Consider the following 124,125-nt stretch of genomic DNA (forward strand, 5'->3'; position numbering starts at 1 on the left):
GCTATGTGGGAGGTGAGCCATCTAGGAGAGGGTCTGTCTGTGTGTCCAAGCCTAATCTTGCAAAAGCTTGACCGATCAGCACCATGTCTTGTGCGCTGCGGCCAGTAGGCCAAGGGAGTACCTCCTCCATGCATTTCTTTTCTTTTCACATATCTTTTATATTTTTTGAAATATTTAACATGAATTCTATAATTATAAGTAAATGATGGTCAGATCGGGCAGCATACGTTATAGATACGTCATTAATGATGTCGTTGACTGAACAAATGAAGTCTGATCCACATGAGAGCCACACTGTTAGACCCCCCATGACATCATGGGGGTTAATGTACAATTTGACAGTAGTATGTGGATGTATGTCTGCGAATGGTGGTGTTGTGTGTATGAAACAGCCCCTTCAATAGATCTCCATGTCAACAGCAGAATAGTCAGCATTTTATTTTCCTCCAGAGAGCCACCAAGCCTGGCCCACAAGCTTGTAAAACCTAAAGACCAACACATCCTCGGCGTGCACAGCCTTATCTTTAATTAAATTAAAACCTTGATTTCCCTTAGCTGAGAGCTGATCTCCTCATGGTATAATTATACTGTGTGCACTGGTGTGTTGGTCCCTGGCAGATGATCTATCCAGAGATCATTGATCCCTGACCGCTGTAGCCCTGAGCATTCATTACATTGGTTTACACTAGACTGGAGATCACCCAGCTCAGCAACACACAGCCAACCTAGATTACACACAACCAATGTTTACTAACCAGGTGTTTGTAATGCTATTACTAGATAGCCATCACAGACAGAGGCTAATTCAATGATCATACAGGGGCTACCCAGTAGATAACCGGATAGTGAGTCATAAATTTGCGGCATTGCTGGTTCGATTCTGGCTCACAGACGTGTGTTCCATGTCTTGCACCTGTCTCTCTACTGTCCTATAAAAAAAAACTACAATACATTTTTTTTTAAATCATCAAAACTGTGATGTGAGTGAAATTATGTATTTCGTCCTAACCTGTAGCTAACTGATAACAGCCCGTGTTAGAGATTAGGATTAGGGATTAACACAGGGCACTGGTTATTGCCATCCAGTTTCTCTCCGTCTACCAACAGAAATGGAATAACAGATGTTTGTGAAATCACACATTCCATATACAGTACACCAGTTTCATGCTAAATCACAGCATTTGAACTACAGTATTAAAAAAAAGATATACAGATATCTCACTATGCAGTCTGCATCACCACAAGCAGAACTTTCTGTTTTTTTGCATCTAGATATACAGATAGTGTCTAATTCTGTTGTGACCCAAAACTGTAATATGAATTCTCTTTAATTAATTACAATAAAGTGAATAGCAGTGTAACCTCTAAAGGCTTAAGCCCAAACAGCCAAACTTTAATTTTATTGTTTGTGACATTGTAATGTGATTCAAATGTTTGTTATCAGGGCGTCCTTGAAAAAGAGAGCTTGCTCTCAATGGGTTTCGCTGAATAAATAAAGAAAAAAGAAAGAAAGAAATTGGCTGCGTAGTAGTGATGCGCGGGTCGGGTTTTTTCATGACCCGCCCCGCACCGCCCCGCGACGGAACCCAACCCGCCTCAACCCGCCCCGCGAACCCATATATAAATCTATGGCTCAACCCGCCCCGCGACCCGCGATTTTTTTTTTATTCTGTAAAATCATGGTTAGAAAATAATCCCCAAGTATATTCAAACTGTTTTATTGTTATTATTCTTATTCATATTAGGAATAAAGAAAAAACAAGAGCATGTGATTTCTTTTTTTTTTTTGCGTGTGAGAGCGGCTGACCCGCTCTCCCGCAGCCCGCATAATTTCCTCTGAAATTCTGACTTGACCCACCCGCGCCGCGGGTTGACCCGCGGGTCCCGCGGGTTACGGGTCAACCCGCGCATCACTACTGCGTAGGCAATAACTTCGGATGTGCCTCTCCTTGCACCTCTGAGATGTTCTGACTATCCGAAGAAAGTTCAACTAGTGTGATGATTGGTCAGACGTTCCAAGGTGCGTAATAAATACATTTATATAGATAGATAGATAGATAGATAGATAGATAGATAGATAGATAGATAGATAGATAGATAGGATAGATAGGATAGATAGGATAGATAGGATAGATAGGATAGATAGGATAGATAGAGATATATATATATATATATATATATATGAGGTCAGTTCTGTGTGTCAACAAACTGCATTCATCCCGAGGCTTCATTTTGCCAACAGTCAAAGCAGCAATAGTTTTGAAGTCAAGTCATCTTTATTTATCTGGCTTACATGAGGCTTTGTACCTGTTTTCTCCATACATGGGCATGCCCCCTTTGCCCTTAGGCCCCAGCCATAAAAGTCTGTCCCCCTTCCGTCCATACATGGGCATGTTTTGTACCCGTTTTGTACCTGTTTTTGGGGCGGTGTAGCCGCCCCAAAAACTATAAGTGAGTTTTGGACACCGACCAAAAAATGTGTGTACCCCCTAACCCTTCCATTGTTAATGCAAATCGATACTTTTTTCATATCAGCCAATCACATTACAGCTAGTGTCATCACCACTAACTGTAATGTGATTGGCTGACTTTGCAAATTCAGGACTGTGATTGGCTAGCGAAACACATGACACATGTGCAGCCCTATGAATAGCTGTATGGACTTTAAAAAAAGTCATTTATCCTTTTTTTAAAGTGAGTCATGTTGTGATGACCACACACCGCCCACTTCACACTGGGTGTGATTTTTTTTATTTATATAGCACATATAAAAACAACAGCAGTTGACCACATAGGTGCATCATTATAGGCTACTTTCTCAATAAAAAAAAATACTAGGGATTAGGTACTTAATTAATCCCTACTGCTGTAGATACTCTTGGATTCAGCACCATTTAATTTCCCTATATGCAGGATGGTTAACTGACTGGCTGACTACTCTGTCCTACAGGTATGCAGACAATCAGAAAAGTCACTTTGTTTGGTAGTTGCTCCAGGCATGCGTTCTCTGGAGGCCAGTGGAGCAGTGGTGTTTTTTAATCAGGACCGACAGGCAGTGCTCCCATGTGTGTCCAAGGCCCCCAGACAATCTAAAATAAGGAAATAAAAAGAACACCTCTCTCAGTCCTTCTCATCTACTTGCTCCCTTTCTCAATTGTCTCTCTGTTACCTCTGTCTCACTTTTCTCTCTCTCCTCTGCCTTTCTCCAATTCCTCTGTGCCAGGAAGTTTGTGACTCCAATGGTATCCGGTTATCTCTCGACAACAGCCTGGTTCAGTCAAGGAACCAGAGTCTACAGGAGGTCCTGTCTCCTGCTCTACCTTGAGAGGAAGCCTTATCAAATGCCATGGCCCATGTGTGTCTTGGATGTCTCAAATAAGAGCAAACACACATCCAAAAGCTTAGAGAGTTTTTGCATTTTCAAGAACAGCTGCACACTGGGTCACTGCACACAGGGCAATGAATATTTGATACTAGTTCAAGAACTGGCAGAAGAATTAAAGACTTGGAAAATGCATAATGTTTCGGTAGAGTAGTTTCCACTAGTGCTTGAGACACCTGCATGCCAAGTGATTTTTTTCTATCTCCCTCAGTTCACTGACAGACACTGTTCAGAACTTTTAACCCACTTTCTTTCTCCCCTCAAAGAGGAACAGCCTTGGTGTGTTTTCAATTGACTGTGGGTTTGCTCTTTCAAATTAACTTCCCCAAAACAAACCACAAAGTATTAGAATTTTCCGATATTAGTTCTGGAAGTGAAACAAAGGGTTCCCCCAATTCAAACAGCTTCCTGACATCCCATCATGCAGAACAGAGGGAAGAGTTACCCCTCCCTCATCCTGAAGGAAGATGCCCTTTGTTCTGAACACAATGGTGAGAATCTCCGACAACATCAAAGAGTTACAGCGGTTCTCCTACCGGCGTGCTAATGAGAGACGGCCGTCCTGCACGAGTGTGATTACGGCAACTTCAATAAAAGGGGGCTGGGTTCGATTGCGCACTCAACAGTCAACACTGGAGCTGCTGCCTTGGAGAGCTCCTCACAACTCGTGCTCACCGAGGATGAGGCCCATCATTAAGGAGTTGACTGAGATAAAACAACTCCCTGATGGCTTTGGATCTTTGGCATAATCAATCGTGAGCACTTTACGTTCACTTTATAATCTTAAGAAGAAGACTGTTGAAAGTCTGAAAATGACATGGAAAGACAGTTCCCTGCTAAGCTGGTGCTCAAACCTTCAAATCATCAGATTTTTCCTCAGGGCAAAAATGGGCCCTACCCAGAATTGGGTAGGTTTACCATTATCCTGAGTAATATAAAAATCAAATAAAAGCCAGTCTCTCACGCACGCCCACACGCACGCTCGCGTTCGCATACACACACACAATCATCATCATGAGAAATGGTACAGGCAAAAAAAAAAATAGGCAAAATGGAGTCACTTTAGTATTGTATATCATTGGACAGAAATGCAACAAATCAGTAGAGACCGACTGGGAGCAAGTAAGGGCAGAAAGAATGAGATCAACTTGACCCTGAATTTCCCTTTTCCTCCAAGGGACACCAGCAGGAGTTTATTTCCACCGAAGACTTCAGCAGCCATGCATCAATGTCACAGCATCTAGGCTCTGTATTTACAGCCTGGCCACCCCACACTGATATTGTTATGGATTAATCCGTAAAATTGGTCTTTGTAATTTATCGTGGTTTATGGTTGGATTAATTGTTTGACCTTTTTGGCCATTTGTGTGTGTGTGTGTGTGTGTGTGTGTGTGTGTGTGTGTGTGTGTGTGTGTGTGTGTGTGTGTGTGTGTGTGTAAGCGAAAGAGGGAAAGAACAAGAATGTTAATTTAGCAAAATGTGCCATTTCAAAATGGCACATAGGCAAAATGGCAAAAATGGCAAAATGGCCTGTGCTCCTCGGAGCATAGGCCTCCACCAGGCCTCGACCAGGCCAGGTAGTAGAAGTCAATCTCAGCCAATCAGGATGAAATATGACATGGATGACATGGCTATAAAGATAATGTGAACCCATTTGCTAAATCTGTAGGAGTAATTGCAAAACAATTGTATAGCAAAAATCGGCCACCTGCTGGCACTAAAGGAGGCCAATGTTAAGTTTCACGGCAATCGGACGCTGCATTCATGATTTGAGGCATTTTGTTCAAAACGAACTCCTCCTGCAAACTTTACATGCCAATCTTAGCCAATCAGGATAGAATATGAAAAATCGGACAGACCCGTCTTGAACACATGGATGGATGGATAGGGGTGAAATCATAGTCTCAGTCACGCCTTCGGCCAGGCGGAGACAATAATACAGATTTAACATATCTCCAATTCATTGCTGAACCAAGTTACCTGCTACACAGGTCCACAGAAAAATCAATTAGCGAGCTTCATGACAATCCAAATTCCAAACAATAGATTTGATTCTACCTCTTGATATGCAAACCGCTATCCTCTGCCCACTTCTCTTCCTCTAAACGAAAGGGGGGGAATAATTCTTCCCCCCCTTTTCCCACTCACTATAATGATTTTAGGTGCATTAGGTCTCCCATTAAAATTAGCAATGTTTTATGGTAATTCCTTTTGAAAAACCCTGTTGATGAGGGAGATAATTATCTTGAATATTCTCTTGTGCTCAAGATGCATGGGGCAGAGCACCCCCTCACCCCGCCCCAATCGCTTGGGGCCATTTTTCGCACAAGCGGAAATAATTCTAATGGGGCAGATGTTTAATTATTGTTATTTTAAATACGACAGATCATAATGAAGAGTGCATTATCTTTACATGACCCACCATCGCATTCACAGTATTTCATGGACCTCTGAGTAATTATTTTCTTACTAGTCTAAATGTAGTGCTAGTGAAGCGTTCATTCAGTTACCACTGCTCAAACTGATTCTCACCCATACTGTAAGTACAAATATTGAATTTAGAAAACTTCGCACTTCTACAGTACGAATGCCAAACCCCAAAATGTATTTTTTTTGTAAAGAAACAGAAAATCTCTATGATGTATGATGTGGTGAAGGGCAATATGAAGGCAAGATGAGGGATCAATGGCTTCTTTTCTTAACACAGAAAAAGGCCTTCCAGTAGTAGTGCACCAGAGGGAAACTACTAGCCTGATATGATCAGGAATTCTCTTAATAACAAGGGTAGGCACAAGGGCACTCGTCTCAACGGAGTTAATCTATTATTCATCTGAAGATCTCATGAATTAACAATGCGATAATCTCACCATATATGTTTTACATCAGAAACAGGAAAAACAGTATTATCACGAATACCTTTACTTCTGCGCAATTACATTTTTTAAACGGAATGATGCACGCCATCATAAAATGCTAGATGAATATTTGAATTGACATGGAAATCCTTTTAGACACAAAGCAAAAGGGAAAGGGCAGACAATGTTTACATTCAAATACATTCTTTGCTCAAGGATGAGAGCATAGAGGGCTTATATTCATGGAAACAGATCTCTTGGGGGGAAAAAGGAACAAAATAGAGATGTTTATTTTATTTGTTTTTAATCCCACGATTTTGTAACCCTTTTTTTTCACCCGGTGCCAATTTTCTAAGTGATCCTGGGCGCTACACTCCCACCACCAGCCTAGGGAGCCCAGGGCCGAGCTCATGCCAACGCATGAGAGCCAACTGAGCTTCTTATCACCTGACAGGGGGAAGTTTCCCCGGTAGGATGTAGCGCGTGGAAGGAACACGTTATTCCAACCAGTTCCCTTCCCCTCCATCAGGCGCCCGGCTGTCATGGGGGAGGCGGTATAGCGACCAGGATTACTACATGTTTTGTGAGGGTATTAACTACCCTAGGAGACACAGGGAGAACATGCAAACTCCACACAGATGGATAGCTACCGACTGTGCCACCGTGCCCCCGTAATAGAGATGTTTATGATATTTCCATTGTGTCTTGATACTGAAACGTGACAATCAGATGATGAATAATATCCTATATTTCAAGAGATTAATTTGTGCTGCGCTGTGCTAGAGTATGTCGATAGCTCAACCGGTTGTCTAGAAAAAATCATAGCTTTGGACAGTGTCCATATTTCAGAGTGTTGCTCGTAAGCGATGCTATGAAATATGAGAACAGGAAACTTTACTGATCCCAACAACAATCCTCAGTACAATCTTCACCACTTCTTCTTGTTACAGCTCCCAACCCCCAAAAAAAGGCAGTATACTAGGATGAGATTTATAGAGCAAAAATCTATCCTAAAGGAGCACTTCCCGCATTTTCAACCTTATCTTCATATAATTGGTCCTCAATAATGCTCATTATAAGATGGCACAATTTAAATCTACTCGCTTTGTGTCTCAGAGGAGCGCTATGTCCAAAACCATGCCATTTTTCTGCCTTGTTATTGCATCATGTACTGTACATTTATTTGGATCTCAGTAGCGTGAGCAGTGGCCAGAAGAGATTGCCTGTCGTTGAAGTGGTACAAAATTATAATACTTCAAATGACGAAAACATTGTAGCTTTAATGGAAATGTTTACTTGACAAAACTCAAGTATGGTCCGAGTCGACATACAACAGTATGTCTTTGTCACTTTATACACTAAAGTTGAGACATCAGATTGCATACTGTAGTACCCTACGTGAATTAGCCTGAATCGCCTGTTAATTACCAGTGAAGAACCCCACAAAGGTGTCCGTCTGCCTTCCTGCTCCGGAGGGCAGATGTCCCTCACCCTATGGCCTCTCTCTCATTGTGGGGTTCCCTCCGATAAGTTAAGTCCTCTTTTAATTAAAAGGTTGTACCAACCCTAAAACCATGTGTGTTATACACCTCCCTCCAATAGAGGACCAGGCCCAACACAGCACCAAGCCACAGTGGCTGTCCAAAGCCCTGCTGGGATGGGGATGTGATTGGAACAGACATTACGCAAATACTCACTGCAGGATGGAAGGAGGGCAAGGAGATGAGCCCAGACCACCTGCCCTTCCCTCAATGGTCAGCCAACTAAACTCTCCAGCATGCAAACCAGAGATTCAGCCAACTCAAGATTTTAGTTCTATTGTATGGCAAACCTGTTGCCATACAACTCATGACATAAAACGATAAATCCACTCTAAAACAGAATTTGTGTTCTGTCAATATTTCTAAACATGAATCACTATCCCCTAAATCTGGAATCAAAGGAATCATTGATCATATAGTGAATGGTTAAGATTGTAGTATGTACAAAGACTGTCTTAGGACATACTGTAATGGTAATTTTAAGAGGCATCAGAGGTAGTTCTATATCCATAGTAAGTAATGCCAACTGGTCAATAGAACAGAAGCTTCAGTTAGTAATTCCGGTGCATGTACAATAGGTCTCCAGCATATATAAGCCACACATGAAGAAGCTACAGTAACGGACGTCATCAGATTAGCATGTTTCGGGTTCTCTCCTTTTCATCTACAACAATAAAAAATGAAGTTAGAGAAGCATATCCCTGGCGGAGCCATTAAAGGTTATGAAAAGAGGCATGTTCGTATGTAATTTGCATGGAATCATTCAAATGCAAATTGGTTAGACAACTTACACAGTCTGTGTAGGTGTTACTGCAAAAGCACATGGGACAAGATTTGTGGGCAGGTTTTTCCCTGGAGAATGCAATTATGGATCAATTTACACCCCCTCATCTTTGTATGGCACATTTATCTTAAGCAAAGAGCACTTGGGTTGAAATGAAGCATGGCAATGTTCTGTTTATGTACATTATCAAAACGTCTGCCATATGCGCTACCATGCTCAGGTTGCCTCTCAGAGACGAGTGACTTTAAATTAGACAGAATTGATTTCCTGTGTTTGTGTTTGATTTGAGCTTTCACTCCAAGTGCATTTAGCGTCAACAAATCACTGCTAATTGGTCTTTGCTCTACACTCCATCAAGTATGTCCAATGTCTCACATGTGATTATGAGATTTCATGTTTAATAACTAAAAAGACCTGCTTCAATTGTTCAGCATGCACATACAGTAGGGTTAACATTTTGTTTAACACTTTTACTAGATATGGAATAACTTTTTCATCATCGCCCCTTTCGTTGGTTGGGGAATGGAATATAGTAATAGTAAATCTCTAAAGTGGCAATATGTCTACAAACAGTGTCTAACAATGGCTGATGAATATTCAAAGTTCTCGTCATACCCATGCAGGAAATCCCTACCAGCCATTTTACAGAGTGTAGCAGTTAATTATGCCACCCCTAAAATGGAGATCTAACGCCCAGTCTTGTCTGTTGCCCTCAAGCTTTTAATTAACTAAATTACAGCATACTTCTCCCCCATTGATTACTGCTATGGGGATTGATTATTTTCACAGGCACAAAAATGCTCCAGGTGTGAAAATCGGCCTTAATGAGAAGAACTGTAAATGATAGGAAATGCTTAAAAACGTACAGTATGTGGATCTGGGATCTGACAGACAGATGATCCCAGATCCACATACTGTAAGAAATAGAGCCCGATCGATGCCAGATTTTTGCGTCCGATGCCGATCCCGATTTTGGAGAGTCCTAGCCCACTGATACCCAATGTTTTGTGTCTTATAAAAAAATAAAGTGTTTTTATTTGATCAAGGTTTCTATTTGAGAGCATTTAAGTTATTAGCAAACAAATAAAAATAAACAAAAATAAACACAAATAGACGAAACTACAAGCTCACAACATACCCAAAATAGGGATGCCATGTCATCCAAAAAAAAATCTATAATGGCCGATATATATCGGTCAGGCTCTAATAATAAAACATGTTATGTACTGAATATATTTTGTTTATCGTCAGAGCTACGAATGCCCTCTAAACTCAGACAGAGGACGCCCAGATCGGATGGTAATCAGTGGTTTGGCTCCTCCAGTGGGGGTGCTTCTCAGTGGACCCCGTTTCCTGTCAGCGGGAGAGTGCAGAATGCTGTGAGCCAACTCCTCCCGACAGGGCGAGGAGAGACACAGCCCCCTGATGCTATGATTGGAGCCAGTGGGGAGAAAACCCCATTTACCCAACCTGAACAGCATAGGTACAGGCCATTACGCCGACATGAAGGCTGAGAGATGGGAACTTGTCCAGGTCCATCCGCAGTCCTTTACAAAGATGGACAATTTGGGCGGGATTGAAATTACAGGGTTAAATTGAGTAGGATGGGGTGGAAAATTGCAAGCCCCATTTCCTCTCTCAGTAAAGAGAATCTATGTCTGCAAGTGTGTGATGTGAATGTGATCATTCAGCACTCCTTGCTCTGGCATTTGACAATAAAGAAACATTTAGCCTTTTTTCAACATCATCTCTCCATACATGGGTCCTCACTAATGCTATAGGACGGTGCCATTTCTGTGTCACGCTCTGTCTCAGAGGTGGACTCTGGATGGTTAAAAAAAAATTGTATACCTACCGATTATACATGATTGGTGGTCATTTCTAAACACGTTTTGTTTTTATTGATGCAAGAACAATGGCTTCAATTTCAGTGTGCTACCTTTCCAGGAAGCGAAAGGCCGTAGTTTCCATTAGCTTGAATCCCAGCGGATGGTGTCATTAGTAGGCAGGTTTCTAAACTATCCATAGCCTACCTCAGAGAGTACACAGAAAGGGTACCATCTTATAATGAGCATTAGTGAGGACCAATTATATCAATATGAAGATAAAGTTGAAAATTATTATTACCAGCATGCAATGCGGGTCTACAAAGAGACTCAGCACTAGTCATTTTTCAACACATTGTCAACATGATTTCGATCATTGGCTGTCCTTTAAGCCAATGGGGATACTTCCCCATACTCTGAACGGGCGGTCTCGTCCTCCCAAGCTATGGTACTAGACACGCCTATCGCCTCTAAGGCTACTATACACGCCTGCCGTCGGTTCAAATCACCGTGACACAGAGTAATATATAAGACACATTTTAAGTAAAGTACTTGAGTAAATATTGCGTAGCGTCCATTCTGCATGCTGGTATACATGACTGAGTCATGTCTTGTTTACACTTTGTTATTAAAGTTTTCCTTGAATAACATAAACATATTGCCACAGATTCAGTAATTCTGTGTATTCATCTTGGATTACTACAATAGTTATAGGCCTATAATAAGATATTACATTGACACAACACTGTCACCGCGAACTGCAGCAGACGAGGGCAGGCAGAGCCCGTCCACCGATTGGTTGTGATATCGCCCTGACAACCATCAACAACCAATACAACCCAGGCTGACTCAGCTGACTGTCCCTTCGGGCTATAGGATCTATTCTAAACTAAGGTCTCCTGGAGATGGGATCCTAAAACTCGAGTCAGGCTCAGGCTGTGTCCTTGTATTTTAGTTAGAGCTAAATTAACGGCCCAAGGTAAGGGTAATGCTTTACAAAGTTGTACGAGGAATCCCCTCATCTGACTGACAATCTTGTCAGCATCTGATAGCCTAGTGAAAGTAAAACCCCATTCAGCAGGTAATTCATTCTGCAGTTTTAGTGGCCTTGTAAAATAAAACCAGCAGAATAAACATGCTACGTTCTGTCTTACCGTTCGTCAGTAGAGTTGCAGTTTAATTCCATACATTGCATTTATCAGATACATACAGTACACAGCCACAGAAAACACAATCTAGAGTTTTCAGTGCTCATTGTGTAAGATCGGCTACTCTTCCATAATTAATTGCACGACTTTGGGTCAGCTGTTTTAACTAAAAGTTCTGGCAGAAAATGTGTATTTTCGTCAAATATCTCCACTTTTCCATGATATTCACTCGGACAACATTCTCTGCGTGATGGGATGACAATCATGACATTCATAACAGAAGCAAAAACATGTAAACTTCCTTCAATGAACGCATACGAGCTATGGATGGGACACACATTGACAGGTGCATCGTGGTTGGTACGGGATCACACGATAACAATTACAATGCTGCCGAGATAATCTCTCCACGAACATGCATTGAGTGTTCATATGGCTGTGTATGGAAGACATGCAATAATATCCAGCTGTATTGAATGTAGCCTTATCACTAGAAAAACAAAAATCTTGAATACTTCTCCCTATTGATTGTACAGTGGAAAAGTAGACTGGAGCAAGTGACAGATAAATTATATAAGCTGTAGTTGTAACTACAAACTATTTACATGAATCAGATCCAACACAAATGTAGGCTATATCTAGGAAGAAATACACCCTTTGCCATGCACTTGTTGCCATGCATATAGGCTGACATGTATCTTTTTGTCATTCATTTATTGGTGTAATTCACATTTTAATGCTATTCATAACATATGCAATGTAATGTTTTCATATTGGTCAAGGTGCGCTGTCACAATGTTTTCATATTAAGTCTGCATGTTTTTATAGTGTGCGTGTAGCGCTGCGCACATGCTCGAATATGCGCGTGCACGAGAATGTGCATGCATGTGCGCACGCACATGTGTTATAGAGGCACTCCCCCAGTTCTAAAAGTAGCACTACAAGACTGACAGTAGGTAAAAATACCCAAGGACTACTGTCAAAATCACTTTGCTGTACGTTGTAATAACCTATCTACTGTGTTGCACGGTTTCGAGAGGGATACGTATCACATTAACATACAATATGTTGCTATGCCTGCGGCTTGCTTTGAGGGAGCTGTGAGGCACAAGTTTTCTCAACCAATCCAACAAGTACAATATAACGATGAATCAAAACCACACAGGCGACATAACGATTCAAAACTTGTAGGCCGATTTAACAATTCCCCACAACACACACACATACACACGCACAGCAGAACTCTGTGTTCAACTGGCAAACTGCCAGTGAGTGACAAGAGGATTTTTTTTATTTCATTTTGTTACTTTTGTCTTTTGCCCCAAAGTGCGTAACAATCGGTGACACATATGGCCACCAGCTCAATGACTATCATTACTGTCAGCCAAGAAAGCAGATTTTGCAGCTGTCTGTATGGCAGGCATGCATTGTGACATTCTGGGGAGGGGAGGTGATTTGCAATCTCTCCACCACGCTGACATTCTACAACATGATCGGTTCCATGTTATGATACTGTAAGATCTCTCTCTCCCCCTGTGTCTGTCTGTCTCTCTCTCTCTCTCTCTTTCCATCTCTCATGCTCCAGGAGAGACTGTACAGGCTCCTGCTTTGGCTGTGACACAGTCTTCCTGTCAAGAATGTCATAGAAGCCCAAATTCCCTCTACTCCTCTCTCTCGCTCTTTCCATTTCTCTCTCTCTCTGTTTCTCAGCCCAAGGGACACGGCTGACAACACACGATATTCAGAGTCAAGACAGCGAGCTAAGGCACACTGAGAGTGCCTTCAGCCAATACTGACATATTCCGGGGACCATTTCAACAGATGGAGTTTTTACTGGTAACGTTTGGGGTAAAATACCTCGCTTGAGGGTACAGCATCTGGCCCATCACAAATTGGATAGTTTGCCCCCTTCCCTTGCCCCCCACAACTGCTAGCATGTCCACTCCCCACCACCCACACCCACACACACTCTCCTCCTTGACTCTTTCCTCCATTATAGAGTAGATGAACACTGTCCATCAGACCACTAAAGTCTCTTGTACAATAAAAGCCTAAGGTGAATTATACCTGAAGCAAAGTGATACAGTCCTGATTCCTTTTCCAGATAATGCTTGTTCTCATCTAATACGACCTACGAAACATCGAAAGCATGGCGTCAATAGATACAATTCAGCCTCACTGAATATCTGGCTCGGCTTGGCTCGGGTCCAATGACATGACACACAGGGTAAAATCTCATTTCCGTGGCAACTTGAGCCGCGTCGACCACTCCAAGTCGCCATTACTCACCGTGTGCTCAATAACCTTGGGCTCATATTTTTCTGGCAGTGATTTAACGCCTTGCAAAATTACACTGCGGTTGGTTGAGCCTGTTGATGTTGATATCTCTACTTTTTACTGTCCTGTGTCCCGTCCGTCTCTCTCCGTTATTTATCGTAGCTGCTATGACCTACGCCATGACACATGGGCAGCGCCTGATCGGCCATTCGTCTCACCGTTAAATAAAAAATGCCAACCGGGCTAGGTTCGGGCCAGAGGAGCGGGGTGAAGCACACGGCAACTGAAGACGCCAGCGGGTGAATTATAGCCTTCAAGGAGTTCATCTGAAGTTGTGCTACAGAGCATCCCTCCCAAGACCCGACAGGCTGTAAAAACTAAATTTACACATGCAAGGCAGTTAGACCAGCATGCTGCTTAACACTGCTAGGTGAAATTTATGTGTTTTTATATTATAGGATGCCATGAAATTATTATTGTGTTATGTAGGGAGTGATGCAAATGCTGAGCCAACGTACTACAAGGTACTGGAGGAATACGGATGGAAACCAGACTTACAGTACTGTCGGTAGTAAGTGAATTACATTTTCATGCTGTGCTTTCATAAAGTATATCACAGAAAGGGCTAGAGTCACTCTGCATAAAAACACAATTGGCGAGAGGGAGAAAATCAATATTTGAAGAGCCTCAGTCTGTGCATGATAAGTAGTCTATAAAGAAGAGAGAATATGTGCATAATTCCACTATGTCTAAATTATTAACAAATCTTTGGTTTGTGTCAGGACTGTTGGAGTATGTCATAAAACATGGAGGACAATAGCAGCATCAGCGCTTCTTTCACAATAAAACTTTTTAAAGTGTTGTCTAATGATAATAATAGGATACACTCTATTTACTGCATATCCCTTCTCAGACAATAAAAGTAAATAATATTACAGTGTGCAGGCTGCATTAACCCATTAAGAGCGGCGGGAACGCATCTCTGTCATTTTAGATTTCTTTGGGCTATTCAAAAATAGCAGATATACAAGTGCCGCGCTATGAGCTTGTAGATCTGCTATTTTTGAAAAAATGTGAAAAATCGTTTATATTTTTTTCCAAAAAACTGTTAGGATTTAGAAAACATTTTAAGAATCGGTCTCGGGCCTTAATAGGTTAATAAACATGAAAGGAGAGAGCAGAAACTAACACATTCAAATTCTGTTAATATCATTCCCCTCACACAGGGCAAATAAAGGCTATGGAAGTGATGTGCTTAAAGCTACAGTACAATCTGTACGTTTTGTCTGCTGTCTCACTCTCTCAATGGATAGAGGTACAGTAATTGCAATTATGTCCGAAATACATTAAAGATGGTGGCACAGTGTCCAATCAGGTGCGCCGTCTGCTTATGCTGCGTGATACAGACTGATAAAATGAATTACATTTGTATAATGAACATTTTAGATTATGTTTTTTTTTGTAATTTCCGTATTACCAAAACTATTACTTATTACACTGTACTTCCTAATACTCTTCTGGATTGATCTATACTCTTTTATATTCATGGGTTTTATATGTAAGTCAGAGAGGACAAGAAAGAGTGAGTGTGCCTTGTAATGACAACTCTAATTGAATGGTTAACTAGAAAAAGTGCTCCTCGGAGCACAGGTCTCACGCCAAGTCAGGTAGGTTATTGTGGGCCAGCAATGTTCGGAATGCGCCAATCAGGATGGAATATGAAAAATCGGACGGATCCGTCTTGATCACTTTAGAGATAATGTGCACCGATTTGCGTGACGTTTGGACAACATTTGTGGGAATAATATAAAAGAAAATGTTTTGCAAAAAAACGTTTTTCTGGTGGCGCTATGATAGGGCAATGTTATAAGGGTGGCATTTGCTCCTCAACGTAGTGCGAATGTGTGTGCTAAGTTTCACCGCAATCGGACGCCTGCAAACTTGGAAGCCATTTTTAGCAAATCAGGATGGAATATGAAAAATCTGAAAGACCCGTTTTGTTTAATGACTATAGAAAATAGTTTGCAAAATGTTTTGCAAAAAGCGGCTTCCTGGTGGCGCTATAACAGACCCATGCTGTGAACGGACGACAGGGTGCAAAACATACCCTCTCGCCATGCCTTTCGGCCTGGCGGAGACAATAATAGCATTTCTGGTTTCACATTGTGACAGCAATTCAGTAACCATTTTACTTCTTATTTTCTTATTCTCTGTCTGAGACCAAGTCAAATTCTTTGTACAGTATGTGAACATACATGGCCAACAAACAAATCGGATTCCGATTGGACTGCTGTGCAATGGTGATTGGTTGTTATAGCGATTCATATTTATTTACTCTAATTGTAATTCAGTTCACGACATTCCTTCATGGTAATTGCTACATGCTGCATGCATGCTGCTGGTAATTAATTCACAGAAAATGTGTGGCCACAGCTAAGAACACACTAGCAGCAACATTAATATGTATGCAATGCAATCGTAAACATTTATATCGTGGAATGCAGAGTATGAGCCTACTTGATTTGTGCACCTTGTATGTACAAGTGCCAACACTCAATAGTACAATGGGAACAGAGTGGAGAGGAGAGATATAAAGTCACTTACCTGTCAGAAACCATTATTACCATGACGAGGACCCAATTTGTAAGAACACTTTGAGGGCCTGACTAGTATGTAGCTTACCACTAAACATCATCTTTTAGAAGGAAAGCTTCTTCCTGTCTGCTTACTGTTTACTATCCGTTTCTAGGTTTACTGCAACAAAGTGCATTTAAACTATATATTTCTGGAAGACCATCCTGAAACATAGATAAAAAATATAATTTACTTAGTTGCTTGCTGCCACAATGCTGTACAGAGGCATGCGATTTTGCTGAGCATTGTCAAAAGTACTGTGTCATTTCAATTGAATTTTGCTGGCAGGATTAAACGACCGTGACGGTCAGGGAAGAATGAAGGCATACAAAACCATAAGAGGACATGAAGAGATGCTGGGAGATTGAATCAGGAATTCAAATACACCCAAAGACAGAAATTAAGTCAATGATATTCTGTCAAAGGCAGAAAAGCTGTGATGTCATTGAAAAATATTCTTATAACTAAATTGATTACAACAACATGTCACATTTGATAAAGATATGGTGATGGACTGGGCTGAGAAAAACATTAACACTAATATGAGAGCAAGACAATTATGGCAGACAAATGACTGGTAATTCAATCACTGGGGCAAGACATGTCATGTCAGTCAGTCTATTGACTCTGACAGGACATAATAGATCCAGCAAACACATATTGACGGATGTATTAAATGTGCTGATGCATCATTGTGTAAATTAGGAACATCTCCTTCACCTTTAGACAAAAGGCTTGACCAGGAAAACCAATCAAATAGAGGAACATAGACCTAATATTTCAGTGCTGTTCTATCAATTAGAACCATGTTTCATCTTCTTTCCTTAATTTAAATAAATCTCTTATATTTTGCCCCAAATTGTCTCCAGATTTTGTCATTATGCCAATTAATTCCTCCACACATATTCTGTGTTTCCACACATATTGTTGTACCCTACTGGCTCACCTGCCAGTGGGAGGACCCCATCGGTGCCTACGTCCTACACTTCCCATTCAACATTCCCCGCCCCCCAGCCCATAGGAGTATGTGCATCTACAAAGATTGCCCTCCCCGCCCAACCAATTGTGTTCATATAAATGCTCAGCCAAACCGAATGCACCGTGGTGGATTGAAACCCCTACTCCACGGTGGTGGACAGGTATCCCTGCGGCACCCAAGCGACAAAACATGTTTAGTATACATTGTCATGATAACGGTTATTGTGATTTTTTATTTTTTTTCTAACCCTAATACAACTCGGAATCTATAATTGCAAAATTGCCTCGTGGACAATAAGAAAATATTATGCAAAACTAAGGAAAGGAATCCTATGAACAGTCACTATAAATGTTACAACAAACTGAAATATCACTTTGACATTCAGCACTGAACATTAGCTTGAAAGTATTATTGATAAGATGATGGCAAAACAACATTGAGTTGCTGTAACATCTCAGGTGCACGGTCAGCCTCACAGGAATCAAATGCCATTCATTAAATAATTAACGTTAGCTGAGATGAACTTTGATTTCATTGATCTGGGTGAGTCGAGCGAAAGGAAAATTGATGGGCCAGGAAGGTGTGGCTCACATCCAAACTGCAAGAGAATCTAAGCGGCCAGAGGATTTATCGAACACATTACAGAAACACTCTCACTAGCATGACTAATGCCATTAGAAAACAAAGAAAAAACTAACAAACAACACAAATTGTGTTTGGCTAATTACTGTTCAGCCATGGTGATGGGCAGAGCAAACAGTGCTCATCACCTGTTACATTATGAAGCAAAGCCATCATGCAGATAAAAAAAACATAGAACCACTGAAGGCATTAACCCATAAAGGCCTGAGGTTCCGATTCTACAAATGTCTTCTAAATCCTATTACATTTTTCTGAAAAACGTATGTTGTTATATCAGTGGTTCTCAAACTTTTTCATGTCAAGGACCGGCAAAATTATATGTATTTGGGGGCGCGAACCCCCAACTCAAAATGATTTGTTCCGGGGACCCCCGAGAAGCAAAGATTTGAGTTTAAAATGTTTGCTTTAAAAATATATATTTTCAAAGATGTGCATACTTTTTCACGATTAAAAAAAAATAGCAGATCTACAAGCTCATAGCGCGGCACTCTGTGCCATGCTATAAGCTTGTATAGCTGCCATTTTTGAATAGCCAAAGTATAAAATATGGAAAGTGGTTACACAGACACGTTCCCGGTTTGAATGGGTTAATCATAAAGAGATTTAGCCGTTTCCAGCCTCTTTGTAATGAAATCATGTGCCAGTTTTAATTTCCTTTTTGTTCTCGGGGGGTGCTGAGTGGTGCGAGGATGGAAGCACGCCTGGGGTCCCAAAAGGGCTGCTCGTCTGACATCATCAGTGGGGGACTCAATCATGGAGAACTCCAAATCCCAGTCCCTCCCCTATGTTTAAAAACACTGCCAAGAACCATGCGGCATGGAAGACGGTGAATGGGAACCGAACAAAGGGAAGGTAAACCGCTCAGGCAGGCGCTGACAGGCTGCACGGACACCGGGGGCATATGAGGAGGGGGTCAAAGGTCAGGTTATACCTGTACCACCAGTGTGGGTGACCAGCAGGTGTTACCACCAGCCCCAGGGTGTGGCCTCCCTTCCACCCAACCGTACTTGATGTTATACCCCCACTCCGTGTGCATGTAACACACACACACACACACGCAAATACCATGCACAAATACACATGCAAACACAGACATAACAGAAATACACATATACATATACCGGTACACGTAGAGTACAGATACCACACACATGCATTATGCATACACAGAAACAACACCTCCAGACACCAACGCAGACATGGAGGCATGCACGTACCACACACACACACACACCACACACACACACACACACACACACATACAAAACAGAGGGGTGGAGACAGGGAAAGGTGGTGAAATAGAAGGTGGTGCACACACAGAAAGCAGATCCTGCTTGTGTAAATTGCCTGACGCTGCCACCTCCTCTTTGCCAGATTAACTCTGCAGGGCAGGGAAGAAAAGGAGGAAGGGAGGGAGGGGGAGAGCGATCATGGGGGCTGGGTTGAGTCCCTTCATCAAAGCGCCTTTCTTTCCCCCTTCTCGTTCCATCTCTGTGTGAGGAAGCGCCAACGCCAGAGTGGGCAATCCATTCTGTGTTTGTATGTCAAGCAGTACTCAAACGTGCAAGGGTGTTGTTTGCCAAAAAGAATGACCAGATCTACAAGTGTGTGATCTGTTCTTTTTGGCAATCAACACCGGCATACTACAGAGAATAAATTACGCATTATAACAATCACAATTAACAATTCAGGCATTAAGCAGACGCTCCTATCCATCCAGAGTGACTTACAAGTTAGAATTCTGCTAAATCAGAGTATATGGCATGAACCCTAGCCAACAAACAGGGTAAATAGTCACATAAGTAGAGTACAAAGAGAAAAATGGAGTGCTTCAAAGAAACTAAGATACCAGGTAAACATCAAACATAGCATATCTCTAAACAACATCTGAATAACATTCTTAACATTTGTGGTCAAGTGTTATACTCCAAATCCCCACCTAAAAAGAAAATAACGAGCGCTGCTCCCAGAGTCTTGCATAACATTATACACCATCTCATAACATCATCACATTTACAGCGCTGTTTAGGCGCAACTACATCAATAAACAGGCTGTGGAATTTGCGGGGCGTCAACCCGGTGAGCCCATTCAATATATTAAAAGCAGATGCGCGGAGGGGGCAGAGCTCTGGAATAGCAATGAAATGTAAGTAACATACAGACCTATTATTCCAATTCCAGCTCCTGTGTCCTATGTGTGAGCATGCTGGATCCAAAGGCCCGGGGCCAGTATGCTTTATTTTGTAGTGCCTCTATGCCTGAGGGCATGAGGTTGACCCTCAACTCTGGGACACAGATCTGCTGACAGGCCCTGCACGTTCTATTGTGAGGCTGTCACAATCTCACCCATAAATCCCCTGCCCTTCCTCTGTCTCTCGCTCCCCTGAGTGGGTGTAATTTCATTAGGGAGTCAATCCTAGCTCAACCTACCTCGGCCCTGATCTCCATCCAGTTGCATATCTTAACATTAGCTGTTCCATAATCCTGACCTTGGGCGATAATAATGACCTGTGTATGGGGGCCGCACCACCCAGTTTGGCCTCCTTTCATAATGAAAGATTGCCTCCACTCCAGCAGTAGGACCCTCTGGTAACTCGGAACACTCACCTGAGTAATTATAAACTACTTTATTTCTAGATATTTGCTGGGATGTGGGAAGTCCCGAGTTTGATTTCTATTAACAAACCTGTGCTGCATGTTACCATCTTTTCACAAAAGCAGAAATCCTCCCCATTTTTTTAAAGTGATAGATAGATAGAAGATGTTTACTTGAAACATTCTAGCACAATGCAGAACTCAATTTAAAGCAATTAAAGGAAAGCTTAGACCATGGTGGCTCTGAGTGGATGGTAATGAAAGACATCTCATCTCTCCCTAGCTCAGTCTCCCTCTCAAAGACAACTCAAAGACAAACAGAGGTGTAGCTATCCTATTTAAAGATAAATTATGTGTAATTCAATACAGAGGGGTTGAAGTTCACCATCCTAAACCAATTTGGGAGTATTCACTCTGTTTGATAATTGCTTTAGCACTCAACCTGTAGTTGTAATTACATCACAAGGTTAATATCAGCATTCGGCTACTGTTAATCAAATTCTGTACGGAGTGGGTGAGCATTGCTCTAAAGTTGTGTTGATTGAGTTACCGGCTATCATTTTTCAGCAAATGCGGCCAGATTTCAGCTCCTCTAAATGGATGCTTTGCTGGCTTGCAATGTCCCCTAGGAAATCAGTCCCAGAACAGACATGAAGCATAAGTGACAAAGGAATCCCTGCATCAAAATAAAACATTAATCATCATGGTTTTACAGGTCTCGTATACGTAATCATCAGCAAATTGTCTGCGCAACAACAGTGGAGCAGCTCCTTTTAATCTGTCAGTTAATTCCTGAATTAGCCCACACAGAACAGATAGTTAATATATTGTACAAGACATTTTGTTTATGGTTTTGAAATGGATCCCCGCAAAATTCATAATGAAATCCATATGGATTATATACCAGCAGGACACTTTATACACAAATACAAATAAATAAATAAATAAATAGTAAGCTACAGTAGCTGCTACTCATATGAATGTTACATAAGTTACGTAAATCAGGAGAGAGCATTTAAAATATGTACAGCTGTCTCCTAATTCAGCCAAAACAGTATTGAACATCAGTCAATAACCTTGTGATTGATTAGGAAGGATAGATCATTAGACAGTATTGGGGCATTTATCCACATAAGAAGGCATCTCTATGGTACAAAATCCTATAGTTTTAATTTAACTTCAAAAGTAAAAATGGCTTTTGTAGTGTTGTCTCTCTACAATGAGAAAATGACTATTTTGTACAGTCAGAGTGAATTTATTTTGATTCTGCCGTGTATAGTGTCTCTACAGAGCGAAAAGCCCTTCAGGCTTAAAATTAATATTAACTACCTACAGTAGCGATGGGCATTGGACAATATATGGATATTATATTGATATTGTGAATGTGATATGAGAATAGATATCACCTGGGATTTTGGATATCATAATATGGTGATATGGCATAAGTGTTGTTTTTTCCTTGTTTTTAAAGGTTGCATTACAGTAAAGTGATCTTTCTTAACGTACCTGACTGTTATAGCTGTTCTATTATTTGCCTTTATCCAAAGTTATATTGGCATTACTGATTATATAACACAATTCCAAATATTTTGTGAAAGCACCAATCCCCACAATATCGATAAGGTATTTGGTAAAAAAAAAAGAGAGAGAGAACTCTTAGGATTTTTCTGTGTAGTGTGTAGGCAAAGGAGGAGGAGACGGCTAAGAAACAGTGCCTGCCTATACCATCCTCTATTTGTACACTTGAAAATGCTTCTTCCATGCCTCAGCCTTTGCAGGGTAGGGTTGCATGCTCAATATGAATTTTGCATGGCTTCTCTCCATACTTTGAAAAGACAAAAAGTGCCGGGGCTTGTGAGGAGTGCCTGGCATTGCAGTGCCCCCCAGAATCCACTCTGGACCCCCTGCGAGCAGCAGCGTCTGAACTTACTCTGAGGAGGAGAGGAGATGCCTGTCTGCCTGCCTCAACTCTGCCCAGCTACTCCATATTCATGCATGGGTTGGGGGGGGGGGGGGGCAGGGGGGGTTCACTCATCATACCCACCAAAAACTCATTCAAAGCCTCTCCTTTCTTGCATGCAAGTTTGTTTGATGTTTGTGGGGGTGTATTGTCGTGCCATTAACCCAGAGGCATCCAGAGGCGCCAACAGTGGCTACGCTGCATGTAATGCGATGGAAGTCAGTAAAGCATCCAATCCAAACTATTGAGGACTGACAGACATGCTTTAAAACCACTTACACCCAACACCGAAAAAAGCCAATCTATACGCTCACAATGTGTCGCGATGTTATTAGCTTGTAGATTGGCTATTTTTGCTGCCAACACTGGTGTATGATGGAGTATAAATTAAATGAAACAATAGGCCTAGGCTATTTTTGACTTTGGTCTGTAATGACATGCCCAATAGGAACACAAGGATTAATGTGGTAAACAGGCAACATCACTGTTAATATGCAGGAGGCTTGACCCACATCCCAAAAATGTACTATATACTAAACTATACTTTACTATATCACTATACTTAATTGCTCTTAAGCTGTGTAAGCATAGATGTGTTTCTGATTGCATGTGAATCCTTTATCAAGATAATGCAGGCCCAAACATATAAAGGACATAACTGTTTAAATACAACGGTGATCTGCTTGCTAAAACCATGTCTTCTCTGTATTCCTATTCATCTCCTCTTACATACTTCTGTATCAAGGAGGACCAACATATGTTGCTTGTGCAAATGTATTCTCTGTGTGTGCTTAATAAACTTCAGAACATGCTGTGCTATCATCTTGTCCTCCGAGCTCGCGCTTGCTTCCAGAATGGTAATTCAATCAAATGACCAGTCACCGCCTCTGACTAGAGGAGAGCGATCCGGAGGATCACAACAGAACAGATGATTTTAAATCACAATAATAATACTCACCATGCTCTTGTGTGAGGTGAATGGTTTATGTATGTCATAGACAAATAGATCAGGGTTGCGATCAACGGAGAATGCAGCTAACTCCAGCTGTCCAGCTGGTGATTATGCCATTTAAATGCCACCATTTGGATTGTTTCCATTCACAGAGAGAGATAGAGATTGAGAGAGAGAGGAAGGGAGAGGGAGAGAAAAGCATGTTCTGTTTTCATTTAAATTACAGAGCGTTATCTTGCCAAATGGGTTGGAACTACAACAAAGAAAACATGCAAGGCTTCACCTCAGCATTGCAATGTTGAATTCTTAAGACTACATGGAGGGAAATAGGAGTGGTTATGGAGGGTAGGGACTAGGTGCTGAATATGTGCACTGATCCTCAATTTGACGAGATGTCAGAGTTTCCCCCCCCCCCCCCTCCATGCTGAGAGGGGATTTCCCTTGCAGCGCACGAGTGCCCGTCCATGGTACACACATCGCAGGCTATGACAAACTGTGCCTGTAGTGTATGCCATTACATTTGTTATCGTCATGTGACACATTTTAGGCTGCCAACATTGATAAACCGTCGCAGAATTATAACAAAGCAGCCGCACCCCCAAAGCAATCGAATAATCAAAGCACAAAACAAGCAACAAGCCATAATAACCTGCAGTGTGTTTCTGTGCTCAAGGACTGTTTGTCTTCGTGAGTTCTCCCCGTTGTTATCGTGTTACCTTCTTTATCAGAGCATTTGGAGGTTTTATGGTGATGTGATTTATATGGGCTGGTGGCACGTTAATGATGCCAGGGAGCCTTGCCTGCCATCCATATTCATGAACAACTGTGTTTGGGGAACTGTGGTAGGTTGAAGGAGGAGGAGGAATGGGCGGGGGGGTGAGGGGGGTGGCGGTGCCACCAAATGTCCGCCAAAAGTCTCCCGGGCACAAAGTCTGCTGATGGCTAGAGTTCACCTGCCTGTAGGCCTGGGCCCACCTGTACACCCAGACCTGTCACATTCTCAGAGAGGAGATGAACGGCTAGACATGAACAAAGAAACAACATGCTGTGTATCTGATGTGTGTATCTGCCAATCTGTTACACTGCCATTTTGAATCAAGTAGCAGCTGACTGAACAGTAGGCTAGTAACTAAAAACATAGGGGAGGCTATAACCCTCCCCTTATTTCACTGGTTCTCAACACCGAGTCCGGTGACCCCCACGGGTGATTGAGGGGGATCCAGGCGGTCGCCAGCTAAATCATTGATAGTTAGGAACCAAATGGACCCTTACAGGTCTCTGGAGCTTATGGGTCTATTTGGTTCCATTTGTACACTCTCAGAGTTAAATGATCATTTTATAGTATAGGGTCCCAGAGATAAACATTTTATCAAAAGGGGGTCAGTAGCCTAATTGGGGGTCCTTGAAATTAAAAAGGTTGAGAATAAATGTAGCATTCCCAACCCCCCACCATCACCACCACCTCCAGAATACACAGCCAAACTGAGTGGATGTAACTGTAACACTGCAGGTTGCAGTTAACTGCTTTTGGACAATAAGACACAGTGTGAAGCCAATAAGCCCCAAAGCTTTATGATAGCAGATTGGAAAATGTCTCCCAACTGTGACGTTTGGCAGCTGACTTGGAAAACAAACGAATTACAATTTCATAGTCATAATGAGCAGGGCAATACGATCAAAAGCAAATAGTCCACAGATCAATGAGGCTGCACAATCAATCCTAAGGAATAGTTTAGGGTAAATTTTCCATTCACAGAAATTAAATTAATTCTTTATAATTTATAACAGAGGTGGACACAACCAAAGGTTGTACGCCAAATATTTGCACGATATCTATCCCAACAACCACACACTGTTCAAATTGTGGGGTCTGGTGATAAACTAATTAAAACCTTCATTCATTGCAATCTATATCAATTCAGAAGGCAACGACATTTCACGTTCTATTAGCAATCATGACCTAATCAATGAGGTGTGCCCTAAAACAGCTGACAGCTAATTACGAGGGCAGCTCTGTGTGTCATGCCATTCAGGTAACCAGGTAATTAAAGAGCAGGAAGAAATATCTGCTTAAGGTTCTTCGTCGTGTATGCGAGGCAGCAAAGAATGAATTATGTGGAGGCTCCCGAGTCCCGAGTGAGGCCTAATTTGCTGCTGAGAAAAATCAATAAAATATTTCTTCTTGGTTGCTATGAAACAACATATACTAAAAACACAATAAGCATTACCTTGGGGAAATTGGCATTGAGAATCTTACCACTGCTCTTTTGAACCACATTGTGCTGAATGAAGCCAACTTCTAGCAAAGAAAGCGTAGTGAAGGTCTGAATGACTTCATATTTTGGTCCCCTCGTGAAAGACATTGCTGGAGCTCTACCACATTTGTATTTACATTGATGAAACAATAAGTCAATAGGTCCAGTATAAAAAAAACTTTTTGTAGTGGAAAGGAAGCCCAAAAAACAATTAAACAGCCTGCAATGTTACTCATAAAAGGGAGGTTGGCCACTACTCTATGATTTTATTACCTCTGGGAATCTTCACATACAGTGCATCCAAAGAGGACTCCGTGGAGAAACATAATAATAAAAAAGAAATAATTAACATTGCTCCAGTATCAAAGTCATCCTTGATCTTTTGATATTGAGAGGCCTTTGTACAGCACACACACACACACACACACACACACACACACACACACACACACACACACACACACACACACACACACACACACACACACACACACACACACACACACACACACACACACACACACACACACACACACACACACACACCAAGTACAGTGTGGGCTACTACAGTGCATCTCTGGAGACCTCGGACGGCGTATTATAATTTCTACCTCAAGGAAAGCCTAAGCGCTGCAGGGAAATCGACAGCTGTGGTTGGGTGGAGCGTGATTAAAGCCAGGAAAAGTCTCTGGGTCAAGTGAACATCCATGTAGTAAAATGATATAGTCTTTAAGATTCACTTGCAAGTTCTGGCTCCCTCATTCTCTCGTCACTTTTCCTACACGGCCCATCTTGAGTTTCCTTCACTCCACTCATCATTACCCGTGTGGTGAGAGGCCCTCCACTCCCAGTGTGAGGGGAGTGCATGTGTGTCTCAGGCAGGTCAGAGAGGCTAGGCTTTAATGAGAGCTCTGACCAGATGAAAGCAGTGGTCCTGGGTGCAGGCAACAGAGTGATGAGGTTGCTGACATACTAGGGCCATTGGTGGCAGCCACATACTGTGATTTATACTTAGCTGCACGACAGTGTCGCGCATCAAAAATAGCCGACAAAGCCGACATAGCATCACGCTGCGACGCGTTGTCAGCTTGTAGATCGGCTATTTCCAATGTGCGACACCAGTGCAACTAAGTATAACTCTGGCTCTGTGTCAGGCAATGTTAATGGAGTATAAAGGAGTAAAAACATGGAATACTCTTATAACATTAACAATGAATACAAGAACTGCGATTCATTGTAGCCAAATCATTTCTAATATGATTTAGTAATAACATTTAGTAATAACCATAACAATATGATTCAAGTATAACAATTCAGTCAGACCAAACACAAGGAAGAATAATCCATACTGTACATAAGGGTATCAAAAACACATCTCCCCATTCTTTGACTGTGGATTGAATAGTGATGAGAGACAGGACTGTGCGAGCCTGGCAGCCAATTCAAACAGGCAAACAGCAGGACACACGCTTCCTGCCAGACAAGCCGCCATCGCGGCAACTGTTGCTACGACGCAGACCTGCCAGCCTCTGTTTGATCAGCGAGTGTCTAGGATGTGAATGATCTAGGATGAACGGTGCAGGGAAGAGAAGGGTCTTAAATGTTGTGTAATTACGGTAAACACTTTCAACCTGTCATTTTGGCAAAAAACTAAAAAACAAAAACTTGCCAATTAACTTTTTTTTTAAATAGCTAAAATACTGTAGCAATCTATAACCTCACAACACGTCGCAATGCAATGCGTTGTAGGGCTTTAGTAATTAACTCCTTCACTTGCGTGCATTCAACTTCAGACATCGCAACCACTGGCAGGCTCCTGTCAACAACATGCGCCAATCAAGCAATAAACCTCGAGACAGATGGAGAACACAACAAGCCAGTATTTGGGCTGTCACCGCTGTGGTGCAGCTGAAATTGTCTGAGAAGACAATCATGTATTATCTCTGGTTGACAATGAAGCGGCCCGTCACTGCTGAGATGGAAACGCCTGGGGAGGAACAGGAATCCTCACAACTATAATCATAGTCATCATCATCTAAATGTGTGAATGAAAACGGCACACGCAATCAAAACGTGTGAGTGAGGTGAACACAGAAGCACAAAAGGATAGGATGATGCTTTTTTCTGACACGAGGATAAGTTCAAAGGTTGAAGCATGGGGGATTTTATTTTATGTATTTTTTTTGGGGGGGGGGGGGTTGTGAAAAAAGGAAACCAGCATCTATTCCTAATTGCACGCTTGATGGCCACAGGGAAAACGGTGAACAGAATTACAATATGCCGGGTGCTGGGGTGGCTGTAAAGTACCTGCCCACCACCACAAAGTCTAAAGGTAGCTTTTCCACCGCACAGATTTTGAGCCGACTTGGCGTCGGGAAGCGTTGGATGGTATAAACATTTTGAATGGCTTTCATATACTCTTAATATATTTTTTCAAATGAGATTTGGCCTTATAGATCGAAATGTGCTCAGTTTTGGCTATTTTCTGGCTGTTCATTTCAATAAATTAATGTATTAATTTATCTTTCGATTATTCGAATAACCGTTTTCAAAAATGGCATGTACACGTCAGCAGTGATGGAAAAAGTACTCAATGTTTTACTTAAGTAAAAGTATCAATACTGCAATGTAGATGTACTCTGAGTCTGTTACAAGTAAAAGTCCGGAATTCTAAAAAAGTCTGAACCAGACTGTTTGATGGAGAGACACCTTAACTACACAAACACAATTGGCGCATGTTCAGAAGAGACGTAAGCCGGGCGGGGAGGGTGATGTTAATCAATATCCTAGCAACTCCTATGGGCTGGGGCGGCTCGGGACAGCGTGGGGTGTTGAACGGGAGGAGCTACATCCTGGTGGGGGCTCCTCACTGGTAGGTGAGCCAGTAGGGTGAGCTTGCACATTGGCTATTTTCAGTTAAGAGATTTGGTGTGAAGGGAAAAAGGAGGGGACCATTTATAGACCGCTTAATCTGGCATGTGATCAGTGTGAAGCCTTGCTTTTGGCTTTTTTTGTTTTGTTTTTCCAAACATGCTGTGTTCCCGATCAGGAACGCAGCTCCACGTTGAGCCATCTGCTCCAGTCTAAAGCCAGGCAGATTTTTCTCAAGGTATGTTGTTATTGAAGACATGCTTCCTATATCTACTAGTTGTCATCATAGTGAGCTTCAACAGATGAAATTTGTCTTGTTCTGCAGCAACATGAAAATGTAATGTACACATTAATATTGAAGCAAAAAAGATTAAGTAACGCAAAAGTATCTAGTAACTAGTGAGTAGTTACTTTGATAATACAGTAAAGTAACAAAGTTACTTTTTGAGAGCAGTAATAAGTAACAATAACAACAACAGTGTTGCTAACAACAATAGCAACACTGCTCCTTACACCCAACCAGACCAAAGTGGTTTGAACCGACAGATACTGCCATCCTTAGAGCCCCATAATATCACTAGTGGGGCAAGAAAAACTAAAACAAAAAAACAAACTGCCATTATGGGGGTATGTATTGTGTATACACTGAAGGAGGCACCATGGGGTCACCAAAATCAGTAGGGGTTCATCCTGCAATCTGCCTGTTTGATTATGAATGATATATTCTGTGCAAAGCTGACATTTTGACCCGAGGGTGCATAATAAGATAAGAAGTTGTTTGGGACCAAAATGTTGGATGGACAGATAGACTGACCAATAGATACAGCCATCCTTAGAGCCCCTTAATGGGGCTAAAATGTGTGCCTAATGGAAAGGTACAAGTTCAACCTACCACAAGGGCTTTCATTGCATATTATATTTTATTTTCGGTCTATGCGCCCCAGTATGTGCACACAGCAAAATCCTCAGTGTTATTTAAGATTTTTTTTACCATTTTTTAACCATATGGACCCTTATGGACCCTGGTCCATAATAATCTTGGCACTGATGGAATATTTCATTAGTGCCTGCATGGCATTTGGTGAAAACACTGTGCTGAGTAGTTGTCGGTTGAGCGCACCAGTTTAATGCCCTCAAACTAAAGGCCTATAAGGTTTTTTTCTGTTATCTATTGAGAACCACATTTCACCAAACAGTGCAACTTTGCCCAGTCTGGTCCTGCACAACATTGACTATACATGCAACACTGGTATAGAAGTTTTCACTTTTGAAGGTTGTTTATGTGCAGAAAAGCAATTTATCACAGGAGGCAGCAGAATGTCCCACAGAATGAAGGTGCTGAGAGAGCAATCAAAGCCTTGAAACATCAAGGTTTCCGACAGAATGCAACAAAGGCTCCTGACAGAATGCAACAAAAGGGTTCATCCCAGTAAACAGACAGAGCAGAACCGATTCTGCTTTGGAGGCCATGGGGAAATCCAATTCATCTCATCGTCATAATGTAGACCTGCAGCAACACTCCTGAGTTACAGTTTGCACAAGAAAAGACAGAAATTCTACAGCAGCACTATACTCATGCTGTGAGGGTTAGCGCTGAACCACCCAGAAAAAGGACAGGATATACAGTAAATTACTTCAATCATGATTAATTGAAAGTGAGAATTTCTGCTTATGGCAGAAAATGCTTAAAATCGATTCTTCAATCAAGCTCTAAAATGTGACCTACATTCTGTCAAGGCAATCTCCCACTTAACACCTTGGACGATGGACACCTCAGACGATGGATTATTTATTTTATTTTCCATAGCTATAAGAGCCAATGCTATCAAACTGTCTTTGTTTGAAAATGATTAGCTGAAAGTCAGAAAGAAGGAGGATATTGCCCAACTGTTAATAAAGTAAAATACCAATATCCTTAAAAGATTCACACAAAGAATTCAAAACACAGCGATAAGCAAGAAACAGTAGGTCTACATCTCAGTCTATTACTAACGCACTGGCATAAAACTCAACAACTCTACACAGCACTTGGGATATTACTGTACATCTAACCCTTTACACATGATCATTCATTATCATCATCATCTGTCTGCTCCACCACCACGATGACCTTAAGGTGACTCAGTGTACAGTTTGTCAGTTTGACCCCTAATTCTGACATATGGAACGAGCAGGAACAGGTGAAATAGAACCCGGCCCATTCAGGGGACGCATCTTGCCTGCCTGTGTCCTTGGGCGACGTTCCGTCTCGCTGGAGTGGACTGAGCAAGCAAGGAAGCCCCCCCTGTAGTCCCTGGTTCTGCTGTCCACCAGATGGTGGCTGCTGGGAGCCAGCTAAGAGCCTGATTGGTGGTCAATGAAATTTAAGCGGAGGAGGGGGTTGTTACTTGCGAACTGGCATCTTCAGAAAGACTAATTAAAAAAAGTATTTTTCATCACTCCAGTCCATCTGTTAAAGAGCATAACCTGATGGAATGGTTCAACGTGTCATGTGCGTGCAAGCGATTAAATTATCCTGGTTTCTCTATGGGAATAACAACATTTCTTTATGGTCATTATTCATCTGGGTGCAATTTGTTGGTCTTTCACAAGACTGACACCTTTTACAAAACAAAGACTTTTAACAACAGGACCGAAACACTAACCTAACTTTTGTGTACTGCAACAAAAATACGTTTTATGTTGAGAACAAGCCGATTTACCCAAATATGAATATTCATTGCACATTAACTTCTCACATCAGTATTCTAAAAACATTCTAAAGTGCAGTCTCTAAACAATGCTTTTATGTAAATCATCATTTATCTACAAGCAATCTGGACCATGGGACTACAAGACCACAGCTAAAAACAAGGTCAGAGCATGTAAAGACAGACAATAGTTCCCCTCATCAACATTTGACAAGGTCAGTAATTCATACCATGGTCAGATGTAATTAATTCACAACTGTGAACTATTAGCATTCCACGAGTTAACAATGGCAATTCTGGCACTAGTCCTGTACAATAACAATGTTAGATTAAAGAATAGAACAAATTCAATTAATTTCACACTTTCATATCAAGCAATAATACAGCACATTTGCCACGTTTTGTGCCCACTCTTACAACCAAGAAGGACTAGCCACTAGGACACCTACCTTTGTCTGTTGCCAGCTCACTGTCAAATAAAATCAGAGCTGGGCTTTGTGTGTCTCCATCATCTCAACACACAATCTTTGCCAGGCCCCAGGTAAACCCACCGCAGGCCATTTCATCTACTGACCCATATCCTGCTCCACATTACTGTCCGAACCACAGGGGGTGGGGAAAGACTATGAGAGATCAGAAAGGCTAAATGAAGAGGTAGATCGTATTCACAGGGCCCCAAGATGTTGCAATTTGTAATTTTGTACAAGTATGGCAATCCATTAAACGCATCACATCCATCATTATAACACATAACCGCAAGGCTCCCATTTTACTAACTTTGCCCTGCTGCCGGCTAAATCGTACAGTAAACCAGCTTAAGTCCTCTGTGATAGATCACTTCAGTTATCTCTAAAAGGGTAATTTATTCATGTCCATGTAATGAATTGGTCCAGTTTGATTTTGTGCCTCAAGTGTTATCTCCACTCAAAGTCAGGGTGCTAAGACTTGTATTATTTGACCACCCACCCAGATCCTTACATTAAAAGTAATTTGGGACCCTGCAGTATCTTAGAGCTCTCTCTCTCTCTCTCTTAGTACAAACTTCACACTAATTGTCTCCGCGAGGCCTAAGGCGTGGCCGAGACTATGTTTTGCCCTGTCTGTCCGTCCGTCCACCTGTGAACAGCTAATCTCCGGCACCATTGGCCCGAGCGAGGTGAGATTGTGCATAAACATTCCCTGAAAGCCAGAGCAGATCCTCTGCCCCAAATTTTTCAGATCAGCCTGTTATAGCGCAACCAGGAGGCCGATTTTTGCAAAACACATTTTTTTATATTACTCCTCCAGAGTAATGTTTTGTCCAAACATCACACAAATCGCTACAAAGTACTGTCTCTATAGTAATGTGATCAATACGGATCTGTCAGATTTTTCATATTCCATCCTGATTGGTTAAGATTGGCTTCCAAAGTTTGCAGGAGTGGTCCGTTTTGAACAAAATGACTCAAATCATGAACGCAGTGTGCGATTGCTGTGAAACTTTACACGCACATCCCCACCAGGCTGAGGAAGAAATGCCACCCTTTACACATTGGCCTATTATAGCGCCATCAGGAGGCCAATTTTTGCAACAAAAACAAATTATATTACTCATATACATTTTGTCCAAACATCATGCAAATCGGTACACATTATGTCTAAAGTCATGTGATCAAGACAGATCTGTCTGGTTGGCTAAGATTGGCATCTAAAGTTTGCAGGAGTGGCACGTTTTGAACAAAATGCCTCAAATCATGAATGAAGCGACCGATTGCCGTGAAAGTTCACACACGCCTGTTTTAGCGCCACCAGGAGGCTGACTTTTGCAAACTGACCTGGCAGAGAGCTGTGCTCCGTAAAGGACTTTTTCTAGTCTAATCTGTTTTGGGGAGATGTCAATAATTATGACCCCCTGAAGCAGCCAGTGAGCGAGCGAGAGAGTCAGAGAGAGGTGTGAGCCTTACGTTTCCCCCAGCTGCAGATAATTTAAAGACGTTTTGTCTGCACCAGCTTGTTTTAATTACTGACAATAAGTGGCAGCATTTGGTCAGGTTTATGGCACTTCTTGAAAGAGCAGGCTTTAGACTGAGCAATCTGTGGGATTGCAGCGCTATAAATCCAGATGTGAGAAACCCCTACCACTAATGCTCAGGGCATATCCAGGTAAGCCAAATCTGGTTGGGGAATCATAATCAACCTATTTTACATGTGTAGCCATAATCAACACCCAGTCTGGTTTGGATCACATGAAAAAACATCTACAAAACAAAAGATTAATTTTGAGTGGACTATCTAGTATCTTAGTGGATGTATCTTGTATGAATTTAAAGATTTGACTGTGTATACTTCATTGTAACACTGAAACACTAATTGGGGAAAAAAAAGATGGGATGAAATAAAATAAAATAGACCAAATGTATTATTAATTATAATGGACAGGGATCGCTCTCAGAATAAATATTTGGACGATATAATGGTGTCAAACAGAATAGCATGACAGACGAATGAACTCTCCAATCCTTTGCAGATAACGGAGCCCAAAGTGAAAATCCTAACACTGATTCAAGTTCCGAGCCAGGGTTAGCATGGGGGTGATGGGAGGAACCTCTGACTTTTCCCTGAACTCATCTCTATTCTCATCCAATCTCCTACCCCATTCTTAATAGGATGAGAGCCCTGAGGTAAAAGGGGCAGGGGAACACTGGGCTTACGGGGCTAACTGGGCCACAAGCCCGCCGACACAGCAGCAGTCCTGAGCTGACAGTGTCTGCTCCGATTCAGAAACAAACAACACAGATAAATGAGGTACAGTACGGTCAGAGCTGTCTGCTGTCTGGGTTGGGCAGTCTGTCAGCCAAACTACCACTGCCTTCTAGAGAATACAGTATATGCAGTAAAATATACTCAGTAATTTGATTTAACTCTCAAGAGTTAAATTAACACTGAGAGTATGTTCTAATTCTGATTAGATTCCTGTTACGCTTAGTCCACTGCCCTGTGCTCCGTGTTTCATTGACCTGAGACGAATGAGGTGAAGCATTTTAGTTATTTTAAAGTCAGTGGCATTAAATAATTATTAGGTAAGATGAGGTAATTAAATGAGAACTCGAGGAACCATTTCCACACTGAGTGAAGGTGCAGTCAAAACAAAAAACAAAAAATAATTTGCCCCCGAACGGATAGGATGCAAGATGCATTCACTTCCTGTTGCGCATAGATGTCGTATTTTTGCCCAACACTGATTTATAATTAGTCATACTGCGATGTCCTGTGCCACAAATAGCCGATCTACAAGCTCAAACACACTGCAATGCAACCCGTTATGAGCTTGTAGATTTATTATTTTCATTGCTAGACACTATCATATGATGGAGTATAAATTAGGCAGAACTTTGATTTTGCGCGACAGTAAATTTCACCCAACCAATTCTGATGTGACCTACTGGAACTGCAGCTTAAAGTCTCGAAAGGAGTCAAAGCACACACAAACCCAGTGCAGCCAAAGGCTGAATCCACCCATGGATTTGATTAGAAACACAGTGACCAGCTGTTCTAGCCAGGCAGCCAAATCACCTTCCTTAGATGCTTTTAATCACATTAAAATGAACAAGGAGAAGACAAGATGGCACTGCACAGCATGGCAATAGTTCTACCTATACAGTACAGTACACACCTCCACTCATCTGAGCTCAACCATTCCTGCATCATTCACACTATTTAGAAACCTACTAGTTATGCATTAGAGTACATACAATATATCAAACTGCAGCTGCAGCATACAACTTCAATCTTGTACATCCAATTAAAATGTTATTACACCGTAGTCATGGCATGCTATTGCACATTTGCAGACAACTAGCCTCTCTGAACTGATGATTCTATCCAGGGAGTCATGAACTCAGACCTGAATAAATGTACAGTATCTTTTCTTGACCTATCTAGTGTTTCCATTATCTGCTGTAGCTTTAATGGGAAGATTAGTATCGCTACTTTGACCTCATGCCATCTGGTCGGAGATACAGAACCTTAAAGTGGAAAAAGGTTCGTTTTAGCAGGAGTTTTGTCCCCTCAGCCATCGCGGCATTAAACCAACTGCCCCGTCCATAGGAGGGTTTTCCGTGTACAGTGGGGACCTCATGTCTTTGTCTTGTGATATGTTGTTTTTGTTGTCATGTTGTTATGTTGTTTTTGTTGTGAACAGACCTTGTGAAGACAATTTTCCCCTTGGGGACAATAAACATTATTATTATTATTATTAGTAATTGCACTTTAGTGCATTTCTAAAGAGAATGGCCTGAATGGTGAATACTGAATTAGTCAGAGTTAATCCAAATGTGGATGTGGATTTAAACAGGGTGAAATTAAAATTTGCTACATTATGAGTCATGGCTAATATTCCGTTGTACAACCTTGTCGCTCGCAGAAAATAACAGATTGTCACCTGAGAAACAGTGCAATTTCAGCAAAAATGTCAAAGAGGGCCTCTGTGTAAACACCAGACAGACAAAACAAAACACCCACCTGCAGCATCTTATGTCTTCTGTCAGTGCAGATGATGGCATTCTATCCTCAGCTGATCCAGTGTCTATGGAAATACAGGATTTAATCAAATGAACATAGTCATTGAGATGGTAATCTTGTAAGTTTTGTTTACGGTCTATATGGTAATTGTAGATTGCATAAGGAACACTGTGTAGGCCAGTCTTTATTCACTTTACTCAGCATCATCCTTATTTTGGTATTGTCAATACAAAAGGTATGGTAGTATAGTACCCAGAAGGTTGTAAAGTAAATAACAAAACACTGCTAAATCATTTAGACAAGACAGACAGACAGAGAGAGAGACAGACAGATAGACAAATAGACAGATATAGATAGATAGACAGATAGATAGATAGAACAACAAACTTACTCATGTCTGATTGTCTGTGTGTCACATTGAGCCGTCACATTGAGCCGATAATTAATATAATTGGTGACACCTGCTGTGTTTGACGATGACGACTGTCTCTAGCCTGGCGTAGACAGACTAATTTATTTTTGCACTCGCAGATTCGTCTTGTCCCAGACTGTCTCATGTCTGCACTGCTGTGGCGAAAGGTGTATTTTAACTTTCAGATAGGCCTACTGTACCTAACTTGCACTTTTGGGTGCTTTCGTTTGAATTAAAAACGAATCTTTTTCCAACAAGCTCGTTTTTAGGTCGACTCTCTTTCTGCCCCATGGCCATAGCTTTTGAGATATTTAACGAGTAAACAAACACCAGTATTAACTCAAAGCGGAGCGTATTTTCTCAAAACACACATGCGACGTGACTGTGAGCCTTTCCAACATCACAGAAACAGTAGGCCTATATAACCATCTAGTTGTGGCTCATCCGAGGTGGAAAGTCTGGTGATGCGAGGTTAGTTGTGGCGGGCATAGATATATATCTATGGTGGCGGGCACATGCAAACAAATAGCTCCAATCGGAACCTCACCCTCCGCTGTATAGCTCCGAGATGAGGTTCCATATCGTTCTCTGCCGTTCGGCTGAAAAATGTCCGCACATTTGCCACTTTACATGTTTCTTACCCCTTTCTGCACATCGTATCCAAAAAGTAAAGGTATTCTGAAATGATCACAGATGTTTGAAATTTTAACTCACCATAAAATCTAACAAACGAGGTGAAAAAAGCACTTTATTCGCCTCTCTCCTCCGCCGGTTACATGTTTTTAAGACATTGCGCAAGAGTTGCGCCCATAGAGATAACATTACTGATTGCCCTACTGGTCAAATGTTGAATTGCATCTTCTAATGCATAATATTATTGAACCGGCTCAGGAGAGAAGCGATTTAAACACTTTTTTCAACTCGTTTGTTAGATTTTATGGTGAGTTAAAATTTCAAACATCTGTGATCATTTCAGAATACCTTTACTTTTTGGATACGATGTGCAGAAAGGGGTAAGAAACATGTAAAGTGGCAAATGTGCGGACATTTTTCAGCCGAACGGCAGAGAACGATATAGGACCTCATCTCGGAGCTACATAGCGGAGGGAGAGGTACTATATGGGGCTAGCAAACAAACGCTTTTTTATTCTTCCTATAACGGTGCCAGCATTGGCTATTTTCGCACTTTCGCCCTAAAAAGAGACGCCATGTTGAAAGTGGTTAGGGGCCCACTAGAGCAGACACTGCAAAAAATGTAATATAACTAATAAATAAGACTTTAATACCTCGAATGACACTGACAGATCAAGGGTAAAGGCGGCTGCACTCGGCTCCATTCAGGTTCACTCGGGTTCCACCTGATTGGTCTACCTCCGCTGTCAATCACAGAACAATGAGCGAGGACGCTGATTGGAGAATGCATGTTATGAACTCCACAGAAACGCCCAGACTGCCCTGCAAATATTATTTTGGGGATCGTGGCCTGAAAAGATTGAGAAACACTGGCCTATATGAATATGATGATGGGCAATACTATACTATGCCTACAATTATATAAATGTCAATCAATCATGCCTGATTGTTTAATTAAGTGCTTCCTCCAAATCCTCCCACCTTGCTCTTCCAGGCTGAGTAGATTAAGTATTGGTTTAAAGCACTACTTTTTCACCAAAATTGTGTCAATGGTTATTGCTTAGAATTGCAATAGCCTATATTATTTGTACGAAACACTGATGCATATTTCAGGCAAATAAGCTAAATATGCTGACAGTATCCATAATGCAAGAATTAAAACAAGCGCATATTATATATTGTATGGTGCCCACACAATACTTCAGTAACTTCGATATCTGGTTATACATTGAGCCTGTAAGGGTGGATGGATAGACCTAGCCTGGTTATCAGCCTGAAGCTGCATGGAGCCTCCACTCAGAGAGTGGGCGGGGTCTAGGGTCTGGAACCAGGCTAGGATAGGCCCATATAAAGGTGTGAAGTGAGGAAAAATGTTCAACTCAGAATAATCAATAAGAAGAAACATTTTATTCACAGGTACTGTAAAACACAAGCTGCCTTATCATACATTTATACACAGGGTCAGAAAATCCTATACAAAACCAAGGATATTTGAAAATATGGGTTTTGATATGAAATATGACCTTACATATAATAAATTCTTGGAAAAAAGGTCTCAGTTTGGTAATAGTTATTTAATTCATGAGTCTAACCCCACTTTAGTGAAAACCGGGGTTATTATAAAAAATTAGAATGGTAAAAATGGAGTAGAAATCATTCATAAAAATGATTAAAAAATCTCATGCAGCATCTTCAGAGGGGGCCTGAGAGAGTATATCTTTGTAAAGGAAACAAAACAAATTCCTATTTGTCCAAGTTATAGAAAGTAAATACATCAAAATGAAACAAAATTATTTTTTATTTTTTTAACTGAGTAACCACTTTCAGTTGATCACCATTGATCTCATTGTTTCAGTCATTTGATTCAAAGCAAACACATTCTTGGCAGCTACATAGAGCTGATATCATGATTGATTTTGCTTAACAGTGTCACAATCTTTTGCTCATATTCACTGCATCATTACACACAAAAAAAACTCTCCTCTGACAATTCTTTAGTCTTTGATTAAGACACGGAACCAAATTTAGTTGAACAGCCTTTGCACAAGAAGAAAACCATTGTGAACACAAAAGGCATGTTAGTGTCGTTAGACCAGAGCTCGGTGGGGCAATGAGCCATGGTAAACGGTGTGCTGCTGCTCATAGTTCTGTACAGTAGTTCTGTACTGAGGTTCTTGTAATTGTTTGAGTGAACATTATACGAATGCATAGAACTGAGGGTTGGCACCGTTTGAAAAGAGTAAATTATATGAGGCCATTAGACATGTAGCATGTCATCTCTGCCCTTCTGTTGTGTGTGTGTGTGTGTGTGTGTGTGTGTGTGTGTGTGTGTGTGTGTGTGTGTGTGTGTGTGTGTGTGTGTGTGCGTGTGTGCGTGTGTGACGTGTGTGTGTTTGTTGCACCTGGTCCAAGCCCATTTACAAAGAAAATTGAGCTCAATGATGAGCACAACGATGCATGTACTGTAAGTACCCAGCATGCTGTCCTCATAGAATTGGAGGGGGGTTTAGGCATGTCAAACTCACATTATACAAGGTCACACACAATAACCACATACTGTAATGGTTGAACATCACTAACCACCAGGTATCACAGCATTTCACTAATTGATATGTTCTGGCTTATTCCCAAATTTCCTGTTAGATAAAAATGGACAATCAACCATAGTTTAAATAAACTATTCCAATCCAAACCCCAACATAACTGGTGCTGCATTTAAGTGCATCCAGTGAGACCCATTCTGATCAAGGCAACTGGAGGGAGATAACATGAACCCAACCTGGCTAGCTTTCACAGGCCAGCTGGCAGTAGATGAGTGATATCAGTAAATGTAGTCCTTTTGACGAGATAACACAGACTAGTTTGAAAAGCTAGAACACTACAGAGATAACATAAGGCGCAAGAGGTTGGATGAACATGGATAAAATGCTGACTGAGGTTTGGAAACATGAGAAAAGGCAAAGTCTGGGAGCGCAATAACATTAGCTTATTGCTTTTCTTTTTTCCTCTTTATTTTTTTTTCTTCCCTACAAATGATATTTTGTACACACCGCATAATCATATAAATACACTATACAATGCAATATAAAATATTTTTTTTCTTAAAAGGAATATGTTCAGGACTGGCTTAGGTATGCTAGTTAAGATACCTGCTGCACCATACGAAAAATAACGCATCAAAAACAAGACAAGTAAAAAAGGCACTTCCAGGTGTCGATCATTGACTCTTGGGTAAATGATGGCCACTATCTTGCCGTGCAGGCAACACTGTCGCATTTGTGCACACGTTTCTCTCCCATTTCAAAATGTCCAATACAACGAGGCACTACAGCTAAGTGGTTAAGATCTCTTCCATCTTCATGCAAAGATTCACTTTCCTCCGATCTCCAGTCTGTTATTCTGTTTTTTTTTTTTTTTCACTTGTCCCTTCATTCCAGTCATATCTAGGAACTGGCTGCTACATTTCATCATCATCCTTCTCTCACTTCCCGAACTCTCGATCTCTACTTCCTCTTGTCAAACTTCAACTTCACGCAGTCCCTCCTGAGTGCCAGATGTTGACATGCTGATGTCAAAGCAGGTCACCATCATCACACGTGACTTGCATAGGTTGACGCAGAACTCCAGCTCGTCTGTGACCTGTCCCAACGCCTCCAGGTACTCTGGGGACTCCTTGTCTAAATCCTGGTCCACCTCAACTATCAGAAAGACGACAGGAAGTTTCAGTTATATGGTCGGTCATGAAAGGTTTTTTAAAACAGCAGCTTTGCTGATTTGTAACCTAAATACTATCGTTCTGTTGTGAGGACATTATTTAAGAACACTTCCCAAAATGTTATGGGTCTCTAGATCTAGTTGTCTATGCGCTGGAAGCCTAGACAGCAAGCCTACATAAAAATGTTTAGTTTTTGTCCCCAGTGCATTAGAGAGAACTATCGACAAAGAAGAACGCATTGGGAAGTGTTACTTCAGATTTTCACATGTCCTCTTCACAAGAGAATGATAGGACTCTGCTTGAAGCCACCCTTTAAACATCAAGGCAAAAGCAAAATTTTCCAATGTGCTTTACCATATTCACATGGTGGCCATTTTGCTCTTCGGCTCTTTTGTTCTGATGTCATGTAACATAAAAGTAAAATGGCCAAGTTTGACTGTTATCAATGCTATGCAATGCATTCAACGGCTACTTACACTCTCCTATCCACTTCCTGGGATCCATCATTAGTCGGACCTTAGTCTCCTCCAGCTCCTCCCACAATGCATCATGTTTTACTCTCAAGTCCTTCACTTGCTGTTGCCTTCTCTCCAGCACCTTGAGCTTACTGTTAAAGTACTGCAGACCCTGGGGGAAAGAGGAAAATAACAACTGAATAATGGGAAGGTTACAATAACACCAAAACAATAATACCACTTTCAGAGTAACATCCATCTATACATTTAGTGAAAACAACTAAAGTTTCTGACTGAAGAAACTTAAATGAGTGGTTATGACTTATTATCTACCAATTACACACCCCATGAAGCCTTGAATTCATGGAGATTTTTTTGTTTTTGTCGCATTCCTGAGCCAATAATTTGATGACCAGTGGACTCAAAGAGTCTCCTACTGAGTCTCCTATTGACCGATGACCCACTCAAATTATTGGCATAGGAATGCGACAAAAACAAAAAAAACTCCATGAGTTCAAGGCTTCATGGGGTGTGTAATTGATAGAAAATAAGACATTTTCTGGGTGAACTACTCCTTTAACTAAAACAATCTGTAGTCATAAAGAATCCTTTAATAATGAGTAGCCCCGGCGGTCAGCGGTCACATTCAAAGTATATTTTAAAACGTACTATACTATTTTGCGTTTCTTACCACTACATACCAAAGTGAATATTTATGAAAGAAACAATTGGATCTCTTTTCTGAAATCACACAGATACATTTCTGTTTGGTTGGCTATCTTTTCTTTCAATGTCAGATACTAAGTTGTTTCTAAAGAATGGGAGGATATACAGACAAAGTGTATACTGCATTAACATTTGTGGCTATTTTCCAGGTATTGTAATGTAAGAATGTCTGTTTCCTCTTACAGTGAGGCTCAGTCTCAACAGATTATGGTCATACAACTAAAACAATGTACTTCCATCTACAAACTAAACTCTTAACTCCCATTACAGAACATGTCCTTGTAATTAAGTCTCAGGCACTGTAAAAAGAATAACGTACCTTTTCAACATCCTGAAATGGTTGCTGAAGACAGAAAGGGGGAGGGGAGGGGGTAAAAACAGTGTCAATTAAGTTTACATAATGTACAATTGATATGTCATAACAACAATATTAAACTAATTGGAGGATTACATTAAATACTCTCAAATGATGAACTGAGATTGTGAAAAATTATACATATAAAATATGAATATAAGAATACACACATGAAACAAGGTACAGTATGATGCATGTACACCAGCTTCAAAGAAATACAGTCCCTGGAACAGTGAGGGACTTGCAAAGAGAGGCTGTTCATTATTTGCCGTTCAGCCAGCGAAGGCTGGGAGAGACAAATTGAAGATCATCTTTCCCTAATTGAAACTAAATCAAACCTCCATCCAGCTGATTTAACGTCTTCTCCTAACAAATCCCTGTCTGGCTCTGTCTAACTTGTGGAAGCAGTTAATGACCCATGGAAGAGGAGTCAGCCGTAAACAGTGATCAGCAAGCCGGAGTGGGGGCTGGAGGGCTTGTGTTCATCACACATTCTTTGACCACTCTTTGCCGTTCTTCTTGTGCTCTCTCTCTCTCTCTCTCAAATATCTTTGTCTGTCCCTCTTTCCAAACCCATAACCATCACCACCACCAGCGAGCCCCAGTCATCACTCATATCTAAACCAATTAACCCCAGACAGTAATTGCCTCCTCGTCTCTTCACATTCCTGAGGAGGCCTGGTATAATACCAAGCTCTGGGAGTCTGCTCACAGACACTGGGCAGACTGAAGGTCAGATGTCTGAGACGACATATTTCTGTCTTGCGCTTTAATAAGAAGCTGGGAAGGAGTGAGCTAAGTCCTTCCCACAATGTGACTCGATGTGGCACATTCGGAGCACGTATGGGATCAGTGTCGCACATGCAAAACATTGCTGAGGCTCGAGATCGCTAAGGAGCACGCACAAGACACTGTGACCCAGACCTTTACAGGACCGAAAATAAGTTCAGCCAGATGAGTCGTAGTGTAGAACAAATCGAGCATGACCCTCCGCTCACCTCTGCAGATTCCTCCTGTCGCCGCCTCTGGAGACGCTCTACATCATCGATCTCGTACACCTTGATCTCAAAAGGCTCCTTCAGCGTCCCAGACATAGGGGGCAGGTCCACCCACTGGCCTGCGGTGCCCACCTTCTTCCCCAGGGACGAGGTGTCTGGCATCGGTGCTGGAATAAGCCGTCGTCTCTGGAAGCCTACATGACCCCACACACAGACAGACACTTCAAATACTGTGGAAATCAAACAACAATATCTGCTGTAGAGTTCTATCAGTAAAATATGTATGAGTTTCACTGTAATAAGATATCAGGCTTTATGCAGACTGCCTGTGTTGTGATGATTACATATTTATAAGTCTTTCACCGCTTTCTGTTTTCTATCTCTACAGCAAACATGAATTCAGAAGGTTGGTTTGACACACAGGAATGCAAAAGGTTACACACATAAGGCTACAGAGACTTACTACTTCTCATGTTCAATTCATCTTATTTGATCATCATATAGTCAGCTTTTATTGAAGCATTCATTACCATTTTCTTATGAATGAATAATGCATACTGCTGATTCAATAAGGGGGGAAAGTTCAATAGAATACAAATATAAGGGAAAGTGTGTACTGTGTAGGTTAGATATGTGATAGATCTTGTATTGTAGATTTTGCCTGAAAGATCTGTACAATGTTCCTCCAACTGAATCCTCTGATTTACAGTAAATTTTAGATATGCTCTTTTTATCAATTATTTCAAACTTTGTTAAATACATTTAAATTCATACAAGCACTTGTTTCTCACCGTTTGATCTCTTCTTGGGAGCCTTGGAGCTTCTCGTCCTGCCAGAGGAGGACATGCCGCTTTCGCTCATGGAGTCGTGGGCAGAGGAAGCACTGCCTGTGGCCTCGCTGTCACGGATCATGCTCTCATAGCCGCTGCTGCCACCACTGTGGTAGAAAAGCGCTGTACGACCCATAGCTGGAGGAAGCTCCCCGCTCAGCACACTACTGTTGTCACTTCCGTGGCCACTGCTGTAGCGCTGAGGCCGCCTGGGCGCTGTGATCTTACTATATGGAGAGGGCAGCATGGATGTTGGAGATTTGTCATCGCCCACATTCACCCCGCTGTCATTACCGCTGTCCGAGTCTCCTGAACTTCTCGTGTGTTTGCCTGATGTGCTGCCTGACACCAGCTCGCTCACTCGGCTGTTAGCCGCCCTCATAGCCTGCTTGGTCCCCATGATAGTTCCCCTACCAGGCTTGCTGCTGACAGCGGTGGTGGTGGTGCGAGGTGTTGCAGTCCTTCCAGATGGGGGCAGGTTGGCATTGGTGTTCCTGGTAACTGGGGCTGCTAGAGACTTGGTTGAGGAGCTGAGGCCCTTAGAGTTGCTGGCAGACAGCGAGCGAGCCTTATTCCCATTGATTGCTCCTATCGTCCGGGGGTTCGAGCTAGCTTTTACCTGACCAGGTTTCCCGTTGCTTCCTGGGACTCCACATGGGGATGGCGGGGAGGTGGCAATGGGGGAGCTCGATGAGTTTGGAATACCGAATCTGGGAATGGACCTACTGGACTTGCTGCTGCTGTTGCTGCCCAGACTTGCCCCGCTATTCTCCCTACTGAGAACAGGCCTGGAACCTGACTGGGACAGACTGTCACATCTCTCCAGTGACATCTGACTGCCATAATGCAGCCCAGCTTCACCTCTGGCTCCCCTGGCCTTCAAACTGGAGGTGACTTTGGCCGAGACGCTATCAGATTTGAGGCTCGAGGTTTTGAAGCTGTTGGAGTCTCCTCTACAACGCACCTCTAGTTCATCCTCAGACATGGCGGTCCTCGCTCCAGAGGCTTTCCCTGCCTCACAGTATGTTGACTTTAAGGCACTTTGGGGCAGCAGGGTCCTGTTCTTCTGGTCTAGACTGGACTTTCTCACTGGAGGAGGAGGTGGAGGGGAGGTGCCACCAGGCTTAGGGAGCATGCTGCCTTTCGGCATGTTAGCCTTGTTGCTTTTCCCCAGAGAGGAGAACTTAAGACTACTGGTGGATGCGGTGATATCCTGGTTTCCCTTGGACTCGGAGGAGCCATGAATGACAGGCACTGTTCCCAGGGTGGTGGCACCTCTCCTCAGCTGAGGCATCTTGCTGGGGGGATCCGATTTCTTACTGGTTGACTTCTCGCAGCCGTCAACCACCCTTTGGGATGAGGTAGAGCCCTGTACCTTAGGTGGGCGAGGTACACTGTTGCTGTTGATGGAAATTTTGCGGGTGGGAATGCCACTGGGGTTGCTTTTGAGGAGCTTGCTGGTGTTGCTGGGGTCAGACAGCTGAGGTTCTGAGTGGTTGCCCATGCGATGCCATGGGTCGTCCTGCCTGGCTTCCTGTCTCTGTGTCTCTCTACTACTGCTGCTGCTACTATGGGAGGGAGATGAGGTAGGTTTTACTTTCCTGGGAAGACTGGAGTGGACTATAGAGGGGCCCTGTGAAGGTTGTGAGGAGCCTACAGAGTGAGCTTTAGTTATTTTGGAGGTGAATCTGAGGGATCCTTTGGCTGATTCGGGAGATGGGGGGCATTTTGACAAGGAGAGTTTGCTTGAAGCGGCACTGTCACTGTCTAATTCAGAGAAACTAAAGCCACTGTCATTCAAAGAGTTCTTGGCGTCTCTAGGTGATGGTTCACAATGGAACATACCCAGGGAATCTAGGTAAAATGTGCTATCTGGACCCATGTGTTTAGCTTGTGGGAGGAAAACATCTGCAGAATGAGCCCCTTCACTTTCCAATGTACACACGCTAACCTCGCTCAGCCAAGAGCTGATCGAAGACCCCCTGCTTCCCATACAGACCATCGTTTCCTCCTGGACCGGACTGACCAGCTCAATGTGTGAACCTCCGACAGCCGACGTGTACGCATCATATTCATCATTGATGCTGCTGATGATGCTGACGGGGCGGGACCCAGAGGCCAGTGCCTGGAGGGAGCAGTCACTGTTGAAGCTGATAATGCTCGATGGTCGGCCGTTGTCTATGATGCTCCCGATAGAAAGCTCCTCCACCACCGTGAACACCAGCTCATCCTCTCCATTCAGCTCCACGGGTTGCTGCAGGGTGACCGTGGCTCTTAAGATGTCCCGGTCCATGCACCTCTCCATAAACGTGGAGCGCACCTGGCACACCTCCACCGGTGCTCTAAACAAAGGGGAATTCAGAGGATCTCCCCGCTTTGTGGCTTGATGGCTCATTCCAACCGGGGGCATTCTTGTGGTAGACCTTTCCTCGTTGTCTTCGTTTCCCTTGGAAGAGTCTCTCCGCTGCAGTGGAGGCGGGGCTGGCTTCGGCAGCAGCTTTTTGTTGAAGTAGACCTTCTCCCTCACCACAGGCTCAGAGTTAAGAGCTGCGGAGGCAGCTGGCTTGTTTGGACTTGCTTGGGTTTCTGGCACCAAGATCTTCTCACCATCAGCGCTGGTTCTACATATGCTCTGGGTGCTCTCTGATGGCACCCTTTCTGCAGGTACACATTGCCTCTTGGCAAGGTCCAATTTGGATTTAGTGTTAGGGCTGCCGGACGGCTGAGAAGCAACAGACTTAGGAGATGGTTTAGGTGATAAGCTTTCCTGGGAGGAGGAGGCGTTGGCTACAGTCTTTGGAGAGGCAGCACCTTGGCCCTCTATAGATTTTTCAATCTTGGGGCTAGCCTGGCTTCCCTTGCCCTCTCCAACAAAAGCAGTGGGCTCTTCACTGCCATCGATACACTCCAATCTCTCCTGCAGCTCAGCAAACGTATTGCATTTGAAGAACTGGTCTCTCTCCATAGGGCCTTCTTTTGAAGACTTCTTCTTGTTCAGAGATGGGATGATTGGCACGAAGGCAGGGGGGCCTTCATTGTCGCTAAGCTCCCTGTCTGAGATTGCAGCTCCCCCCGGACCCACATAGATGACAGTGTCGCAGGATTGCTCACTGCTAGAAGAGTATTCTGGGTCACTGAGCAGAGAGGGTAGGTCCGGGTCCAGGGCCACCGTCCTCGGGTGGAAGGGTCTGAGGTGGGGCGGCCGGCGGATCCTCCCTTCCTCACAGGAACTCTCACCTCCAGATGAACTGGATGCATACTGCAAAGCAGAGAATGGAAAGGGAAAATAATGAAGTTCTTCTAGGGTTGGAAATGCATCACATAAAGATATGGCAGTAATATGATTCAATAAAAATTAAAATATTAATGCTACAATTTTATCTGTGATTATTTAAGTCCTTTTAACAAAATTAATTTGTAGATGTCTTCACTTCCAAATTAATTCAGCGAGCAATCAATCACAAGGTAAATATAAATTCCTCTGAAATGACCAGTCGATAGATATCTAAAGGTTAAAAGTGCACATCAATAGCCACACAGAAATTAATGTCAATAATATGAATAGCTCTATGTGAACTGCATTATAATCATGCCTGGGACCAATACTAAACAAATACATGCTGTCATTCAACCTAATTATATGGAGCATATAGTATTTCCCTAATCCGAGGGAATGCATTACACACATCCCTAGGCAGCGGTATTGATTACATGATTATGTGTGGAAGAGCTGTGAAAAACTAGCTCTAAATTATTGTACTAACAACCTTTCATTAGCAGAAGCATTCATACATTCATTTATTTAATGGTTCTGAATTTACAGGAGGAATAACCTTGACCACCTCGGCCATAACCATGACTTCAGTCATTTGATAAATGTAATTTAAGATTAATCTCTCCATGCACATTAAAATTGTTATTAATAACACTTGATAGGACATTTAATACAACATAAAAAGACATTATCTTTCATTCTACATTTACATACAATTGACTACAAAATGACTACTACTGTTGCATGCATTATAATAGAAGCATCATCAGTAAAAGTAGCCACTATCAATCATCCGTTGTTGTGAAAACACAGACCTTCGATTTCTTCTTTCTCATGCGGTGGATGCGGGAGGCCAGCTGGATGGTGGTGAGTGAATCAGCGTAGTTGGCGGAAGAATCAGATATGTGGGCAATCATGGTGGTTCTACAGTTGATGTTCCCCAGCGACTCCCTCAGTAACATCGTCAGTTTGCTGTCCCTAAACGGTACATTCACAAATTGTCATCATCAGCAAATGGCACTATGTCAATGTAATTTCAAATGGCAAATTATTAAACATGAGGATATCTTATATCATTGCTAAGAAGGCACTTTGCTTCATGAGTACTCAATTGTTAAACCATGAACATAAACTGTAAAGTACTGATACTGTACAGTATGCCGTCACAGAGCAAACCTGCAGGGCACATGAACTAACTTGTCTGAAACATTTTAATTACATATGGACGCAGCTTCACTGCAAAATCTGGAGTTTTCTTTTGACTCCGTGAGCCGTAAGCATCCATTTTACACTCTCAGAGTTAAATTAACACTGTATTCAAAGCTAAAACAGAGAAAGACACTCAGGGAAGAACGCTGATTTTCTTACCTGTAAGGTACGTGCTTGGCTCCATTGGCTAAAGCCATGATGACGTTTCCCAGCGCATTAAGAGACAGGCACTGGCCTCCGCCACCGTCCCTGCTTTTACTGAGCACCTTCTCGCAGCTTCCCAGATCTATGAGATGTAGCCGGCTCCTTCCTCCTGACACTGTACCAATGACAGACAACAGATCCAGGTGAGGTTAGATATCAGCACATCAGACACTCCCTCTCTGAAGTCATCCGTACTGCACCAGGATGACAGGAGTGGCTGAGCCCAGCCCAGTCCAGACTGGTGACTGTTATGTCCATGTGATTTATACATGAGTAACACTACCAGTCTGAAGTGATTCAAATTGGAACCAGACTGGCATACGCCTACCACAGGTATACGTCAGAGTCCCAAGAGGAATCCGTTAAATCATGAAAATAAAACAACGGGCCATCACACGTATGTGAGTGATGAGGGAATGAGGTGTCAGGATAAATATCCCTGTAGGGCAAGAAGAAGGGCAGTAAAATGCATTCGTACCGCAGCAGGGCTGTACATTCTTATGTATGTAGATGACTGATATGTCATTTCACACGACTGTTGTAAGAAATTAAGAGTTCCGCAGAAGGCAGCAGAGGCAAGCCATTAAACTCCTGTCAGCAAGACTTAGAAATTGAGCACTTCGACGCCCCACATCTGCTCTTTGCTAGCTAGCACAACACGTGAATACAAACAAGTTTCCTTCTTACCGAGGCTGCAGCAAATCCATCCATACACATTGAAAATAAGCGAGTGGGCTGATTATTCATTCAGATGTATGCTGCAGTCTCCCACTGCCTAGCCAGCTTATGAATACTCTCAGTCTGACAGGAGGGACACCTGTACAGTATATACTAGCTATAATTAGCAAATTAACACCACTACTAATGCCTAATAGCGGGATCGTTATCAAAGCACTGTAAGTAATTTGGATTGTCTAATTGATTAGCTCTGCGATTAGCTGATTGTGGAGTGCCCCTCTGCTCTGGATCAGTGAATGTCCTGTTGGCAAATTCCGCAGTGTGATTGTGTACTACTACTGTATGTTGGTGTTGTGTGTGAGAGTTAATAAAATGTTAAGTAACAAAAATAGCGACGGGGGGATTTTTGACGTGAAAACATCATACAATGTTGTACAATTATTGTATTATTTTACTAATTGTATAATACATCAAATAGGTGGTTAAAGCAACAATCAGTGTCAGAGGTGGTAGTAGTAATGCAACGGCAGTGCTTACTTCCTCCCTTGCCGCTCTTCTCCATGCGGTACTGGTAGATGTGCAGTGTGAACAGCATGTGGGAGTTGCGGCGCTCGTCCTCATCTGCGTCGGGCCTGCTGGTGCTGCGGGCTGCGATGGCAGCGTCCAGGAAGAATGCTGCCTTCTCAACCGTGGGGGCGCGCAGCTCGCTCTGGTTCTGGAGCTAAGAGGAGGAGGAGAGGGAAGTGGAAGGGTGAGGTCAGGGTGTAAAAACAGAAGGGGTGACGTGAGAGGGGTGCAAGAGAAGAGACAGACAGAAAGGGAAGGGAGAAGCCGTTAATTGGACCCAGGCACAGTGTCTCTCGCCCGTTTTGATTGGGTCTCGGGGGCAATTAGAGCAGCAGATATGCACACGGAGAGAGAGGGGGATTAGGAGAGGTAATGGAGGAGCAGGAGGCAGGGGTATTTCCCTCTCCACGGATGTGGTGATGGCAGGATACAGAAAGAGGGAGAGGGGGGGAGGGTGAGGAAGAGGAGCAGGGAGAAGGAGGAGGGGCGTGCATGGTTGCTAAGAGGAAGAGAAGTAAGGAGCCTCACAGGGATGTGGAGCCTTTGAAGTCACAGTCCACGCGGATCCCCCAAAAAACAACATCTGACGGCAACACCTGTCAGTGCCTTCCAAACCTACCATCCTCCACCATCGTCCCAATAATGCTTTCATTGTGTTGCAGAGGGCCAGCAATCACACACAGGGGTAATGGATGCTGACGGATGCTGACAGCGGAGTCAATACAAAGGTACGGCGAGAGCCATCAATACCACAGATGTTTTTTGGGTGGAAATTTATGGGGGAGGCAGGATGGACAGAGGAAGATGGACTACAGAGTGCATATGCGAACGACCTGGGAGATGAAAGACAATACAGAAGACTGAGGCAAACATCAGTCTGAGCTGAGGGCTGGATGGGCAGGACTAGGTAGATCCTAGCGAGGATCAGATCAATGCGCAGGACCTCTAATATATACCACAGAGGATCAGAGAACAAAGAAAGAGAGCAAAACACACCAAGCACCTTCACCCTTCCACATCCCCTCACCTGAGTGCCACAGATGGGGTCTTCTCTCAGGTAGATTCCAGGGGATTGGCCGTCCTGCAGGCTGCCGGACGACACCTCGGACAGCAAGTCTTTCAACTCCTCGTCCTTGCCGCAGATTTCCACCGCGGACACGCGGACAGAGAAGCGCGTGCCTGTCTTCTCCTTGCGCTCGTTGATGAGCTTAAAGAGCCAGGAAATGGCACAGGGCACAATGCCGAGGCTCTGAGTGGAGCAGTCGTTGCCAATCATGGTGTACGTTTTGCCTGGAGATACACAAGAGAAAGGGGGAAATGTTGGCTCACATTTTAAAGGAGGTTAACAAGCCGATGCTCGATTTCTCCCCTCAAACCGAAATTAATAGGCAGTGAGCGAGTTGACAGATATATGAAATGTGTCTGTGTGTTGAGGCGTATAACAAAATGTGGATGAAAAAAAGAACCAACTAATAGTGGCTGTAATGGTTCTGGGGAGAAATTTCTGGTAAATGGCAAATAAAAAAGGTGAACCACCGAGTTATATTCATACAGAGCCATTCCGTGGAGGATTATAGCCGGTGGGAACCGCAGTGAGAAATAGAAAGCAGCCCTTTGGACGAAGAATGCTGGCCAGGTCAATTACTATGATTTTAATTACAGACCGAGCCCTGTAGCCTTGATGTAGAACACCCCACCCCCCCCTCCCCCTGTGGCCCCCGACTCACCGCACGCCCCTGTTCTCCTTCAGCATTCCCTTTCCTCTGCTCACTTCAGTGCACTGCTAAGTCAATTGTGGCTGTTGAGTGCAGCTAACAATGGGCCGCTGAGTTTTCCTTGGCTAACAAAGGCTCTGGTCTAATCTGTCGGCGGTGGAGGAGCTTACCGAGCTTGACATGGCCAAAGCAGAAGATGCAGCCGTCCGCACCGTTCACTACGGACTGGATGACCTCCGCCACTGTCCCTGAGCACACCTCAGCCTGCAGAAAACACAAAAACAAACATCAGCTTGCAGAAAACACACAAAATAAACATGGCCCCCTAAGCAGTCAGTTTACAGTGAGGACATTTTGTTGAATTTAAAGCACTTCGCTTGTCTTGTCTTGAAATAAATACTGCCAACAGACGTATTACAATCTGCAAAAGAATTGCTATTGGACCATTACTTATTATTACTGCTGCTGCTGTTCGCTTCAGGGATAAATAAAGGCCATATCTTATCGTCTTATGTTATCTTATCTCACCATTCCAACATTCAACAGTCTGTGTGTTTCACAACTGTGTGTGTGTGTGTGTGTGTGTGTGTGTGTGTGTGTGTGTGTGTGTGTGTGTGTGTGTGTGTGTGTGTGTGTGTGTGTGTGTGTGTGTGTGTGTGTGTGTGTGTGTGTGTCCAGAGCATATTGCAATGTGCAGCTCATTCTTTACAATGTGTTTCAGCATGGGTCCTCTGGGGCAATTGGCCTCTGCAGCGGAGGTCTCTTCCCATACATCACAACGCAAACAAGAGCTATTACGGTTACTGTTAACCGTCCCAGTGGCGTATTCTGGTAGTTTTGCCATATCACCACTGGAGCAACATCTAGACTAAAGCTATCAGCAGCTTATTGATAGAAGGTTGCGTTGAGCAGAAGATCTGGTAGAATTTCTAAAGCTCTCCCCACTGTGGAGATTGGAGATGCTGTTCCACTCTGTGAACTAGTTGGATGAGATCCTCCTCTGCTCAGTTTGTGAAGACGACAAGTGTGCAACACCGCAGAGGATGCGTCAAATGTGCACATTTTCTAGCATTTTATTCAATCACAGACAAAATTTGCATCACCAGGCTGACCAAAATAAAGATTGTTAAGTTGCATTTCTTTACTTTACTGTGGAAGACATAGAACACTTGTAGTGTATGATTCTCAGTAGTGGGACACTATGGATTGCCATTTGTTAAAATGACCAGTAAGTAAACATGTGGTCTTTGATCTTAGTTGCATGGCTGTTTTGAGCAGTGGTGAGTGGAGGTTACATATAGCTGTTCTGTGAAAGGAGAGGTTAGATATATGTGGACTGAATTCAAATCATTCCCCAGACATAAAAGGCCCAGCTGTTGGGCCCACACAGGGAAGAATGCCCCCCGACCCAAGACTGGCATTTTTTCTATAAGCCTCCGGCCGCACCCTGCCAGCAAAAAGACGTCCCTTTGCCCTTGAGAGGTTAACGCCTTCCCTAAACGCACGCACGCGCGTGCGTGTGCACACACACACACACACACACACACACACACACACACACTTCCCCCAGTGGGCCTTACTTGTGAGGCATCCGGGGTAAACACAGCGTCAAAGGCAAATATCTTTGGGACAGCCACAGTGGCAGATCTCCTGTGTCCTGAGCTGGAGTGCGGGCTGGACGCAGGGTCGTAAAGCGTCACCTGCTTCTTCCTGCTGTCCACCTTCAGGAAGGACTGAGATTCTGAAGTGTCTGGAGCCTCCAGGGACGGGCAGATACGCATCATCACTTTCACCTGAAACACAGATACACATCATCACTTTAAGAGGAAAAGGGAACACAATATGGGAAGACAGAAAGCTAATTAATTATATATATTATATACAAAGGCAAGACAATAAAAAAGCATTTTATAAAGAATAATAATTATTCTTTAAACATAAACTAAAGTTAAAATAAAATAGAAACAAGGAAAAAGGTCTAAAAATAAAGAATAAAGTAGGCTTGAGAATAAAGTAGGATTCTATAAAAGTCTGTGCAGATCATTAACACTTTTAGCCTGGATTTATAAGCTGTCAGAGTTGGCACAAGCCTCAGATCTTCTAGGATTATGTGTGTCAAAACATGGCTAAACGCTGTTTTGTTTTAGACAAGTCCCAAATGACCTGAGATGTCTAGCGTGTTCATATTGTAAAAGTAAATCAGAGAAGATTCAGTATATCCTTTGCATACTTAAAAAGCATGATCTAAGCTTAGAGAGAATAACACACTGTACTTAACCTATACCCCACGACAGACCACAGAAAACAAAGGAGATAAATAAATAGCGGCTGTTACGGTTTCATATCCAGGACAATCGCCTCAACAATATCATAATTGATAGCAAAGGTTACTAAAGAAACACTGATTGGTGGATCTGGTGGCTGCTACAGTAGGTTGGTGTTGAACCTCCTAGCAGTGAATGTGGGAAATTAATGTTTGTATGCCACCATGCTGGGGGGATTAGCCAAAGAGCTGGCTGGTTTCTGGACCACAAGAAGCTCACCAGCATGGGAGAGCGAGAGCATATGGCTCCCTTCTTATCCCACCTACTCACTTTACCTCCGCCTCTCCTATCTCCCCTCCCTCTCTCTCTCCATCATTCTCTCCCTCCCACCTCTGTGTGCCCGTAGCATGGCAGCTCTGTGAGGGTCCTGTCCTCTCTTTCATTCTGGGGCTTGACATTCAAAAGTGATCCTCCGATCTTAACACATTCCACAGGTCATGCTAAATCACACCCGCATGCTATGCTAAACGGGACAATGGTGTGTATCAAAATACACTCTGAGGGTGTTGATTTGGCCCTGCTTTGGCGAGACTCTTCATGTCTGATGTTATCGCTGTTGTTCTGAGAAGTGAAGTCATCCTGCCAGTTGTTTATGCAGTACTACACTGTACGGCCCGCCCCAAACTCTCCATACTATAGAGACATTTCCCCTTGCTCAATTTCCACCATGCAAGACATGGCAGTATAATGGATGTGCACATCAGTGCGCTCCTGCGTTCGCATGTCACTCGATATGACATTCGTATATGTGTTCTTTTGAAACTCTGACAGCTCATTGTTGCTTTCAATCTGATGGTAAAAACTAAAATACAGCCATGAAAGCTCTCTGAAGGGAAACCTATGTTTGACAAGGTGACATGACTTGAGATAAAATGGCATAAACGAATTTCTGGAAACATGCTGCATTCCCTGATAGCTTAATAAGTTGTCTGTACTGTATGTAGTCAACTGAACTACTACCTAAAGTACAAACAGCTTGGATTTCAGTAGGCAGCATAGATAAAGACCACAATCTTGCTAAAATAAACCACCCAGACTGACACATACATATGTATATACATACATATATATGTATGTGTGTGTGTATATACACACACACACACACACACACACACACACACACACACACACACACACACACACACACACACACACACACACACACACACACACACACACACACACACACACACACACACACACACACACACACACACACAAACAGCAGGCTGCTAATGTAACTCAAGTACTCCTATTTCTGACAAACGAGAGCATTTCTTTCAACTCTTGTCTCTCCCCCTCTGTCTTTCATGCCCACACAAAGGGGCCATTCTTCACCTGGTGTATAAATATTGCTACAGATCCAGAAACAATGTCCGCTGGCAATCCCATTCTTTCAGTGAGTGCAATTCCTCATGGATACCACCGGCCAAGTGCAAACTCTCTTTGTGCTCCGTGGGGGGCTGTTATCGTGACTGACATGTGCATATGTTGAGTAAATTACATTTGCTATGACATTTAAAACTGGGCTCCCACATATTATTAATACTGGGTCTCTGTTGAGTGTGCGGAGGCTACCAGGATAACGTCTCGGCTATATTTATGTTGGCAGAGATTTGAGACCAGGGGCTGCAGAGGATTGGCTACAGCCACGGCGGCATTTTAACACCTCGGACCCATGTGCTAATGGCTCCGTTCCCCTGTCTCTTGATCCCCCCAAAAATCCATTAGCAGGGCTTTTCCCCACCCTTCCCCCATGTCTGTACCCTAAAGAGCGTTGTTGAGGTCAAAAGTGGACCCGATCCAAATAGACGAAAACAAGACGTCCAACAACACTTAGACTGGATTAATATGAGTCATACAGTCCACGCCAGACGCTGGCAAATGAAAATACTGCTGGCTGTGATTCCACAAACAAACCATTGTTTCACAAGTAGGGAACCTCTGATTGTTTGAACCGGGAGGCTCTGCTCTGAACTGCGCTGAGAGGTTGGATTTACCATACTGCTCTCCTTGATGAAGAGGAAGCCTGGCACTGATAGACTTGGAATTAAGTCTCAAATCCTTCATTTCCCTTTTCAAAAGCTACCCTGAGGCTGATGTAGATCCACACATGTATGAGCAGTATTCCTCAGGTGTGGGCTTGAGGAAGCTCGTTAATAACGCAGGGCTTTTTTATGAAGTCCGTCTCTCAATGGGAGATTTATAACTTGCAGTAAGATGTCAAGCGTCTGGATATTTGGCAACAGAAACGAGGACTTCCTATCCAGGTGGGAACTTATCTTGTGAGGGGGACTTCTGCTCTATAAATACAGGTCCCTGGCCCAGACAAACAATACCCAATAAACCTCAGAGGAAGAACCGCATGTTTATACAACATTCAGGCTAATAAGGGGCCAATCATCACCATCCTGAGTTGCATCATCACATAGCATATCTACATCGGTCATACAGTAAGACGCGAAAATCCTGTTGTAAAAATGGCTGCAGTCTGAAGAATCACTGGATTTCTGCTTCTTTTCTGTCCTAAACTGTCGGGTATTCAGCAAGAAGAATGCTGGTGTAACGAACTAAGTGAATTCATGACATTCCAGTAGGCTTATCTGTCTGCATCTGTACAGACTGGAGCGGGCGGCAGGCCTGCTGTGGACCGTTGTGTCGCCGATCTGCACTCACTCATTCAAATAGGGGTCTGTGTGTCAGTATGTGGGCAGATATACAATATGTGTATGTGCATGTGCATTTCTGTGTGTGTGCGTGTGTGTGTGATTCCTTTATGTGTTTATGTGTGTAGAGTACCTTTCTCTAGGTGCACGTGCGGAATGCGTGTATGTATGTACTGTATAAGCCTTTGGGTACACAAGCATGGAGTGCGTCCTTGACTCTTTTGTGTACATGTTCACACGTGTCATTCCTCACCTTTCCCATGCCGGGGTTCTCCTTGACCTTTGACACGGCGCGGAGCAGACATGGCGGGGCGGGCGGCTGTGAGAGCTGCAGAATGCCGCTGAAGTTGGTGGGGTAGATGGAGGGCTCCTGTGTGTGGAGCAATGGAGGCTGGTGCTTCTTCCGCTTGGACGACAGATTCAGCTTCTGAGCGGCCCTGGTGGGGCGGAAAAACAACACAGCAGGGGGTTAGAGAATGGAAAACACAAAGGCCGCACGGCGGCTTATGTTCAAGTCGGCAGGTTCACGCAAGCGGACGGAATGGACTTTTCACTCCCTGTGAAGGCATCCAGCCGAGAGCTGATCGATTCTACACTGTAAAAATCCTGAGTGTTAATTCAAATCTAGGAGTCTTCAAATGGTTTCATCCAATTTGGTTCCATCTGTGTTCACTCTCAGAGTTACAAATGGGTACGGTCCATCTGGTTCCATTCGTACACTCTCAGGGTTAAGTTAATACTGAGGATTTTACTGTGTAAACATCTACTGTGACATTTCAGAGAGCTGCGCTGCTGCGGCAGCTCTGTGAACCACACACTGAAGCTGGAACATAAAGGTCAACAACCTGGCTTTTGTCTCGGCCAGAGTTAGCAATGTAGAGCTGGCAGAGCTGTACTACGGCACGCCACCATCTACCGCACCACTCTAAAAGCTTTTCTCTCAGCACCCACCTCTTAATCCACCACGTGCACTAAAATATAATACCTCAGCCCTTCAATCCAGCTACGCCCAGCCAGCAGAGTCCTCACATGCTTTGATTCCTTCCACACAGGGACTGTAAATACATTATGAAACAAAGGACATGATGAAAGAACAACCTCACAAGTATCAATAAGATAATTGAATGCTCTTCTGTTGTCAGCCGTTCAGGTGGAGACCGCCACGGCGGTGACTCACTCGATCAAACACAAAACAACTGTCGCCACCTCGGCCATGTCTGTCCCTACGCTTTACTAAACCCATATAAGCAATTATGACAGCATATATTACCAGCTGATTTACCTCAGTGTTGTTTAAGTTATGTTAAAAGTCCTTAATCTCTTCAATAATCTCTTCAGTTACACACACACACACACACACACACACACGGATCAGGTGAGGGACAGGTACAGGTAGCTACGTATCCCTCGCCCCTTTCATAACATCTTGATTGATTGAGTTTCTGTCCGAGCAGTTCCACTGTGCTGGCAGCTCTTTTGGTAGCCGGCCGCATCCAGCGCTTTGGATGGACCTCTAATCCACTGTCATCCAGCTTTCCCGTCCATCCGTCCCTCCGTCCACCCACAAAAGCCCTCACAATCCACCCCACCCCCACCCCAGAGTCAGCACTGGAGGAGGTAGACATTGGTCATGGGGCCAACTGAGCGAGACGCGCACAATTTCTTTCCGTCTCAACCGCCCGCTGCTCGGGAGACAGCGGCGATATCTCTGCCCCGCCTGGCTGCGGCTCTCTGCACCGTCTGCACTGAAACCCCCTGAGCAGCAGCAACAGAGAGAGGAAAGAGAGAGAGAGAGAGAGAGAGAGAGAGAGAGAGAGAGAGAGAGAGAGAGAGAGAGAGAGAGCGGTTACCAGATATGGCACTGGATCGGTTACCACCACTCCTCATCTGGAAAACTCAAGGTCAGGGAGGGAAAAGTAATACCTACCTGAGGAAATTCAAATGCACTCAAAATAAGGTTTCACTCAAGTAGAGGGGGGGATCAAGAGAAAATGCAAGAGAAGGACAAAGGAGCAGTTGTCAGCGTGAGAGAAAGAGAGAGAGAACTAAAGGAAAAGCTGGAGTGTGAGGTGAATGGTGAAAAGAGAGAATTTTGCATAGAGAGAGGGGGATTCAGGCAGAGGAGAAGAGAGAGAGAGAGAGAGAGAGAGAGAGAGAGAGAGAGAGAGAGAGAAAGAAAGGGGGAGATTGGTGGGGCAAGATGAACAAAAATAGACAGAGCAGATCTATGCACACAGCAAAACCCTCAGTGTAAAAATGGACCCAATTTCCATTTGGGTCCATTTTAACACTCTCAGAGTTAAACTGACACTGAGGATTTCACTGTGCATGTCTTGATGAGAAGCTGTTTCCTTTAGAGGCCAGTCCATGCTCATTAGCCGCGCCGTGGGCTGCTCCGGACAGGAACATGTAGGTCTGCTTTGCTGCTAGAACACATCCACCCCCTCAGTCCCCCTTCGCCTGCCTGTTGGAGTGACAGATGTCTCCCTCCTCTCCACTGTACAGTACGTATGACCCCCTGCAGCGACAGCCCAAGAGCACAATCAGGGAACACACCGCTGGCTGATGGAATAATTATTGCATCCAAGGGGGCTACAGGAGAAGGCTCTCTCCCCAGGGAGCCTCCTGTGTGTGAGAGCATGGCATGGCTCACAGACAGAACGTGTGAGCGAAGAAATGAGACGGAATAGATGAATGTGAGATGGAGAGCAACGCAGAGGAACTGTCGGAGAGAGGGGCATGCAGCTCTGTGTGTGTGTGCGCGCGTGCACGTGCACGTGCGAGCACTTGTGAGTGTGCATGCGTATGCACATTAATGAGAAGGAAGTGGGAACCGCAGCACATATTCATTCAAGAATAATGTTCCCCTTCTCTCTCTTGCCAACCCCCCCTCTCTCTGTTTCTTTCTCACTCACACCTTCCTCTCTGTCCTGCTTTATTCAGGAAAGAGATATCAATACAATTTCATCACAAGACAGCCCCACATACAAGATACAAAATAAACAAAAACATTGAGGTTACAAAACAGATTACTGATGGTCTCCCCCCTTCTACGTGCAAGAAATACTCAAAACCTACAAGGGAGCATGTAACCTTGAGGTGTAATACAAGTCACACAATGGGGAAAATGGTGCATATGTTGGCTTGAGTGGAGGGTAAGGCAAAATGAGAGAGAGAGAGAGAGAGAGAGAGAGAGAGAGAGAGAGAGAGAGAGAGAAGGGATGCTGTATGATGATATGTTGTTCCGACAGACACCACTCAACTGCTCACAAACAGCAGGTACTACTGCACACATTAATTGGGAAAATAATTGTTTTCAACACCACCAACATACTCTCTTTCTCTCTCTCTCTCTCTCTCTCTCTCTCTCTCTCTCTCTCTCCATCAGTGTCTTTTTTTTACAGAAGAGCATCTATCTGATCAGCCAGTGGAAAATAGGCAAGGAGGAGAGGCTCAGATTTTGTCGCCCACAACAGCTTGCCCACCTGTTCGGTCGCAATCTCCATGCTAATGAAGCTGTTTAACTACGCAACTTGGTACAAACAATCCCAGAGACACAGCGTTGCTGAGTTCATGCTGTCGAGTAACGCAGGAGTGTTCAGTGCTGCAGCAATGCACGTGCAGTATCAACTCTGTAGTACACTTGTCATGTAATTATGCATTATGTGCAGCGATGAGCCCGAGCAAAGCTACACCAAACACTCATTTTACAAGCATGCACTAGGAGGGGAAACACTACAACAGCAGAGAGAGGGAGAGAAAGAGAGAGAGAGAGAGATAGAGAGAGTACTTACAGCTCTTTCCAATCCATTATCTAGTTATCGGTCATAGTCAAAAAACACACAACTGACGGAGTTCAACTTTGGGGTCCAGGTCTGTGTTTCTGGTGTTCTCCATTACTTGCTCATTCGACACGCCGGCAGAGGTGTTGGAGGGGGAGGAGAGGAGAGAGCAGAGGAGAGCAAGGCAGCAGCCGCACGCTAGCTAGTGGGGGCGCGGGGGGGTCCTCTTTACTACTCCGATCGCAATCATGGAGGGTTCCACTTGATTTCACAGTGGTTTGTAAGAAGAAGCCGGTGGGGCGACGTAAGGGGGAGGAGGAGGAGGAGAAGGAGGAGGGGGGCCAGGAGTCATGGTAACCCAGGGGAGCGAGCACCAGGTGGGGTGGGGTGGGGTGAGGTGAGGTGGAGGGTACCCCTGGAGGACTAGAGAGACAGAGAAGGGTTAAGGGGGGGTGGGGTTGCAGTAGGGAGGCGTAGGTGGGAGGGTCTCCCAGTCCAGGCGGTGCAGACAGGTTCTCAGGGGAGGAGGAATGAGGTGAAGAGCATGCAGAGGCGAGCGCAGGAAGTGGGTACCTCCCCTCTTCACGGCACTCCACGGCGGCGTGTCTCTCCCAGTCCACGCCTCCTCAATAACTAAAGTTCACTCTCAGTTCAGGGATGCCAAAAAAGCAAAGCAAAGCAAAGCAAAAAGCTAAGCAAAACGAAAAATCCTGAAGCCGTACGTCCATTCTCAAACACCATCGCTCATAATTCTGATGTTTCCTTTCAGTCAAAGCTCACATTCATCCAGAAAGCCGCATGGTTAATCCACTGTGGGGTGTCTCTGCTGTGTGTTTCTGTATTGCAGGTCCTGATGTCCGGGTCCTTCCGCTAGTCTCTGTTGCTTCCCGCCGCTGGTTCCAGGAGGTGGACAGAGGCACTAGTGAGCCTGCTGGAGCTGGAAGCTTTCTGGGGTGGATGGATGGATGGATGGTAGAGGTGGTTGGAGGGGGGGCTGGGAATGAGGAGAATTCCTGCTCCCGTTCCGCCTCTCTATCCTGCTCCCGCTGTCGGAGAAATGCTGGCAGCTGTCCTGCCGTCTCTCTCTTGCTCTCTCTCTTTCCCTGCCTTTCTCCCTCACATGCATTCTCTCCCTCCCTCTCTCTCTCTCTCTCTCTCTCTCTCTCTCTCTCTCTCTCTCTCTCTCTCTCTCTCTCTCTCACAGCCCAGCCCCTTTCGCCTCCGACAGCCAGACGAGGTGTCAGCGCTCAATTGCAGGCTGCTCGCGGGCGTGATGTGTGAGTGCTCTCTCTACACACACACACATGCACTCTGCCTCATACAGTATGCGTGCACATACAGTACACACACACGTGCACCCCACCACACGTCACATGAATACTTTATGTATAAAGGAGTTGTCTTTTCTTTCAGTGTCCCAGACATCAAACAGATTAGGTTAGTATGCCTACAGTACGTGTGTGTGTGTGTGTGTGTGTGTGTGTGTGTGTGTGTGGGTGGGTGCGTGCGTGCGTGCGTGCGTGCGTGCGTGCGTGCGTGCGTGCGTGCGTGCGTGCGTGCGTGCGTGCGTGCGTGCGAGCGTGCGTGTGTCAGAGTATGTGTACAGTAGGGTACGCATGCATGTGCAGATTTTTATTTGTTTTTTGTCTTTGTTTAAGGATGTAATTAGCCTGATGAATGAGCGTGTTATTAATCATAAGCAGTGACATGTAGATAAGGACGGTATACTTAAGTGCACAAAGACAGATTGGCTAAACGAGCAATGCTTCGACTAGATAGAGAAAGCTAAGAGAGAGAGAAAGAGGACAAACAATGAACAGACGACATCACTGAGAGGCAGATTTATGCTGGCTGTACAGAGAGAGAGAGAGAGAGAGAGAGAGAGAGAGAGAGAGACAGAGAGGGCACTCAGTCACTGGTCAAGGGTAAAGAGGGGAATGAATGCATGTGAGTGGGCGAGCGAACATCGGGATGAGAGTATCCTGGATTCCCTGGGCTGCCAATTTACCAGTAAGCCCTCGCTGCCCCCGACCACGCTGGCCCTGTTTGAAAGGCTGCTGCCTCTGCTGCAGACAGCCTACTACAACATGAAGGGAGACAGAGTGGGTGTGTGAGATTTGTGAGATGAAAGTACAGTACATTTAACACAAACTCTCTCGCTCCTGACATACTGCCCCAGATATGAACTCGACTGAATTCAGAGGCGAAAACCCCAGCGCCACCTATTTATGTTCCTCTAGTAATGAAATCGTTTGATATATCACATAACCTTTACCTCTGTTCTTGGTCACAGCATAGAACATGTTTGCTTATTCTGCAGTGTGTCTGATTGCACATGGAGGTGTTATTTCAAAGAGCAGGGACCTCTCGCAGGCTTTGCCACCTACTGTACTATAACAACCTTCAGAGCAAGGTGGGCAGCAATCAATAGGCGCATGGAGGAAACTACTAATGTACACGCCGCTCACCCTGACAATGGCAACTCAGCCATTAGTCTGGTTGCCCATTGTTGGCATTCACAGTGCGGTTTCAAGTGTTGTACATCAAAATGAAGCAAGAATAGGGAGCACCCTGGGATGGAACTGTCCTAGCAGCCTCTCAGCTCCATCACTGTCTACCTCCCTGCAGACTTTAAGGACAGATAATGATTGTAATATATATAAATGAGCCGACGTAAGATGGATGCAAAACCAAGAATGCCATTAGAGAATAAATGCGCTCCTGCTGCTTTTGTTAAAGACAGAAAGGACATCTAGATTCGGCGCTCATTGACGGGGGTGTGACAGGGAATGGAGAGGGGGGCAGAGAGAGTGGGGAGGGGGGGCTGCGTGTTGCTTTCAAAGGTTCCGTTTGGCCTGCTGTCAATAATCGCTGCAGCTCCCTTTTCAGCCTTTGTCAAATTAGCAAGAGGAATTCCACTGGCTCAGGGAGTCATTAGCTGGCGCACCCATTAGCTTGTTTGTGCAAATTTGTCTCTGTTCCTGAGGCCAGCTCCATGCCTCTTTAGCTTAGCCCCTTTCTGGGGCTAATTATCATGTTGGCCACATTTACTATCCTTGACATTTCCTTTCTCTGATTCCCCTTTTTTCTCCACAGACAAGATAAGGCTGCTCTGGCCATTCACGCTGGATCAGATCACTGGGTCTGATATCACACCGCTTCACCCCCCCCCGCGGTGAGTCTACCTCCCTCTGCTGCTGATTAGCAGACCAGCATGAAGCCTCTATGAAAGGAGATGGGAATGCTGGGGAGCCAGCCTCAATACTACACACTAATAACCACTACAGCACATTGAGGAGGGCTCGCTTGCTGTCAGAGCCATGCTGAGTTGATCCTGTTCTCAGTAGGCGAGTACAGGTGGATTGAAATGGTTTAGAATGACTGAAACAATGGATAAACAGTAGTTAAAGCCATGTTGTGGAATCATTGCAGAGACAGAAATGCCATTTCAGCAGGTGTGCATGATTGATTGTGTTGAGCGTGTGTTTGGTCAATCACGAGAGGTACGTTTTTGAGTCAAGAGATAATCGATGGAAACGTCCCCAGAGCTAAACTCTGTCTGGACACACTGTCTTATTGATGGGCTGCCCTTGACACAGGCAGACATCCCACTCCACCAAAGGTGCAAAACAAAAAGAATAATCTGAGCAATGTCAACTCTAAGAGAAAAATAATTTGGTTAGTATAGGCAGCAGAACGAGGAAAGTGGACCATCTCCAGATAGACAGGATAACACTCCTCCAGCATAACGCTACACCAAAATTTGGGTTGGATTAAAAATCTCATGCATATCCACACTGACATTGATGGTCATGGTCTCAAGTCACCTCCATCCTGACCCAGTCGCTGCTAAGCCCCAGTGGTGATTAAGCACCCGTGATGAACAACATGCATATTCATATGGTGCACACACTCAAGGGGAGATGATGTCATACTATAATGCCAAACAGCAGAGGGCCCCACCCAGAGATTTACTAGCAAGGTCAGGGTGCTGATCATTAAGCAGGAGGAAAACACTCCTATGCCATAAAGAGCTTTTTTCTCACAGTCAATCCTGGTAGCTGTAACTCAGTTGGGTCAGAGCACCCTTCTAATCTCTAATGAATCCGAGCAGCTTCCTGTGAGTGACAGCACGCCCCTGATGTATGGTCCACAATATATAAATGTATGCATTACCCCTACAGTCAACACATGTGGAGGGGAGCACAGGGGTCAGAGTGAGTGGGCTCTTGAAATAACCAGAGGGATGTGAGGTGAAATGTGTGCGTGCACTTTGGAATGGGATAGGGTTACCTGGCGCCCATGGTGGGGTGTTATGGGGTCTGTAGGGTGCACAGGGGGACTATAAGGGAGAGGAGTGAATGGTGAATGCAAATCTCGAAACGGTAGGGAGAAACCAGCAAAGATTATCCACGACTCCATTGCCAAAAAAAGCAGATCTACAAGCTCACAACGCATTGTGAGCTCTAAGACATGCAAGCTTGTAGATTGTAGATTGTACTAAAGTATAAATCAAGCTTAAGGTTTAATCTGGCAAAGGGCCTGGTCTGTTCTCTCGAAATGCAGCTCCCCACAATCAAAAGACCACTGGGATAAACATTCACTTACTTTTTTTTTCTTCCTCATTTCCTCTGCCTTATCCTACAGTACTCAAAACAAGTTATGCCTGAAGCTGCAAAACCCAGATGCCATGATAAATCTAGGAAAGATGTTCATCTAGAAGTTAATTGTAGTCAGACACGCACTCCCTACATGACTCTGGTTGAATTAAAACATGCAGGAAACAAAAGGCGCCAATGCTGTTTTATTCATTTTGGTATCCCTTTATCCTTATCTTAGCGTACACACTGAGATAAGGGCAAAACCCAAAACCCAGATACTTCCAGTGATTATGAGAAATGCAATTCTCTTCTCTTTCCGCAGCCCAAAAACACAATAAAATGGGGAAAAAAGGACAGCTAACGGTCTTATCTGACAGACAGTCAAATGTTATCAATATGAAGCGTTTGAATGTCTGTGCCGCCTGCCTGCTTCCTCCCGGCTAACTGTTTTAATAGTAGTCTGAAGGGAGCGCTCCTCTCTCCTGAGCTGCTTTTACACTGCAGCATGCTGCAGGAAGTGGCCAAATACCTCTAGGCTAGGATTTATAGACTTTCTATAAATCCTCAGAAATAGATAAATGATCCCATGCAGCTAAACCAGACAGCAATGAATGCAAAGCCTCGCTTCCTGACCAAATATCCTGCAAAGCATGTTCCACATGCAGTGGCCCTTTGAATATATTTATTTATTTTATTTACAAAGACTCTTTGTTCAAACAAGGTGTCCAACAGGCCTTTTGTTTGTGCACACGTCGGTGTCTGACCTTGGATGTCTCAGAATGCCAAATGGGACATCATTTGTGTGCTGACTGCCGACAGCCCAAGGCTGCACACCTCACTCCACCAATCCCTGGCCAATTAGGTAAGGCCAAACGCATTCATTTAAAGAGTCTATGAATGTACAGGAAGCAGCCGTCGTCTTGTGCATACAGATGCACATCAACAATGCTGGTCACAGACACGTTCAAAGATTCAAAGAAATAAGCAGGAGTCCAAAAAGAATACCGTTCGTGAAGAGGACAGGGAGGAACTGTCAATCTTTGTGCAAATGTGTATTGTGTATATGTGTTCTGTCATGGTCTCCTCGAGAATCTTTTGAATCAATCTGTGTTGATTTGGGCATTCTCTCTGAAGAGAAGCAACGGATCACCAGGAAGAAGCAGGAGAGGGAGAGAGAGAAGGACGTGGAGAATGAGGATGAGGGCAGAGCAAAGGTAAAGGCGAGTATGGACAAAAAGAAGATTGTCAAAAACAATACCCAGGGATGTAAAGCAAAAAGGAAATGGAGAAACAGACGGAGAGAAATAGGGAATGAGGGGAAGAGAGAGAGCGAGCGCGCTAGAGAGAGAGAGAGAGAGAGAGAGAGAGAGAGAGAGAGAGAGAGAGAGAGAGAGAGCAGTGGGGTGTGAGTGTGGTCCTCTCTAGGATCACTGGGCTGGCTCTGTGCCAGTGAGGGACTGTCTATAGGAGGTAAATCATTTTCTGCCTGAGAAAGAAACTGAGAAAAATGATCGTTGTGGGCTACGCCACAGTCAACTTGGAATTGCTTTATTCCCAGAGAGTGCCAAGATGGGAATCCCCAGTCGGCCAAAAATAAATGGAACAGTTGGGGCCAACACAGAAAGGAAAAAAAGATAAACTAATTAATATTCAGATTCATTCATCAACTTTTATGCACGTACAAAATGAGCAAATAACACACACATACATACACACATATATATGGTATATATAAGGTAATTAAAGCACACATTTTGCATTTATTTTCTCAATTCTTTGGAGCATTTTGACATTAGATCAAAAGGAGCTTGTCAACAGAATCCCTCCATTCTCAGAGGACTTTGCATACAATGTGTACTGTATTAATGCCAAGGTTAACCCCTTAATGAAAGAGGAGGGAATATATTTGTGGGCAGCTACGGTAGCTTCCACAGGGATGTGTGACAACTCCCCTCCCTGCTGTAACTGTGACTTCCTTTCCCTTTGTGTTTCCTGTATTGCCGACATTGTGTCACATGTAGTTTCCACGCCCAGTGATCCAAATTGCACCTTCCTTTCTCCACACTAACCTCCCAATCCACTGCTGAAAGGCCACCAACCCCTCCGGCCAAGCTAGGGGCTTAAGGAGGGCTTAGAACAGCCCGAAGAGGGGATTTGGGGGTAGAAGTCAGGGGCTATAATTCAATTTGCAGTTCATTTTTATTGTTTCCTAAATTGCCTCCTAAATAGATTCACAAACACATGTCTTGTTAGTGTGACTTCTAGTTCTCAGCCATGAAGCCATGGAGAGGTAAGCCATGCACAGGGCTTTAGCGCTATAGGACCCTATTTGTCAGTCAATGAGATAAAGGGGCCAATTTAGGGGCCTAAAAGAAAAGGACTAGAAATCCTCACAACAGAGTCAAAAGGTCTTTGTACGAAATCTCTACAAATTGACAACTTATTTACAAGAGGCTTACAAAATCCACAGCACGGCAGCCTTGGAGGCAAAAAAGAACTGCTATCAAGTCAAAACTGGTTCAAGGCGGGCTGCGAAATACAGTCTTGGTGAGAAAATTCACTTTTCCTCTGACTTGATATGTGACAGATGATAATGAAGACGTGTTCCTCGCTGCTCTCCGGGCTGCAGCCTCCTCCACACCCCTGATACGGCTGACAAAGATTAACAGCTACTTTCATCTCTTCCAGAACACTTTCATTCCGTCGATGCTGCTCCAGGTATCGAGCTGCTTCGTTCTCCTCTCTAAGGCCACACAGAAGATTCTGAAAAAACACCTCAGCTTCTCCAAACACGTGCTGAACTCATATTCACCTGACATACAACCCACATCTTCCCTTAGAAAAGCTCTGCATGTCGCCTCAGCAAAGTACTATCATCACCCGCATCAAGTCATCACTGACTCCATGACACATCCTGCCTCAGCGATCAGTTCAGCACACAATGGAGGCAGGATATCTAATACAGGTGAGCCGGAGTGTGGGGGCTTTATTAACACGAGATTCCTTCACAATCATACAGTATGCTCTCAGATTAAGTCATAACAAGATATTCGCCCCATGGAAGGGGAGTAGGTTGAGAGTGTGATGATTGTGGATGAAAGAGAGAGAGCGTGAAAGACAGTGAAAGACGGAGGTTAAGAGAGCACGTGTGCCTCTCCTTCATTAATCACTGCCTGCCAGAGTAAGACACCTAGCGATTATTTATTTGCACTTCCCCACGCTGAGGCTATCACAACAAACAGGCCTGCAGGCTGTGGGGAACATTTGGGGGTGATTAATCAGCGGGCCCGTCCGGAGAGACAGAACGCAAAGGGGGAGGGGAATTCTAACATGTGTTCCTTAATCTGCCATCTATATCCAAGTCAATAGACGACCCCAGGAAAAATAGATGGATCCAAGTCCAATGGTAAATGAGTTGCATTATAAGTGAGATGACCACAGTAGGAGAATTTGGGACTAGAATCAGTGACATGATCAAGTAACACCGATCAATAAGTGCTTCACAGATACACATGAAATAGAGGGAAGTAATAACTGCACACTGTCATATCCTACTGTGTAAACAAAGACAAAAGCCAAGACCGATACCAACACACTAGTCAGCCACATAGTCTGAGGGGATAATGGGATTTTTTTGCACTGCACAGCTACACGGGCTGTAGCTTTCACAGACTGGGTCATGAACTGATTACTGGCCATAGGCTAATCCTCTATGTTCTAGAATCTCTAGATGATAACCAGTATACAGTAACAAAAACAAATAGGGGATAAAGCCTCACTGACATTGTTGTTTTGATCCTGTGAATAGCTAGCTATGCTGAATACTTACAGTCAATAATTAGCGAGAACAGGAAGGAAGTCTGCATCACAACAGAGGGCCTATTGAACCTCACTGAAGCAAAGTCAGTGTAGGCGTATGGAGATAGAGCTTGAGCAACCCGTCTTTCAGTTGATTGAACTGATCTCCTCCCTGGGAATCAAGCTAACCAAGAGGAAAAGTAAAGTTAAATAGTTTGGTGCCACAGTGGTTGAGCTATTCAGTCTGTGGGTGATGAGGTGAGAGCTTAACCGCCTGCTTTGACAATGACGCTATCCTCAGTGGTAATTTGAGTTCAATCAGTAAAAGCCGGTTCTATACCACTGACAGTCAGAGGGATCAGGATGTTGTGTGCATTTCTGTAACAACACTGGGAAATAAAGAGCTAGTGTTTGGGGAAATCAACCCTCTAACACTGATTAGGACTAAGCAGCTATTAGTTATTCATGTGATGTACGAGGCCAAAACAGGCCGACACAGCAAAGAGCAGAGAAGCAAGATAATGTAGAGGTGAGCCAGAGGAGCCATCTTTTTGTTTCTGGACTGCAGAAAAAGAAGGCAGTGAGCTCAAGGGAGCAGGTCTCTGCTCTGCTCCTGGAGACAATAGGTCGTAAATTATTTTCAGTGCATATTCCATGCCACTAGCTATCGCAATTAACTCTTATTCTCAATCCAGCCGCCCTGTCTAGCTATGCCTCACACACACAATACAGTACGGCCAGAGTAATTGTAATTGCTATGATAAAAGACCCCATTTGCATGCCACCTTTCACCCTAAAGACACCCTAAAGAGCTTTAGAAGGCATCCCTCAACCCCCACAGCACAATCCATTCAACAATCAACGGTTAGAGAATGTTACCTCTGCTGATGTGCTATAACTAAACAGTAATGTCACAATCATGGAGCCCTGGGGGACTCCAGTGGGCTACTATCAGTAATGTTATCCCAGTGAATGGGGGTGGCTTGCCGTGGGCAGACTAACAGGGCTAGTAATGTGGCAGATAAATGCTGAGGACACAGCGTTTCCAGCCCACATACTATTGATACACACCACCTGGTCTTTCAGATCACCATTACCAGCAATCAAGAGACAAAGATACCTTTATGTTAGGCGACAAGCTCACTGGGCACGGACCTGTCCTCCACATCCTCTCATTTCCCCATGTGTGAAAGGAATCTGTCAGGGTGGACAGCAGTTCTTCCCCCTTTCTCTACAGGGCTCAGTAGGCTGTGAGCCCAGGGGCGAGTGCTGTGCATAGACTTGAGTCAGCGATTAAACCTTTTGTGTTAGTTGGGGGCAAACGGCCCCTTCAGCCCTCCCGGCTGTTTGAGTGGGCCAGACAGACTTCCTGACTCAGGGCTTTGAGAGGACACAGAGCAATTCAGTGCCCCACACAGGGGTTTCCCTCATCCAGACTGCAGTGAACCTTCTGGTTGTTCTCTCCCCAACAGCCCTCTATCAAGTACTCTTTCCCTAACATATGGGGTGACAGGCACAACTACCAGTCGTTGCTGTCTGCCACAACAGTGCCTCTTTTCCATGTTAAAGGGGGCACAACGTGGTCACACCACCATCAGCTTACAGCACACAGCACTTAAGCATGTATGCAAACAGGTGGGATTCCACTGTAGAAAGGACTCTCGTTCTGCATGAAAAAAACATGCTTTAGCATGATTGCTGAAGTGAAGAGTGCAAACATGCAATAGAAAAGCGACAATTAGGCTATACTGTATGGCTGTTGAAAGTGCACAATGAAGGACTAGCTTAGTGCTTATAAGAAGGTAGATGATCGGCAGTGAAGCCAGGGTGTTGGTCTGGAGGCATGGCCTTGCAGGTGTGAGACAGAGGCAGGGCGTTATGAGCTCATGGTGGACAAAGACGGCAAAAAGTGTGACCATTTAAACAAGTCCCCTGCTGTAGATCCCAGAGGCGGTGCCTGGATCTCCATCAACACCTCTGTGCTGATGCCACCTGACAGGTCCAGGATAGCTGCTCACACCTGGGCTTATCCACAGGCTGCATGCAGCCCCATGCATGGCCTCAGCTGTTGTTGCCTTATGCAAACCGCTGCTCATCCCAGCCAGCCATTAGTCCCATCCAACTGATAGCGTGATTATGGCTGGATAATACCAGCTGGTGTTTTATCCCACAGTAAACAAAGAGACACATACCAAAGCACAGTCTCACCACCACCCACTCAACACTTCTGTTGATCCATCCTCTGCCTTAGGCATGTGTTGCTCAGATTCAACACATTCTTTGAGAAAAGAAATGTGTATGAATCAATTCCCACTGTCAAGCTTTTGGTGGAGACAGAGGTTAGTATTAACATTTCAGCTCCAGAATAGCTGCTACCTCAGAAAGGCTCTATGGCTGCATTTCAAACCATGATTTCTCTATACAGTATGTGTGCTATGTGCATTCTGCTCACACTCTCCTTTCGGTGAGGGCATCCATCTCACTGTGGCTCGACAACAAAACCATTACCCTTTCGCCCTCCAGGGAGCAGACAGTTCGACTCCAACACACAACTGCACATGCCATGCCACAGAGACAGGAAGAGAGGGAGAGAGAGGGAGAGCGAGAGATAAACAAACATAAAAACACTTGAGTGGAATCGCAAACATGCACATACTGTATGCATGCAACCCTTGTGAACTGGGTGTTCTCTGCCACCCTGCATAAAGCAACTTACTTGATTCCCATGGTAGCGTGACCAATATGTCCCTCTGTAGGTCCAGACCTCGTGCTCCTGATGCTGACAGAGTGCAACATCAGTCCAAGCATGCCTGCTGTATGAGTGTCTGTGCTAGTGTCCAGGCCGGCTAGCTAGCATCCTGTGTTGTGTCTTTATCCCACATCCAAAGCCGGCCCCGGCCCAGTGCCGCTCTGCTCTGCAGATAACCTCCACTCAGCATTTAATCAGTCCTGCCACTTCGTCACCGACAGAGAATCAACGCTGTCACTCACTGCCTGTCCAGCCAAACACAAGCATTGACCTGTTTTTTTCACTGGGATGGACCTCCCTTCTCTGTGTTACTAGGCTTAACTGGAGTGAATGCAGGCGGTCAGCGGTGTGGTGGGGTGTGGTGGCTGCCCCCCCTCTCTCTCAACTCTCTCTCTCTCTCTCTCTCACACACACACACACACACACACACACACACACACACACACACACACACACACACACACACACACACACACACACACACACACACACACACACACACACACAGATCTCCCCTGGCAACATACTCCTCCTCCTCTACAAACAAACAGGAAGGGCTCGATGGTGGAGTTCCTCGTAGATACTCCATAAACAATCACGGCTTATACTCTCATATAGACAAGACAATGGGTTTCAGTAAGTCATCCACCATGTGTTATCCGTCATGGGAACAGGCAACCGCAAGGCAGTAAATCGCTGTTTTCTCTTGGGAACACGCTGGCCTCATCATCACGAGCATGCACTTGTCAGTCCCTTATCTAAATTATGGTCCAGTGAACAGAAAAAGGGCCTCTTTTAATTTCCTGCCCCGATCTCCACTTTTAATGGAAAATTGGCTAACATGTTTTTTTTTTGCAAAGCTAAAGACTTGTTTCCATGGTTACTTCCATGACAGCCTATAGGTGCCACGGAGAGTGGCGTGGAGTGGCACAAAAGTGGGGCGCTGAGTGTGCAGGAGACCACAAGCTAAATGAATGGCCCAGCAGCCACAATTACAGGAGAACTATTTTCCCCACAATCACAGTCATTACTGCAGCAAGACTCACCTGGCCAGCAGCTGCAGGGCTGCGTGGCCATAAAGCCACTTCCTCCGACTCTCCTCCAGGGCAGTATTCCAACAAACAGCTGTCAGCCCTGCCCCTGCCTGTCGTCCTAGTCCTACCAAGCTAAACCGCGTGCCACCCCTACTGTGCACTACCTCTTCTACTCCTCCCCCCTCCCTTTGTGTTTTGTTTTCCCCTGTTGATTGTTTAGATATTGTGATTTTTGTTCTTGCTATTTTAAGCCTAATACCTGAGGTTGATTCTACAAATGCCTTCTAAATCAGTAGTTTGCACACTTTCACTATATATCTGCTATTTCTTTATAGCCAACGCAAAAATGTAAAATGACACAGATGCTTTCCCGGTTTTAATGGGTTAATACCAAGAGGAGATATATGGAATAGAGGAAGAGGACATGAAGTTGGTTGGTGTGAGAGAAGAGGAGGCAGAGGATAGGGTGAGATGGAGGCAGATGATTCGCTGTGGCGACCCCTGAAGGGAACAGCCGAAAGGAAAATAATTGTTGGAGGAAGCACCGTAAGTATTAGTCAACCAACAGCAGGGTAAAGATATTTTTTGGGCCTTTTCTTCCTTTATTTATAGTGGAAAGTGGAGATGGACAGGAAACAGGGAGAGAGAGATGGGGAGAGACATGCAGTAAATATCGTCGGGAACTGGACTCGAACCCGCGATGCACTGTCAGGTTACTTTAGAGCCTAGGTGCCCGGACCGCTATGTCACGGTCCGGGCCAAGTTATCCATTTTAACCCCATATAATTCCTCCATATGAAAAATAGCGAAAATAGCACAATACAAGCTCACGTCACAACATGTCGCAAGTTTCTTTTGCATTATTTTCAAATAGTGTTTGAAAATATTTTCCTAAAATGAAATGCCCACAATAACGACATGAGTTTGAAAGCGGTTAAGTGGTTGAGGAGAGTGCTAACAAGATAAGTATGTGCTACAAAGTAACTAGCAAGTAGACATAAAACCTGACTTCTATCTAAATAACATAGAGTACTTAGCCTCTCTCAACAAGTAAACATAACATGCTGCAAATAGCATTTATCTAAATAGTCTAAACAGAGATAATGATATATCTGCCTGTCTTTGTGTATGATGCAAAGCGAACAGCAATCCCTCATTCTGTTACGCAAATGTAACCACCTGAACTTGAATTGCAGTCTCCGGCACGGAACACCATACGAGACATCTCTCACTCATCCAAAGGGGAATACCCCCTTGGCTAAGGGATATATTATAGGCTTCTGATCTTCAGGCAGGTCTACTCTGCTGACAGACAGACAGACAGACAGACAGACAGACAGACAGACAGATCGATCTACAGTACATAAAGCAGGCCCGGCGCCACGGGGGTGCCTGAGGGGGCCTGGCACCCTCAGTTTCAAATTGTGCCACCTCAGTTTATTTTGCAAAAAAAAAGAAAAAACCCTAACCCTAAAAGAGAAATAAAGTAACAAAAAACGCCCCAAAACGTCCATTAACCACCCATTAACCGCATATTGGTGTGCACCCTCACAATTTTCAACTGCATCCTCAGTCATTTCATCCTGGCGCCGGGCCTGACATAAAGATCAGCAAACTGAGCATCCAGGAGGGAAGGTGGAGGCAGGTTGAGGAGGTCCCATGTGCCTGGCCCTGGACTGGGTAAAAAGACTACTGGTATGAATGCACCTTTATATTCTAATCAGCAGGTGTTAATTGACAACATCGATGGAGGAGAGGGAACTGCGAGGTGGTGTTGAGCCACACAGTGGGATCCCTGCTTTGGGCGCTGCGTGTTTCATTATATAGCGTGTGTCAATACACTAATCATATGCTCTGTCACAAGGCAATCAGTGTTCAATGTGCTAGCCAGTTGAACATACACCCCTGTATTTATTACTCTGACACGCACGCACGCACGCACGCACGCACGCACGCACGCACGCACGCACGCACGCACGCACGCACGCACGCACGCACGCACGCACGCACGCACGCACGCACGCACGCACGCACGCATACACACGCATACACACACACACACACACACACACACACACACACACACACACTCTACTCTGACCCTTAACCCTTCCTGTCACGTGCGACATTACGGTCTGTCTAGCTCATTATTGACCCAGAGTCAGCTTTGTTTCAGAAGAATTTGCATGATGAGCTAAGACCAAAAACAAAGCCTCCAGGATGAATGGGTTTTTTTAAAGCTGAAACTCCACTGTTAGATTTAAATGCATGTTCTAATACTGCCTAGAATGGACATCTATTCACTCAGACGAAGAGAGATATGGTTTGTGGATCCATGGATACAGTACAGTGACCAGAGATATAAAAAGGGCTCATTTAAATCATTTCCCCCTCACAGGGAACAGAGTAAACCAGTAAGATAATGGGTGCTGGTTGTTCTCCCAATAGCTGACAAATAGGAGAGAAGTAGTGACAGGGGTATTTTGGTTATCAAATCCTCATTTGTAAAGAAATGATTTTTCAACTGAGTGGACATCTTAAATTAATCACAAATAAAATGTTCTTTAAACCAGTTGAATGGATGACTTATTTTTCTAATGGGAAAAAAACCCACTGAAATCATTTTTGTTCATTATCTTCTTTTTCTTTCCACTCAGCACATAACTAATTGTATTCTAATTAGAATTTCTTCTCTGAGTGGAACAGTGTTAGCGAATGTTAGACAAGCGTCTTAGGGACTTCCTGCACTCCAGCAGGGGAAGAAGAAAGCACCATTTGGTCGCTCTGCATCTATGCGCGAGGCTCTCAGGATTTACACACACATCTCACTAATTGTATCTTCAGAGAATGAAAAGGAACACTAATCACTAATGAGTTTCAATCAGTCCTAAAACGCAAAAGTGCAGCAATTTGACTGCTCTCTCTTCCTTCATTAAATCAAATACCAACAGCACAGTGAGAAGAGCTGGAAATGTGTTCTTCTTGTCAAGGCTTTAGGCTTGATTCATACTTTACCCTGTTGATTATGCCCAGCCATTACAATTACATTTTAGGCATTTAGAAGATGCTCTTTTTCAGAGTGAATTACAAAGTGCAAGGTCAGAGGAAGCACCGTAAACATTAGTCAACCAACAATAGGGTAGGTTAACTATGCCCATTGTACAATAAACAGTGAAAATAGCAGATCTACAAGCAGATCGTGACGCGTTGTGAGCTTTCAGAAGTCTAAATCAGGCATTGATTGCTGCTCCATCGCACAATGGTGTCACTTGTTGATTTTCAAGCTAACAACTCATTGTAGCAATGACGGTGCACCCCAGGGCTGTGTGTTTAGTCCCCTCCTGTACTCCCTGTACACACATGACTCAACCCGATCGCCAGAGGAAACGTTCTCATTGAACGTTTTTCAACGTTTCTCAAAATCCGTGCATAGACTACTGGAAAACCACAAATTCCGTGCATAGCCGCCTCGCATCTCCCCCATTGTGACTAAACCATTTCGGAGGCGTGCAGTCTCAAGGGAATTGTCGCCGTGTGAAGGACCACCGAGCGAGCTAAAGCGACATTCCCTTGAGCCTACTCAGCGCCGTTTGAGTTACGTACCGATAGGCACAGAATCGTAAATTTTGTTGTGGGGACTGCTCTACTTCCTGGTTTTTCCGGGTTGCGACTGGTTACGCCCACCGTGGGACTCCCCGTACATATGCACGGAATTTGGGGGTTTCTAGGCGACTATGCACGGAATGACGTGCACAAATCCGTGCAATGTATACTAATTCTCTGTATGACCACGCACGGCTGCAATGTCATCATTAAGTACGTCGATGACACTACACTCATGGGGCTGATCACCGACGCCAGTGAGACGGCCTATAGAGATGAGGTCAATAGACCCCTTAACAGACGACGTCATACTGGCTGCGTGCAGCCAGTATGCGCGCAACGAAACCCATTATATCAGGTCTCGTTAGGACGCGTCTCACTAGCCAACACACACAAGAGGGGGTTGGGGTGTGCTGAAACCAGTGCACCCCGAAACAGGTTGGGAATTGATTGCGTGAAACAATCACCTGTGCGTCCAGGCTCAATGTTAGTAAACAAATAATTGGTCTATAGACTGGCGCTATGTAATGGTAATATCACGTCGTACAGTATACATCTGATGCTATGCTCACGCACCTTTATCTTACCTCAGGTACTATGTGTAAATATGTAGATAATTTGTTTGTTTTCTTTGATTGATCTCTCATCCCCCTTGCCCCCCCTTCTTCTTCTTCCCTTTCTTTTCTTCAATGTAAATAACAAAAACGGATTGCGCCAACTTTTTTACCTCTGTAAACCTGTGATGTGACAGTAAAGCCGATTCTGATTGTGATTCTGATATGGTGCCGGGAGAACAACCTCGCTCTCAAAGCTGGAAGGACCAAGGAGCTAATTGTGGACTTCAGGAGGCCGAGGTGGGAGCACGTGCCAATCTACATAGATGGAGTTGCAGTAGTGTGTGCAATTCCTTAGCACACACATTGATGACGACTTTAAGTGGGACACTCACACCACGCATGTGGTGAAAAAGGCACAACAACGTCTGTACTGCTTACGGTGGCTAAAAAAGTTCAGGGTCAGCCCCCGTATCCCGAGTTCTTTCTACAACTGCACCATCGAGAGCATCCTGGCGGCTGGAATCGTCGTATGGTATGGAAGCTGCAGTGTTCTTCAACAGAAAGCACTACAGAGAGTGGGGTGGACAGCCCAGTGCATAGTCGGAGGTGAGCTTCCCTCCCTGCAAGTTTGCACTTTTAGGTAATTTAGATCTGTTTAAAAAGATTGTTTTATTTTTTTTAAGCAGCATAGTTTTTAAACATCTTTACTCTTGAGACTGCAGCTGCTGTATTGGTTTTTAGCACACAATGAATTTCACGTGCCTTTTACTTTGTATTTGGTATTGTTGACAAATAAAGTTGAGCCTTGAACCTTGAACCTTGAGTTATTTTCGGCGAGCAACACCACAGTCCCAGAGTATAACCCTCAATCAGCAGTGGTACTTGTAGACAGAAATGAGACGATGACGCTGATGATTATGATGGTGATATTTCTTTCAGAGGCAACAGCTGCACCGGGTCAGGAAGTGGGTGTGCTTCCAATCAAGCAGTGCAGTGCATCTCTACCACCCTATATCTGTGGAATGCAATGCTGTTTAAAGCCGGGCCCCCGTCAACGCTGTGCTTCTCCTGGCCAAGCAAAACACCACATTCTTGGCAGGGAATGATCTTTGGGATGAAACGAAAAGGTGGAACCCGTCACAACTTCCACCTCCTGCCCTTCTATCCCACCAGGACGTGAAACGGGGGAAAAAAACAAGTCCACCTCCCTCCCTTTCACCGTTGTGTTGAGCCCTCACCGGCACACCAGGGACTGCTCTCTATCCAACTCTTTTTGAGTTTGGGTCCAAAGAAAACATCAGAACTAATAAATCAGTGTCTGAAATTAACCCTGTTTGCTATTGGGTCACACCTCGCCGTTGTTCAGGCCTGACCTGCGGCTCTTCCCAGAGGAAGTGACATACACAGGAAGTGACATATTTAGAGGAAGATCTGGAATGATCCCTCTCCAAGGGAGAGGCCCCACAGATCAACGGCTACACCACGACCCGGTTAAAAGTTTGATGAGACATACTCTATTTGGGTATATCTGTAGAAATCCGAGCTGCTTAGTTATTCCCTGTAGATTTCCTGTCACACTGCACAAACATCCCTTCCCTGGACTCCTCTCTCTCCCAGGGTGTGAGGCTTCAGTGGTCCTATGCATCATTCTTAGCCAGCCTCCCTTTGGCTGACACTCATTACGGCACAGCGCTCCTCTGGGAGTACAGACAGTAGGCAGGAATGTATGCACTGACCAACCTGCCAGGGAATCCATCAATGACATTCTCGCACATTACACCAGCAATCTGGCCGCCCGGCAAGGACAAGGTATTCTCCACAGAATCAGAAATACCAGGGCAAATTGGAGCTGAGAAAGCTACTGAATGTGCTGGCTGAATGGTGTGCAAGACATACAGTAGCCTACAAAATATCTGCCGTGGATCCACTGCAGCTGCAGTAATGTTTCACTGGCTCAATGCATGGCTGATCTGATCAAAAACAATCAAAACTGGAAAATATTAATACTTTAACATTGAAAAAACATGGAACAATACATGGCTTTCACCTAGGACTGTCGGTGAGGCACGCCCTCTTCACATCGGATTATGTAATTCCATTACCCATTCATGGCCACTGGCGCCTATAGCTGAAGGTTCATTAAGTCCCATGATGGTGCGTATCTTAAAGGCACGCCATAATTCAACCATGTCAAGGATAATATCTCTGTCCCTCATGACGGTTATGACCATGAACCATGACCTTCAGCAGCCACGTGAAGACGAGTCCACCCATGCACATCTGCTCTTCAGCACGGCATACAAACGGCGCCAACAGCACACACGGACATGTGGGTGCACATGTGCCGTAGCAGCAAGTATACACACATACTCACAACAAACCTTAGATTAAACCACAGAATCAGACATTTGAACAATATGACAGCTCAATCAAATAACGCTTTCCCTCTCAGACGTTGTGAACCGGAAAAGGGATACGGGAGGGGCTTACCTGATGAAGAAAGAGGCCGCTGCCGAAGCACTCTGTGTTGATGAGGAGGAGGCTGAGGAGGAAGAGGAGGTGGAAATAGTGGTAGTTGGGGCCACACACTGTCCCAGTTGGCTGGAGGTCCTCTGTCGGCAGGGTGTCAGATAGGTGTTTGTTGTACTGGTGGCAGTGGTGGTGGTGGTGGTGAGAGAGCCTTCAGAGGCTGTGACGTCCCTTTCTGTCTCCCCCATCAAACCCTGGACCTGTTGACACACAGATGCAGAGATAAGACCACAGCTATGACTTACACCCTTGCTCGTCCTCCATGCTGCCATTCCAGTCCATTTACTTTATTTATTCTCATTCTCTCTCTCTCTCTCTCCCTCTCTCTTCTGCTACAGATGGGCAGGCAGCTGCAGAAGCCAGCCCCAGTTAAAAAGGAGTCAGCAAGTATCCACATCGGTAGCAAGCTCCCCACAGGAACAGCAAGGACTGTGTGCACTGCTCATTGATTCTGGCAACACACTGGAGGATGCTTTGGCTGAACAGTAATTAAGTGATAACCCACATCTAATTAGTCATTAAATCACTCGCTGACTGTGTTGATATATATATCAGCAGCTAATTTGGCATTTTACTTATCCTGTATGAGAAATGTTAGCCCACAGCTTGATTCATGCTAGGTGTAGCTAAGAGCCTTCTGCAGAGGGGAATCTACTGTAATCAATCAAGAACAGTGTGTTAAGACTTGTTTCTCTGTGTTTGCGAGCTGTTTCAGCTGTAGCAGAATAAACCACAAACACAGAATAGACAGAAGAAGATTGACGATTGAGTGAACTGGGTTAGGTGAAGATTGGGTGAACTGGATGAACTGCTTTTATGCTGCCCCAGTGGGTCTAATAACTAAGGGGATATGAGGCAAATCCCAGGCTGTGTTCCTGTAAGATGGGGCATGGGGCCTCAGCTGGTGCCCTGGTGACAGTGAAGGGAGCTCACACTAATCTCTCTACAGTCCAGCAGAGGGAGCACTGAGAGATCCAACTAGAAAATCCAGCAGGCAAACGTTAAAAGGCTACTTCGCCAATCTTGAACCTGAATTTGTGAAACGTGGGAACTTGTAAAAATCTGACACAACACTTCCCAAAGGATTGTGTGTCTCAAAACCTTGTCCTCAGGCTTTCCACCAGTGATAACACACGTAACAGGTAACACACGTTTCATGTAAGACGGTGTCGTTTTTCAAGTACCAAGAGAGCAATACTTTTGGAAATGTTATGTAACATTTTCACAAGTCCCCCCCCCCCTTACAATAGAAATATAGGATTCACAAAGAAAATCTGAGAACCCACCCTTTAAACTGTTGTATATTTGAACTGCAGTAACAATAACAATAAGGGCTTAATCCTCATCTCTGTCAACGGTCTATCCAATAGGGCAATGATCAATAGATGCTGCCACAGAACTGGATGTGCAGGTTCTTTCACTTCAAGAAATATAAAAGAAAAAGTTATCCTTAACATTTATAACACTGTCAGTGACACATGAACATTGTGTAACCAGCAGCAGCCTCAGGTTGAGTACAACACAGTGTTTGACGGGATGTGTTCCGTCAACACTGTTCAGGCCCTCTGCATATTTGCTACCTCAGTGTTTGCCTTAGATTCATGTTTGGCAACTAAAATAACATAATTTACAATCTTTTTATAAAGTGTGGGGGGCCCTCCAGTATTTGCCATTTGTCAGTGGCGGCTGACAGCTGAACTATTTAAACACCACGGCTGACATGTGAATGCTATACATCAAAACGTAAGGACATGTACATATACACACATACATTCTGACATTCACACGAGAGTGGCCTTGGCTATACGTAGCTCAACAGGGCACTGTTACTGCAAGCTCTACATACAGAGTGAAGTGTTGCCGTATTCCAAATCATCATCATACTTACAACAAATTGTTGCTGACAATTTGTTAAAGGAGACAACCCACAGTGCCTAGTCCCTCCACGTGCCAGAGCCTCCCCGAATCCCGGCAGAGTACTTCCGGAGAAGCGGACTGAGTGGCCCTGTCTTTCCCTATAGGACTGACCGTGGGTGCTACTGGGACGTAAGTCGGGGCTTGATCAACCCTGGCTGGGTCACCTGGGCGAGGGTGTATGTTGTATGTTGCGAGACCCGAAACACCCTATGACCCCAGGCTACAACACTGATGATGCGTCCCAGTTGCATCCATGTGATGTATTTCTTTATTAGTTATTCTATTTATAGTGGCTCATAGGAATTTATAGACTACGTGACAACCAGGAATAGTTTGGTGACCACAGGAGAGACTGTTGACAGCCGGAATGTAGACGGCATCCCGGGAGCAGTATGGGTTAGCGCCCCATGCTGTGTCTTCCGTGAGGAAGAAGCCCAAAAAACCCGCGGTGAGGCCTTTAGGAGGGCCATTCCATTCCAGCGTACCGCAAGCGGAGCTAATACCATTAGACGGCCCAATCTAGTGGTATCGGCCCAAGGAACCATCACGCCAGAAGGAAATGTTTGGATCGGGGCGGTGCATCTGATCTGGCGCAGCGCTCAGGTCCTGGACCTGGTGAGACGAAGGAGGAGCCCGGCCAGGAGACAACCCACAGTGCCTAGTCCCTCCACGTGCCAGAGCCTCCCCGAATCCCGGCAGAGTACTTCCGGAGAAGCGGACTGAGTGGCCCTGTCTTTCCCTATAGGACTGACCGTGGGTGCTACTGGGACGTAAGTCGGGGCTTGATCAACCCTGGCTGGGTCACCTGGGCGAGGGTGTATGTTGTATGTTGCGAGACCCGAAACACCCTATGACCCCAGGCTACAACACTGATGATGCGTCCCAGTTGCATCCATGTGATGTATTTCTTTATTAGTTATTCTATTTATAGTGGCTCATAGGAATTTATAGACTACGTGACAACCAGGAATAGTTTGGTGACCACAGGAGAGACTGTTGACAGCCGGAATGTAGACGGCATCCCGGGAGCAGTATGGGTTAGCGCCCCATGCTGTGTCTTCCGTGAGGAAGAAGCCCAAAAAACCCGCGGTGAGGCCTTTAGGAGGGCCATTCCATTCCAGCGTACCGCAAGCGGAGCTAATACCATTAGACGGCCCAATCTAGTGGTATCGGCCCAAGGAACCATCACGCCAGAAGGAAATGTTTGGATCGGGGCGGTGCATCTGATCTGGCGCAGCGCTCAGGTCCTGGACCTGGTGAGACGAAGGAGGAGCCCGGCCAGGAGACAACCCACAGTGCCTAGTCCCTCCACGTGCCAGAGCCTCCCCGAATCCCGGCAGAGTACTTCCGGAGAAGCGGACTGAGTGGCCCTGTCTTTCCCTATAGGACTGACCGTGGGTGCTACTGGGACGTAAGTCGGGGCTTGATCAACCCTGGCTGGGTCACCTGGGCGAGGGTGTATGTTGTATGTTGCGAGACCCGAAACACCCTATGACCCCAGGCTACAACACTGATGATGCGTCCCAGTTGCATCCATGTGATGTATTTCTTTATTAAGAATGGTGTGGAATCATTTCCAATTATGTGTATGTACATTAAGTGCCTTACTGACTTCCAATCATGTGCATTAGGTTGACTGGCATGAGATTAGGGCTGTCTTGTGACAAATATTGACCTGAGGGTGTCATTCACCCTTGATCTTATGGGATGTTCTGACAACCTGAATATTATAGAGTAGACTCAAGACACCACTTTATGTTGACCTGGTGCTGTGTGGCATTTATTGATTTAAGTACAGCATGTGACTATGACAAGGTTACCCATGTCTACAGTATGTGTATAAATATGGTCTGGACCCTCTTTTGAGATTGAACTACATGACCTGTGTGGCTAATGTACTTTTCTCATGATTGAATGCAATACATGTTTTACTTAAATACCCAAGTGTCTCTGACTCCAATCTGACTCAGCATCCAATTACTCGGAAAAAACACTGAATGAATGGATAATATTTCACATTCTGTGAAGACTTACTGTAGCTGTTATTTTAGATGTAATCCACACGCTTATTTTAGCACTAGCTCTCTCCTGTCATGGAATTCCACAGTGATGATTAAGTGGATTATCGGTAGCTGTGATTGGCTGTAGTGTCAGAGGTTATGACTGGCGGAGTACATGATGGAGAACGTGGGTGCAAAGTGAAATGAGCCGTATTCTTTTCACGCTGTCACCAGAGCGGATAACCTAACGACACCAAGTGGGTGTCCATGGCAGGTTAGGAACCTATAGGCACATACCAGGGACGTGTGTGCCCATTTCAATTTGGCACGAAACATCTCAAACACTTCACATGCCCGCATGGGAAGCCTATCTGAATACCTCATCAAAATGCTGTCACCGACTGAGCCAACACGGTGTCAGATTTAACATTAAGTAGCAGCAGGTTTCAGGAACGTGCAGTGAACGCTGTTCAGCGGAAGTTAGGTGGGGGATGAGGGGGTGTGGGTTTGAAGCGGATAAGCAGCTCGGCCCAAAATACAAACACACGCACGCACGCACACACACACACACACACACACACACACACACACACACACACACACACACACACACACACACACACACACACACACACACACACACACACACACACACACACACACACACACACACACACACACACACACACACACACACACACACACACACACACACACACCCCCTAAGCACATCAAGAGGCCTGTCAAAGAGTATTCCCCGTAGGATGGAGACTCAGGACTTAAGCCCCTCGGCCTGGCTGCTCTCTGCAGCCTTGGATCTCAGATGACTCTGGTTGAAGCTGAATAGCACCATCTATCCCCTGGTCAGGTAATTAGGCTGTGTGTCTGTAGAGCCACGAGTCCTCACACAGCCACACTGAGAGCCAATAATGAGCTGGCCTTCCACCCTTTAACCCACAGCCCTCACTTCCTGATCTATGTGCCTTGGTTTCTCCACTGAAGAAGAAGAAGAAGAATTAGAAGAAGAAGAAGAATTAGAAGAAGAAGAAGAAGAATTAGAAGAAGAAGAAGAAGAATTAGAAGAAGAAGAAGAAGAAGAAGAAGAAGAAGAAGAAGAAGAAGAAGAAGAAGAAGAAGAAGAAGAAGAAGAAGAAGAAGAAGAGGGAAAGGAGGATGAGAGAGGGGGAGAGAGAGAGAGAGAGAGAGAGAGAGGGGGGGGGGAGAGCTTCTCATGAAATCTCCAGTCAACAGGGATGGCTACCTTACCACCAACAAACCTTCTCTTTTCAGAGGCTGAACATTGTAGGGCTCCCAGCTGACCTTTGATCCCACTGGTGGACAGACTATTACCGCTGAGGTGAAATAGGCACCGTTAATCTGGGCTGTCATGCTTGGATGGCATCGGCAACCAATAGAAACCAAGTATAGAGAATATCGACTTCTGACGGTGATGATAACCACTGGGTCCGTCCAAGTGAGAAATGGACAAAATGCTCAATAAAAAAATGTCATAGGGCAATGACATTTAGCTCCCTATATTTAGGATATATATAGCGTATATACTGTATATTACCATTTGGTCTTAATAAAAATTCTTGTAAAAGGATTCAACAGGAATGGTTTCATAATTTGGCAAGAATGGGAATGGACCTATACTTTCTCCTTCCTGTATCCTTCCCTCTGTCATTGTCCCTCTCGGTGGCACAATGCCATGTATGCCCAGCTGCACTGAGGCAGGCAGCAGCCAAGTGAGACTCTGCTAGGCTTCAAATTGGTATCAGTCTAGCAGGCCACCAACGGGCCACCAACCCAATCCCTGGGGTCAGGAAAGAGCACTTTGTCTTTGAAGATTAATGCACATGTGGTGATGGATTTTTGCAGAGCAGAGGGGGAAAACGTGGATTCGAGTCCATCAATTAACCATTTTGAGTGTGCTTGGTTTAGGCAATAGCTCACACTGCACATCATGACAGTCTGCATTACCCGAAGGCCTCTGAGCTGTTCAATTAAACAACGGTGGCACCCAGCACACACCAGTAGTAGGCATTTCACCAAAACCACTTCACCAAACAATGGCGAAGTGGGACGTTAACAGATGCTTGGGTGATGCTCTGTCAGGTTCAAAAAACACTGGAGATCTGGAGTTCTCGGCAGACCTAAAGCAGATAGACAGCCTCGTAGAGAGAGAACTGCACCGTGCCGTCTCCACCATTTGAGGCAATCAAATCCAAAAGTGTTTCAGTCAATCCCATCTGTTGAGAGGGAACACGATACTGTAGCTGCTATTCCACTGGTATTTAAACTAGCTAAAAAATATCATTCGAGGTGCCAGCAAATTATTTCTCGAATGAGAGGCCTGTACTGGTCTTTGCATGGGAGCGCCCCCAGGCTCTGCAGCACACAGGAGGTTGACACACTGTAGGATTGCTGTCTAACAGAGGCCATCTCCACTCTTTTGTCTCAAAAACAAGAAATCAAGTGGGAATCATGAATTAAAAGCTCTTGCCTTTGGCACTGCAGAACTCCCAGTACGACAGGGCTGGTGTGGGTTTTTGTCATTCTGAAGGATCTGGTTTTAATGAAAGAAACTGGCTTTAGAAAATAACACAAGGCACAATTCTGCAGTGTTTGCAAGTAACTCCATATCCTAAAGGGACATTTCTCCCTCTCAGAAGAGGCCCCAGCCTCAGCTATGTGGCATTGAGCAATGCATCCTAGCTCCAACGCCACTAATTGCCTTTAGACACATAGATGGGGAACACAAGTCAAGTCTCTGCCTTTTATGCCAGGCCCTTTCATTTGCCCTAGATTGCACACATGCTGTTAAAAGCTTTTGGTGGCCTCCCATAAACTGGCTCTAACGGCACTTGTTGACATTAAAAAAGAGGAGTGAAAATCTGTTTTCAATTTTCGAGCAGAAAAGAAGGAATAACACTAACAAAGCCCATAATGGATTGCAGTTTTAACCATGGCTGGCACAGAGATGAAAAAATAGAATGTACTGTAATTGAGGACCCGCTCAACATTTCCGATGCAGAAAGGTTAGCACCTGCAGAAAATGATTGGAGAGTTTGTTCTGCGCACTGAGTCTGTCTGCTGTAGAATGTCACAGTACGTGGCGTGTCAAAGTCAGGTCTAAGACCAGATGTCCCTCTCATGGCAAGAGGAGATTCGTCAGTGAACAGCACACCTTTGATTAGCGTAAGAAAAACATTAGGTTATAATGAAAATGAGGGTTAACATGTTACTATGGTTCTGGGCCTGTCTCTAGTGGCAGGAAGAATGAAAGAGAACTGTATATGAGTGTGCCAATAAATGAATTAGTGCGTTGCTGGTGGTACAGCATGATTAGTCATTAAATCCCACATCACCAGGGGAGGCACTCAGAACTCTCCACAGCCTGTGACACATCAAACAAAGCAGTGACTAACCGTTATTATCCCACATGAGAAAGGAGTTATGGAGACGCCGTGGGGTGGTCATTTAAAATGCCCTTGAGGAGGAGGTCAGAAGATTAGTGCTGCACTGACCCCTGACCTTAGCTCACCCAGGCTCCTTGACTACTGAGGAATGAGAGGTCAGCACTCCTGCAGAGTTTTGGCACAGAAAACCTCTGGAGGCTCAGGGCTCTCTGAGGGGCTGAAATGTAGCGTATCTATTGACATGACACGACCTGACGAGCACTTAAAGACAGGCATGTAGGACAACGGAGAATAGCCACACCATCTATATTTCATGGAATTATCGTCAATTTATCCTGAAGATGGAAACTTGCATTAGCCCCAGACAAATGAAGATGATGATTTCAAAACATTTCACCTCAGTATGCAATTGTTTTCAATGAGTATTGTCCTCTTCAAATTGTTAACAAAAAAAACCCTCAAGCTCATAATTTCTTAACTCTGTTTACATAGTAACTCTCGCTTTCGTTGGAAATGAGGGCTTAACCACTTAAACCCTATATCAATGACTGGGGGGGTCTATACTACGAGGCCCCCTCCTTTTTTCCCTCCACAAAATGTTTTCGCCAAATGTTCACCCCAGAATAGGGATACTAGGGTTCAAGTGGTTATATAAAGGTTTGAATGAAAATAAATGAATAAAAGAATGAATGAATGAATGAATGACTTAACCAATTAATTCATAATAATCCTCATAAGGATGACCCCATTCGAAGAAGAAAAATATGAATAAAGACATGTACCGGGCTGGGCTGAGGGAGGAAATTGTTGACTCTGGAAATGCTCCACATTCCCTCCAGGTACTGCTGGGCCTGGATGGTCACTGAGCCGAGGGTCCCGGTGAGCTGCCCTCCCCCGACAGTCACCTGAACGCTGGTTTTGGGCCCTGCGGAGCCGTGTTGCCACCCGAGGCCCCTGCGTCGCTCGCCTCCAGGCAAGACGGTGTGGATATGATGGGCGTGGCCTTTCGACAGCTGCTTTGCGGGGGTGTTGGACGATGGGACGGTGAACCTGGGAGGCTGCCCCAGGAAGGAGGTGGTGGGCGGAGCCGGCATGTCCGGGCTGAGGGAGACCGCAGGAGCGTGGAGTGTCTGCAGCGCCTCCTGTCTCAGTTGGTGGAGGGGCGTGGAGCACACCGGGCAGCAGGTGACACCACCAGCGTCATGGCTCCCAGGGACAACGAGCTGCTCAAAGATGAAGGCGGCATATCCTGGGTCCTGCAGAGTAAACACACACAGAGGACATTATCACCATATACAATACACCCATCCATAGATTTTATGCATGCAACATTGTGGATTCAGTAATATATTCTCTGGAAGAATTTCCTGAATATCCAGGCAAGTCAGTGGGTCAGTGAGTGGTGTGGTCCCCCGACTTCCCTCTGGGACCCTCACTCCCTGACTTAAGCACTTCCTCCACCTCCTCCGCAGGACAACTGTTTGTTTAGACTGAGCTACCTCGCCTGCCCTGCAACCAGAGACTGCTGATCAGGGCCCTCAGGCATGTGCTCATTTCACGGAGGCCGTTAGTGACCCGAGACCAAACAAGAAGCCACACAACGACAAGGCTGAACAACGTGAGGAGATAAGATGAAAATGGGACTGAGGGGCGATTAGTGGCAGAGTTTTAGGCGTTCCTTGCTAACAGAAACTCAAACATTAGATATTTTGTAAGGCTATTTATCCCTTCAGAACTAAGACAGTTGGCTGGTGCCTCAGGCAGTTAGTGGGCATGTGGTCAGACATGCCCCTTGTGAGCGTGAGGACCGGGGTTCGAATCTGACCTCTGTCTTGTCCGGCATATCTCTCCTCTCTCTGCCCTTGGTTTACTGTCTCTCTACACTGACCTATCTGTAAAAAAGCATAAAAATGTCAAAAGTAAATCTTTATAAAGAATGACGACAGTCGTGCAGAGCTCAGCACTTTTAGAAAGGGTGACAAGCAGGGCAATGTCCTTTCTCTAAATCTCTTGGGAAAGTCTCCCCAGGGTGCCTGTGTCACAGCTAGGGAGGGACACCGATAGAAGACAACAGCTGAGGACATACTATTTACATATCATATGTCCCAACATGAAAACATTATGACTAGGCTTCCAGTGAGAAAATAACTATTGCCTGCTGGAAGGCACTCAGAGGACAAAATGGCTGTCAGCCTCACTCTACCAAACCATTACTATTCAAATCATTTCTTATCTCACACACTTAAGTGCAGTAGGCACACAACTTTAGACGAACACGTTTGCATGAACACACACATATTATGCACACAGATTGTATTATAGTCTCCGTCTCTCGTGCTCACATGCATGCGCACACACCACGGTCTCTTAAGAGGCATAAAGGGGTTCTAGGCTCTAGCCCAGTGGAGTCGTGCCTTAAGACAGAAGCCCACAGCCCATACATAAATGTTTACGAGGCCTTCGCTCTGTGGATCCTCAGAGGTGATCAAGAAGAGTGAGACAGTGGGCAAACAACAATCCACACTGGGTTAATGCGGTGCCACTTAATAAAGCCAGCCCAATGGACTTAGGGCCCACATAGACAGACAGGGGACTCTAAATCTACGACAGCAGCTCAATACAACGACTTTTAGCTGACCTTCCAGCTGCCATCACCAGCAGTCCAACCCAATGATCATGCAACATTTAGCACCATCCTACAGAAAACCACTGATTGAACGAGCCGCTACGCCTGACTTTCACATGAGAACAGAAATAAGATAGCACTTGAATTACACTCAGTCAACCTTGACTGCTGGCCATCTCTCCGTGATTTCTGTATCATCTCCAGGCAAGTTCAGCCATGTGTTAAGTGTTATAGCAGACATTCAGGTAGAGAACCGTGATTGGACCTTCACTTTTGACCTGACATTAAATCAACCCATTCTCCTCATACCGCCAAGAGGTTCTGGTTAATGATCGACTATATAGGCTACTTACTTTACACTTGGGCAGGCACGGACAGGATGCAAGAAAAAACGCCAAACACGCTCAGAATGAAGAAAACCCCACAGCTCTTACTGACTGTTGTTGGCTAATGGCAGACATACAAGTACAATTATCTTCTTAGAGCTATAATATTGCAACGATGGTGCATTGCAGTTCAATGTAAGAGGCTTACAGTATAAATACCAAAGAGATTTAAGGAATTACATCTAAATGCTGCCAGATATTGGTACACGTGAGTGTGATGTGCAGTAATATTTCAGCCAGATGTTTATGCACAGAAGACAGAAGATGCTCCAGATTTTCACAAAACCCTGATCTATTCTTTGTCGCTCGCCAAAAATAACAGATTGTTGGCAAGTGACACAAAATACGACAACGTATAAATTAGGCATAAGTCTATGATGAATTGGGAGAGAAATCAGAAAAAGAGAGAGAGAAAGGAAACACCACAGGCTAATAGTTACATGGTTCAGTCTGGCTTTATGCATTTTGAGACAGGAAGATGAAGAGAGGAGTCATAACCAGAATTTCTGCTCCACCTTTCCATCATCCCTCATGCTTCTCAACCCTCCGACCAAGTGCCCACCTCAGGCCACAACGAGATGGAAGAAGAAATCAATCCCCCCTTCCGTCTCGGTCCAGGCCGTACCTTCCTCTCTCCATGCATTGTTAGGTGTTGATTTAGGAGAGCTAATAAAAAAGCAACACAAAGCTGAGGCCATCTGCTGTCCTGTTAGGGTTCTGGAGGTTAGAGAGTAGCCTTCTCTTGTAAAGGTGCATATACGCTTTATGCCCCATCGAGTGAAAGAGGGGTCAGCACCGCAAGGCTACTGACGGCCGTGATGATGATGATGATGATGATGATGATGATGATGATGATGATGATGACGGAAATATCATGCAGAACAAAGTCCATGATATGATGATGTTAATCCATTGTCACACATAATGGTTGAAACGTGTTATTTCACACATCCCTCAAAGAAATGGCATTCACATGTAATGGTTGTAGAAACCATCTCCGTTCCCTAGAGGTTTTGTAAAACATAAAACTGGAAAACATGAAACGCACGACGCATGAACGCACCACACCCAAGAGCCATATTGTTTCTTTTATTATCCATGTGATCTATTACTGACAGGTGCAAGTGGGTGTTAACAGTAGCCTTGTTTCAGGAGGATCTAATGCCTGGCATCAACACAATGCGAGCGTTCAAAGCATTCCTGAGTACAGCGAGATGTGGAGCGACTTCTAGGCGCTGCCTCTCCAACCATTGTTGCTCGAAGTATATAAGATGGCTGAGCTTTTCAACACTAGCACTCTGAGCTCTGGGTAGGGAGAACATAACTGATGCAGTGGAGAGAGAAGAGAGAGAGAGAGAGCATATGCGGTGGTGAGTCTATCTGTTAGAGACAAAGAGAGACAGGTTGAAGGGTGGAGCGAGGCTGGTTGGAGTGGCCCTCGCGTGGAGGCCGGTGGGTGGTTGTGTTGGTTTACCGCCTGTCAGCAAAGATCTTTGTTAAACTCTGGGGACAAATCTGAAGCTGGATCCCACAGCCTTATTATGGAAAGGAGGTGCTCAGGGAGAGCAATGGAGAGAAAGAGAGAAAGAGAGAGAGAGAAAGAGAGAGAGAGAGAGAGAGATGAGAGAGAGAGAGAGAGAGAGAGAGAGAGAGAGAGAGAGATTGCAACCGCTTATAGAAACACAGGTTTATCTCTGTCTCTCGCACTAACTATGATGAGAACCAGAGCACCAGGAGAGGGAACCAGCAAGCTACGTGTCCGACTGTCTTTCTATCAGGATGGATGAGAGTGTCACCACTGAGGACCAGTGCCCTGGGGCTGATGGAAACAAGCTGTAACCACTTAACAGATGGACATACGGGGGAGAAAGATGTGCGTGAGTTCTTCCCCCTCCAGTCACCCCATTGCTTCTTTGGGGGTACAAACAGAGCCGGGCAAAGTCAAACAGAGATGATCCTCAAACCACACCCCGTTTTATCCCCTCCTGTGCTTTGAACGCACCTCCACTGCAACCACACAAAGGAAAACCGCCCTCTGACCGTGTCTGCATTCAGCGTTTGATGTCACCCTGCTGTGGAGCACCAGGCCGGATACAGCCAAGCATGCTTAAATCACGAGGAGGTCATAGTGATTTGAAATGCATGAGGCCCCACGCTAGCAGAGACACTTTTAGGCACGCTCCATTAAAAGTAAAATACTCTGGGAAACCACATTTTCTATTCCGGTTAAGCCAAACAGACATTTCCCAGGCATGCAGGCTCCCAGTGACCCACCCGTGTTGGAAGGAGCAAATATTGAAATGATATCAGTGTGCATCTATGAATGAACATTTTGAAAATTCAGGCACAGCTCGCAGTTTGGTGGTTTATCAGTTTTTCTTTTTCCCCGTTTCCGCTCAAAGGTCTCCTGATTAGTGTGATTTGTTTTTCTGTAACGTGAATGTCAGTTGAAAGGTTATTCCAACAGCTCAGGCCCACAATAAATCCTAATTGTCATTGTGTTTCTGTAAGCGTTTAGCTATATAGTGAACGGTGAACGCCCATCAGATAGAGCGGTGACCTTCACCAGGCGTCAGTCCTCTAAATGTTTCTGAGACCAGCATGCAGTAAAACAAGAAGCACTGCGGCTCTAGAGAGTTGGCTTTCAAATTAAGTTGTTCACTCACTCTTCCATTCCTTCCTTCCCTTTTCACAGCTTTCTCTGGTATTGATGTAGCGGTTGGGGTTAAGGAGTGGGGGGGGGGGGCAGCAGTTTCCCTACTCTGAGTCAGTGGAACAACATGCTGCTTTATACCTCTCCACACTAAACTTTGTTCTCAACCACTACCACATTACAATACCTCACTACTTCCTATGACAGCATTTCTTGTTAAATACAAAAAATAAAAGAATCAAGACCACACAGCAGCTGCCAAAATTCGCCGCCCTTTTAGGACTCACAACTCTAAGCTTTCCCTTCCCTCACTTCCCAACGAGGATGAGACGGAGCCACCTTTGTTTACTTGACCTCTGACACCGTTGGCCCCTCCCTCACCACCCCCATGGGTCTCATAGGGATCAAGCCCCCCACACCCCTAATAAACCATAGGAGTCTAGTCTAGATACTGGGGTGCAGACGAGAGCTTCCACCAGCCCTCCTTTCCCACAGGTAGCTTGGTTCACCCTGACAGGCAGACTGGAGAAAAATGAGCACAGCTGCTAACCTTGCCCTGGGTGACCACAGGGCATTAGACCAGATTACATTCCCAGGATAAAAGCACACATCCAGTGGTATAATCCCCCCCTTCTCCCCTCCCATCTCTTTCTCAACTCTCCCCACAAAGTCTACCACACCGACCAGACTGCCCTCTGAGTGAGCTAAAACTCACCCCACCTCCCCTGGAGCAGAGGGTCGCTGGACAGCCTCGGCAGCACACTGGCTGACTCATAGATCTGATGAGATATCAGGTTAGAGCTTTTAGTGCCGAGACGACCATCAGTGGATCTGGGACACAGGCCATTAAGTTTAACCACTGCCTGCTTGGAGGCAGAGAAGACAATGACTCAGGATATCACACAAGCATGCTATTTACCTCTGTGGAGGACTAAATAGGGCCACTGACCAAATCACATCAAACAGATGTCTGCAGTGCTGATTTGACACGATTACCCACTCGTCTCTCAAACCCTAGTTGACCAGGGTCCATTCCTTTTTTCCCTTGTACACTGAACCTAGATGCCGAAAATAGCTACATGCTCACAGTCACAACACGTTGCAGATGCGTTGTGACTTGTGAGCATGTAGATCTGCAATTTTCTCTAAAAGTTAGCCCCAGAATAGAGATGCTAGGGTTCATGTGGTTAAATAAACATATATTTAGGCTTTCCCAAAAAATACAAGGCTCACAGAGAAAACTTTCTGAATAAGAGTTAACATCACTAAATGCAGATGTGGGCAGTATAGGTAGCATTATCCAGGATCTGTTATTGGAGCATTATTAAATTAAATAACATGACAGCATGACACGCTTCTGCCTGCTTAATGCCCATTATGTAATTTAGGCATTTGTTTCACAGGCTATACACCAATTGAAAATAAAAATAAAAACCACAGTGAAAAAAAACAACAGTGCAATATGTTTCTTACCAACTTTGAATTTGCCATATCATTATTTGCAGAGTAACTTTTTCTCTTTACAGAGATGAGCTAATGTTTGCAGTTTTTGCTAATCTTGCAAAAAATCTCAGAAGCAGCATTTCCTAACTCTCAACTGATTAACTCAATGGCGACAATCACAATAAAACATTTAACCGTCAAATTCTGCAGTCTGATATTTACCTGAGTTTAAAGAGGTGCATCAATGTAATGCATTAGTATTCCATTAAATGACAGCAAATCTCCCTGCTTTCTGAAGACTTGTACTGCATGCAGTAGTAGAGGCTGGGCTTTCCTGTGGAACCAGCATTGTCCCTGACTGCCTTTGACTGACAGCAAGCTGCTGCAGAAATGCAAAATAGGCTTCACCCCACAGTGCCACTCTCAAGACAAGATGGCTTCACCCATCCTCACTGTTATTCCCTACAATCACACTTCATCTTAGCTTCCCTACCTAATTCTGTTCTCACCTGCATCTTAACTGTTTTAATCCCCTTTTGCTTTAACCATTTAAACCCCATATAAACGGGGGTCCCCAAGCTCTATACTCTCTATGAAAAACAGCCGATCTACAAGATCACAGCGTGTCACTTTGCAGCACGTTATGAATAGTTCTGCTATTTTGACTGAATGTTTGTCCCATCTTAACTTGAACTATCAATGAAGGCAGAAAAGCCAGAAACTTTATAATCATTTTAATAGGTTGTGCTAGGACAACCGTGCAACTATGTGCAACTCATTTCAGCTTGCTTGTACAATAAACACTGCAATTCAAAAATTAAAGAACAACCTATATAGCTTCTGCTGTCCATGAAAACATGTCACTGTTTATCCACAAAATCAAACAAAGATTCTGTCATGCAGGTTAAACATAGAAGGCTTAAATGCCGTCACTGATGGATCTCTGCCAAACAGCCCTGAGCCCTGGTGTCATCAAATGACCTCACATAATGATGTGTCAGGGGGTAGTGGGGGGGAGCCCCACCACCCCCCATATGGCTGAACCATTTGTCACTTCCCCTTATCCAAGGAAGGCTAATATAGACTTTTAAGGCACCAATGTAATCATACAAAGCATTAGACTATTTCATTCATAAGAGGGAGAAATGGGCGAGTGTGTGTGTGTGCGCGTGTGCACACACTATACACTCTCGCCCCTTGTGTGTCCATCTGTCTCTTTACATTTCACCCATCTATCACTCCAGCCTTTCGCCACTTCGCCAGTTAATTACCTCTTCCTGTTCACTCACGCAAACAAAAGAAAACAAGCTCCCTTCAGACTGTTTAGACAGACTTCATTCGCCTCCCCCTCCCCACTTTCCAAAGCCTCACTCCCCACCCTGGATCCTGGGCAGCCTTCAGTGTTTCAAGCCCAGATTAGTCAAGCTGTCATCGGTCTGCCTAGTCCAGCAAGCGCGAGTGGAAGGCCCAACGCCCGCACTCTCCCCAGACAGAGAGTGACTTCTATCAACTGCTAGGGAGACATCTTCATCACAAAACCTAGTGGTAAACACATCAATCATTCACCTTAATAGAAGAAATACACTTCACACAGACAAATCGATACTCTTCTACAACTCTCTCAGTCTCTACAGACAGACTATAGTGACAGATACTTCGAAATTTCCAACTCAAATATTCCATACAGTCGCTACTTTAGTTTGGGGCTTTTAATTACTCATATCCACTTGTAATCAATTATAGAGTCCACTGGCTTGAGTGTTTCACTGAGTGTTGCAGAGCACACCACAACAGAGGTTTTCCATCCAAACTTTTCTCATTAGTATAGTAGGGAAAAAATCCATCATGTGTCCAGCTGAATCAGTCGATAAAGTCGATAAAGTTGTAGAAGGATTAAACAGAATGTTTCTGTCTCCCCAAGAAATCTGCCTCTCACCCGACTACAACCGTTGCGGAGAAAGTCAGGCAAGGCAGCCAGCAGAGGTTACATTCTGCGGCTGATCTCACTGGAGACAGAGGATTATGTTTATGCCTTCTCTCTCCAACTAGTGTGCACCCTCTAATTAGTATATGGCTGATTTTCAGCTCCGACTGTAGAAAACTCTCAAGGTAGTTATCTTTTTTCCCACCCCGCCATGCAGGCTGATTTTGCTGAAACAAAACTTGAATGAGTAAATAATGAAAAATTCAACAGACAAGCTGGTGAAAGCAGGAGCCAGGTGAAGGGAGGGTAAGTGAGGAGGGAGGTTGAGGAAGTGAAAGATGGTGAACATTCGCTAGGAGCAAACAATTAATGAAAAGTAGCGAATTATCGGAGTCCGCCCCTCCAAATGCAAAAGGTTCACAGCTGTCACGTTTCACCAAAATACATCCACTTAGAAAGAGAAGTTAGAGAGGGGTGGGGAACGCTGTGGATTTTAATATCCAAGTCCAAATTGTTGAAACTCTGTTCCATTCACTTATAGCATCCTTGTTACCGTGCAGCATGTGCCCTAATTCAAACCATCAGTATTCTGTGCCATGCACTGGCACTTGTTGAGAGATCTATTTTTGTCTAAAAGAGCCCACTCCAGTTCCTTTACAGGCAAAGAAGAGAATGCAGATACAATAGCTACCGAATAAGTATTCTATTCAAGCAAGCCAAATGTACTTCATTCCCCCCAATCAGTCTACATACGTAGAGTGATGATGACCACCTGCCTCCCTGGTCTGATTAAACTGTCCCACATCTTGAGCTCCATTTACTAGGTGGTTCTGTTCTAGTGAAGGATTTGAGGGAACACTCCCTTTCTGCAATTGGTTTGGGGAGAAAAAAATACAACTGCTAAAGGTTATAGGAAGTAATCCGCATCTCATAAACTGCAGCATAAGCGAACACTGAAATACACAAGTGAATGGATAATTATTGAATAAATATGCAAAAGGAGTGAGTCATATTCAAACAGAGCGTGTTGCATAAGGCATTCTGCAGATCTATCCCTATCATGGGAAACATTTCCTGCTAGTGTGCTACACATCACCTGTACTACCAGACTGTATCATTTTACCAATATAATTTGTTGACTACTGTCCCCCAGGGGTCTATACTTACCCCCGTCCTATTTTGCCTCTACACCAATCCCTTAACCAAAAATAGCTAATCTACAAGCTCACAACGTGTTTTAACGCGTTGTAAGCTTGTAAATTAGCTATTTTCTGTGAATGTTAGCAACAACACACAGTCACACAGTAGAAATCTGTGTAAAGAATTGTCTTGAATCACCTTCAGTTTATTACAATGGCACATTTTCATTCATGGAAGTCGTGGTGACTGTGTGAAAAATAAATATTTCCTCATCCTCGCCACTCCCTGCCGTCAGAGTAGAGCTGCATGGAAGTGACGACAAGGTGAAATGTTGAGTATCCTACTACAATTATTCTCTCCACTTCCCCCTGTGGAATGGACGGTACAGTAATTATGCTGGCAAACTGCCATGCGGATAAATATTCAACTTTTTTAAATGTTGCACGAGTTTCAGGCAACCTCTTTCTCTCTACCAGGATATAGGCTTATGCTATAGAGTTGTTCTGGAGGTGTGGAGGTGGCACATAATTAGGCACAGTAAGCGCTTATTGTCGATCATACGTTTTTTTTTTTACTGATATCACCATTTTCCCTTTGCTACCCATTTGCCAGTGTGGATATGAGAATGACACACTAACTGACTAAGGTTCTAACAATGTAGAGATTATGGCATAAACAAGCAATGGTGGCATTGGAAACCAAAGGTTATAGTGTCTCTCATTTTGTCTCAGCTCACAAAGCAGGGCACAATTCTCCCTGAGCCAAGGTGAGGGGTTGCTCTGAGCCTTCCAGTTCCATCTCCTCCCTGCCAGCAGCGCATTATCTCTGAGAGTGACATCCTTTGTGTCTCCACAAAGCTGCGGCATGTGAGCAGAACAATGGAACAACAGAGTTGCAAGTGACAGAACCAACCTTGTGCGACATCATAGGTACAGCAGAGACTGGGGGAAATATTAATTAATCATGAAAGACGACCATTACCATCCCAATGGATTCTCAGAGAGCACAATTATGGCTAATAATAGAAAAAAATGTAACCATCAGTTCAGGGCTTTTGGCAAAAGAGGGAACTATTAATGGAAAACTGTCCATCTAGGAGGACCAGGCACTGGTAAGAGTATTTATTGGGAAACATACTGAGATAAGCCCTGCTGTTAATAACCAGTATTTGGTTGTTGTTTTTTTGTGCTAATTGAGATGTCTAGACGACAGTGAATTGAATCTCAGAAAGATAAGGATGTAGGCTGAACTGTCTGGGGTAAGAACAGCTAGCTAGCAGTAATCCACTTACTGCCTGCAAAGAATGTTCATTTTGAGTCTGAGAAATCATTGCTTATCATGAGCGGTTTGTATGCACATTTTGCCACTTTGTCTTGCAGGAATAATGGAATAGTGCAAACGTGGCCTTGAGGCCAATCAAGCATTTCACTTAACATTTAAATGAGCTGGTAGTGATTAGTTTGGGCTAGTTTGGCAGAAAAGGACAGATGAGGATTTTTCTGCTAAATACACAGTAAAATGCAGACTCTGAGAAGGTACAACTGTAACTGTATCGCTGAGCTATATATATATATATACTGTATATATATATGTAGACATGCATATTTGCCTTTGGTTTCATTGCAACAGAATTAATAAAACAAACGTCGAACATCTTCAATACACTATTTGTGATTCTGGACATTATACAGAAAGAAATAATAAAGAAAATCTGTTGCTTCTCGGGCACCTTCAGTCAGAAACAGGAGAGAGCAGATTAATTCGTATTTATTGAGACTTTGCAGACCATGGACCGACCTGTCTGAAGAAGCCTTTTCATGCGCTCAGAGGTTTGGACAAATCTCAGTAAAAGAGGACACGAAGGAACTAAGAGGCCTTTATGATTGTCGGGCTGACTCTGCAGAGCAAATTACAGCTTTACAAAAGTGCTCTCTTCTCACCTCATGGACACAAAAAACGTGGGCAGACATACAAAGACATGGCAGCCATCATCTTCTCTCATCACAACACCATAGCCTTGGAGTTGTTGGCAGCTTTGTATTTGGAATGCAAGCTGTTGTTGCCTCCTCCCAGGGCTCACCACGTCCCTTATGTCACAGAGCTTACCTTGGCTGTGACACACAGAAACACACTAATAAAGCCTGATTTATAATTTGGTCTAACACAGTGCCCCACACTGCAGAAATAGCCCATCTACCTGTCGCATTGCGACGTGTTGTGAGCTTGTAGATGGGCTATTTTGGTGCAAGTGCACAGCAAGCACACCTGTACAGCATGCAAAATGGAACATGGCAAACCAAAGTAAAATCGGAAAGCATATGATTCTGGGGCCAGATTTATACCTTTTGCTCAAGGGTACAATGGCATTTGTCTCAGTCTGTCTGTCTCTATATGACCTCGGAGTCCTACTCTGATGTAAGACTTTTTACTGCACTTAAGAGCCTGAGGAACAAAGCAGTGAAATAACAATCCTCACTCAAGCAGAGGAAGGGCTCTCCAGACCACAGCAGCCAGCCTCCATTCACCATGATGCAGAGTAATAGATCTTTTATATATTTATGACTCCAGAAGAACAGTTAGCCAGATATAGCATCATGTCAGGCCCAGGGTGTTCCTGTTTATGCATTCCAGCGCTGATCGCTTTGTTCTACTAATTTCATGCAGAACACTGGAGTGGGAGCTAGGAGTTCGGTGCTATTACCTCATGTCCGACCAAATCACACACTACATCAATGCCTCCTGAAGCTGAAAACATAAAAATGAGTTTGGTAATGACCTGACATGTCATGTACACATTACATGCATGCACAAGCGCATGCATTGCAGACACACACCCACACACATGCGTGCGCACAGAAATACTCACAATCACACGTGCGTGCGCACACACTCATACACACACACTTGGATGTAAATTGGGTCTAGGGATGCAGAAGCATGCTCTGTCCGTGCTCAGGGTTTGATTGTGGGACTGTGGGGGTCAAAGGGTAACTAATTGTGCGGCTCATGGAGGTCAGCATCCGTGTGGCCTTCTGCTGGAGCGCTGCAACGCCACCTCAAAGTCTGTCAGGAAGACAAATGAACTCTGACCTCCTCGCTGATGACATCGACCCCAGTCAGCAAACACACGCCACGTCTTAATCTGGGTCACAGAGAAAGGAGCAGGCCACCAGTGCTACCTGACCGCCACCCAGACACACCGATGTGCTGATGGAAGCTGCCCTCACGTTCAATTATTTATCAATCAATTCAAAACTGACTAAGATGTCAGATGTTACATCCAGGAATTGTATTCTTCACCAAGAAGAAATTATGGCTATTATAGCTCTTCAACACAGAAAGATTATCAGTGTTCATTTGAAGGAATCACTTTGCCGATTTTCAACCTAAATGCCAATGTGTCACAATGTGACACGTTTGACATAATCATTTCAGCATTACATTATTTTTTGCCACACTCCTCACATCAGAAGGTTGAAAATCTGTGAAGTTTTCCATGAACTCTGAGAGTGTACAAACGGAACCAAATGGGCCTTCACAGGTCCATTCGGTTCTATTTCTGTACTCTCTGAGTAAAATAAACACTGAGGAGTTTACTGTGAACCAGTATGGCCGATTGACTCATACAATTTACACAAACCGCTGGTAAAGCATGAGCACAAACCTCCACTCAGGTGCAATCTGGTCTGCTAGTATAGTGGCTAGTCTAACAATGGCATTCTTGTACAAGCAGTCGTTTTTAATGGGAACCCCATAAAAAGCCTGAGTGAGGACTACCTCCCAGCTCCCAGCATTCCACAGGAGCAGCTCTCAGTTTTAGTGGCTCCTAAAGCAGCGCAGAGCAGGTCAATGGTTATCATTTCTTACCAGTCAATAATTAGCAGACTCCCTAATCAGCTGTTTAAGGTGCGGCATGCCTGTCCGTGCCTTCTCATTTAGCCATATGGAAGCAGACCATGCAGCTTGTACATTACGTTTAAAAAATATGAAGCAGTTGCACACTTGTACCAACTCTGCAATACAAATGTATTAACCACATGAACCCTAGCATCCCATTCTGGGTTTGTTGTAGAGGGAAAAAAGGAGGGGGCCCAAGTACAGACCCAGTGGGGACCACGGACAAGATATAGGGTTTGAGTGGTTAAGCAAAACCAACACAAAATAAACGTGTTTTTTCGTAATAAATGTGTGGCTACACGACTGCTTCATCTTTTAAACATGATCTCTTCACGTGGTCGGCACCTCCCCAATAGTAATGCTTTCCTTCCTTTGTCTTACAAGGCTTGTACATTCCATACGATCAGCAATAAGCTGTTGCCTGCATCACCCTGATAGATAACTCTAGTGTCTGGAATGTACATCGTGTTTTATGCTACAGCCTTGTAAACAGCACAGCCACACAGTGGATGCTAACCCACTAGGTGTGTGGAAAGAGGGGCTGTCTTCCTGTTGGCAATGAATTAATGGATAGGTGTGATGGATGGATAAAATCACACAGCCATTCCTACCGTGACGGAAAAAGGCATTGTGCGCCGAGGTCAAAGGATCACTCACGAAAAAAATAAGAGGGACTCGCTTTAATGATTAACGAAATGCCAAAAGGGGATTTCCTTTCCTAAACAGAGTAGAATCATGTGCGGCTGCCAGCCAAGGGGACGCAGCTAGATGGGACTTGTCCAGGTCTACCTCTGTCTGCGGCAGGGTCTCTGTTTTGGAGGAAGAATGGCCCAGGACTGTGTCAACAGCTGGGGAGGGGAAAAAAGGGTCCCTCCCTGCGTTTTGTGAAAGTGATAAAAATAACGCAGTGAAGTACCCCCACTGCGGGTCACGCCCTGAATGGGTCTGTTTTTCCTGACCTGGCGGGGTCACTGTCACGGAGGGCTGCATGGACCTCCAGCCAACACACGCATCAAGGCGCGTAGCACTTTCCTATCCTCTCTTTTTTGCCTGTGTCATTTCCTGTTTTGACAGGAAACAGAAGATGATAACATTCACACAAACAAGTGGAGGGATCGCCTCTGACCCATTGCCAAGCCGTCCTCAGGTGGCAGTCGGCTTGTGTTTTCTTTAGGAGGCGTCGTGCACACGCACGCACGCACGCACGCACGCACGCACGCACGCACACACACACACACACACACACACACACACACACACACACACACACACACACACACACACACACACACACACACACACACACAGTTAAACACATAAATACGAACCCTTCATGTTCTCAAGTGTAAACAAAAAAGCCCACCCACAATGACACTTTTACATATACATGCATGTTCTCTCTATCGCTCTCTACCTCTCACTGTCTCTTTCTCTGTCTCACACACACACACACACACACACACACACACACACACACACACACACACACACACACACACACACACACACACACACACACACACACACACACACACACACATTCCACCTGTCTGCATGCGCAACCTTGAAGCACCTTGACAGCTTCCATAGATGAACACAAACATGTGATGATGATGTGTGTGTGTGTGTGTGTGTGTGTGTGTGTGTGTGTGTGTGTGTGTGTGTGTGTGTGTGTGTGTGTGTGTGTGTGTGTGTGTGTGTGTGTGTGTGTGTGTGTGTGTGTGTGTGGAGAGCACATCCTGACAGCCTCCCAGCGGTGTGTCAGACCGTCGGTGCACAAACAAAGAGGGAGCAATAAAACAGACAGACCCCCAAAGTCACGGACGCAAGAGTTAAAGAAGGAGAGATGAAAGCCCTGGCGGTCGCCACGGGGACCCAAACACACACTGGAGGGTTGAGCGGAGGAGCAATGTCAACATCGAGCAGAGAGAGAGAGAGAGAGAGAGAGAGAGAGAGAGAGAGAGAGAGAGAGAGAGAGAGAGACGAGTGGAGGTGGGGACGTACAGGGTTCCGTCTCTCGCCCGGGCCTCTATTTGGAATGTGAGTCTTTCATGTTGTCAGGAAGCACCTCGCGGTGAGACACAACAAGCACGGGGGGACAGGGGGCTTTGTTTGCGAAGCTCAAAGGAGTGGGACGCCTGACTGCCCCCTCTGATCTCCCCCTCCCTTTGTTTATGAGCTAATTACAGCATTGTTCAGCCCCCCGCCCCCATAATGCCACACATAACCATGACTTTCAGTGACTACTGTAGAGCCTTTATAGCCCCATCTATAGCTTAACACCTCCATAAGAACAGCTTTCTGTTTGCATGGGAACCGTCCTCTAACTACAGTTGACTACAGCTTTGAACCACTGCAGCCATTAGACATTTATCTTAACACTGAAGGGCAATAGAAAGTAAAATAAAGAATGTGTGTGTGTGTGTGTGTGTGTGTGTGTGTGTGTGTGTGTGTGTGTGTGTGTGTGTGTGTGTGTGTGTGTGTGTGTGTGTGTGTGTGTGTGTGTGTGTGTGTGTGTGTGTGTGTGTGTGTGTGTGTGTGTGTGTGTGTGTGTGTGTGTGTGAGTGAGTGTGAGTGTGCGCTAGAGAGAGAAAAGTGTGAAAGAGCAGTAAACATAAGAAGACAGACCAACTATAGTGTCTAATAGGTCAAATCCAGTTCAAATGTTGTCTCCGGTGACCTGGGTTATTTTGGTGGGAGTTCAAGTGTGCCCTGGTTTGACCCCATCATAGGACACTGGGGCTACAACAGTCTCTCAGTGACAAAGAGGTAAAAGATATGAGGTCTCAGCGTGGGACAATGGGAGAGGAAAGGGTCAGAGATCGGACAGAGAGTGTGTGTGTGTGTGTGTGTGTGTGTGTGTGTGTGTGTGTGTGTGTGTGTGTGTGTGTGTGTGTGTGTGTGTGTGTGTGTGTGTGTGTGTGTGTGTGTGCGTGCGTGCGTGCGTGCGTGCGTGCGTGCGTGCGTGCGTGCGTGCGTGCGTGCGTGCGTGCGTGCGTGTGTCAGTTTTTTTAATTTTTTTATTCCATGATGGTATGATGTTGTTTGTTTAATGGCACTGAGTGCATGTTAGCATAGGAATATTCCTAGAGGGGTATTTTTTACAGGGAGTGAATAAATGTATTTACCTGCGTTCAGGAACAGGTCCAACGAAGAGGTGAAGAACAGGACATGGCGGAGGAAAAGAAAATCTGCATAAGTATACAGCAAAATCCTGAGTGTTAATGAGAGTAAAAATGTATCTGTAAGGATCCAGTTATGCGCTCTCTTTTGCTGTGTGAGAACACCAATGTATGCATTTACAAATTACAATGTCCAGCTAATCTAACTAATCCATATACCAATCAATGAAAATAGACTACAAAAACAACAACACAGAATATATGAGACCAATTCAACTGTTGAACTCAACCCAAATTTCTGCATTGCTAGGGGGTACTACTGCCTTCCTTGGAAACCAGAACAGTGCTCATACGTCAAACGACAGCTCATGCAGCAACCAGTAAAATGCTAAAAGTAAACCTTCACATTTAAGTTTGACCACATAAGAATTTTATGGCCTGCTGGCTGTCTGGACTTGCAGTGGACATTAGTAACTGACCCTGGTTTGTAAGGATTGGGGCTCTTATTAGCTCCTGTGCTTCAGGTCCACAGGACAGGCAGGAAGGGGTAGGGGAGGGCGCGCGGAGGGGGGCATAGCCCAGGGTCAGGATCTACAAGCGGACAGGACCGGACCAATGTCCTCCCCACCACCAGTGCCATCCAACCCCACAACTCTGAAGTGGAAAGTTATGCAGGAATTTACCATGGCCACAAGCACAGGTGTGCTCCCTAAGAGCTTCCCTCCTTCTCACCGGGTATCTGAAGAGGGGAAGGATTTCCGTGTTGCACAGACACGTTCAAAGGCATTCCAGCTATGTGTTTTGTGGATGCATAAATTTAGAGCAGTAAACAACAGCAATATCTTTTGGGAGGGTTTAAGTAAAAAAAAAAAAAAAAGAGCAGCTTCTGGGAGTGGGGGGATATCGCTGCCAAACGGCCCGTGGCAAAGAAACTTCAGTAGCAGCCATGTGTCTAAGAACATGACACATTAATGATGGATAATTCCAGAAAAACACTAACATGTAGTAACAAAACGCCCACTGATAGCAGCCCCACTATAAAGATAGATGGCAATCTGCAAGCCTATTAATTACAGCCCATTAGGCCAGAGAGCAGTAATCAGGGTGGGGTGGTGCCACAGGAGAGATAAGTATGAAGAGAACAGAGAGAGGAGTGCTGGCGATGATGGAGCCAATCAACAATCAACCACTGGACAAACACATCGTCTACCCCCCCCCCCACGCACACAGACACACACACACACACACACACACACACACACACACACACACACACACACACACACACACACACACACACACACACACACACACACACACACACACACACTTGGAACTAGAAAAGTAGAGGCTGAGAATGAAGATAAGAGCCAATAGCCCCACCACGCACGCACGCACGCACGTGGGGGGTCTACAGTACATGAAGAGGCCTGGGAGTGAGTTCCCACACTGCTGACTGGCTGGCTTTTATGGGCCCTGTTGAATAGATAGTGAGCAGCGAACACTGAGGACAGAGAGGCAGAATGGGACCCATAAACAGAGAGGTGTGAGTTTAAGTGGCTCAACATACACAGCGGGCATAAAAAACAGCCCAGAGCTCTTCAGCGGCAGAGTGACATCATAAAAAAGAGCCGCGGTAACAGAAGGGGATACATAAAGGATCGCTCTATTAATGGCAGTTCAGTTCAGCGGAGAGTGACAGTGGAAGATTGACTCTGTAAGCTGACTGGTGACCATTTGAGACAATCTGTACAGCCGCACCAATCTGACCTGAACTCCAATCATGGCGATTCAAATATCACTGACCACCCTCAAAAATTGGGGAACAGCCTGCCTCTACCGGTTAGGTCTGCACCCTCCTTGGATATTTTTAAAAGCAGACTCAAAATGCACCTGTTTTCCTTGACCTTTAAAAAAAACTCCTGCTTTCATGGAGAAATAGTTGGACACTTCTTCATGTGCTTTTTAAACTCCCACGTTTCAACCTCAGATTTGTCTTCCTGTTTGGATTTGTATTCTCTGTATTTGATGCTTTTTGCGTTTTAACTTTGATGTTTTGTGTGTTGTAATTTCCGTGCTGTGCAGCACTTTGGTGGGCCTTTGGTTATTTCTAAATGTGCTTTATAAATAAAATTGACTTGACTTGACTTGCCAGGCTATGATACCCCTGCTTCTACCAGCAGGTTCACCTGATGCACTGTTGCGTCACAGCAAAAGAAGGTCATGGGTTTTAAGGGCCAGATCAATATATTGGTCAGTCCGATATATCGCTCAATATTTGACTATTTGATGACATTGCCGATGTGTAGTTTTAGTGATGTTATTGGTGTTTATTTGTATTAATTTGTTTGCTAATAAGATAAATGTTCTCAAATATAAACTAATCAAATCTATGTTTTTCAAATTGATTAGAAAATGCTGTACTTTTTGACGAAATATCAGTTTAAACATCGGTAATCGGTGGTCTAGGACTCTCCAAAATAGGCATTGGTATCGGACCCAAAAGTCAGTCGAGTTCTAGTTCTAACCCGACTGGGACCTTTCTGTGTGGAGTTTGCACGTTTTCCATGTGTTCACGTGGCTGTCCTCCCATGCACTCCAAAATACATGCATGACAGGAATGTACTCACAGAATGTACTATCTGCCAGCGTCCTTGACCAAAGACACTTGGCCTTATAGCTAGAGTTGCTCCCTGGGTGCTGAAGAATTCTGCACCTCAGGATACTCAGGATGGGTTAAATGCAGAGGACATAATAAGGGTATGTGTATGTACCACTCAAGCACTATATACGTCATAATATGACCAATAGCTAAAATAGCCCATGTATTAGCTCTGCTATTTCTGCATTTTCTTTACATTTTGGGATATTTTTTGAAAATGTTGGTCAATAATGACATGCCTAAAAGAGGGACGCCAGGTTTAACCCATTAAGACCTGGTCACTTTAGATTTCTTTGGGCTATTCAAAAATAACAGATATACAAGCTCATAGCGCTATGAACTTGTAGATCTGCTATTTTTGAAAAATCGTGAACATTTTATTTTTTTATTTTTTTCCGAATTTCTTTTAGGATTTAGATTTTTTTTAGACGCTACCTCAGGTCTTAATGGGTTAAAGTGCCCAGAAAACTGTATCACTGGCACTGCCTCATCTTGGTGTAAGCAAGGCAACTATCAAGGCCAATACCGGTGATAATGATGAGCATAGCTTTGACTTTATTCCTATTTGTCAAAGTTCAAGGCACATAACAATGTTATCAATTATGAGAAGGTATTTATGAGAGTGTTATATGAAGCATTTATGCTGTCATCTTTATCTTTATCTGGAGGAATCGTGGGATGAGACCAGACAGACAAAAGGAAGCGCTGTCAACTATCAGCACATCAAAGTTCGTCTAACACCATAGCTGCGAGGAAGACAATAAAAACATGACAGAGCTAATCCATTGATTATTTAATCACTGCAATCTTCCATTTATCTCTGTCTGACAGCGATAAGGCAGCCATAGCTTTTTCGGAAGTGGTTGGCAGCACATAAAGGGGCGGCAGTGTACAAATTGGTGAGGGTGAAGGAGTTCATCTTGCCAGTCAGAGAAGTACAGTAGGCTCACATTACGAGCTGTACCACTCAGCACTGCACCGTCCTGGCTGTACAGTATGTGGTGAGAATCCATTTAACAACATTAACCGTCTCTGCCATCCTTATTTCGGGCAAATCTTCAGAGAAAAAGATTTTCCGATTTTCAAAAATGTCAAAAACTGTAGTTAAAAGTGCAGCCAAGGTTGACCTCACTGTTCTTTTACGGAACTCAGCTACTGATTTTAATTATTTATTCTTTCATTGGGAAAGAGTAACCTTTGCTGCCTTTGTGCAGAATGCAGTCCAGTAGTAGTGCTGAGGTTTGCAGCGAGACACCAGAAGAGAAGCAGATTTAACAGCCTGGTTTGTATCCTGTGAATACATCTGTCCCAGTGCCATTTTTTTTAAATCTACTTAAGCCCTTGTTTTTACACTTGTAAATATTACTTGTCCATAAATGTTGTTTGTTTCTCTTTTTACTGACATGCCTGTGAGCCAAAGATGAATTTCCATGTTGCTTGCAATAATTGGACAATACGTTTTCTTGAATGTTGAGTCCAACCTATAATGCAGGTGTTATAAAAATGGCATTGGCCTGCCAGTCTCTCCATCGCCTTGACATCCATTAGCCAAGTCATGTTAGAAAGTATAGTGCTGCAAAATGGGCACAAAACTGACAGGAAACACAATCATGAGCTCCAGTTAAACTGAATAGAGATGGATGGCCTTTGTTGCAAAGTGGAAATGACAGAGAGATACTTTAAATGTGCTTCATCTCTCCATGCCCACACACAAATCCCACCCCCTTGCACTTACATGCACGTTCACACATCATCAATACACACACCATCATCCTCGCTCACGGAGCGGGAGACTCAACCATGAAATGAGCAAGAGCCGTGTGAACTTTGACTGGCATTTTCACAGTGTGATTTACGGGTCTCTATACATCAGAATGCGCTTCCTTCTGACAACAAAAACAATAACCCAGCGAGCGCATACCAAAGACATGCAACTAACACCACCCATCTATTATTGCACACACACACACACACACACACAAACATGCACACCCTTACTGGTATTACGCTATACTTGTGAGGGCTTTCCCATTGACGACTACAAACACTCCCTAACCACTACTTGACTAACCATATCCCTAAATGTAGCTTAACCAAATCTTAGTTTAACACACACACACACACACACACACACACACACACACACACACACACACACACACACACACACACACACACACACACACACACACACACACACACACACACACACACACACACAATCACCTCCAGTACCATAAGAAGACTGGTGCATGCACACACACACACACACACACACACACACACACACACACACACACACACACACACACACACACACACACACACACACACACGCACACACGCACACACGCACAGTTTGCGCACAGTTTGCGCACACACATTTGCAGATGCACTCTCAAGGGCAAAACGCTGCCAAACAGTCCACACGCACTGGCAACCATCAGAACAGGCAGCTGTGCCAACCGGCACAAAGAGCAGCTCCGCAAACATCTGCCCTGGTAATGCCTATTTTATGCTCCGTCGCACGGCAGTGTCGCACACCGAAACCAGCCGATCTACAAGCCCACAAAGTCTTGCTGATACGACTCGTTGTGAGCTTGTAAATCGGCCAGTTTTGGCATATGTGACACCGTCATGTGATGAAGTATAAATCATCTTTAAAGCAGGCGGGGGGAGCAAACAAGGCAATGTCAAGTCCAGCTTAGCCGCCGTCCTCCACTGATCCACTGTTTGCTGCAAGGAGGGGAGAGCCGCACCCAGACAGCCTGGGGTTTACCGACTACAGATCCATCTTGGCAAGGATACACAGCGCTGGCATTCTCTTTCAGCACATTGCTATAAGGCCAGCGATTTGTCTGCTACCACAAGGCCTGTTGTCAATTGAGTACGTTTTATGGAGCCAGCGGGAGATTACCTCCGACTCAGTCTTTGCTCTCTGTACGTCGCCGTGGAAATTTATCTCAACAGCTATGTTTTTCCAATACCCTGAATCAGCCTCAATGATGGCCTCCAGACTGCTGGGAGCGCGCACGTCTCAGTTCATCATGACATATGGACCCGAGGAGCAGGAGCCACCCGATGGCACAGAACAAACATTATGTGCTCACCCCGCACATACATACACGCACACACACACACACACACACACACACACACACAAAGACACAGGTACACAATACCCACACACCCACAAACATGTACAAACACACATCCATACACTCACTTGTACATTATTTATTCATACACCCACACAACACACTTGGCGTGTGTGTGTGTGTGTGTGTGTGTGTGTGTGTGTGTGTGTGTGTGTGTGTGTGTGTGTGTGTGTGTGTGTGTGTGTGTGTGTGTGTGTGTGCGTGTGCGCGCGCACGTGCACAGTACACGTTCCCAGGACACACACACACACACACACACACACACACACACACACACACACACACACACACACACACACACACACACACACACACACACACACACACACACACACACTCACAAGGATACAAACAGCCAGCTCCTGCTGAATTACCAAGTCAAACTGATTAATTCCCGTGCGGTTACATTTGTTGTTGTATTCATGTTGCTTGCTCATTGACATTTCTCCTCTCGTTCCTGTTCTCATGCTCTGTAGACCTGCTGTTCTCATAGGACGCATTACCTGTCTGCCTCTTTTCAACACATGATCCTTCACCAAACAGGAGCAAACTCATTTAGACAAGCACTATTATACATATATCATTGACTGTTCAAATACGCTGCGTGGCAAAAGGAAATACAGGTGTTGTCAGGTTCTTGGTATCGGTTGCCGTTTCAATTTAAAGAATTCTCTCTAAACCAGCCAATTCTCAAAAGTTGCAGAATTTCCAGGTAGCTCAGTTGGTAGAGCGCTTGCCCTTGAATCGCGAGGTTCTGGGTCCAATCCCGGGCACCGCCAACTCAACGTATAAAGAAGCATGGCTTGTGTAATTTAAGATGAGCTGACAGTAGGTGTGGTGAGCCACCTTGGGGAATCCACCTCCCGGGGGTCTGGCTAGCACATTGTAAAGGGGATAGACGCCCTTGTTGCTCAGCTGATACCAACAATAAGCCACTCACACTTACAAAACCAGCCCCCTTTTATTTCTCATCACCTGGTTTTATGCTAAAACACCTTGAAGATCAGTTCTTTCAGCAAGCCAGAAGTATAGGCTTACCACCTCACATGTAGAAAGCCGCCATGTTGACTGAATAGCAGCAGGTACTAGGAATAGTACTAGCAGGTACAACACACATGGAGCTTTGTTTATTTGGCTACAGACTGAATGAGCAATGTGATGTGAAGTTTACAAGAATCGTCGACAGAACGTCAGCGTCAGAACACATTTCTCTTGTAAGCAGCTCTGCATCGGCCTGTCAGGTAAAGCCTCGTTTATACTTAGTTGCACGCCATTGTTGTGTGAGAAAATTGCCGATCTACAAGCTCACAAAATATGGTAAAAGGTGTTGCATTGTGAGCTTACAGATCTGCTATTTTTGGTGCACGACACTGGTATGTAACTAAGTATACAGTCAATAAGGCTTAACTGTGAACATCTGGACTGTTATCCGTCATAACAGTGGTATGCAGCAACAGCAGATAAGGCCATATGGTCAGAGGAGAGAACATTCATGTAAAATGTGTGGTGTGTTGCGTTATGTATGTATGTACTGTGTGTGTGTGTGTGTGTGTGTGTGTGTGTGTGTGTGTGTGTGTGTGTGTGTGTGTGTGTGTGTGTGTGTGTGTGTGTGTGTGTGTGTGTGTGTGTGTGCGTGCGTGCGTGCGTGCGTGTGTGTGTATGTGTGTGCGCGCGTGCGTGTGTCTGTGGGCATGCATGCGTGCGTCTGCCTGAATGAATTCACGCATCTACGCATGTACAAACTGTGAGTTTGTACATGCATATAAAGTAGCGGTGTGTGCATACGTGCATGAGAGAGAGAGAGAGCATCTGCTGAGAGGCTTCAGTGGGCTCCTGTTTCATCTTGCCCACGGTGGGTTTTTTCTCCACAGCAGCCAGCAGTGTGGTGCACAGGTAAAGAATGGCAGATATTCCAGGTGGAGCATTCTTCTACCTCCTCAAACAGATTCCTGGGTTCTCCCACTGATGACAGCTGATGAGCATCTGCTTCGCTGTTGCCCTGTCCCCCCCGTCCCCCCTACGCCAGCCCGTTTCCTGTGTTCTGCCTCATGTGGGGTAGCCATGGCTGAGAGGTTAGAGAGGCTGTGTGGGAATCGGAAGGTCACCGGTTCAACCCTCTGCTTGTCCAGTGTATGTGTCCAAGTATCCCTGAGCAAGACACAGACACTTAACCCCTAACTGCTCCACACAGTTTCCGTTTTAATGGCATTCACTTCTCCTAGTAGTTAGTTAGGACGGGTAAATGCAGAAGAAGAATTTCAGGTGTGCAAATATACTTGACGAATACCACAACAACGCAGGAATGAGCAGGCAGGAGGTTTCTGGGCTCAATCCACTTTCAAAAGGGCTCAATTACAAATAGCACAAATTACTGGAATGGTGAAACTCACATTCTCATTTACGTCTTTATATATTCAGGTCTAAGAACTTCTTCTTATGGCAAACCATCACCAGTTATTACTTTTGTCCATCATTAATTTTAAAACTGGTATGAATTTAACTTTATTTTAAAATACCTTCGAGGTCGACTGACTCTAACTATGCAAAATGTAAGCACCTCCCTGGCCTCGTAATGAGATCGCTGAAAGCTGTTTGAAACAAGAAATGAAATGAATGAGACGGCATGGTACTGCACAGATACACACACACACACACACACACACACACACACACACACACACACACACACACACACACACACACACACACACACACACACACACACACACACACACACACACACACACACACACACACACACACACAGATACAACAGAGTGTAGAGAAGAGCCATGATTGATGCCTATGGCCTCTCCACTGCTTGACACAAGATTATTGCTCTACAGTTTAATACAGCACACATGCCATAAAGCACACAGGCCCCAGTGCATGCTGGGATGGACTGGAGTGCATAGAGACTCTCCCCTCGTGTAATTTACTCATTTCCTCTGACGTTAAGATCCTACCTGATCCTACACACACACACACACACACACACACACACACACACACACACACACACACACACACACACACACACACACACACACACACACACACACACACACACACACCCACCCACCCACGCACGCACGCACGCACGCACGCACGCACGCACGCACGCACGCACGCACACACACACACACACACACACACACCCCCCCACACACACGCACACGCACACGCACACGCACGCACACAGACTGACAGAGATCCCCAGGGGCTCAAATGCTTATGGGTGAATAGAACGATACGGTCATGCTCTGTTTTAACTGGGACCAGCTCCGGTTTCATGACCGGAGGAGGATTTTCACAGAGTTCCTTTCAATGCTTCCCTCCTCCCTCTCTCCCTTTCTGCATCCATCCATCCATCCATTCATCCACCAGTCACTCTGTCCTGTCTTCATAGCCTCACCCCCACCCCACAGGGAGCCTGGCAGCGTACACCTGTTCCAGCCCAGCCCCCCCCCTCCCCACCTCACCCCCCCCACCCCCAAAAAACACTAAACCACCCCAATAATGACAGCCATGTCAGGGGTCAGTCAACGAAGGTGAAGGTAACACCCCCCACCCAACCCACCCCTCAGACCAGCCTGAGAAGCAGTATAGCTAGGCAGGTAGAGCTGTACTCCACCAACACACCCACCCACCACGTCACTCTCTGTCTCTTGCAAGCGCTTTTGAGTATCTGTACTTTACTTGAGTATTTTTCACTCCAATACATGTTCTAGAAAAGGAAAAATACATTATGAATTATACCCCATTATAACTTATACCCTATTTCAAAAATAGTGAAAATAGCAGATCTACAACGTGTCGTATTGTGAGCTTGTACATCTGCTATTTTAACTAGTATCTTTTTGGAACGTTTCTGGAAAACCTTAGATTTTTTGGGGAAAATGTCTAAATTTCAATACAGCAATGGATTGATATTAAAAATAAAATGTACTTTGTACTTTTGATTACTTGAATTTTCGAAAGCATGTACTTTTGAATACTTAAGTATTCTTAAATAGCAAGTACTTCAGCACTTTAACTCAAGGTCAAATTTGACTGAGCAACTTTCACTTGTAATTGAGTACTATTTTACCAGGAGTATCTATACTTTGACTCAACTACTGGGGTTGAGTACTTTATCCACCACTGGTGGCGAGTCAGGACTATGGAAAAGGGCCTTTAATGTCCATGAGCACAACACTAAACGTTGTAAAGTACTTTGACTAAAATGCTGACCATTCTTACAAGGATTATTATTACAAACACATGCTGTACAATGCCACACAATTTTGGGCCAGGAAACATTTGTTGAATGACACAAGGTGAAGTAATTTCCTTTCCTCCATACTTCAGGAAACTAAAAGAAATCTGTAACACAATTCTGGACGTGTAACAGCTGGGAGGTCAAATAAGGCACAAGATAGTGTATCATTATAAGAAAACAGACGTAAAGCATAATGTTTTTCTTATTTGCCATAACAATTTAGCGCCATGAGAAACTCATCCAACAAGAACAACCTCCAGTAACATGTGGCCATATAGTACAGATCAAATCCAGACACCACATTCAAAGCCACATTACAACACCAAAGTATACCTCAATAATGCACGTTATTTTGTTATCAGCCAGCTGTCTGCTCATTCAGTCTTAAACCGCCAATAAAACTTCACTCACCACACCACTCAGCAATGCGGTGCACTGCTCCACCAGCTCTAAAACAACCCTTGTTGGCTGGTGGCCCTAAACCTGGTTCCCTGAGGGCAGGGGTTAAAGGTAATCAAAATGGTCGGCGATGACTGACCTTTAACTCCAACAGTTCAAGCCCTGCAGGACATTTCTCTGTTTCTCATTCAGTGTAGGTCCCTCCCCATACTGCCTCAATAATATACATAAATATTAGTATTTATGAGAGGGTGTGAGTTATACTGTTCATTACTGACTTTGTATTTTTCTGCTTCGGTTCCAATACCTGATATTACGTGGGCATTGCCATCAGACCATCATAGAACTGAATATTCAGTAGCACCCCCAGAGCCTTGTCTGGGAATACATAACCACTGTATAGAAAAATGAAAAGCAGCAGAAAATACTCCAGGTCCCAGCCAATGAATTCATCAGCGAAAATCCATACAGACTTATAGGAAACCAAACGCAAAGTATTTTCAGTGGCAGTCTCACAAGATGTAGCTTCCTACCCTTTCGGAATTGCTTCCACAGAAATAAAGCTTCGGGGATTCCATGGAACGTCCCCTTGCATATTTCATCAACAAAATCCAGTCTTTTCTTCTCTCTCTCAAGGGTTCGGGGAAGGCAGAGAAGGTTAGCTAATTCAAAAGACATATCAAGTGACGGTGTCACTGTCAAAGCTTTGACCGAAGGCTTAAGACACTATAGCCGGGGCATGGGTGAGGAATTACAGTCCTTACAGGTCACAATAACCCCACGCTGCAGGGTCTATACAAACCTAATGGCCTATTGTTGCCAAATGACAGACCCCTTAAGTTTTTCATGAGATGACTGACAGCGCAAACAAAAAAATACCTTTCCCCACCCGTTCTCTCTCTTCTCATCTCAACACACGACCGAAATATGAACTAACCCATTAATCATTTAAGCTCTACATACTTGGTCATACAACAAATAGCTGATCTATAATCTTTTGTAGATCTGCTACCTTCTCTATTTTTGAACATTTGTAACAATATAATGACGGCAGGTTGAAAGCAGCTAAGGTCAGAGGCCTATAGCGGCTGAGGGGCTGGGGAGGGTATTGTTTATGGGTTGAGGCTGGGATCTAAGCCAGGCGTACGTACGGTCTTATCTGTCTACGGCGGGCTGACTGTTGACAGAGCCCCTGATTACGGTAGAGGTGTAATTGGTTACTTTGAAGCTGAGGTTAGCCTTTTTAAGTGATCATCTTTCCGCATATCATAGCTCACCTACTGTAGCCTTCATGTCCAGCCACATTAAGCGCAGCGTATAATTGTTGAATCCAGACTGTCTGTTGTTCACCATTGAAGTCACTTGTTGCTGTAGGTTTTAATTATGCGAATGAAGTGTATTAAGCCGGGCGAATGCCTTTGATTAGAGGTAAGAATCAAGTCTGGAGATTGCCACTGTCTCCACTACTTTTGTCTGTCCTTTGAGCAAATACTGCTGTCTGGGTACTGTTAAAATGTTTCAAGGCAACTATAAATTAATGGTGGTAGCTCAAGGACATAATTAAGCCAAATTTGTGGTATTCTTGAATGTTGAGCACCTCAATATATTGTCTTAAAATATGTGTTATTTAAGAGATGTGCAGTATTTGTGCTGTAAACCTCTGTATACTATTATCAGTGATGTCATATATTTTATATGGAATAGAAGTGTCAATAAACACTCAGACAAAGAGGTTAATTGCTGCCAGTGGCAGCTGCAGACCATTATAAAAAATCACCTGTCATCTGAAGTGATCTTCACTGCAATATCCTCCAGAGTGTTAATGTAACTCTGGGTTCAATTTAACACTTGCCATTTTTCAATATGCTGCTCACAGTGGAGTTCTCCTAGCAAACTACAGACATAAGCCAGTGGTACTTTGATATTTTTTTTAAAATCTCTGGAACCCCAATCTACTCTGTAGAGTTAATTCAACTCTGAGAGTGTAAAATGGAACCAAATAGACCCATAAGGGTCCATTTTGTTCCATTTGTACTCTCTCAGAGTTCCAGACCCGTAAGGATCCATTTGGTTCCTAATTATCAATTTAACCATATAGTTGTGGACACCCTAGAACCCACTAAAGGACCCATGGGGCTATAACAGGACAATGGGAAAAGGGTGGCATTTCGTCCTCAGCTTGGGCATGCAAAGTTTCACGATTTGAGGCATCTTGTTCAAAACAAGCCACTCCTGCAAACTTTAGATGGCAATCTTAACCAATCAGGATGGAATATATTGCATCCTGATTGAAAAATCGGACAGATCCGTCTTGATCACATGACTATAAAGATAATGTGTACCGATATGCATGATGTATGGATAAAATCTGTAGGAATAATATACAAAAAATGGTTTTGCAAAAATCGGCCTCCTGGTGGCGCTATAAAAGGCTGATGTGAAAAATGTTTTTCCTTGGCCTCTAGGGAGCAAAGTTTCACACCAATTGGTCCAGTCATAGATAAAAAAGAGAAATGTAGGGTGGCATTTCTTCTTTGGTCCAGTGGGAATGTGCGTGCAACGTTTCACGGCAATCGCACACTGCGTTCATGATGGACGGACACACGGACACACGGACACACGGACACATGGACACACAGACACACAGACACACACACACACACGGACGGACGGACGGACGGACAGGGAGCAAAACGTCTCGGCCACGCCTTCGGCCTGGTGGAGACAACAAAGGCCTTGCTAGAACAGTTTGCAGGACCCTGTAAGGTTTCACCATGTGAACTTTCTCTCCCACAGGCCTCATGCAGAAAAGTACACGCACTGAACTCAAACATTCTTCCTTGAATTTTTATCTGCTAGCTACTACTGTATTCAAACAATGAGTCTACTGGCAGCGCAAAGGGGGTGAGGGATGTCTAGGGGCCAAGCTGACTTCCTCTTCACAATAACGGGACGGCGAGCGGATGGTGGGGTTGGTGGGGGCTCACATAAACAGTCTCCCGCTCTCGCTTTCCCAGGACAATCGTAGACACAACACTACTAGCCGAACCTCGTCCACCCCAACAGGTAGGATGGAGCTCCGAACTGTGTGTCCAAAATCCAAAGAGATGCAAAAAACACATAGCTGGACATTTATTAATCCCACGGGGGGTATTCAGTTTGAGCTTCACCCAGCTGATGGCTGCTTAGATGTTTATGATGAGCACCTGAGGAGGGGCTGTTAGGGGTAAAGGGTGTGGCTCAGGGAGGGACACTTCGACACATACACTGGGGGCACCGGGGGGCAAACAGTGACCTTCTGATTACTAAGCTACAGCTGCCCCAATAATTTATTGATGTGGTGCTGGCCACAAGCAATAAAAAAAAGATGTATCCACACATTCGTAGCTCAAATGCATTTGAGGTACGACATTTTTTTAACCACTTAAGCCGAGTATACTTTGTCGACTAGCACACCAGGTTGAAAGTGATTAAGACATTAAAGAAAAGAAAACCAGCTTAAGTTTCTACATCGGTGCCAGATGCACCCACAGGCCAGATTAGTCACCTCACCGACTTCAACAGGTGAGCAGCACAACCTTGCAGGGAGACAATGTCTTTATTCTCTCTCTACAGCTGGAGAAACACATACCATGCTGCCATCACTGTTTACCACCCCAAAATTAGGACCCAATTTAGCCATCAACAAGTGCAAAGTAAGAAAAAAGGAGGCTCTAGGCCCCTCCCTTTATACCCCCACACCTGCAGGGACCACACAGAACACCTGGTAGTGACGGCCACATGTACTGCTGGAAGGTCCCAATCCAAAAAAGGGGAGGTCAGTTCCCATGGCCAGATAATGACAGGTGCGGTTATAGTAAGTGTGTCTGTGGACTCACCTGATACCTAGACGAGATCAATTCACTTTGTAAGTTGCTGATCCGGTCTGGGTCTAAAGCGGATATGGAAACGATACGTGCATGATGTATGTGTGTGTGCGAATTACCAGAGAGGTAACACACTGGTTCATTCTGAATGAATACCAGGCTTTACTCGGGAACTGCAGAGAACTTGGGGACACAATGTTACCTGATACCTGAATATGGAATTGTAATATATTTCGTAGTACAGCGGTGTTGCATGCCAGAAAAAAAACGTATATCTTCCAAGCTAACAACGCGCCATGCAATGGAGTATAAATTAACCACTTTCAACATTGTTTCCTTATTTTGGGCATGTCATTATATGCCAAATTTGTCACAATGTGACGTGTTGTGAGCTTGTACATCAGCTATCTTTGATATCGGGGGGTTAACAAAGAATACAGGGCTTAAGTGGTTAAGCTTGCCTTTATCACTTCTATACCTGTCCCCATGTGAAGCCTGCATGCTACGGGACTTGGGGAGCTGTAACCCAATCTGAGTTGGACAACTAAAACAGGACAACAAAAGAGAGCAGAGACCCCGGAGCAAACTCAGCCCGCCACAACAACAGCAAGCAGTGTGACTGCCTATATTTAACAGTGGTGGGAACTGTGGGACCAGCCGTACAGGAACACTTTCAATGCACTGCGAAGGTCATCTGGGACCTGACTTCCTCCGCAGACTCCATTGGTAGCAGCTTGCCCCCCCCCACGCACACACACACACACACACACACACACACACACACACACACACACACACACACACACACACACACACACACACACACACACAACAGACAAACATACAAACACTCTCCCATGCAGCGAAATAAAGATAGTCATTGTTTAGCTAAACAATGGGCCACTTCCAAAGACTCAAAAACCTTCAATTTTCACGTCCAATACAGAAGTGTTTGAAATTAAGTAGACCTTTATAAATGAAGGACTTTACAAGCGGGTGTTATGTGCAACCCATATATATGTGCTATTACAGCAGAGAAAGTGAGCATTGACCAGCAGGTCAAGTATTTCATTATCGCCCCAAAGACATGCCTAGTCATTGTCTCCCTCTGCCTTGGTGAGCCCAATGATCTTAAGTAGAGACCCATATCAATCACTAAGCACCTGTCAATATCTGAATTTGGCCTGTGTAAGACAATACAAATTGATTTGGCTTTTTTTGTTGGTAAATTCTTAGAAAATGCTGTCAATTTAAACTTTAGTGGAATGAAGCTGAATGTAGCAATTTCAAGCAGCTAGTAAATGCACCGCCAAAAAAATGCAATATAGGCTGGTTTGAATTGTCAGTTCTTTCACAGACCTTCAATGAGCTTGGATTTGCCAACGCTTGTGCTTGCTTCTTCAGGTCTGAAACTTTGGCATGACATTGCTGGCACAGACGTGCTTTCTCGTCTCTCCTGTCCGACTCAGAGACGCTCACAGACCCCGCGCCCTCGGGGGGCGGCCGGGTGCAGCACCGAGGGTCCTCCGCCGAATGGAGTCTCTTCCTGGGGCTTAGATCGAGACCAAGAGAAGACTCTCCACTTGGACATCCCTCCACCTTTAAGATAAGAGAAGATGATAGGTTCGTTACGGACCGATTTATATGGGTTGCGAGTAAATATTTCCTTTATGTGTTTTCCATCAAATTAGCCATGGTTCACATGACGCTTGACAGTCATGTTTCAGGGCTACCATTAAATATATATATATATATATATATATATATATATATATATATATATATATATATATATATATATATATATATATATATATATATATATATATATATAATGTATGTATTTATTTATTTTTAAGAAAAGAGAAATCACAACGTTTAATCAATTAAACGAATTCCAACATATTGCAAAAGTATTTCATATATAAAATAAAATAAATAATAATTACCATGAATAAATAAGTAAAAACGTTTAATAAGTAGTGAAAATAGCAGATCTAGGCCCACAAGCTCGCAAAGTGCGTGACGCAAGTCACGCAACGCATTGTGAGCTTGTAGATCTGCTATTTTCATTAGTTTGGGTCCCGGGCAAATGTCTAATTTCTCTTTTGGGTCTCGAGGCTCGAGCTAAAAAGTTTGGGAACCACTGCGTTAACCAGTTCAACCCTGGAGTCCATATTTTGAACATGTGTGTCATTGCAAGTTTGCATCAGTTGAACGTTTTTGAAAAAAATATATTAAAAAAAAATAGCCGATCTTCAAGCTCACAACATTATAATGGCTATGGCTTAAGATTGCTTCTAATTAAAGATAACGTAGCCTTTAAATGATAAGGTGCATGCAGTGCGTTTGATGGTGAACTCAGGAATTGTTTGCTAAACACCTTGACAACCTACTTCAATACAAGAGAACATACCTGTAGCCTACATACCTGCGCAACACTTATTAAGGGATTGGGAATGTCATTTACAGTAGTCTATCTATGACTTAACATTATTTTTCTTTTGTTGTAGCCAACTCTTTTTTTTTTTTTTTACATGAAAAGCCCTTTGGGGCATGAAAGGTGCTAAACAAATAACGTTCATTATTTGTATTATTATTAACAGGTGGCTTAAGTTAGCCTTCTTTAGCCTCCAAAAGGTACAGAAGAACAAATCAGTTTCCAATAGCAAACTATTATGTGCCATGAAACACTTACAGCAAAAGTGCGGTTGTCAATAAAGTCCATGTCATCTTGAGTAGAACTCATTCTCCTACAGATCAAGTTGTGCCTTCAGGAGAACATCAGCGTGCACGACTAGAGCAAAGCCATGGGCGATGGGTCATGACCGTCATGTAGATGCTGTCTGTCACTTTGGACGCGAGGCTGACGGTTACCAGTCATCTGTCAGTCTGTACTTTAAGTTACACCAATAGCTGTTCCTCGTATGGAAGTGGAATAAGTCCCATGACTTTACAAGTAAGCGAGGAGTTTTTCAACGCAGTGAGCACCAGTGCTCAGGGGGGCGGTAATACTCTGACATGGGAGGGGTTCAGAAACCTTCTGGCGCTGCCTGGGCAGGGAGACTACTACCAGTGGTGGAAGAAGTACTCACATTTTTTACTTAAGTAAAAGTATCCGGAATTCTAAGTCCGGAATTCTAAATTTACTTGAGTAAAAGTGCAAAAGTATTGGTAAAAACAAAATGTAGGCTACTTAAAGTACCAAAAGTAGAAATCACTCTATTCTGCAGAATGTCCCATTTCACAAGTTTTCAAATGTAGCCTATAAAATAAAATGTATAAAATTGTTTTGAAAAAAAATGTGTGTATATTCAAAAGGCCGAAATGTATATACTGCTGAAGTGGGTAATAATAATAAGTAGTTTCGTAATAATAATCCAAATCTACAGCTAAAGTAACTAGTAACTAAAGTTTTCAAATAATTGTAATGGAGTAAAAGTGTAATATTTGCCTCTGAGATGTAGTGGAATAGAAGTAAAAGTACTGAAATGTGCAAATACTCCAGTAGCCTAAAGTAAAATACTTCAAAATTGTACTTCAGTAGGCTACAGTAGACAGTACTTGAGTAAATGTACTTGTTACTTTACACCTCTGCACACGAGCTGAACTTATTATCCGGCCGACCGGCCAACCAGGACTAGCAACTCCATAAAGAAAAACTAAATGGGAATAAGACTACATAATTTATATGATATATGATCCTATTAGTGCCTATATTAAAAAGCACCTTTCTTAAAAAGGTTAATGTGTTACAATGAAGTGAAATGGAGGTAATTAAAGGTGCAGTGAGTGTTTTTCATATATCATGTCTTTATATGTCTGATGAATTGAATACACAGGAGTCGGACCACAATGGAAACAAGCCCTCAGGGCTTTTTGTGTTATCCTTTTAGCAGTATTGTATAACTGTACCTCTGTACCTTTTGCAAACTGTTAATAAAGTATTCAATCAATCAATTTTAATAATATTCTGTTAGTAATCATTGCTATTGTTCAACAGAGATCTCATGTCACTCCAGTTTGGAGCGTTTCAGGTCGGGTACCAATTTTATCCAATCAGGAGAGAGAACTCATACAGGATAGCTACAGGTCAGGATAAACAAGTGAAATTGGAAGTGATTAAATAAAGAAATTAGCAGACACAATTGGAACTGGAGCACTATAAAATTGAAGCTGTTAAATGGTTACACTCTCCTGACTGGATGAAATTGGCAAACCACCTGAAAATGTGTTTTTTATGTTTATTGCAGAGCTGGAGAGATGGGGAGACCCCATGTTACCGAACACTCAATAGCAATGATTACTTAGAAAAGAATATAGAGCTTTAACTTTTTAACAAAAAAAGTTTTTGTTTTAACCATAACATATCACTGACACTACCTTTAAAAGCATAAGTAAAAAATAAAATAAAACAATGAAAGAAAAATGGAGGTATTAAAAACATAGTAGCCTACACATAACTCATTGTTAGGCTGATGTATATGTTGCGGTTTTATATGAGTGAATGTTAGGCTACACACATGCTGCTGAGTTGAGTAAATCAGAATACACTATAATAGGCTGATCAACTGTTGACTGCTACAAGCTGTGCTTCGTGTCGTTCTTGGGACTTTGGCGCCACCCGCTGGTGTATACAGAGCAAGGCGATTCATCCAAATTGGGAGGGTGGGGGTTACGTTGAATATTTAAGTGGTAAACTTTTAATATTTCATGTGGATGATGTAAGGGGGCTGGCCACATGATTTGACTCCCTCGGTATCTGAGATTCCCCTTTTCCTTCCCTCTTTTGACCCATTTAGGACAGACAGCCTACAGTCCTTTGTCTGTGTATAGCTACCCACCGGCTTTACGCTTGACAGCGCAACTGGTAGCACATTATGGGCGACCTAGCAGGTTTAACAGAATGAGGTCATATTCAAGTTCATCAAATGTTTTGTTTTTTGCATTTTCTCAGTTAGGTTGCAACATTGTCGAGGGTGGATTTGTATTTGTTATGTTATTATTATTATTATTATTATTATTATTATTATTATTATTATTATTATTATTATTTGCCTATATAGTCCTACATTTTTAATTAACGGTACATGAATGTGAGGCTATTAAGATGAATATTAAAAAGGAATCCCCCATATCCTTTCGCAGTCCTGTAGGACAGGTTACATCAAAACTGGTTTGAGGGTAAAGTGAGAGACACTTTTATGTCAAGTAGAGACCGTTATTTTGGCATCATCAAACTTTTAGTTATACCACGACGCCATAAATCTGGTTAGAAATGCATTCTTAAATCGGTTGTCAGATAATATAGGCTTGAGAAAGGATGTCAGATCCCCACATGTCTGTAAGAACTTGTCCTGATTTATTCTCTGCATCATCAGCACTCATCCAACGATGACGTTAGCCTACCGTTGCACTAATTGTAGCCTACGCCTACTGATTGATATGGAGTCGCAGTAGATTCACTAGTTAGTAGTTCCTAAAATTGGTGAACATTGTTGAAATTCGAATCCTTCAAACGGGTGTTAAAGTTGACCCTAGAAGACGCGTGTTAGAGCGGACTGGTGCGCTGTTCGTGGTCCTGAATGGACCCGTTAACTGAAGAGCCGGAGAAATTCAGTCTTTACTTCTCATTGCTTTTTCCTATATAGCGATAATGTAATTATAGCCTGGCTGCAACATAATAATATATACTGTGATGTGTGGATCAAACACAGAGAACGCGGACCCTTACCTTTGTTCTGTTTTTCCTTAGCAAGTGACTTGTAAATCCAAATATGAAATCGGAGTCAACGAAGAATGTTCCCAGATCTATTAGACTGGGGTTGGGCTTCCCAGCTTCAGGAGACCCCGAGGAGTTTGGTAAAGCCATATGGAATAGATATAGTTGCCAAATATTCCACACTTTGGGAATCTATTTCATTTATAGACCCATTTCATTCTG

At 44.2% G+C, this 124,125-nt stretch overlaps 1 protein-coding gene across 3 annotated transcripts; it reads right to left on the bottom strand.

The window, feature by feature from the left end:
• Positions 1-38,328: 38,328 nt before the first annotated feature.
• On the bottom strand, positions 38,329-121,149 carry kif26ab (kinesin family member 26Ab). 3 transcript variants are annotated; one of them, XM_084045652.1, is made up of 16 exons: positions 120,880-121,149; positions 119,541-119,780; positions 87,427-87,900; positions 79,267-79,505; positions 56,906-57,089; positions 53,243-53,455; positions 51,833-51,926; positions 50,975-51,237; positions 49,918-50,101; positions 48,658-48,817; positions 48,105-48,267; positions 43,977-47,274; positions 43,186-43,379; positions 42,152-42,175; positions 41,128-41,278; positions 38,329-40,634 (listed from the first exon to the last, which is right to left on the bottom strand). In XM_084045652.1, the coding sequence occupies exons 1-16, from the start codon at positions 120,928-120,930 to the stop codon at positions 40,453-40,455; spliced, it is 6,114 nt and encodes a 2,037-aa protein (XP_083901778.1). In that variant the 5' UTR covers positions 120,931-121,149; the 3' UTR covers positions 38,329-40,452. The 3 variants fall into 3 exon arrangements, with proteins under 3 accessions (XP_083901778.1, XP_083901779.1, XP_083901780.1); XM_084045653.1 differs by lacking the exons at positions 79,267-79,505; positions 87,427-87,900; positions 119,541-119,780; positions 120,880-121,149 and adding an exon at positions 71,550-71,828; XM_084045654.1 differs by lacking the exons at positions 79,267-79,505; positions 87,427-87,900; positions 119,541-119,780; positions 120,880-121,149 and adding an exon at positions 60,447-61,375.
• Positions 121,150-124,125: the final 2,976 nt, after the last annotated feature.

Source organism: Gymnoscopelus microlampas, assembly GCF_963454915.1.
Source record: "Gymnoscopelus microlampas genome assembly, chromosome: 20".
Taxonomy (NCBI): domain Eukaryota; kingdom Metazoa; phylum Chordata; class Actinopteri; order Myctophiformes; family Myctophidae; genus Gymnoscopelus; species Gymnoscopelus microlampas.

Excerpts from the sequence above, each read along its gene's own strand:
- kif26ab (XM_084045652.1), bottom strand. The coding sequence starts at position 120,930 with ATGAGTTCTACTCAAGATGACATGGACTTTATTGACAACCGCACTTTT. Across the intron at positions 50,102-50,974 it reads ACCCCATCTGTGGCACTCAG|CTCCAGAACCAGAGCGAGCT; the intron begins GTGAGGGGATGT and ends TCCTCCTCTTAG. Across the intron at positions 43,380-43,976 it reads TCCCAAGAAGAGATCAAACG|GCTTCCAGAGACGACGGCTT; the intron begins GTGAGAAACAAG and ends GGGGTCATGTAG.